At 62.4% G+C, this 132,608-nt stretch overlaps 12 protein-coding genes across 17 annotated transcripts in view; 9 read left to right on the top strand and 3 right to left on the bottom strand.

Annotated features, from left to right (window-relative positions):
• Positions 1-1,787, top strand: part of LOC129734416 (keratin-associated protein 10-4-like) — a 36,829-nt gene extending 35,042 nt beyond the window's left edge. Inside the window, exon 5 of the mRNA XM_055697799.1 lies at positions 1,771-1,787. Within this exon, the coding sequence (XP_055553774.1) occupies positions 1,771-1,787 (17 nt within the window). The remainder of the gene's footprint in view (positions 1-1,770) is intronic.
• On the top strand, positions 1,739-5,628 carry MSL1 (MSL complex subunit 1). The gene is made up of 7 exons (XM_005439375.4): positions 1,739-1,994; positions 2,362-2,744; positions 3,573-3,637; positions 3,891-3,958; positions 4,206-4,330; positions 4,496-4,568; positions 4,658-5,628. Exons 1-7 carry the CDS (start codon positions 1,792-1,794, stop codon positions 4,746-4,748), a joined length of 1,008 nt encoding a protein of 335 aa, XP_005439432.3. The 5' UTR covers positions 1,739-1,791; the 3' UTR covers positions 4,749-5,628.
• A 689-nt stretch (positions 5,629-6,317) lies between these two features.
• Positions 6,318-19,242, top strand: CASC3 (CASC3 exon junction complex subunit). 4 transcript variants are annotated; one of them, XM_055697748.1, is made up of 14 exons: positions 6,318-6,594; positions 8,196-8,223; positions 8,580-8,617; positions 10,405-10,563; positions 10,651-10,802; positions 11,236-11,412; positions 11,631-12,325; positions 14,100-14,164; positions 14,415-14,529; positions 15,145-15,243; positions 15,987-16,201; positions 17,707-17,829; positions 17,993-18,056; positions 18,780-19,242. In XM_055697748.1, exons 1-13 carry the CDS (start codon positions 6,349-6,351, stop codon positions 18,026-18,028), a joined length of 2,148 nt encoding a protein of 715 aa, XP_055553723.1. In that variant the 5' UTR covers positions 6,318-6,348; the 3' UTR covers positions 18,029-18,056; positions 18,780-19,242. The 4 variants fall into 4 exon arrangements, with proteins under 4 accessions (XP_055553723.1, XP_055553721.1, XP_055553720.1 ...); XM_055697746.1 differs by having other exon boundaries at positions 17,980-18,056; XM_055697745.1 differs by lacking the exon at positions 17,993-18,056.
• A 4,304-nt stretch (positions 19,243-23,546) lies between these two features.
• Positions 23,547-30,981, top strand: RAPGEFL1 (Rap guanine nucleotide exchange factor like 1). Its single transcript, XM_055697776.1, is given in 19 exon segments — positions 23,547-23,848; positions 23,850-24,067; positions 26,228-26,306; positions 26,806-26,956; positions 27,039-27,136; positions 27,350-27,462; positions 27,641-27,808; positions 27,889-27,986; positions 28,086-28,190; positions 28,192-28,209; positions 28,297-28,475; positions 28,551-28,641; positions 28,735-28,785; positions 29,032-29,119; positions 29,212-29,276; positions 29,580-29,618; positions 29,620-29,635; positions 30,580-30,641; positions 30,643-30,981. Coding segments are annotated over 19 exon segments (1,899 nt in total). The 5' UTR covers positions 23,547-23,651; the 3' UTR covers positions 30,706-30,981.
• A 2,051-nt stretch (positions 30,982-33,032) lies between these two features.
• On the top strand, positions 33,033-49,774 carry WIPF2 (WAS/WASL interacting protein family member 2). The gene is given in 10 exon segments (XM_055697765.1): positions 33,033-33,104; positions 33,850-34,005; positions 43,626-43,753; positions 44,204-44,336; positions 44,507-44,626; positions 45,125-45,784; positions 47,168-47,226; positions 47,228-47,378; positions 47,555-47,656; positions 48,594-49,774. Coding segments are annotated over 8 exon segments (1,332 nt in total). The 5' UTR covers positions 33,033-33,104; positions 33,850-34,005; positions 43,626-43,687; the 3' UTR covers positions 48,635-49,774.
• Positions 49,775-51,311: 1,537 nt separating this feature from the next.
• Positions 51,312-55,400, top strand: CDC6 (cell division cycle 6). The gene is given in 12 exon segments (XM_055697839.1): positions 51,312-51,611; positions 51,939-52,148; positions 52,232-52,431; positions 52,631-52,794; positions 52,959-53,065; positions 53,231-53,370; positions 53,452-53,463; positions 53,465-53,553; positions 54,127-54,191; positions 54,346-54,545; positions 54,658-54,798; positions 55,101-55,400. Coding segments are annotated over 12 exon segments (1,617 nt in total). The 5' UTR covers positions 51,312-51,412; the 3' UTR covers positions 55,191-55,400.
• Positions 55,401-60,021: 4,621 nt separating this feature from the next.
• On the top strand, positions 60,022-83,915 carry RARA (retinoic acid receptor alpha). Of its 3 annotated transcripts, none has more exons than XM_055697676.1 (9): positions 60,022-60,166; positions 67,326-67,632; positions 79,606-79,754; positions 79,840-79,981; positions 80,988-81,148; positions 81,234-81,410; positions 81,503-81,707; positions 81,941-82,099; positions 83,168-83,915. In XM_055697676.1, the coding sequence occupies exons 2-9, from the start codon at positions 67,455-67,457 to the stop codon at positions 83,377-83,379; spliced, it is 1,383 nt and encodes a 460-aa protein (XP_055553651.1). In that variant the 5' UTR covers positions 60,022-60,166; positions 67,326-67,454; the 3' UTR covers positions 83,380-83,915. The 3 variants fall into 3 exon arrangements, with proteins under 3 accessions (XP_055553651.1, XP_055553650.1, XP_055553652.1); XM_055697675.1 differs by having other exon boundaries at positions 60,023-60,166; positions 67,323-67,632; XM_055697677.1 differs by lacking the exons at positions 60,022-60,166; positions 67,326-67,632 and adding an exon at positions 73,739-74,047.
• Positions 83,916-84,641: 726 nt separating this feature from the next.
• GJD3 (gap junction protein delta 3) lies at positions 84,642-85,948 on the bottom strand. Its single transcript, XM_055697615.1, has 2 exons — positions 85,869-85,948; positions 84,642-85,546 (listed from the first exon to the last, which is right to left on the bottom strand). Exon 2 carries the CDS (start codon positions 85,537-85,539, stop codon positions 84,811-84,813), a length of 729 nt encoding a protein of 242 aa, XP_055553590.1. The 5' UTR covers positions 85,540-85,546; positions 85,869-85,948; the 3' UTR covers positions 84,642-84,810.
• A 2,242-nt stretch (positions 85,949-88,190) lies between these two features.
• On the bottom strand, positions 88,191-109,161 carry TOP2A (DNA topoisomerase II alpha). The gene is made up of 35 exons (XM_027805667.2): positions 109,016-109,161; positions 108,166-108,312; positions 107,913-108,003; positions 107,365-107,428; positions 106,723-106,868; positions 106,250-106,347; positions 105,723-105,935; positions 105,347-105,520; positions 105,044-105,145; positions 104,402-104,539; positions 104,092-104,230; positions 103,653-103,810; positions 103,367-103,492; positions 102,782-102,892; positions 102,583-102,688; positions 101,848-101,957; positions 100,996-101,088; positions 100,411-100,525; positions 99,979-100,100; positions 99,258-99,406; positions 98,315-98,546; positions 98,049-98,183; positions 97,730-97,930; positions 96,965-97,160; positions 95,563-95,654; positions 94,836-94,988; positions 94,654-94,737; positions 93,819-94,016; positions 92,762-92,870; positions 92,326-92,469; positions 91,742-91,889; positions 91,521-91,582; positions 91,091-91,231; positions 89,882-90,108; positions 88,191-89,592 (listed from the first exon to the last, which is right to left on the bottom strand). The coding sequence occupies exons 1-35, from the start codon at positions 109,046-109,048 to the stop codon at positions 89,449-89,451; spliced, it is 4,701 nt and encodes a 1,566-aa protein (XP_027661468.2). The 5' UTR covers positions 109,049-109,161; the 3' UTR covers positions 88,191-89,448.
• A 970-nt stretch (positions 109,162-110,131) lies between these two features.
• Positions 110,132-117,173, bottom strand: LOC129734415 (collagen alpha-1(XVIII) chain-like). The gene is made up of 20 exons (XM_055697798.1): positions 116,952-117,173; positions 116,576-116,718; positions 116,087-116,216; positions 114,722-115,008; positions 114,377-114,496; positions 114,245-114,298; positions 114,025-114,051; positions 113,564-113,665; positions 113,272-113,316; positions 113,016-113,096; positions 112,868-112,909; positions 112,732-112,759; positions 112,452-112,501; positions 112,224-112,358; positions 111,997-112,059; positions 111,811-111,879; positions 111,552-111,620; positions 111,166-111,360; positions 110,820-110,932; positions 110,132-110,629 (listed from the first exon to the last, which is right to left on the bottom strand). The coding sequence occupies exons 1-20, from the start codon at positions 117,127-117,129 to the stop codon at positions 110,419-110,421; spliced, it is 2,142 nt and encodes a 713-aa protein (XP_055553773.1). The 5' UTR covers positions 117,130-117,173; the 3' UTR covers positions 110,132-110,418.
• A 2,984-nt stretch (positions 117,174-120,157) lies between these two features.
• On the top strand, positions 120,158-130,132 carry IGFBP4 (insulin like growth factor binding protein 4). Its single transcript, XM_055697673.1, has 4 exons — positions 120,158-120,726; positions 126,778-126,932; positions 127,080-127,214; positions 127,525-130,132. Exons 1-4 carry the CDS (start codon positions 120,348-120,350, stop codon positions 127,651-127,653), a joined length of 798 nt encoding a protein of 265 aa, XP_055553648.1. The 5' UTR covers positions 120,158-120,347; the 3' UTR covers positions 127,654-130,132.
• LOC129734396 (uncharacterized) lies at positions 120,741-126,771 on the top strand. The gene has a single exon (XM_055697672.1). The coding sequence runs from the start codon at positions 123,281-123,283 to the stop codon at positions 124,208-124,210; it is 930 nt and encodes a 309-aa protein (XP_055553647.1). The 5' UTR covers positions 120,741-123,280; the 3' UTR covers positions 124,211-126,771.
• Positions 130,133-132,608: the final 2,476 nt, after the last annotated feature.

The raw sequence follows: 132,608 nt of genomic DNA, 5'->3' as shown, positions 1-132,608 counted from the left end.
ACGGGTGCCCTGTTTGCATTGCCCTATGGATGCTGTGCATTGCCCCCCCACGGGTGCCCTGTTTGCATTGCCCTATGGGTGCTGTGCATTGCCCCCCCACGGGTGCCCTGTTTGCATTGCCCTATGGATGCTGTGCATTGCCCCCCCACGGGTGCCCTGTTTGCATTGCCCTATGGATGCTGTGCATTGTCCCCCCCCGGGTGCCCTGTTTGCATTGCCCTATGGATGCTGTGCATTGCCCCCCCACGGGTGCCCTGTTTGCATTGCCCTATGGGTGCTGTGCATTGCCCCCCCCCGGGTGCCCTGTTTGCATTGCCCTATGGATGCTGTGCATTGCCCCCCCACGGGTGCCCTGTTTGCATTGCCCTATGGATGCTGTGCATTGCCCCCCCACGGGTGCCCTGTTTGCATTGCCCTATGGGTGCTGTGCATTGCCCCCCCACGGGTGCCCTGTTTGCATTGCCCTATGGGTGCTGTGCATTGTCCCCCCCCGGGTGCCCTGCCTGCATTGTCCCCCCCCGGGTGCCCTGCCTGCGTTGCCCCATGGATGCCGTGCATTGCCCCCCGGGTGCCCTGCCTGCGTTGCCCCCCCTGGGTGCCCTGCCTGCGTTGCCCCATGGATGCCGTGCATTGCCCCCCGGGTGCCCTGCCTGCATCGCCCCATGCCCGTGCCCGCATCACCCGCCTGCCAGGCCATGCCGCGGGTGCCGCATGCCGCAGGAGCGCGGCGCTCAGCCCCGCTGCAGCGGTGGCAGCTGCGGTGGCCCTGGTTGTGGAGGGAAGTGCCACCCCACGTGGTGCAGCGGCCGGGGGCTGCGCAGCGATGCCGCGTCCTCGCCGCATGTGCCGGCTGCTCCAACATGGAGGAAGTGCCGTGGCGAGGTCGCCATGGGGCTTCACTGCGGTTCGTCCCCCCGCGGGGGTGATGGCAGACCCCCGGGGCACTGGGTGGGCAGGGAGGGAGAGCGGGGGCTGCTCTCAGCTCCTCTTCCCCAGGCTGGGTCCCCACTGCAGCCACATCCTGGGGGGTGCTGGGACACCACCACCACCACCCCCCGGCTGTGCTTTGCTGACCAGACCCCTCTAAATGGCCACAGCTCCTGACTGGCGGGGATGGGCGAGGGTCGGGGCCAGGTGGCCGAGGGCTGGTGTCACCAAGGGGGGTGCTTGCCCTCTAATGAAGCCCACAGCTAAGTACAAACTGCCCTCTCCTCCTGGGGCCAGTGGTGCTGCCTGGGCACTCGGGGTGGGGGGATGCAGCGGAGGTTGCAACCCCCCCAGATATGTGGGGTTTGCTGTGGCCTTTGTGCCATGGGGACAGGCAGTGCCAGAGCACCAGTGGCCGTTTTGTGCCATTTGGTCACTCTAGGTGCTGCCTGCCGGCGTCACTGTTAAACTGCCCAGGGATGCCATGCCCACAGCACCCAGCACTGGTGGTGCTCTGGGGGGGGCAGGCATCAGCCATGGCGTTCCCGGTGTGCCGGCTGAGCCTGGGTGGGGGGTGGCTCGGTCACTGTTTAGGGGCTCCTCACGACCGTGCTCGGAACGCTTTGCCACGGCAGGGCACCGCGGTGGGGTGGCACCGGTCCGCCAAGTCCCCTCCACCTGTACTGGAGTGTTTGCACGAGTGGGCACTGGCTGAAGCGTGGGTGCTGCTCCGGGGTGTTCCTCTGCCACTGACGGGACCTGCGGGCAGGGCGATGTGCCGGGGGGAGCTGGGGTGCCCGTGGGGTGCGTGCCCGTGGGGTGAGCCCTCGCCCTGCCTTGCAGCTTCTGGCCCGGATTGAGCGCATGGAAAGGCGAGTGCAGCTGGTGAAGAAGGACAGCGAGCGGGAGAAGCACCGCATCTTCCAGGGCTTTGAGGTGGACGAGAAGCCGGAGGTGGAGGTGTGCGAGAAGCTGCCGCTGGAGTGTCCCCAGGACCTGCTGGAGCCCCCCCCGACCCTGCAGCCCAAGCACTTCCCCTATGGCAGGAATGGGAAGGGGCACAAAAGGTAGAGGGTGCTGGGGGGTGCGTGGGTCCTGGGGGAGGGTCTTTCCCCTCCATTCATGGGGCTGGTGCTACCTCGAGGTGCCAGCTCAGCTCAGTGACCCTCGAGCTGCTCAGAGGGGCTGCCCAGCACTGGCAGCACATCCCATCCATCAGCGGCTGGGGGGAACCTTGGGAAACCCTGGGGGGGGTGGGTGTCCCCAGAAAGCTGGGGAAGCCCCTTTTGCCTCTGCAGAGCTGCCTCCAGCCGGCCTGGTGCAGCAGCCCTGGTTTGGGGGTGCTGGCAGCCCCCCCCCCCCCCCCCCCCCCCCAGCAACCCTGATGTGGGGCGAGGATGCGCGTGCCTGGCTCAGCTCCTCTTCCTCCCGCAGGAAGCCCACGTTTGGGAGCACGGAGAGGAAGACGCCTGTTAAAAAACTGGTGTCCGAGTTCTCGAAAGTGAAGAGTAAAACTCTAAAGCACTCCCCGGGGAAGGAGGAATCGGGCGGCTCCTTGTCCGAAACTGTTTGTAAACGAGAACTGCGGAGCCAAGAGACTCCGGAAAAACCCAGGTCGCTCCTGGAGACCCCGCTCCGAGCCTCGGCACCGCCAAAGGGCCCCGGTGCCCACCCCAAGGAGAAGAGCTTCAGCAGTGAGGCAGACGACCTGCCCTATCTCTCAACCACGGAAATGTACTTGTGCCGCTGGCACCAGCCGCCCCCGTCACCGCTGCCGTTGCGGGAGCCTTCTCCAAAGAAGGAGGAGACTGTGGCAAGTAAGCAATGGAGAGCCCGCCGTGGCACCGGCGGCACCGTGCCAGGTGTTGGGGCAGAGCCGGTGGCCGGAGAGGGGCTCGCCTGCCTCGGGGCGGCCGGGGAACGGGGCTCAGCACCCGCGACCTGACGCTGGCAAAGGGCAGAGTCCCAGTGGCGGTGGGAGAGGTGCAGCTGGTGGTGCCGCGCTGCCGGGTCCCTGCCGCGGCGATGGGTAGCGGCTCTGGTACCAGCGATGGGCTCTTCCAAACCGCGTCTCCAGCTCATCCCGCTGCAGCGTGTGCCAGGCTGCCGGAGCTGGGGGCAGCACGCTGCTCCGCTTTAGCCACCGGGTTTGCCGAGCAGCCTGCGTGCCCGTTTGAGCGAGGGGTGAAGCAACGTCCTGTTGGCAGTTGAGAAACGTGGTGGTGGCTTGTGCCAGCGCGGCACACACGGCTGCCCCCAAATCCAGCACCTGTCCTGCCGGCTGCTCCTTCCCGGCTGGTCTTCTGTGGCGTGGTGAGCACCGGTGATGGGGAGCGCTGGGCTGTGCCGGTTGCTGATGCCGGTGGAGGCTGTGCTGGATGGCCGAGCGCTCCGGCACAGGGGAGCTTGGAGCGGCTCAGGTTGGGTGTGCACGCTTGGCTGGGGAGATGGCGACGAGCTCTGCCCCCCCCGGGCCCCCCGGCAGCTCCCACCACCCTCAGCCAGCGGCATCGCCTCAGCCAGGCTCAGGATGGGGAGTTGGGGGGGCTGAGCCGTGCTCTCTGGCGGGGGGCCGGGCTGGCAAGGGACAGTGGGGCCGTGGTGGTCCCAGTGTGGGGCTAACAGCCTGGCCTCTCACCCCGCAGTTCCGTCTTGGAGGGACCATGTCGTGGAGCCCCTGAGAGACCCCAACCCCTCGGACCTTCTGGAGGTATGTACGCCGCCGCGGTGGTGGCAGAGCTGGCGGTGCCGCAGACACCTTCCAGGCTGTTCCAGCACTCCGGCAGAGCAGCTTGTGGCGTTGGCTGTGGGGCAGGCGGCATCTCATCCCCTCATCCGGCATCACCAGCGCGGCAAAGCCCAGCTGCAGCCGGAGGGCTGGGGTGGGGGTGCAGGAGCAGCACCCCCTGTGCCGTGGGGGTTGTGCCGGGGCTGGATGTGTTCATCCCTGTCTGTCGTTGCAGAACCTGGATGATAGCGTCTTTTCCAAACGGCACGCCAAGCTGGAGCTGGATGAGAAACGAAGGAAAAGGTGGGAGCAAAGAGGGCGACAGGGGGTGTCCTGGCTGGGTGGGCGATGGGCACCTGCTCCTGCTGGGAAGGGCCCCCAGGTGTCACCCAGAGCTGGGGGATGGGACTGGGGTGTGGCTGGGGTGGGCACCAGCAACGCTGCCGGAGGAGGGATGCTCTCATGGCGCAGCCAGCACGGTGGCACCGGCACAGCTCCTGGGGGGGGTCCAGTGCTGCCCGCTTGCTACCCGCGGCATCACCTTCTCCAGGTGGGACATCCAGCGGATCAGGGAACAGAGAATTCTCCAGCGGCTGCAGCTCCGAATGTACAAAAGGAAAGGGATTCAGGAGTCGGAGCCTGAAGTTACCTCATTTTTCCCTGAGCCAGATGACGGTGAGCATCTTCGGTGCCGGGGAGCAGGCAGGGGTGCAGGTGCGGGCAGAGGCATGGGCAGGGGTGCAGGCAGGGTCAGGGGCGTGGGCACGGGGTAGGGGTAGGGGCAGGGGTGCAGGCAGGGGCGCTGCCTGCACTGGGTGTAACGCTCTGGTCTCTCCGCAGTGGAAAGCTTGCTCATCACCCCCTACCTGCCTGTCGTCGCCTTTGGCCGGCCCTTACCAAAACTGACCCCACAGTGAGTACCGGCGGCACCGGAGGGGATGGGACAGGGTGGGCTTCACCGGCGCATTGCGGGAAGGGCGCTGACCCCGGCTGTGCCCGCAGGAACTTCGAGCTGCCCTGGCTGGACGAGCGCAGCCGGTGCCGCCTGGAGATGCAGAAGAAGCAGACGCCGCACCGGACCTGCCGGAAGTAGCAGAGCCACCGGGAGCTCAGTCCCGCCACCGGGAGCTCAGTCCCGTCACCGGGAGCTCCGTCCGTCACCGGGCCGTGCCGCCGGCTGCTCCTGCCTTCTGAGCGGGGGGCTTCGCCCCTCCAGCACCCCCGTTTTGTTCTTTTGGATTCTTACAAACGTGCCCCGGACTTGTGCCCCCCTCACCGCGCCACCAGCCGTACCCTCACCGGCACTGCTCACCTACTGGTTGAGGCTGCCGCGGTCCTGGGGGGCAGCGGGCAGACCCCAGACCCATCCTCACTGCGCCACTGCTCTGGACGCTGCCCCTGCCGCCCCCCCCAGCCATGGTTGTGGACATTGGGGCTGGGGGCACCCGATCCTGGTGGGGGGGTGGGGGGGCTGTATCCTGCCGGGGCTCCACCGCCGCTGCTGTTACTTGTTAGTTGGGGAAAGGGGGGAGCAGCAGCTGGTGGTGGGGGGTGGGGGGCGGCGGTGGCGTGGGGAGGGTCCTCATCGGGTGGGTTTTTCCCCCCTTCCTGAACAGCTGTGAGGGGAGGGGGGGAAGTTTAAATTTTTTTTTTTTTTTTTTTTTTTTGGTGAAATAGAAATCCTATACGCACAATTTGGGTTTTTAAATTTTTTTTTATATATATATATATATAATTTAATTGTTTTGAGGTTGCCGAGCGGTGCTGTAAGGAGGGGGGGGTTGCTGGTGGGGCCGGGGGGGGGGCTGTGGCTGCTCGGTGCGGTGGTCCTGGTCCCAGGCCCCCAGTCACGACCCTCGCTGCCAGGGCCCCCACGGTGCCAGGTAGGTGGGGAGGGGGCTCTGGGGGGGTAGGGGGGTCCCGTGTGCCCCCCGCTCCCCTTCAGCAGAGATTAAACAGGAAAGCTGCCAGCACAGCCGCTGCTTCCATTTTTAATTTTATTTTCGCCGTCCCTGCGCAGGGCCTGTACTCCCCCTGCCCCCCATGCCCACCCCCTCATTTTATCTACACACACACACACACACACACACACACACACCCGGCATCCTGGCCGTGTTCTGGCCCTGAGGTTAATGAACGGAAGGAAACTTTTTTGGTGGTTTTTTTTTGTTTTGTTTTTTTTTTAAAGGAAATCTTGTTTTTAAAAAATACGAAAAATAAAGTTATAAACATGTTAGCGGCGGGGGGGGGTGTGTGTCACGTGTGGGCACACCCATGCTGGCTTTTTTTTTTCCCTCTCTTCCCCCCCCTTTTCCCTCCTCCCCTTTCCCTCGTCCCCTTTTTTTCCCTTCCCCCCCCCTTTTTCCCTCTCTATCCCTTCCCCCTTCTTTTCCCCCCCTTCTTCCCCCCTCCCCCCCCCCTTTTTTCCCTGCGTGTTGGTATCTCCCTTCCCCTCCCGCGCGCTCATGACGCCATTTCCGCCGCCGTGACGCCACCCGGGCTGTGACGTCGTCAGCGCCGCGCCCGGCGCGCGCCTGCCCCCTGCCGGGGGGGAACGAAACCGCGGGGGGAGGGGGGGGGAGGAGGAGTGTGTCGCTGCCGCAAGGGCTGCCGGGACGGTGGCGGTGCCCGCCGGGAGCCGTAGTCCGTCCCGTGGTGCCCCGCGCCGCCGCCCGCCCCTGCGGCTGCCCAAGATGGCGGACCGGCGGCGGCAGCGCGCCTCGCAGGACAGCGAGGACGACTCGGACTCGGCCGCCTCCGACAGCGCCGACTCGGCCGCCAGCGCCGCCCGCTCCCGCTCGGGCTCCGGCTCGGGCTCGCCCCGGCCGCCGCACCGCCCGCCGCGGGGAGCCGCCGGGGCCCTCAGCGCGGGGCCGCGGGGCCGCGGGGCCGAGAGCGCGGCCGGCGGGGCCGCCAAGAGCGCGCCCGAGTCCGAGTGTGTGAGTGTGGCCGGGGGGGGCCGGGGGGGCGCTGGGGTGCCGAGGGGCCCGCAGCCGGGGCGGTACCGGCACGGGGGGAGCACTGGGGTGCCGGGGGGAGCCTCGGCCGGGGCGGTGGGGTGGCACCGGCACCCGGGGCGGCACTGAGGTGCTGGGGGGGCCTCAGCCGGGAAGGTACCGACACCCGGGGGGGCACTGGGGTGCCGGGGGCCCGCAGCCGGGGTAGCACCGGCACTCGGGCCGGGGGAGCGCCGAGGTACCGTGGGGTCCTCAGCTGGGGCGGTACCGGTACAAGAGGGAGCACTGGGATGCTCGGGGGGCGCCTCAGCCGGGGCGGTGGGGTGACTCCGGCACCCGGGGCGGCACTGGGGTGCCGGGGGGGGCCTCAGCCGGAGCGGCACTGGCACTCGGGGGGCTGGGGTACCGTGGGGCCCTCAGCCAGGGTGGTACTGGCACCCAGGGGGGCACTGGGGTGCGGGGGGGGGGCTCACCCGGGACAGTACCAGCACCCAGGAGGACACTCGGGTGCCCTTAGCCGGGGTGATGGAGTGACCCGGGCACCCTTGGTGCCGAGGGGGCACTGGGGTGCAGGGGGAGCTGAGTGGGCAGCGGGCTGGGGGCAGCACGCTGGGACCACCCTGTGTTTGGGGGAGCAGGGCTGGGCCCCCCGGCTCCCCAGCACCGGGTAGGGGCCTCCCCTGGCCCCCCTGTGCCCCGGGGGTTGTTCCCCACAGCAGGGGCCAGGCGGGTGGGTTTGCTGCCCCATCCCGCCTCTGCCGCTCGCTATCATCTCTGACCAGCTGCCTTGTATGCCAGGGCATTAGAAACCTTTGACGGGGAGCTGGTGGTGCTGCTGTCTCCCACCCCCGCAGGGTAACTGCTCTCCTCCCGCACTTTGCAGCTGGGTGCGATTTTCCTCTGTCACACATTTATAGTGCCAGTTATTTCAAGTTCCTCCTGAATCGCAGCGTATTTCTGCTTGGTTGTTTTGGCGTTTGGGCTTATCTCGTTAACGCGTTGGCTGGTTTTGGTTTTGATCTGAGGTTGTTTTTCCTGGACAGTACGATCAGTCTGTTCTTTTGCTAGAAACTTTTCCTGATATGAGCTGTTCTGCTTCATCCAGCATCTTCCCTGGGGCACAAGGTTTCGTTTCTGTTGCCGGAGTCTCTAGCAGATGCCTGCCTGAGCTCGGTCCTGCTTGGCATCTGTTCGTTATTCCTGGGCTCCTGCTTTAAGTAATCCTCTTGTCCTTTCCCCAGTTAGCTGTCTGGCCCTCCCTTATCGAGGGAGAGGAGCCTGGCTTCTCTGGTGATGTTGCTCTTTTCCCGCTGAAGACCCCAACAGTTAACGCAGTTTGGGCTTTTCCTTCTCGAGCTGTGTTCCCCCAGCGCAGCTTGCTCTGGAAGGATCTTAGATAAAGGTACTGGGAGCCCTGATTTTGTTGCTTCTTTCATGGTCACTGAAGTTGAACTTCCAAGGGCAGACAGGATAGGGCTGGGGCCAAACCTTGTTGTAATTGTGTCTGGGATCGTAGGATGCTGTGGACACCTGGCTGCTGACCTTCCCTCTGCTAACGCGCCTTTCTCCCCCTCTCTCCCCAGGAAAGCGAGGATGGCATCGAAGGAGATGGTGAGTACTGACTCCCTGGCATTGCAGGCACTGCTGGCATGCAAAATGTAAAAACCGAACCGATGCCTTTTCCCATAGTTCCGTGGTTCTTGTCATCCCAAATATTAACTTGTAATAGTAGGCAGATGCGGGGTGCAGGGACAGCGCACCCCAAGATCGCCCTTGCTTCCTCCTGTGTGAGCTGGTGGTGGGTGGTGTTCATCAGCGACACTTTGGCACTGGCCTCTGACTTCCCCTCGGAGGGGCTCTTTGCTGTGCCTGCGCCAGCTGTCGCCCGCAGCAGGGCCTGTTATGCTCGGGGGGAAGCTGTGTTTCTCCTTCTGCCCTGACACCAAACTCCTTTTTCTCCCCTGCAGCTGTACTGTCCGATTACGAAAGCGCAGAGGACTCGGAGGTAAGAGGAGTCTCTGTCCTGGTGTTTAAAGTGTTCTGCCGAGCGACTGCATCTCGCATAATTTTAGCACAAAACCCAGTTTGTGTCCTTCGTTCTCTTACGCTGACCCTGCTGGCAGCCATCGCCTTTGTCTCAAGATACCAGCTTGTGTGCTCCGTGCCAGCCGCGCAGAAACTCGGAGCAAGCCGTGCTGCAGTGTAGTCATCGCCGCTGCGGAGGGAAACGGTCTCCCCCAGTCTGAGCCCCTCACCAGGCGATTTTCTGGCATTCAGTCCACGGTGCTGGGCCCAGCCCTGGGGAGAAGCCGCGTGTGCTGCTGGGGGGTGGACGTAGGGCCAGTATATGTGTGGGAGTGGGAATCAGACATTGGATACTGGGAGCAGGGTTTGCCCTGGTCTGGAAGGGTGTGGAAGGAAGTGTAGGGTGCTTGTTGTGTTTTGATTCGTTGAAATTAAAAAATGAACTGCTGGGTTGAAGGTATCCCAGGCAGCACCCCTGCCTTCTGCATACAGCTGCTGGAGGGGTAACGCGCCCCGTGAGTGCTGGCAACTCTGTGCTGCGTGTGTGCTGAGGAAATCCCACCTTGCATGTACCGAGACCCCCTGCCTGTGCATGGGAGGCAGCCTGGGCAGCAGCCTGTGGCTGTAGGTTTCCCTGGATTTTTGGTTCAGAACTGTAAATTCAACATTTCCAGGCAGTTTAGAAAAGTTCTGGTTGGTAATGATTACAGTGAAGGTTTTCTGGTGAAAACCCTTCTCTTGAGGTGTTTGTTCTGGGGATGTTGAGTGGGGCAGCAGTTAGAGAAAACGCAAAACAACCAAGCAGCTGAAATCAAAGCTCATAAGGGCTGTTAGTTTGTGGATTAATCTCTGCCATTAGTGAGGAAGGAGCGTGGCAGGCTGTAGAGGCAGCACATGCAGGGTAAGGGCAGCTCTTCACACCTAAAAACCTGCGCGGAGGCTGCCCGGTGTTTCCACACACGGAGAAGCAGAGCAGCGCTGGTGCACGCTGGGCTGTTGGAGCAGCGAGGGTATTGCATCACTGACATGCCAAGATGACTCTGTTCCTGTGCCTAAAAATAATGCCACGTCTGGGTTTCCCCAACGTAAACAAAAGGAGCAGTTGATGTGCAAATACACTGTGTTGAAAGAGAAAAATAGAGCAGTCTTTTTGTTAATCACACAGAGCTATTTTTAGTGTCAGTTCCAGCCTAAGCAATGCTTGCAGGCTCCTGGAGGGTGAAACGAGGTCACGCTCCTGTGAGCAGAGTGCTCCGAGTGAGTCAGCTGAGTAACTCCAGGGAATTTGGAAACACGGCGCTGGCTGGATCCAGGCTCTCAGCGTGGGAAGGAAGGGACGCACACTCTGAGGGCCCTTGTTCGCTGGTCTCCCCAGCTCGCGCGAGCCCTTTGCTTTCAGGGCGGTGAGAGGTTCTGGCTTTGTGGGGGAGCTGGTCCCAGCTCTGTTCTGGAAAGCCTGACTGTTGGATCTGATGGAGTCGGAGGGGAGAGGTGTTGGGTTTAGTCTTTGTTTTTTCCGTAGAAATACAGGGGTAGGAAGGACCTTGAGAGCTAATTCTCTGCTTTGAAAGAGTCAGGTCTTCAACAACTGGAAAAGGGACTGGAACAGTCGGACTCGATGATCTTAAAGATCTTCTGCAACCTAAACAATAATTCGGTGGTTCTATGATTCTAGGGATCTAACTCCAGGTCGGGGGAGTTGTGTGGGGAAACTCCTGGGGGACCTGTTGCTAAAGGTTCATGTTTGAGTAACCGGGGCTCTTTCAGGCAGAGGAAGAGGATTACAGTGAGGAAGAAAGTGCCAAAGTGGAACTGAAGCAGGATAGTAATGATTCTTGTGAGTCAGCAGCAAAAGCGGAGAAAGGGGATGACAAACCTGACTCCAAAGGTGCTGTAACTGGTGAGAGGCAAAGTGGGGACGGGCAGGTAGGTGTTAAACATGCGTTCTCTGGGCCGTGGGGGGCTTCTGGCAGAGAGACTGCTGCAGTGGTAAGAGCTGTCTGGTTTTGACAGGAGAGCACCGAACCTGTGGAGAATAAAGTTGGAAAAAAAGTTCCCAAGCATCTGGATGACGATGAGGATCGGAAGAACCCGGCTTACATCCCCCGCAAAGGGCTCTTCTTTGAGCATGACCTCCGAGGGCAGACGCAGGAGGAGGAGGTCAGGTATGTGAGCATCCCCCACGTGCCTGCCTCTTTCTGGGTGGGTGAGGCCAGTTCCCAGGCCAGTGTTTGGCAGCGCTGCTCCTTGCTTGGGTTGTGAAGCGCTGGCAAGGTCTGTGCTTTGGTTGCCTGCTTGCAATGTCCTGCCAGGACATTTTAGCTCTTTGTTTGGAAGGGAGAGGCTGAGGGTGGTGCAAGAAAATCCACAAGGAAAGCTTCTTGCCAGTGAGTGGTGACCCTTCATGCTGCTTTTCAGAAATAGCAGTGGGTAGGCCAGCAGCTGCTGGGCAGGAGGAGTGGGAGGAAGAAGAAACACTGTCTCTTGTGCACACCCAGCCCTAGAAATGCTCAGGCTCTGTGTGTGGGACTGGTTGATGCTGCCGCGTCTCCTTGGCTTTCCAACAACTTTTTGATCTTCCCTGTGTAACTGTTCCAGGCCGAAGGGTCGTCAGCGGAAGCTGTGGAAGGACGAGGGTCGTTGGGAGCACGACAAATTCCGGGAGGATGAGCAGGCTCCCAAGACCAGGCAGGAGCTGATCGCGCTTTATGGCTACGACATCAGGTCAGCTCACAACCCCGATGACATCAAGCCCAGGAGGATGCGCAAACCAAGGTGAGCAGCAAAGTCAGACTAGAGCCTGGCTTGTCCCAGCGGGAGACGGGTCTGAAGCCCCAGCGAGGGAAAGCCTCTTGTTGTTGGCTTTGGCTCTGGGGTGGGACCCTGGTCCTGGGTTTTCTAGACGCTACGTCCCAGAGAGGGCTTCCCTCGCACAGCGGTAGCTCTCACCCAGGGATTTCTTTCCGGTCATCGGTACTGTTTTTCTCCCTCAGGTTTGGGAGTTCTCCTCAACGAGACCCAAACTGGTCCAACGAGAGGCCAAATAAGCCCCCAAGGCACCAAGGTGCAGACAGCACTTCAGCTCCCCCACGAACCTTCACAAACAGGAGCTCTGCAGGTACGGGGAGGATGCCCCCACCTAGGAACTACCCACGAATGGGGGGCTACAAAGAGACCCGTCCAAGCTACCGAGCTTCGGAAGCAAGCGTACAGCATCTGTCTCGAAACGGCGAACAAGCCAAACAGGAGAGCAACTATCGAGCGAAGCGTGCAGAGCAAACCCCACCGAGAGACAAGTCACCCGAGGTGGAAGCAGCTCATGTCCACAGCAGCCCTGTGAAGGAGGAGGTCGCTTTGGAAAACCAAGCCACGGCTGCTGATGCTGCACAGCCACCACCAGACAGACCAATTGAAAAGAAGTCTTATTCCCGGGCAAGAAGGACCAGAATCAAAGCTGGGGATGCAGGGAAGCTGGCAGATGAAGTTCCTGCTTCGGAAGGGCTGACTCCTGTGCCTCCAAAACCCGTGCAAGCCGAGACGTCCCCCCCACCAGCAAAGAGCAGTAACTGGGAGTCGCCAGTAGAATCCAGCTTGGATGGACTGGAGCAAGAGATGACCCAAATGAATCTCACTGAGCAGAACTGGACTCCGGGGCAGTCTCAGTTCCTGCAGCCCCGGGAGCTGAGGGGTAAGTAGGTGCAGCCTGTTGGTTTTCCACTGCAGCCCCAGCCAAATGCGGTTTGTGTGGTCGCTCAGAGCTGAATCGGCTCTGCCTTAGTCCAGACTCAGGGTGGATAACGTGATGGCGATGCACGCTGCTGAGAAAGTGCGGTGGAGATAGTGAGAGGGGACAAAACGGAAAAGGAAAAAAAGAGGAAATTAAGCATTCTGGTATAGGCTGATGGAATTAGGGCTGGGGAGGACATGAGTAGATCCTTTCCCTCTTCCTGCCCTGTTTTGTGTTGAGATCGGGGAAGCTTCAGTGAAGCTGAAGGCTTGTGCATGGGACAGGCAACAGGGACTTTGTCCAGTGTGAATCATGGTGAGACTGGCTGCTGCAGCAGGAGCCAGAGTTCGGGAGATAAGGAGCGTTGTGCTCATCTGGCAGGTAAGGGTCGTGAGCAGTCGGGCTCCTGTAACATCCTGCTAGGAGCAGGAAGGAACATTCCTCTTGTTTATCAGCTTATTCCATAGCACTGAGACTTGGTTGCCGTTAGCTGAGGCCTGAGTGGGACTGGCAAATTCATTTTTACCTGGTGGGAGGAAGCTGCTCAGTTTGCCGCAGCAGGCAGGCTGGCTGAGGGCGGCATGTGTGGCAGAGTTACCCCCGTGCGAGCTCGGGACTGAATTCTAGTTGAGCATCCATGCGAGAGGTCGTTCAGGTATAATTATCTCTTTGCAGAATTAAGAGCCTTTTCTGGGGGAGCGTTAAGAGTTCATCCCGAGGGAAATAAAACTGGAGCAAGGAGAAGAAAGCAACTCGCTGCTTTCATAAGCATCTCTTGAGGTTTAGGTCGTGAAACCACAAGTCATCTTGTACTGATGTGACTGGTAAAATCTTTGTGCAAAGAGGCCCTTGGTCTTGACTGCGGATGCAAGTAGACAGGCTTTAAACATCCCAGTAGACTTGAGAGTTCAAAAGTGCTGTGATTTGCAGCTGAGATTATGTACTTTTTTTTTTTTTTTTAATCCTACAAAATACAGCATCCTAACAAATTTACCGTGAGACAGCTCTAGACTGCAGGTAGGAGAGCACTTTCCGTCTGTAAGCAGGGTGCGTTACTTTACTGTCCCCTTGTTTCTTCCTAGCAGAGAAGGCAGGAGTTAATTTTGGGAAACATTTGGGTAGGTGAGCCAGCCATTGGGTCATTCTGTATGTCTGTGTCTATATGTGCAATATCATTGATCCGTGGGCACTTTCAGCATTTGTTTTGTCCCCTCCTGCTTCCCTGGAAGCGGCTGTGATGAGTTTGGCACTGTGGTTTTAAATATGCGCCGTAACTTTGCTGTTCAAGTTAAAAGGAGCCTGTGATAAAAGTGGTTACGCCCTGGAGAGGGTTTAAACTGCAGCTCACCCAGTCCCACGTGGATCCTTGTTTCTACTCTGAAGAAATCCTTGTGCCAGCGGGAAGAGAGCTTAGATCAGAACTTGGATTTCCAGCTGAAAATTTTATTTTTTTATTTATTATTTTTTTCCCAGCAAGATTTAAAAGGTGTTGAGCAGTGTGGATGATTGCACGGTGACACCACAGCTTCTAATTTGCACTGAAAGATTTAAAATTGTAACCCAAGAGATAAAGTTAGGTTTCTTGTCATGAAAGCAAGAGCTGTGCCTTTTGTAGTACAATAACGTCCCCGGGCTGCCAGCGCTCGTAGGGCCAGCGACAGGCGCCTCGGCGGGTGAGGTGGCCCTTTACTGGGAGCAAATGCAAACCATAATAACCAGTTTGTTTCTTCCTCAGGTATTCCTAACCATATGCACGTTGGAACTGGGCCACCGCCTCAGTTTAACAGGATGGAGGAAATGGTAAAGCATGTTGCGCGGTGTGTGACTCTTGCTTTTAGAAGCGCGGAAGCCCGGCGTTTATTTGTTTCTGGCTTGTAGTAATTAGAGGCTGCCTGTGACACCTCAGCCTTTCCCTTTTGTTGGGTGTTTGTCGTTTTTGCTGCGTGACCCAGATAGAGGTTTGCAGGGGCTGGTGGGGCCGTGGGTTCGTGCTCCCTCAAGCTCCTGCCCCACACACTGACCCTGGCTGATGCCTTTGGACTCTTTTCAGGCGGTGCAGGGGGGGCGCGTGAAACGCTACTCATCGCAGCGGCAGAGACCGCCAGTGCCGGAGCCTGCCCCCCCCATGCACATCAGCATCATGGAAGGGCACTACTATGACCCACGTGAGTGTTTCCCTCTTGCTCCTGAGGCTCCGTGTGTGCTCAGACCTGAGCAGCTGCAGCAGGAATCTCCCTGCTCCTGTTAGGGTCGGGAAGGTCGGGGGCTTTGTTTTCCCTTCCCTTTGTAAATAACGTTGCTGCCTCATCTCGTACGGTAGCGGAAAGGCTGCTCTGAGCCTCCCTGGTTGGTGTTTAAACCCACAGAAATATAATCGGTGTTACCACCTCCCCTCCCTGTGCCAGGGCTCTCTAGGACACTGCTTTTCTTCAGGAAAGCTGGGATTTAAAATTAACTTGGAAATCAGAGCAATGTCTTTGACAATAGAGACCGGGGAGAATTACAGAACAGGGCTGAGGATGGAGTAGGAATTTACTCCAGCATTTAAAGTGTTGGAGAAGAAATTCCCCCAGTTATTCTCCTGTTTTGTAAAGGGAGTAGGAGGCTTTTTCTGTTGGGAGCATGCAGCATCTGCGAGCCTGGTAGACTGCGTGTGCCGATGGGAATGTCGCTTGCAGCACTGCGTTCAAGTCTTGTCGCTGGCTGGGGTGTGCGTGTGACTTGCTGCAGTAGAATCAAATTCGGTGGAGCTTTTCCTTACCAACTGTTGTGTGTTGCAGTGCAATTCCAGGGACCAATCTACACCCACAGTGAGAACCCAGCCCCGCTGCCGCCCCAAGGGATGATCGTACAGCCAGAAATGCACCTCCCTCATCCAGGTGAGGAACTGGCTCCCCAGCAGGGCACGGGGCAGCTGGTACCGATGTTATGGTTGTGCCTGGGGTAGGGGGAGGCTTGGTCTGTGCTGAGGAGTGGGTAACGCTGGTTTCACGCAGCCTCTCTCGCTGGGGGAATCCATTTTCCCTGTTTCTACAACATGGAAGAGACCTGCTTCCCTTGTGCAGTGGGGTTGAATCAATATAAATGTTAAGGAAAGAAAAATAGGCGTTTCTGGCTCTCGCAGCTGGTGCAGGACTGAGGTGAGCCGAATGTTTGGGCAGCCCCTGGCTGGCTGCCTGCAGGTCCTGCGCAGATCCTCCTGGCTGAGCCTCTTCCCCTTCGGTGGGGCCCTTTGCTCTGCCCGCCGTTGTGCCAGGCTGGTTCTTCAGTCCCTGCTGCTTGTAGTTCAGAAGAAGAAAGCAGAAACAAGAGCTGTTGAATTGGCATGTTCCCTATCTTGACCACAAGAACTGTTTCCTGGAGCGGGGGTGCCGACCCGGGGCTGTGTCTGGTTCCAGTGAGCTGGAACCCTGGTGCTGGGGAGCGAGCCGTGCTCCGCTCCGCTGAGAAGCGTTTCCCTTTTTTCCTCCCCAGCCCAGGAGCTGAGGTCTCATGGCTGCAGGAAAAGCCTTTGAACAAAGGGCTTCTCCTTCCCTCTGCAGCGGGGAAGGTGCAGCATGTCACATTCAGCCTTTTTTCTTTTTTTTTTTTTTTTTTTTTTTTTTTTTCTGTCACTTCCCAGGTTTACATCCCCACCAGACGCCAGCCCCCATGGCAAACCCTGGGCTGTACCCTCCGCCAGTCTCCATGCCCCCGGGCCAGCCCCCGCCGCAGCAGCTGCTTGCACCAACTTACTTCTCCCCTCCTGGAGTCATGAATTTTGGGAATCCTGGCTACCCCTACCCCCCAGGAGCACTGCCCCCTCCGCCCCCTCCTCATCTCTATTCCAACACGCAGGTAAGCCAGCTGCGCTGTGCCTCTCCTTCCTGAGCGGGAGCCATCAAGAGCAGATGGGATCCTGTGGAGTGTGGGGATATTCTCAGAGGCTTCCTGGGAGAGGATGTGGAGCAGCTGGGCTGCTCCGTGGTGGGAGGTTGTTTACTGTCATCCCTATCTCTGCTTGGAGCGGGGAACTGGAAAGGACTGCTCCTGTGGCTGCTGTGCAGCTACCCCGAATTTAGGGTCTAAATACCTGGGTGGGCGGATCTCAGAATCGAGGTGTTGCCCTACAGAGCAGGGAAGTGGCCCACCGGGAGCCTGTCAACAGTTGCATCCCCTCCGGGTCCATGCTAAGCCAAGGACACCTTGAAAATTGTTTTGGAAGCCCTTTTTGTTAGGGAGGGAGGCTGGAAACTGGCTGGTGCTGTTCTTTGGCACCAGCCAAAGGGACCAGCGTGGGGCTGGCTTTTCCTGCTCGACGTCCGTGTCCGCAGCGAGGAGGCAGATCTCCGTGGGCAGCGTGATGACGAGTCCGCCCAGGGCTGCCGTGCCAGCAGCACACGGCTGACACGCAGTGGCAAGCCCGCGAGATGCATCTCCCCGAGCCCTACAACCTCTCTGACCTTCCCTGCTGCCCTGGGCTGATCCCAGCTGCATTGGCAGGGATTCAAGCCCGCTTTGGGGGCAGGTCCCCAACCCCCGGGCAGCTGGAGGGGATCTGGGTGTGAAGGGGAGCTGTTACCTGCCTCGTTGGCACGGAAGAACGGTCGCTGCTGCTGTTGCAAAGCGCAGACGTTATCTAGCAGTTGGGAAACTCCACGGGGTGAAGGAAACCCATCTGCCACAGACGTCGGTCCGGCACGGCTGCGGGTTGCTGCAGCCTGAACCTGCCCACCCTGCCGAGAGCAGGGGCGCCCTGGTAAGGGGCAGGGGTAGGCGAGGGTCCTTGGGGAGCTGTAAGTGCTGCTGTGGGTTGGAAAGGACCTTAAAGACCACCCAGTTCCACCCCCCTGCCATGGGCAGGGACACCTTCCACTCACCCGGGTTGCTCCAAGCCCTGTCCAACCTGGCCTTGAACACTGCCAGGGATGGGGCACCCACAGCTTCTCTGGGCAGCCTGTTCCAATGCCTCACCACCCTCATAGATAAGGATTTCTTCCTAATATTGCATCTGAATCTCCTCTCTTTCAGTTTAAAGCCTTTCCCCCTTGTCCTATCGCTACAGACCCTGGTAAAAATTCTGTCCCCATCTTTCTCATAAGCATCTTTTTGAGTATTTGAGTATTCTCCAGTTAAGAGAATAGAGGTCTCCCTGGAGTCTTCTCCTCTCCAGGCTGAGAAACCTCAACTCTCTCAGCCTGTCCTCACAGGAGAGGTGCTCCAGCCCTTGGAGCATCTTCATGGCCTCCCCTGGACTGGTTCTGTGGTCCGTGTCCCTTTTATGCTGGGGGCTCCAGAGCCCCCGACACAGCCAGCCCCCTGCAGCGCAGAGCACTGACCCTTCTGCTCTCTGGGGAATGCAGGCCCAGTCCCAGGTGTACGGAGGGGTCACGTACTACAACACTGTCCAGCAGCAAGTGCAGCCCAAGCCTTCGCCACCTCGAAGGACATCCCAGCCTGTGACTATCAAGCCACCACCTCCTGAGGTACCGTCCCCCTCGGCCTGAGTCTGTGCGTGCGTGATGCTGTGCTACTGGCGTGTGCGTGATGCTGCAGTCTCCCTCTCCCATCCCAAAAATACAATGTTCCAAGGAAATCTTAAACTGTCTTAATCTTTGACATGTCCCAAACCTCAGCTTCTCGTTACAGGTGGTAAGCAGGGTTCCAGTTAATTTGAGTTTCTAAATGCTTTAAAACTAAACCCACGTAAAAAGTAAGTCTAAAGTTGACTCTTGCTTTTTAAATTCTTATTATTTGCTCAGGGTAGAAAACGGAACACTTTAGAGAGAGAAAGATCGAGTCCTAAGCTAGGAGGCGGTGACTTCTCTGGAAGAATAGATGTCGAGACCTTAGTAGATAATTCAGGCAGCAGACTTCAAGGCTTTCCAGAGATGAGAGCCGTTTTTTCTGCGCTGGGAACGGTTTCCTCACTCCAGTGCTGTGAGCTGTGCGTGTGTGTGCGCGCGCCAGAGTGCCACGTGTGTGTTTGGTTTCCTTTTCAATGCTTTGCTTAGCATGTGGGAGCTGAGCGAGCCTGAATCCCAGCAAGCCCAGACCCGGGCAGGCATGTACCGGTTGTTTCCCGTACGCAGGGAAGGCGGCGTGCGGCACGGTGGAGGGCTGGGAAGCGTGCAGCGTTTGTAAATTCACTGCGAGATTGTCTGTTCGAGGTGCCCTTTGAAAGGCCTCGCGATGGGAAAATGTTTCACCAGGAGGAGGGCTTGGCTGAAGGGAGCTGGTTGTGCCTAGAGTGGGCACAACTGGGAGGAAGCTGGAGGCGGGGGCGGGGGGTGGTTGTATTTTGGCACCCAGGTAGGATGTTTTGGCATCGGAGGATGTTTGCTCGCAGGACCCTGGTGATGGTGCTGCAGCCCCCGTGCTGGTGTTTGTGGTGGGGCAGCCTAACCCCCTGCTTCTCTTCCCTCTTCCCCACCAGGACAGCAAAGGTGAAAAATCAAAGGAGAGGAGCAACACGTAGGGATGCGGCTGTGGGAAATCCCAGCGCCAGACTCGGCACCTCGGCGAGGAGGAAGCTCCTTCTCGGGAAAGGCTCCTTCCCTGTGTGTAGGTGAGGCAGCGGGATGAAATCAGCTGCACCAGCTTGTGCTCAGGGCCAGGCACCTTCCTTCCCTTTCTGGTTTTACCGGTGCCCTCCCGAAAAATCATCTCGCTGCTGCTGATCTGCCCTCCTTCCCTCTCCCTCACTGGGGCACAGAGTTCACCGAAGAATCAACCCTCAGCATCGGTCCTTGGCCGCAAGTCCTCGCGACTTCTTTTACTAAACGTCTGCCCTTTTCCCTCTCTAGGATGTTAAACTCAACTGGCTTGATTGTGTTCTCTGTTTTTATTTAAGAAATGAACCAGCCCCTTCAGTAAAGCTGATTTGTTTCTTTTGGGTATTTTGAATTTGTTTGTCTGGGCTAACTGGAACGTAACATCCCCTGCCCCCTGTGGAGACAGCTGATAAGTTAATTCTTCCTTTCCATTTTTTTTTTAAATTAGCAAGTTTATTTCTGCTGTTGTTTAAGGATAGGAAGGGCAGCTGAGCGATAGGAGCCTGTCAGGAAAGCGCTGCCTGCACGGGCACCACTTGATTTAGATGCTCCTCCCGTTTCTTTTTCCCAACAAGCCCTGTTGGTACCTTGTGTCGTTGGCTGTCTCTGTCCATGTGTGTGCAAGCTCCCAACCCGCATCAGACGGGAATCCAGGTGCACGAGCACGGGGCAGCCCCCTCACCGCTGCCACAAGCACACCGTGCCGAGCAGGGGGAGATTTCCACCGGCCTCCCGTGCCTCAGCCAAATCAGCGCCGGCGAGGGAGGTTTATGGGCATCCAGGCACCTCGGCACTGCCAGAACAGCCCTGCCAGCAGTCAAACCAGCTAGACAGGGCAAGCAGAGGAGTGATTTGCTCCTAGCACTTGGGTGTTGCTGCTGTGGAAGTGGAAGGGGGGTGTCGTAACCCGCCCCGACGCATCCAGCCTGGGCTCCCATCCCCAGGAGGAAGCACCTCAGCCCTGCGCCTGCCGCCACAGAAACCGGCGTTCCTCGCTGGGGACCTCGTGGTCGTGTTTCCCCCGTTAGGATTCGCAGGTTGATCTGCCAGGGTGCCCGGCACCGCAGCGCCGCGTGTGCCAAGCCGAGCCCGGCTGGCTCGCCTGTGCCGCAGCGCTGCGCCGCCTCTGCAGCACGCATCCTGCTGGCAGAGCCGCTCCGGCTCCCAGTCACGCTTGGGCTTGGCCGTGTCCTCGCAGCCGTTTGCAAATTGCATTAGGAAACTTGGCAAGGCAGGCTGCCGATCCTGCCGCGCGCCCCGAGCACGTGCTGGGGCGGCGTGGGGAAGTGCCAGCTGCTGGCGCGGGTCGCTCGGCGAGAGGGGGAACGTCACCGTGGCCTCTGAGTCCCCATCTGCGGCGAGGGAGGGGTGCCCGGCAGCCCACCTGCCCGCTCGAGCTCTCCTGCATGCCCACCTCTCCAGCAGCAACACCTCCTGTGTCATTCGTAACTCGATGATCTTTTGTACCTAATTTCAGGCGTCGAAGCGACGCTTTCAAAGTAGAAATCCCGTATGTTTTCGCTGTAACCCATCTCTCTGCCTTAAGGCTGAAATGTACCGTCAGCGTATCGGTCGCGTGACTGAAGTCCTGGACCTTACAACACTGTGATGATGCGTTTTTGGTTTTGTTGCTTTGGATTCCTGTCCTGTAGGAGTGCACGTTTGTAACCAGCGTTGTATCGGCACGCGGATGAGAATACCTTTTAGAAAGCAGCCCCTGCTCTTGTGTCTCTTTCCTCGGACCGAGACCCCCAGGGCCGGCGTTCCCTTCCACCGCGCCACCGGAAAGCTCGGCCGTGTGCCAGGAGCTGCTTTTTTCCCTTTTCCAGGAGCTCCTGGTGGGACTGGAAATGTGGCTCCTTTGTGGCCGGCGCCAGCCGCCCCCGCGCCGACATCCCTGGGGAGCAGCCACTGCGTGTCCCTGAGCCCGGCTGGGCCGTGGCAGCGGGGCTGGGCGCAGAAGCGAGCCCCCTCCTCTCCCCCCAGCCTCCTCGCTGGCTCGTGGGGAAAGGAACAACTGGTGTGTAGGTGGTGCGGGAGCTGCCGCCTGCGCCGCTTCTGTGCCGCCTGCTCCCTCTGGCCCGCAGCCCGGCTTCCCACGGCACATGGCAGCGGGGGGGGGGGGGTGGCAGGTACCCCAAGTCCTGCACCCTCCCAGTGCACCCTGATGGCAGGGGGTGGCGGCGGAGCGGGGCTGGGGGGAGATGCCGAGGGGGAAGGATGCAGGCAGGGCCTGCCAGCACCGCGCTGGAGGGTGGCTTGGGAGGGTGGGGGGCCTCAACTTGCCCCCCTTCGCATCGTCCCCCAGCCCCTTCATTCCCTGCACTCGCTGCCCTCGCTGCCAGCAGTAGGGTGGGGGTCCCAGAGCCCACCTGGCAGCAGAGGCTATTGACCTCCTGCCCACGCTGCCGTGCTGCCCCTTCCCTCCCCAGCAGCCCTGCCTCAGTTTCCCTCCCTGGCAGAGGGTTCAGGGCTGAGCCTGGGCCAGGGGCCAGCTCGGACCATCGCAGGTCTTCTCTTCGAGGGGCTCCCCCCTAAGGGCCGAGTCCCCCTCTCCCAGCGCCGCAGCTGGGAAGTGGGTTAAGGCGCTGGCTCGGGGAGGGATTTTTCCCTCCGTGTTCGTTTTTCCCTCCTACACAAGGTCTGTTTTGAGCAGAGCCTGGAGGCTTCGCACCCCCTGCTCGCTTAGCGGGGCGGGGGAACGCAGCGCGGCTGCAAATGGAGGCGCAGGCTTTGGGAGGGAAGCGACCGCTCCAGATCCCAGCTCGTTAGGAGAAATAACAGCAAATTAATTAAGCTAATAGCTTGCTCTGCGCCAGCAGTGCCCCCATCCATGCTGAGCTGGGGGAGAGGAGCCAGGCTGAGCCGATGGGCCTGGATCTGGGGTGCGTTTCCCAGGGGCGAGCGGTGCCCTTGGCACGGTGCTGCAGGTCCCTCCCGCCTGCCTGGCCCCGCTGCCACCGGCGGGTGCAGCCTCTGTGCCTCAGTTTCCCCTTCTGCCTCCTCCAGCCTCCGCTGTCAGGAGAAGCCCCTCTCCGTGCGGCTGCAGCCTGGCCAGGGCACCGCTGGCACCAGGGGCTGGGCACCCTCGTCCGGCCACCCCAGGCGGAGGGGACACCGGAGGGGACAGCGGAGCTTGGCTGGGTGGGATTGTTTTGGGGTCTCAGGTGGGGTGTGTGGGCGTCTGGGCTCTGGGGCCCGGTGGGACGGGTGGAATTGCCGTGGGGCAGAGGAGGACCGTGCCGTGCCATGCCGTGCCATCCCACCGGGCCCGTGCAGCTGGGGGTGGGGACATGGGGACACGTTTTGCTGTTTTCCCGCGGCTGCATGGATGGAGTTGCCAAGCAACTGCCGGTGGAGGCGAAGTGGGAACAAAGCGGGAGCTGCCGGGACCCCCCATCCCCCCCCAACCCCCCCCCCGGGGCCGCAGGGTCCCGCCATGTCCCCCTGCCCATTGCCACCGTCCCACCCCGGAGCTATCGCAGGGTTGGGGGTTTGCAAGGGATGAACCCAGGAGCTGGTGACTGGGGGGGGACACACGCTGGGTTTGTCCCCCCATTGCTGTCACCGCCATTGCCCTGCCCAGAGGGACGCAGCCCCGGCGCCTCCCCAGCCGCTCGCGGTGGGGCCGGGGGCAGCGGGGCCGGGGCAGGGTGGGTGCTCAGCACCCAGGGGGCAGGGGGCACGGTGGCTCTGCCCCGAGCAGGCGCCACGTCCCACCCTGCCCTGCCCTGGCACCTGCCCCGGCTTGCCAGCCCGGCAGGGCCTGTTCCCAGCCTGGCAGGCGGCTGGGGGGGGGGGGGGGGGGGGGGGGGCAGGCAGCTGCCCTGCCCTGCCCAGCCCTGCCCGGGGGGGCCGTGCCAGGGTGGGGGGTCCTGCGCCCACCCCCAGCCCTTTCCCACGCTGCGAAGGGCTGGTCTAGGGGTGCTGGCGGTGGGTCACCCCATGCCTGGGAATGTGCCCCCTGCGGAGGGGACACTGGGGAGGGACACTGGGGGGGTGGGGGATGGTCCCGTGTGCCCCAGGGCAGTGGGCTGGCACGGGGGGCCGCGTGGGTGTGCTGGGGGGTGTGACGCGGGTGTGAGCGCGTGTGGGGGGGACACACCGTCCCTCGGTCGAGGTGGGTGATGGTGCCAGTGGGGGGGGGGGCTGGGGGGCTGTGCTCCCCCCGCCCGGCTGTACGGCGGGGGACAGGGGGGGCTGCGCCGGTGTCCCCGGTGTGCCGATGCTGGGGGGGGGGGGCGGGGGTGTCACAGGGGTGTGAGCACGCGGCGGGGGTGACACTGCCCCTCGGTCGAGGCGGGTGATGGTGCCGATGGTGTGATGGGGGCGGGGGGGGGACTGCGCCGGTGTCCCCGGTGCGCTGGTGCTGCGGGAGGGGCTGCGGGGGTGCGCGACGCATCACCTGCGCGGTGCTGCGGGGGGCACACACGCCGCCCCCGCCGTGCCCCGGTGCGGTGCCGCCCGCTGCCCGCGCACTCCCGGGCCGGTCCCGGTGCCCGTCCCGGTGCGGCCGCGGGGGCGGGGGCGGGCAGGTGCCGGCGGCGGGGCCGGGGGGCGGGGCGGGGCGGCGGGGCCGGGGGCGGCGGCTCGGCGGGCCGCGGCGGGGCGCAGCGCGCAGCAGGCGCGGGGCGGGCGGGGAGCGGCGCCGGGGCCCGAGCCCGAGCGGAGCCGAGCGGAGCCGCCCCGCCGCCGCCGCCGCCGCCCATGGCCCCCTGAGCCGCCGCCGCCGCCGCCGCCGCGCCCGGGCGGCCATGAAGCCGCTGGAGAAGTTGCTGAAGAAGCCGGGCTCGCACCTGCCCGCCCGCCCCGCCGCCGCCCCGGGAGCGGCGCAGGGCTCGGCACCGGCGGCGCGGCGGCAGAGCCTGTCGCGCCCGGCCGCCTCCCCCGAGGAACCGGCGGGGCCGGCGGGGCCGCTGCCGGGGGGCGAGGGCCGCTGGCTGGAGCTGCGGCCCGCCCGACGCGCCGCTCCGCTCCCCGGAGGACCCGTCCCCGGCTGGTGACCGCGACCGGGACCGGGAGCCGCCGAGTCCCGAAGCGCCGCCCGCCGCCCGCTGCTGCTGCGGCTGCGGCTGCGGCCCCGCCGCGCCCGCGCCCCCCGAGCGGCTCCTGGCCGCGCTGCTGGAGCGGCTGCCGGCGGGCGGCGCGCACGGCCGCGGCTGCGGAGCAGGTACCGCGGCTCGGGGGCTGCGGGACCCACGGGGGGGCTGCGGGTCCCGGCGGGAGGAGGGCTGCGGGGGTGCCCGGGGGACGGGGGGGGGGCGATGCGGCAGCGGGTGGCGCTGGAGGCGGGGGGCCGGGGGTGCGGGGGGGCGCCCGCCGGGCCGGTGCTGCCGGGATGCGGTGATGGATGCGGGTGGGCGATGCTGGGTGCGCGGGGAGGGGGGCGGCACCGCGTGGGGCGCAGGTGGGTGGCAAGGGCAGGCGGGGGGTCCCACCGGGCCAGGGCAGCCGTGGCAGCCGGGTGGGCAGGGGGCCCACGGGGCAGCGCTGTCCGGCCCGACGCTGCGGTGAGGGGCACGGCGGGGCACCGAGATCGGTGGCGGCACCAGGCCCGGCGGAGGCCGAGGTTGGCCGGGCACCGGCTGCTACCGCGCCGCACCGAGCCCTTGGCCTCCCGCTTGATTAATTTTTAAACATCTTCCCGCTGCTAAAATTAGCCCCACCGGAGCCGCAGCATGGCGGGGGGGGGTGTCAGGTGGATGCCCCATCCCTCCGGCACAGGCTGCCCGGTGCCCCGGTGCCATCCCACCGCGGCTCCCCGTGCCAGGTTCTGGGGTGGTTTGTGGTGTGCGGAGCTGGGGGGGTGCAGGCGGGCTGGGGGTGCTCCTCAGGGTGGGGGACCCCTGCTCCGGCCGACCCCCCTGGGCTGCGGGGGCGCAGGGCTGGGGGGCAGCGGGGAGCCCCAGCCCCACGTTCCCGGTAGGGCGCACCCACCGACACGAGGGAGCCCTTCGGGTAGGAGCGAGATGGGACTGGCAGCGCCGGGCCCTGCCTGCACCGACACGCTGCCAGGCCCGGCCCTGCGGTGCCCAGGCTGGCGGGGAGCGGGGGGGACAGGAGCCGGTGGGGGGGGGTACGGAGGGGTCCCACCAGCCCCGCTGTCCCGCTGCGGGAAAGCCATCCCTGCCGCTCTGGGGGTGGGGTGGGTGCTGCAGTGGGGTGGGGAAACTGAGGCAGGACTGGAGGGGGCTGCTGTCTGCAGGGCTGAGGGGGGGGAGGGGTGTCCGACCCCTGGCCCCCAGGCAGAGCTGGGTACATGTGCCCCCCAACTGCGGGTGTCCCTGCGTGCCCCGAGGCAGGTGCAGGGTGCTGGATGTGGGGTGCTGGATGTGGGGCACTGGCCCAGCAGCGCTGGGGGGGGGGGGGGGCTGAGGGGTCCCGTCCGTTGCCCCAGACAGCGTGTCCTGCTTTCAGCAGCACCTTGTCCCCGGCGGGCGCTGTGCCCCGGCGCGGTGGTGCCAGGGGAGCCCCAGCCCCCCCTTGGCACAGATCCACGGCCGGGTTAATGGGCCAGAGCCTGGGGGGCAGCTATGGGGGGGATGCTTTGCACGGCCCCCTCCTGCGGGGACAGGTCATTGAGCCTCGGAAGGGCCCCTGGGGGGGGCACTGGGGTCTTGTCATCCCATCCCTGGGGCACCCATCCAGTTGGGGACCTGCTCAGGGTCGAGGGTTGTTCATGCCGGGCGAGGGAGCGGTGCCTCGTCCAAAGGTTGTGCGGCTGGGTGCTGGTGGCGGCTGGGTGCTGGTGGCGGCTGGGTGCTGGTGCTGACTGGCACACCGGGCCATGCCGTGCCAAAACACCCTCCCCAGGGGCTGGTGCTGCCTGTGCTGACCCAGAGAGCCCGGCAGCGGGTACCGGCTGCCCCGGGGCTGACACCAGCACCAGCACGGTGCACCCTGAGCGCCCAAATATTTGCTGCAGGCACCTGACCTTGCTGCCTGCCTCAGTTTCCCCATTGCCCTGAGCTGTGTCCCAGTTTGCCCATGGCCAGGCTCTCGCTGGGGCCGTTTGGGCGTGCTGCGGCATCGCGGCTCAGGTCCTGCCCTGCCGGTGCCTCTGCCCCACACCACACTCGTGCCAGGACCTGGCTGCCCCACGGGGCTGGGAGTGGGGCCATGAGTCAATGCCAGGCACCGGGGGGGAGGGGGGGGGGGGGGGGGGCTTGGCGTGGGGTTCAGCATCTCCCAGTGTTGCCCTGGGAATTAGCATCGCTCCCCTTGGCCGCCCGTTCTGCAGGGCATGGGGTCTCTGCGGGGGTGGCGGTGGGGGGCTGTGTGGGGCAGGGTGCCCACACCTGCCCCCCCCCCACTCCCCCATCTCCCCCAGAGTCGCTGCTGGATGACATCGTGCTCACACACTCCCTTTTCCTGCCCACCGAGCGCTTCCTGCAGCAGCTGCACCAGCAATATCCTTGGGGGGCACTGGGGAGGGGGTGCAGGGGGGCATTGGGGTGCCACTGAGGGGGGTGTGAGGGTGCAATGAGGAGGGGTCCGAGGTTGGGCATGCGGAGGGCACGGGGGTGCAGTGAGAGTGGGCACAAGGGTGCTGTGAAGGGGGCAGGTGGGTGCAATGGGGAGGGGGTCCAAGATTGGGCACGGGGAGGGCATGAGGGTGGTACAAGGGGGAGCTTGAGGGTGCAGCCAGGAGGGCATCAGGGTGGGCATGAGGGTGGCACAAGGGTGGGCGTGGGGAGGGCAGGAGGGTGCCATGGGGGGTGCACACGGGAGCAGCAAGGAGGGAATTGGGGTGCCATGGGGGTGGGCATATAGGTTCGGGTGCGAGGTGGGCAGCGGGGTGCCACCAGGGTGGGCACGAAGAGCCTCACAAGGGGTGCCCAGGGTGCGGTGGGTGCTGGCGGGTGGCCGGGGTCCCTCCTTGCCGTGGTGCCTCCTTGACGGTGCCACCTTCATGCTGGCGGCGGGCAGCCCCCTGCCACGCTGGGAGGAGGGGGCTGGGCTGCGGCGCAAGCGGGCAGTGCTGGCCGTGCTGCTGCATTTCCTCGAGACCTACAAGGGGCTGCTGCAGGAGGAGGAGAGCGCCGGGAAGGTGATCAAGGTGGGTGTCCCCACTCCATGACACCCCCACCCCCACCCCGGACCCCTGCAGCCCCCTGTCCTGAGCCCCTCTCGCCCCCCAGGAGCTCTACCTGCTCATCATGAAGGACACGTCCCTCTACCAGGACCTGGAGGATGAGATCCTCAAGCTGCACCAGCTCGTGGAGACCGTGGAGCTCAAGTGAGCAGGGGGTCCTGGGGGGCCAGGGGGTCCCTGTGGCTCAGGGGGTCCCCCGGGGAGGGACAACGAGCTGTGGCCCAGGAGTTGGGGGGTCATTAGCTCATTAGCAGCCCTTAGGTAATGAGCAAGGACCTGGGCAGAGGCTGTGGCAGAGCACGCTGGCAGGGCTAGCCATGCCGGGGCCACTGCCTGACCCCCGCTGCTGTGCCGCAGGGTGGCCGACGAGACACCCCCGCCCAACAAGCAGGTGAAGCCGCTGTTCAGGCATTTTCGCCGCATCGACTCGTGCCTGCAGACACGGGTGGCTTTCCGGGGCTCCGACGAGAGTGAGTGACCGTGGCCGGGTGCCGGGATGGGTGGCTGGGTGCCGGGGTCCCTTCCCTGGCCCACTGGCGGCTGCAAGAGACCGTGCCTCAGTTTCCCCACTCGGGGCTCTGGAGGACACCGGGGAGGTGCAGGGGGTCCAGCATGGCCCTGACGCTCCCCCCCAAACCTTCTCCCCAGTTTTCTGCCGCGTGTACATGCCCGACCACTCGTACGTCACCATCCGCAGCCGCCTCTCGGCCTCGGTGCAGGACATCCTGGCCTCTGTCACCGAGAAGCTGCAGTACTCGGAGGAACAGAGTGCCCGCGAGGACGCCCTCATCCTCGTCACCATGGCCTCATCCGGAGGTGCCCGGGGGGCCGGCGGCGTTGCGGGCAGGGGTGGGGGTCTGGCTGGTGCTGAGCCCCTGCCCGCGCTCCGCCTGCAGAGAAAGCGGTGCTGCAGCCCAGCGAGGAGTGCGTCTTCACCACCCTGGGCATCAACAGCCACCTCTTCGCCTGCACCAGGGACACCTTCGACTCCCTGGTCAGCACCGTGCCGGGGGACCCCCTGGGCCTGGGGGGACCCTCCTGCAGCCCCCCGTGTCCTCCAGCACCCTCTGAGCATCCCCGCCTCCTCTCACAGGTGCCGCTGCCTGAGGAGATCCAGGTGGTCCCCGGGGACACGGAGATCCACCGCGCGGAGCCGGAGGAGATCGCCAACCACCTCACCGCCTTCCACTGGGAGCTTCTTCCGCTGCATCCACGAGGTGGGCTGGGGGCTGGGGGGCTGGCGGCGGGGGGCTGCCCACTGGCAGGGGGATCCTGATGGCATCTGCATCCCCGCATCCCGGCAGCTGGAGTTCGTGGATTACGTGTTCCACGGGGAGCGGGGCCGGCGGGAGACGGCCAACCTGGAGCTGCTGCTGCAGCGGTGCAGCGAGGTGCAGCACTGGGTGGGCACCGAGCTGCTGCTCTGCGAGGCGCTGGGCAAGCGCGCCCACCTCCTCAAAAAGCTCATCAAGATCGCGGCCATGTGAGTGCGGGGGCCGGGGTTGGGGGGTGTGGGGGGGGTCCCCTGCCCGCTCCTCACCCTCTCTCCCCCCCCTAGATGCAAGCAGAACCAGGACATGCTCTCCTTCTACGCCATTGTCATCGGGCTCAACAACGCTGCCATCAGCCGCCTGCGCCTCACCTGGGAGGTAAAGGGCTGGGGGGTGCCCTGGACCCCCCCTCTGGGTGCTCCCGGGCCCCTCCTGGGTGCTCATGGCTGCCCCCGGGACTTGTTTTTGCAGAAGCTCCCGGGGAAATTCAAGAACCTGTTTCGGAAGTTCGAGAACCTGACGGTGAGACCGTGGGTCTTGGGGACCCCCCAGCACCCTGGGGGGGAACTGGGGAGCTGGTGGGTTGGGGGATGTTCTCATACTCTCCCGGGGGTGTCCTTGCCCCCCCCCAGGCCCCCAGCAATGGCCACAGTGCTGTGCCCATGGAAGCTGGTGTTGTGGGGGGCGGGGGTCCAGGGTGGGCTGGGTGCTGGCACCCATAAAGAGCCCCCCTCCCCCAACCCTGAACCCCCGTGTTCCCCCTCCCAGGACCCCTGCAGGAACCACAAGACCTACCGGGAGGTGCTGGCCAAGATGAAACCCCCCCTCATCCCCTTTGTGCCGCTTATCCTCAAAGGTGAGGGGGGCACAGGGGCTCCCGCGCCCCATGGGGGGCCAGGGTCCCACTGCTGCCCCATGGGGTCCCCCTCACCCCCTGCTCGCCCCCAGATCTGACCTTCCTGCATGAAGGCAGCAAGACCCTCCTGGACGGGCTGGTCAACGTGGAGAAACTGGTGGGTGCCCTTTGCTGGGGGGACATGGCCGAGGGATCCCTGGGGTGCAGCCAGGGAAGGGGGGACTGGGGGGGCTGGAGCCCTCCTGCCTGGTTGGGGTGGGGGGTGCTGGGGGATGTGGGGTCCCTAAGGTGCAGAATAGGATCCCCAAGGTGGAGACCCTGGTGATGGGGATGCCCCAGGGTGTGCAGCAGGATCCCAGAGGGGGTACGGTCCCCAGGCTCCTGGGGGGCAGGTGGTCCCTGGGGGGCCAGGCAGGGTCCTGGGGGGCTGGTGCCGATGGGGGGGTGCTCTCTGTTCCAGCACTGCATCGCCGAGAAAGTGAGGACCATCCGCAAGTACCAGGAGCCGCCCGCTCTGTGAGTACGGTGGGGGGGCCGGGACCCCCCGCAGCCCCGGCTGGGCAGGAGTGGGGGGCCGGTGCTGTGGGAGGGGGGCTGACCCTGTAGGGTGGGGGGACGTGCATGGCCCTGCACCTCTGGTGCTGGAGCCACATCCCCGTTCCTGCATCCCCATTCCTGCATTGCCGTCCCCGCGTCCCTCGTCCCCGCGTCCCTCCGTCCCTGCGTCCCTTCAGTCCCCACATCCCCACATCCCCATTGCTGTTGCCCTTCATCCCTGCATCCCCATCCCTCCATCCCTGTCCCCCCTGCATCCCCATCCCCCCATCCCCACGGCACCATCCCTGTCCATCCCTGCATCTGCATCCCCATCCCTCCACCCCTGCATCCCTGTCCCTGTATCCCTGTCCCTCCATCCCTTCATCCCCACATCGTCATCGCCGTCCCCCTTCATCCCTGTCCCTCCATCCCTGTCCATCCCTGCATCCCACATCCTTCCATCCCCCACCCCACTGTTGCCGTCTCCCTCCATCCCCGTCCATCCATCCCCGTCCATCCATCCCCGTCCATCCATCCCCGTCCATCCATCCCCGTCCATCCATCCCCCTCCATCCATCCCCCTCCATCCATCCCCCTCCATCCATCCCCCTCCATCCATCCCCCTCCATCCATCCCCCTCCATCCATCCCCCTCCATCCATCCCCCTCCATCCATCCCCCTCCATCCATCCCCCTCCATCCATCCCCCTCCATCCATGCCCCTCCATCCATCCCCCTCCATCCATCCCCCTCCATCCATGCCCCTCCATCCATGCCCCTCCATCCATGCCCCTCCATCCATGCCCCTCCATCCATCCCCCTCCATCCATGCCCATCCATCCCCCCTCCATCCCTCCATCCCACCCCGGTCCCGGGTGGGCGGGGGGCTGCCCGGCGCTGCCCCTGGCACTGACCCCCCCCCAGGCCTGGAGCTGGAGGCCTCCCCCGGGCAGCTGCAGACCAAGGCCTACGTGCGGCAGCTGCGGCGTCATCGACAACCAGAACCTGCTCTTCGAGCTCTCCTACAAGCTGGAGCCCGGCAGCCAGTGAGGGCCGGGGGGCCCCCGCCTGGGGACCCCCACCCGCCGGGGGGCCCGGCCCCCCCAGCACTGACGCACTTTGGCCAGGGGACCCCGGCCTGGGCAGGGCGGGAGGTGCAGCGGGGTGCTGCCCCCCACCCTTGGCACGGGGTGGGGTGGGGGGTTGGGGACCCCGGGTGCATCCCCCCCCCTCCTCCATGTCCCCCATGTCCCCCTGGCTCCCCACTGTCCCGCCCCCCCCCCCCCCCCCCCGCCGCCTTGGCTGGGGTGCAGGGACGCCCTGGGGTGCACCCCCCCCTCCCCTGGCTGGGGGGCAGAGACCCCCCGGGGTATCGTGTATCCCCCCCTGGCCGGGGTGCAGGGACCCCCTGGGGTGTCCCCCCACCCCCAGCCGGGGTGCAGAGACCCCCTGAGGTGTGTGTGTCCCCCCTCTATTTTTGTACATGTCCTCCCCGCTCGCCTGCCCCCCCCCCCCCCCAGACGTGTATATTTTGTACCGAGCTGCCATCAGGAATTGTACATTTATTTTTTAAGAAAAAAGGAGGAAAAAAAGGGGAAAAAAAAAAAAAGAAAGAAAGCTGGTAGGGGGGCGCGGAGCCCCAATAAAAGGCTGTCCCAGCGCTCGTCTCCTGATGTCATGCCGGGGAGCGACGCCAGCGCCGTGCTGCCGGGGTGAGGTCATGCCCGGAGCAGCGGGGGGCGCGGGCATCGCCCCCCCGCCCGCCTCTCGGCACCGAGCGCGGCCCCTGACCTTCTCAAGATGGCGCAGCGTGGGCCACCACGGTGACCTTCCCAAGATGGGCGACGACCAGGGGCCTGCCGGCCCTTCCCAACATGGCGGCGACCGGTGTCCGCTCGCCCTTCCCAACATGGCGGGCGGAGCTGCTGGCGGTAGCCGGGCCACCTCGGGGCTGGAGCGGCGGCTGGGCTGGCAGCGGGGAGTCGCTCCCCTGCGGCGCCCCGCTCCTCAGGCCGCCCGCGGAGCTCGGCAGTCCCGCCGCGGCGGGTGACCTTCCCAAGGTGGCGGCCCGCCGCGCCCTTCCCACCATGGCCGCCCGACCTCTCCAAGATGGCGCCGCGGCCGTGCCGCCCCGCCGGGCCCCGCCCACATCCGGTCCGTGCGGCGCAGGGCGCAGGAGGGGCGGCGGCCGCCATTTTGTTTGGCCGCGGCTGGAGGCCGGACGGCGCCGCGGGGCCGCGTTTTCCGGGTGCGGCGGGAGGAGGCCGCGGGCGGCGGGTGAGCGCGGGGGCACCGGGGCGGGCACGGCGGGGCCTGTGCGGGCCGGGGCCGCGGCCCTCCGTGGGCTCCGGCGCCTCGGGGTGGGCGTGCGGGGGGCCGTGCGGCTTGGCGGGGCGAGGGGGCCGGGGCTGCGCTGGGGTCTGTGCGGGGCCTGCTCGGGGCAGGGGGACGCGTCGGGGGCTGTTGGGGGGGGCGCAGGAGGGCTGGGGTGGCCGTGGGTCCGCAGGGGCGGTGGCAGCGGGGGGCGGGGAGGCCGTGGGGCAGTGCCCAGGGGGGGGCACCGGCGCTGCTGGCCGTTGTCTGTGCTGGAGGGGGTGTTGGCAGCGGGCCCCGGTGGCGGCGGGGGGTGCTCTGCTGGGGTCCCGGGGAGAGCTGCTCCCCACTCCGCTTCTCCCCGCGTCACGGGAAGGTGGCCGCACGTTCGTCCCTTTGCCCCCCGTCCAGCGACGCTGACAGGGGGAGCTCCGGGCCTGCGTGTGGGCAGCACCCGTGGGTGCCCTCGTTTGTGTCCTTCGGGGGGGGGGGGGGGACACACGGGGGACAGCGCTCCCAGGCACCGCCCAGGCCCAGGGTCCCCAAGCAGCGTTGCGGTCTGGTTGCTCCTCCGGGCCCGGTGCCGGCAAACCGCGGGCCTGAGCAGCCTCTGCCTGCGAAGACCCGAGCGCGGGGCACATCTGGCTGGGCAGCGAAGTGCTGCGAGCGCCACGGTGGAGGCCGAGCTCTCCCTTCGGCTCTGGGTAAACACGGCTCCGCTGCGTGTTCCCCTTCCCACCCACGGAGCCTGTACGGCAGCGCCTGCCCCTGCCAGACACTGCCCAGGCAGCGTCCCAGCCTTGAGGACTGAATTCCTGCTGTGGGTTTTACCCTCTTGGACCCCTCCAGAGCCCTGGTTGGAAGCACACAAATAAGGAGCTGATTGTTTTCTGCGTGTCCTTTGGGACAGAGGGAGCGCAGCAGCGCTGTGGCACGAGCAGCCGCAGCCTTCCCCCCCCCCCCCCCCCCCCCGAAGACTCAGCAGAATTGATGTGGCTCACGCCTGTCCTTGAGTGCACAGCTGGCTCCGGCGAGCAGCTCTCGCCCACCCTGGCTCTCTGTTTGCAGGGTTCCCCGTGTGCCTCGATGTCCTCAGCCGCGACGTGGGAGGGATGCGGCTGGGTTCAGGCTGCGGGGTACGTGTGCTGCATGGTGACGAGCCCCGTGAGCGGGCTGCATCCATGAGCCGGTGTGCCTGGACACCAAGCTGTGCCTCCTTGGGGCTCTGCTCTTGTTGAGGTGTCGCTTGTTTTAGCGTTTGTCCTGTCACGGAGAAGCTGCGCTGAGCCCAGACCTGGGGGAGGCAGTGGCCAGGGTGGGGTTTGGGGCAGTGCAGGCCGAAGCCCCAGCAAGCCCAGCGCTGTGTCCTCTGAACCCATTTATTCTCCAAGCACTGCTCAGAGACTTTTAAGGGGTTTACCTCGAGTCCCTGTTGCTGTTAGCCAGGGCTCCGCTGCAGGTACCCCCCCTGCGGTGAGTGGGACGGGAGCCCAGGCTGTGCCCACCCCCCTCATCTGCTTGGACTTGGGCAGCGTTTCTGGGGGGCCCGTAGGGTGGGATGCAGAGGGAGGAGATGCCGGCTGCCTCCTGACCCTCAGCTGACGGTGGATGTTGGGTGCTGAGCGCCTCGTGACTGCCTTGCTCCGGTTTTTTGCCCCACCTCAGCATCCAGGCAAGACGTCGGCTGGGAGCCACTTCCCCCACCCCCGCTGGCCGGTGGGAAGGTGGCAAGGAGCCAGTGCAGCAGCGTCCTCGGGCCAGGTGGAGGCAGAGGTTTTGCATGAAAGTCATTTCAATGAAGCACAGCCTGCACGCTGGGCTGAGCAGGAGCCCTTGGAGAGGTGCCGTGATCCCAAACCGGCCTTGTTTTACCTTTGGCAGACTTGGCCGCGGATGGGTGTCCGCCTGGGTTGCTCTAGCCTGGCCTGATCTCTGGTGTGGAGTGTCGCTGCCCCCGCTGACGGCTGCCAGAGAGGATCTAATCTGACCTGACTCCTGCCTCCGCTGCCGAAGGAGGCGGCTCGGTTTGCAGATGAGGTGTGAATCCGCCTGGCCCTGGCTTGGACGTGCTCTCTGGGGCAAAGCTACCTGGCGAGTGCATCCTCCGCTCTTCGTGGCTTGGCTGCCTGTCTTCATTCCTGCCTGTCTCAGCTTATTGAGTGTGTTGTGTCCCCAAGGTGTTTCGGCACTGCTGCTTCAGCTGAGCCTCCCCCCCCGTGCTGGGAGACATCCCCTCTTTGCACCTTGCGCGACGGCGGCCGTGCTCCCCGCCGGTGCGGGCTGCCAGGCAGCACGGTGGCTCTCCCGCTCGCAGGCCCTCCCGCTCGCAGCCATGCGTTGTTGCTGGAATGCAGAGGCAGAGCCTGTTTTCCCATGGCCGCTCCGGGGCCGGGAGCACAGACCCCTCTTTGTGCCGTGGAGGGCGAGGGAGAGCTTGGCTTCATCCCGCCGTGAACAAATGGGAACTGTCGGCCGTGGCTTGCCAAGCCGGTGCCATCCAGAGTGTGTGTCGTGCCCGGCGCCGAGTCGTGAGTGTGGCACGGAGGGGAGCGCGGCTGGCCGCTCCCACCTTTACCACCACTGCCTGCCCCTCCACCTCCCTTCCCCGTGGATCGGGTCTGTTTGGGTTAGTTTCTGCCGTGAAAAGTAGGTCTGTGGTTACGCGCTGTGGCAGATCGGCCGGTGCCCGCCGACACGCGAGGCTGCAAAGCTTTCGGCTCCTGCAGCTGCAGGATATGAGACCCTGACACACAAGCCGCTGCGCAGAGTGCCCGCTCTGCTGCTGTTAGATTTTCTGCTCTTGCTGAACGCATTATCTCTGAGGTGAGGTGTGCCGGTTTCCCCCCCTACCTCCACCAGCACCAAGGTGACGGGGCATGTTCCAGGTCAGGGCTCGCTTCCCGCTTTGCTTTGCTTTAAAGTGCTGTTGTCGAGGCGCTCTGGTCCTTGTCTGACCTACTTCCTTACATCTGGCTGCTTGGAAGGCAGGCAGATTTGCTCTGCCAAAGAAGTAGCTTTCTGTTGGGAAGCAAAGGTGGGAGGAGGGAACGGGGAAAGTGCCCTCCTGATGAAGGGCTGAGCATCTTGGGTTTCTCCTGCTCGTTTTCCCAGGGCAGCTCTGGCATGAGCGCAGCTCCCAGGGCTTGCTCCTCACTCTGATGTTACGAGGTTGGTTCAAAAATTAAATGGTCTTTTTCCCAAGCTGAGCCGGCTTTTTTGTCACTGGCCTCGGGGGGGGCTGCAGTACTGGGGGCTGAAACCTGCTGGGGGGATCTCCTGCAGGCTGTGGAGCTCTATGCCCCGGCATGGTGCTGGGGCTCGGGTGCCTTTCTGCTTCCTTGGGTCCATCCCCACTCCTGCATGGAGTCTCCCACATGCAGTATCAAACCCGTAGAGATTCCTGCTGCTCGGCAGGACCAGCTGCACCAGCCGGAGCCGCGGCAGCCCCGTGCCCTGGGCGCAGACTCTCCCTCCGGCAGCCCTGGGGCGGAGGCAGCTCGGGAGGGATGCTCGCGGGGAAGGGGGAGAAGCTGCCGGGCAGGTGCGGAGGGTGGCAGGGAGCTCTGCTTTCCCCTTACCAGTGGGAGCAGGTGAGGGAAGTTGCAAATGCTGCTTGGCAGAGCTCGCTCGCAGCATGGCCCCCGGGCAGTCTGGGCCGTGGGGAGACGTGGGCATCATGCCGGGCCCTGCGCCCCAGGACGCTGCTTGCTGGGGTTTGGTGCTGCTGCGCTCGAGTGTCCTTGTCGGGTCTGACCCGCTGCCGTGGCGCTCCTGCAGCGATGCACGCTGTGCTTGCTTGCGCCCAGGGCCTGTCTCTGCTTTGGCCAAAGCAGCCGGGCACCTTCCCTGCAGGGCCGGTGGTGGTTCCTCTGGAGGTGTGGGGGCTTAAAGCTTCCCTGGCCTGGGCTGGGCTCGGGGTCGACAGCTGGGGTGTGCTCGCGGCTTCGCCTGGGAGCGAGGGGCTTGCATCTGCAAGGACCATCCGACCCCATTGCCGAGTCTCTCTGTCACACTCTTTTACTAGATCACGTCTCAAAGCAAGCCCTCCTCTCCCTCTGCGCCGGCTGTAAATTTGCAGCGTGTTCTTGGCACCTACCGACCTGAAAAGCAGCCGAGTGTAGATCCGACTGTGCGGAGAACTCGCTCTGACGGGGCTTGGCTCGCTTTCCCCTTGGCATTGACACAGGCACTTCCTTCGTGCTCTTACACCTCCTGCAGCTGCGGCTGTCACAGCGAAGGCTGGTGGGGCTGGGCCCTCGCCGCCTTCGGCCTCGTGCCCCAGCCAGGCCTCCGCTTGCCTTAAGCCATCCTGTCGATCCTACGGTGTGGATCGGCCCCGTTGGTAAGGTTTCTGTAGCTTTAGGGTCTTGCACAAGCCTCAAGTGTATACCTGTGTCCCGAGATAACACTTAAGTGTTGGGCGTTCTATGGTAGCTCGTCAGTTTTCTCCTAATGACTCGGGGTGCAAACTTGGTTGCAGGAAGGATGCGTTTCTTTAGCCAATTTGATTTTTTAGAAGCAGTCAGCAGTGGTTTTCCTAGTGGCTGCTTCCTCTCTGCGAGGTCGCTGTGGCTTTGGGGTGGTTCGGGGTGACTTTATTCCGCGGCGGGGACTGCACCCTTCCAGCAGGCACCTCCCGACAGCACCCAGTGACTTGCACTCTGCCTCGGTTACTTGTCCTGTGTATTCTGGATTGTGAGTCGGCGCATCTCTGCTTGGCCTTTGCCTAGGAAAACCCTGAGAATACTTGGCTGAGTTTTGTGGAACAGCAGGAGACCTCGCGCTCCAGCCCGGCTCCGCTTGTCTCCTTCGGGGCTGCTTCCCGCAGCCGGGCTCGGAGCAGCGCTTGCAAAAGAGTCGGCGCGGGAGGTGGGCGAGCAGGCAGAGCCCCAGCACCTCTGGCCTGCAGGAGGAGGGTGGCAAAAGGGACCAAAGGTGGAGGTCTCTGCCCTCAGCCTCCCCGCAGTCCTCGTCGGCAGATGACGAGGGTGGGAGCCTCAGGGATGCCTGGCCGGAGGTGGGAGAGACCCCAGCAGGGGACAAGGGCCGGAGGGCTAGCTGCCAAGGAGGCTCCTGGCCAGGGCAGGGCAACCAACCCAGCCCTGGGTGCTGCCTTGCTGAGCGAAGGGGCCGAAGGGCCACAGGCAGAGCAGGAGGGCGGCCGCTGCGGGCTACGGCGGGGTCTCAGCCTTAAGCCGCGTGTTTAAACACAGGCGGAGGCTGGTACGGGGGTTTAAGTTGGAGCCAGCCCTGCGGTACTTTAAAGGCATGGTTATTCTCCATCCAGGCTCTTGAGCAGAGCCGACCTCCAGGCAGCGTGTGTGTGAGTGTAGCTCATGGGTTTTCCACGGATATTTTTTTTTTTTTCTTTACGGTTATAACCAAACTCTCTGGATGGGGGCCGGGGGACTGAGCAGAGGCTTTTTTCCTAAGATAGCCGCGCAGCCCGTTCGGTCTCGGGGCGCAGTGAACCTCTTGCAGAGGGGCTGTCTGCTGGGCCCGTGTGCCTGGGCAGGGCCACCGCTCCCGAGGGACAGAGGAGGAGGATGAGGATGCAGAAATGTCAGCCCTTCAGCGCTGGCCTGGCGTTGCGTCGGCTGAGAGGGCGGGTTGGTTTGGTGCCAGCCGCTCGGATGTCGGGGTGAGCCTGGCAGAAGAGCTTGGCTCAGGGTTTTGGTTTGAAAGCGTGGCCTTCAGCGGGGTCCCGTCCAATTAATGTGCTTTTTTTGGCAGAAGGTTTCACCTGGACCATTTTGCTGTCCCTACCTCGTGACTCAGACCAGCATCAGTAGACGGCTGCGGCAGCTGACGGCGTCAACTCAGGGTGGCAGGCTGGAGCTGGAGACTGGGTGCCTGCTCCCGTGTAAGGCTCGCTGGTGCTGTAAGCTCTGCCCCGTGGAGCGCCTGGTGCTGTTTTACAGATAACTTTGCGTGCTCTTGGTTTGGACTGACGGTTGGGGGGGTGGGCCTGGCTCTGCACTGGTACCGCGGGCAGCCTCAGCCTGGTGGAGACCAAAGACTTGACGCTGCGTCGGGTTTGCTGTGCGGGGAGCCTTAGATGCAGCTGCCTCTGAACCAGCCTGGTGTGAGCGAGCCCCGGCACTGCTGGGGGGCTTTAAAAAGCTCTTGGAGGTGGCTGGAGCTCTTCTCTGCTCCTCGTCCTGCTCGGAGCAGCCTGAGGCCACCGGTATTTTCCTTGCTGCCTTGCACCTCGATTAGCTCCCAGCTCTGTCAGCTCCAACGTGCAGGCTTCATTTGCTCTAAACGTGCAGACGGTGTTTGGAGCCGACGGTGAAGGGGACGGTGCATTGTTGGCAGTCGATAAAAAGGCATTTTAATCTGACCTCTAGACTAACACCACCAGGCTCAGGAGCCGCTTTCCATTCAGCGGCGTATTGTTCTCTGCGAGGCGTGGGCTGTGCAGCACGTTATTCCCAGCCGTGGGTCACCGTCAAAGCAGCCGGGAAGTCCCTGCGTCTCCCGCTGCTTCCTCCCGCTGAAACAATCGGAGATGTCCGTCGGAGAGCGGTGGTTCAGAGCGGTTCCTGCCCAGTCCCCTCGTGTGCCACCTCTCCCTCCCCGGCTTCCTTTCCCTTCTCGCCTGGCACATGGGACAAGGAGAGGCAGGGAAGTCTGTGGGCCCTCCTGGGACAGGCTCTTCCTGCTCTTCCCTTGGCTGCAGCCTAATGTCGGGACACGATTCCTTGCTCCTGATTAAAGGTTTCCTCTGCCAAGTGCACCGAGCTGAGCTGGGTGGAAAGCTGCTAAAGGACAGCCCGACTCCGGGGTCCGATGGTCGGGGCTGGGGAAGCACCAAGGGCTGTGGAATTCGGCCCTGAGGCATTAGAAACTGTTGTGTTCGGGGTTTTGTTAAAAATGCATTGTCAGTGACCGTGGGTTGTTAATAATTCACAGTGAATGTCTGAGTCCCGCGGGGCTGGAGTGTGTCTGTCTGTCTGCACGCAGCGATGCACCAGCTCTTTGAGACGCTCCAAATCGAGATGGCAGCTCACTCTCTTAAAGCATGCTGATACGATTTTAAAAGCCTGAATGACCTTAAATCCTGTGATGGCTGTCTTTCAGGATAAATTATTTATGTCGCATCTTCAGTGCTGCCGAAGCCCTCGCTCCTCAGGAACGGGCAGAAATGTCAGGCTTTGGAGGACAGGCTCTGAATTTGGAAGGGCTGCACTCAGGGTAATGAGGAACTGAGGGTTTGGATGGGAAGAGGTGGAAGATAAAGGCGCCCTGCGAGGCGGGGTGGGAGGGAGGGTGTTTAAGAGGTCCAGCCTTGGAAGTCGTCCCCAAACCGGTGCAGCCACATTCTGCAGCCGACATCAGAGGGCTGGAAATTCCTCTTGATCTGCAGTTCAAAGCCGCTGCCTCCCTGAGGATGAAGCGCTTCATCTCGGGTTTGCAAATGCGGCCTCGCCGCAGCAGCGAGTGTAGCTGTGAAATACAAATCCGCCCCAGCGCCCAAATCCCCCTGAAAAGCGAGGAAACGCGCTTACTGCGTCTGAAGGTCACTGCTGCCTGTCCTGCTAAAAAAGCAACCCCCCCACCCCGAGGGATGAGCAGAATCCAGGGCTGCTTGCTGGAAAAGGCATTTCATTTCCCTTCACGGCAAATGGGGACTTGAAAAACACCTAAAAAATCCAACCAACCGAACTCCTGAAAACCGTGGTGTGTAGTCCAGGCCAGATGTGGCTAATTCAGCTGTTTTACAGGAGAGAGGGGCTGCTGAATGGCACATCCTGGGCTTTTAACAGTGTTTTGAACCCAGGGTTGGCAGGGGAGTGCCAACTCAAAACGCTCCAGGATCTTCCACCGTGGTCAGTGCCACCATGGGGCGAGGGGTCTGCGGTGCCGGTGACACCCGGCGTGGCTGCTGGGAGCAGCTTTCTGCAGGGTCACCTCGATTTTAGTGAGCCCGCTCTCCTCCAAAGTGATAGCTTTTCACACGTCGCCTTCCTCCTGGTTTTCTCACAGCTTTCTTGCGTTTTGTTTTTTTCATTTTAAAAGGAAAGCTAACGTGCAAACCTGCCCCTCCCGGCTTAACCGAAGACAAGCTCTCCTCTGCGCTTTGATCTAGCTGTGTCTCTCTCGCCACCCCGATTCAGGTCTTTCAAACCACTTTCCCTGCAAGTGCAGGGAGCTGCCGTGGCGGCATATGGAGCTCTCAAAGGCTCAGATCTGGCTTGGTGAAAGGATCCCTGGTAACGAAGAACAAAGGAGAAGAAATGCAGAGAAGTCGGCTGTCGGAGCAGCATTGTTTTAAAGGGCATGGTTTCCGTAAGGCATACGCCAGACATTAAGGGGTGGTAAGCAGAGCTGGGAGAACCCCCTCCTTTTTTTTTTTTCCTGGAGGATTTAGCTTGTGTCTCCCTAATCTTTATCAGCTGTGTCTGTCTTCATGAACATTAAAGATCTAGGCTTTATTTTAAAGACAGACACAAATCACTCCAGCGTTCCCACCCAGAGGTCTCGGCTTTTCTCATGGTATGAAATAAGCAGCAGCCTCCATGTGCTGAGTTCGGTGCCTCTTGATTTTGGTTTTTCAATGTGACCTTTGCTGTTAATCCACAACCTGAATGGGGCCGTGTGCTGAAACGAAATGACCTGTTTCTCGGGAATTCAGCTCCAGTTTATCCTCAAGCTGCTTTAGCTTAAACTCTTCTCTCCCCTCCTCTCGCTCTTCTAGGTCAGAGCCTTTATCTGAATGCGGGTTTCGGTGCAGCACTAGTTTTAAGGGCATGTTAGATACGGGGAGGTAATGACTCATGGTTTTCTTTGTAGAAATACCCCTCTCCTCCCCTGTGTTTACAGGAGGTAACGTCGCTGTGGGATTGTCCCTAGTCGCTCTGCCTGATGTGGGGCTTACGTGGGGAGCAGCAGGGCAAAGAGGGGGACCTGAGCAGCGTGCTCCCCTTGCAGATGTGGCACTGCCTTGTTTTCTGACAGCCAACAAACCCCTGTCCGCCCGTCTGTGTACAGCGAGGCGGTGTGTCCCTGTCGCAGAAGTATCTGAAGGGGCTCCTGTGACCCCCACGTGCTGTCGAGGTGCAGAGCTGGGTGGGGAGTGTCACCCCGTGAGTAACCAGCTGGAGCAGGAGCGTAACGGGCAGACGATGTGTGGGTGTTTTCTGTTCCCATGGATCAGGAGCAGAGGTGACGGCCCGCAGCGCTGGCACCGCTCCGGTGCTGGCTCAGGCCTGTGACACATGAGACCGAGTCAGGAGTCTCATTACCTGACACGTTTCTCAGCTGTATCTCTGCTAATCACCTCCAGCTGCTGGTGTTCAAACAAGGCCGGGGCCCTCCTGCCTGTCATGCCACGACGCCATCACGCCGTCCCCCGACGTCACGCTCTGCCCTGGCAGCAGCTCGCGCCGTCCTGGCCCTGTGGTCCCGCTGCAGGGTGGGCAGGAGCACAGGGGAAAAGCGCTCCTGTTGCAACATGTCCTGGCAGCGCCGGCGGGTCCCAGACGAGCACATTATGAGCCGTCTCTGATCTTGCTTTGGTGGGAAAGGTACAGGCCAAATGGGTTTGCTGGGCTTTGTTCCAGTCTGCAGAGCAGCCTGGCTTGGTGGGGCTGCAGAAATCCGGGGATTTGGGCTTTTTTGTGTGAGGCCTCGAGGTTGGTCTGGCGCAAAGTGGCACTTGGAGGTGTCAGGGGAGGGTTTTCCGGGAGGCAGGAGTGAGCTGGCGTCCCTGGCCTCCCCAGTGGGGTGGGCAAGGACCTGCTGAGTCCCGGTGGGTTCGAGTTCCTGCAGCTCCCGGCTCCGCAGAGGTGTGGCTGGTGCCACCGGAGAACTTGCCATCTCGAGTGACTTTAAAAAGGCCAGAAGATAGAGGGAGGGATGTCTTCCCAGAGAGAGGGTGTCTGTAGTTGAGGAGTTTCTCACTCAGTAGAGGAGCTGTTTTTAATTAAAAGGCAGTTTACTTATTTCTTTTCCTGAACCGCAGAGAGCTGGTGGTTCGCTTGAGGGCAGGGGAGCCGCTGGCATCGCAGAGATGCTGCTGGTCCATTTCTCCTGTTCTCACACCTCTGCCGTGATGGGGAGTGGGAACGTCACATGTGAGGATGGGCCAGGTCTTCTTCTGGCTTCCACGTACTGTAGCATCAGTAAATTGTGTTTTTTCTAGTAGAAGGCGAGTCTTAGAAGGGATCTGGATTTTAATATCTGATACAAACCATTTCAAAGGCCGTGGGCACCTGGGTTTCAGTGCCTGGGTCGTCAAGAAACTTTCACTGTCGTGGTGGATGTGTCTGTGACCTCTCTGGTCACCTGCCCTGGAGGTCAGGGATCACAAGTCGGAAGCTGCAGGTGTGAAACTGTCCTGTTCTTACCTCGGGTTGGTATTGTGGTCCCCTTTAATGGTTAGGGAACAGGTTTTCCTGGGGGAAAGACATCTGCGGTTCAGAAAGGGGCATTTATCCCCTGCCTTTTGGTCTGCCCTGGGCACCCGAAACTCCCGGGGTGGCGAGTGAGGCCTCCAGTCATCACATTCCTATTCCCTGAGCCGGTGCTGCCGGGACAGCCCTACCTGCCTGCTGCTGTCAGAAGCACGAGCTTGCCAGGGGCCCATCCTGTGATCTCCCGGTGATTCAGGTGCCTTTTCCTGTCCCTGCTTCCTCTGTGCTCCGTCTCCGCTGCCAACCGGAGCTGCCGGGCTCTGGGGACCCCGACCTGTGCAGGCTGGGAGCCGTTCTGGGTAAGCCGTGGTGCGGGACAGGCTCCTTTTGCGCTTGTGATGCGGTGAGTTGAAATCTAATCAGGCCGATGTTGGTAACGTTCGTTTTGCTGCTGCTTGGACAGCTTCGAGGGGGGCTTTGGGGCTGTGGGGCTGTGGGAATGGCTGTTCTGGGTAAGCCGTGGTGCGGGACAGGTTCGTTTGGGGCTTGTGATGCGGTGGGTTGAAATCTAGTCAGGCCGATGTTGGTAAAGCTCGTTTTGCTGCTACTTGGACAGCTTCAAGGGGCGCTTTGGAGCTGTGGGGATGGAGCGGGGCGCAGCCAGCCTTCGGGTGTTGGGATGTTGGAGGATCGGAGGGGTTGGGAAAACCTGCCTTATCTGTCAGGGCTGTTTGGGGGCAGGAGTGATTCTCCTTGTGCCACAGGACAGCACCGTGCCGCTTCGTCTGCCTTCTGCTTGGTGATCCGTCTGGCAGATTGAACGGCGTTCGTGGCCGGAGGGACCTGCTGGGGACGCGTGCCAGGGCTGGCCGTGGTGCCTGCTGACGGGCTGTAGGCTTTGGGCTCCTGTCGCGCTTCCACGTGAGCAGCCTCCGGCTGCAGATAAAGGAGCTGGATTGATGGAGCAGGATTAGCTTGGCTGGGTTTTCTCTACTGAGCGAGGCGGTCGTGCGAAAAGTGTCCTGGGTTTCAGCAGCAGGCTCTGTGCTGGGGTGGGGGCCCTGGAAATTTGGGGTGGGGGATCCTGCTGGCTCCCACCTCTGGGACCTGCTGCTCTGGAGTCTTGGGAGAATCTGGAGACCCTGTTGAGCCAGCTGGGAGAGAACAGCCCCAGCCCCTCTCTGCTCCGTGTGAGCTCCAGGCCCAGGGCACTAGCACGCTAGCCTGGGGCCATGTTTCTTGGTGGCCAGTTTGCCAGCTTTCCCTTCCAGTCCCTGACCGCTTCCTCCCTTCCCGCAGGCATGAGTGACCAGGCTAGCCCCCAGCACTGAGCCGCCGGAGCTGCTGGGAGCTGGGCCAGGATGCCGATCCCTCCTCCCCCACCGCCGCCGCCGCCTGGCCCCCCGCCGCCTCCTACCTTCAGTCAGGTAGGGTTGTAGGGTGGGCAGGTGGCCCGTCTCCGCATGGTGCCGCTTGCCAGGGGCTCCTCTATTGTCTCTGGACCTCCTCAAGTCCAACCTACGAGAGCGTCAGGTGGGCTGTGGGCTGCGCCTCAGTTTCCCTTGCGGCAGAGGAAGGGCCTGCGCTGTGCGTTAGGACCTTCTGCTCCACGATGGCCTGGAGTGGAGAGCGGGGGGTCTCGCACGTGGTTGTAACTGAGCTGAGCCTTGGCTCTAGGTAGGACGGGGTCTCAGCCTCACTCTGTAGAAGAACAGCGTGACCTCCTGGGGCAGCCCCCTCTCTCCATCGGGAAAAGAGCCCCCGGAGAAGGCTGTTTGCCAGCAGGGGGTGGGAGTGCTTCTGGGCTCAGCGGAGTGGGAAGGTGGATCAGGATGTCTGTGCACAGGCGAGCTGCTGAGCTGCTTCTTAATCTCCAGGCAAACACAGAGCTGCCGAAACTGAGCCGAGAGGAGCAGCGAGGCCGTGGGGCCCTCCTGCAGGACATCTGTAAAGGGACCAAGCTAAGGAAAGTGACACAAATCAACGACCGGAGCGCACCAATCCTAGAGAGTGAGTACCCACCTGGCCTGCACCCGGGAGGCCCTCAGCCCCACGCCGGGTGTTGCCGTGCCCTTCAGGATGGTTTCTGGGCTGTCGCCCATCTGGTTTCCAGCAGCTCCTCGTTGGAGGAGCTGATAATACCGGGCTTAACCTCCCTGTCCCTGTCCCTCTCCTTTCAGAGCCCAAGGGCAGTGGTGGCGGCAGCTACAGCTCTAGCTCAGCTGCAATCCAGGCGAAGGGCGGCCTCTTCCAAGGCGGTGTGCCCAAGCTCAGACCCGTGGGAGCGAAGGACAGCTCAGGTAATGGCCCCTGTCTGTGGTTTGCACGGAGGTTCCCTGGGAAGGCTCCCGAGCAGGAGGGGGTTGAGGATCTTGCCGTGTTTGCTTGGGAATTTCAGCTGGGTAGAGGCAGGGACCCCCACATCAACACGCCACGTGTGGCCGCAGGCAAGCTGCGCTCTCTGCACACCGCAGCGTCCCATGACACAAACCTCCTTGGAGGGCCCGGGAGTCGTGTGTGTTGCTGAACGTTTCTTTCTGCTATTTTCTGTGGCAACCTGCCTTCCAGCAAGCCAGAGAGCGAATAGCAGTGGTGAGAGAGGAGCTGTGTGTGGCTGAGCGCGGTGCCAGCTCCCTGCCTGTGCCAGACAGCGTTCCGCACGGTCTGGCCCTCCTCGGCCGAGCGGGCAGGCTGCCCCGCGCTCTGCGCAGGCTCGGGAACGAGCGCCACACGTCGCTCTCGCCGTCTTCCCGGCCCGTGCCGTGCCTGGCCAGTCACTCTGCTTTCCTTCACCGCAGACAGCTCCAGTAAGCAAACCCTGCAAGTCCCCGGCTCCAGAGCAGCCGCCCCCAGGCCCCCGGTGCCGGCCAGCAACAGCCGACCTCAAGATGATGCTGACAACAGCCGGGGCTCTCCGCCGGAGCTGCCGCGCACGCAGAGGCCCTCCCTGCCGGATCTCTCCCGGCCCAACACCACCAGCAGCACCGGCATGAAGCACAGCTCCTCCGCCCCGCCGCCTCCCCCGCCGGGACGCCGTGCTGCCGCCCCTCCGGCCCCCCCGCCGGCGCACAGCGCCAAGGCCTCTTCCTACAACCGAGAGAAGCCCCTGCCGCCCACCCCGGGACAGCGACTGCCCGTGAGCAGGGACGGACCCCCTGCTCCACCACCCATCAAGCCCCCTCCCTCCCCAGTCAGTATCCGAACGGGGTCGGGGGCTCAGAGCCAGTCTCTCGCCCCCCCGCCGCCCCCTTATCGGCAACCCCCCAGTGTCCCCAACGGCCCTTCCAGCCCCATCAACGAATCCGCCCCAGAGCTGCCGCAGAGACACAACTCCTTGCACAGGAAGACGCCGGGCGCTTTGCGGGGTCTGGCACCACCGCCACCTGCTTCAGCCTCCCCGTCTCTCCAGAGCAGTCGCCCCCCTCCGCCGGCCAGAGACCCCCCCAGCCGGGGAGCAGGTAAAAACCGTTCGCTCTGCTGAGCCTGGCTCCGTTGCACCCAGGAGCGGCCGTGGTGGGTCAGACTGCGGCCACCTGCCCGTGGGGTCTTTGGTATCTGGAAGCAGATGCTGGGGGAAGAGTCAGCGCTGGGGCGCAGTGACGCTTCTGCACGTGGCAGCCAGCGTAGGGGTTGAGCCAGGGGCAGTAGCTGGACTGTCATGTTTAATACGTGTCCTTGGTCCTGTCCTTTGTTTGTTTGGCTCCTTTCAGGCCTGATGTTGGCAGGGGGTTGCGGCTGGGCAGCTCCTGCCCGTGAGGTTGCTGTGTCCTCCCGGGGTGGGAGGTCAGAACGTGGTGGAGCCAGAGCTGTGCACGCTGTGGTTGCTCCCCGTGAGCTTCCTAAATGTCACTGGGGTAGCGACAAAAAGCTGTGGCAGAGAAGGAAGAAGCCTTTCCCTTGGTGGTGCAGCCAGACACCCTCGCTCAGCCCTGGGGAACAATCCTGCTCCTCTCCGGGCTGCTTTTGGCACTGCGTCATTTGGAGCGCAGTTGGCAGTGAAGGCTCTGTCACCTCTGGTGCAGGCATTTTGGTGGCAGGCACCACGAAGAGGGGTGACTTCGTGAGAACCACTAGCTGTTGCCCCCCTGCACATGGAGCTGGGTGTGAGCATGTCCCTGCTGCCAGGAGCGGTGACAGCTTTGCCCCGGTGCCCCCCCCCTGCGCTCCTGGGCTCCGCGTCCAGACCGCAGCTCCCGCCTGGTCCCCTGCCAAGCCGCTCTGTCCTTCCGGCCCTGCCAGAATCTCTCCTTTGAGTTACAGCTGGGGATCTGCTCTGTTAGTCTGTGTGTAATTAGCTTAATGAAGAGCATGAACTGCCACTGTGCGTCTGTGGGAGGCTGGGCAGGAGCGAGAGGTGGGTTGGAGGGGCCCTGGGTCCTGTCGCTGCCTTGGCGGCCGTGTGGACGCAGCTTCCCAGCCGGGCCAGGCTGCATCTTGGCTCCATGTGGAGCCGCTGCCCTCAAACCCTGGTGTGTGCAGGCTCGGAGCTGGTCCTTGGACCCCTTCTCATGCTGAAGGTGACCTGGGTCGTGCTGGGGCTGGAGCAGCCCCCCTGGGGGTGGGCGGGGAGCCAGCGGGGAGCAGGCTGGCCAGTCCCCTCCGCTGCAGCTGACGGGAGGAATGCAGATGTCAGGAGCGAGCAGGAAATCTCTGGGCGCGCGTAGGAGCATCCCTGGGCGGCCACTTTGGCCGCTGGAGCGACCTGGCTCAGCAGCTGGCCTGGAAAGCTACCTCGGAGGATGTCCTTGGCCCCGCTGCCGGAGGGAGGGTTTGCCCTGGGGATGCCGTGCCTTGGCAGGCTGCGGTGGGCCGTGCCGGTGCTGACCCAGCTCTCCTTGCAGCTCCGCCACCCCCTCCGCCGATGCTGCGAAATGGGGGGCGTGACGCCCCCCCACCCCCGCCCCCCCTACAGATTGCATGGTTCCGCCGAGCCCCCGAGCCGAGGGAAGCCGCCACCACCGCCCACAAGGACCCCGGCCGGGCCACCACCACCGCCTCCACCGGTGCGGAACGGGCACCGGGACTCCATCTCCACCGTCAGAGCGTTCCTGGGTGAGTGGGACCCCGGGTGGGACCCCGGGCACGGATCTGTGCTCACTGTAGCCGCTGCTGTCCTGGGGGGCTGGAGCTGGGGGGAGCCCCCAACGTGGAGCCAAGCCCTTCAGCTTTCGCTGTGCTTGTCGGAGCCCCCCTCGCTGACCTGCCCATTTCTCCCCCCTCCTCCGCAGATGACTTCGAATCCAAATACTCCTTTCACCCTGTCGAAGACTTCCCAGCCCCAGAAGAATATAAATACTTCCAGAGAATCTACCCCAGCAAAACAAACAGAGGTAAGGGAGGAGGAGGGGTCCTCGTGGCTGGTGCTCGAGGGTGGCAGGAGGTGACAGCAGTGACAGCTGCTGCCTTGTTTGCTCAGGCTGGATCACGTAGGGGCTGGTGTGAGCCGCCCCAGGCTCCTGATCACAGTCCTTCCCCATGCAGCAGCGTTGCCCGGGGGCCTGCACACGCTCCCTGGAGCCCCCAGGGCAGCCTGCTGCGCTTGGGGGGGGGGGGCCCTGAGGATTTGGGCTGTGAGGGGGGGCCCCGAGGGTTTGGGCTGTGCCTGCGTCCCGTCCCACCTGCCCCCTCTTCTGCCTGCTGAGCCTGTGCAGAGAAATGCCGCAGGGCTCGTTCCTGCCTGCGCTCAGCACCTTTGGTGCTGGAGCGGTTACAAAACGACCCCAGCAGCCGCCCCTGTGGCCAAAGCTGGTGTTGGGCAGGGGCTGGGGGGGGTGGGGGGTGAAGAGCCCCCCAGTGCATCCCAGTACAGGCCTGACTGGTGTGGCCCTGAGCAATGGTGCTTGGACCTGGCGCTGGCGGCACAGCGCAAAGTGCCCTTGCTGCACCGCTGCTGCGCGTCAGCCTTGCGGATCCTGGAGGAGACTCCGGGGAGAATGGGATGCTCGTTTATTTTTAGAGCGATGAATGTTTAATGTGGATTTGAAAAGCTCTGAGCTTTCCATGCGTGCTGCAGCGGCTGGTTTTGAGTCGCAAATCCCAGGCTCCAGATCTCTGCAGGGAGTATGCTGGGGTGGGGGTGGGGGGGCTGCTGGCGTGAGGATGTGGAGGAGGGAAGGCAGACGTGTCGGATCCTGCTCTGCGGAGCACCGGGGTGCTGATCCGCTGAGCTGGTGCTGGTGGCTTCCAGCGTGTGCCAGCAGCGCGGGGCACGCCGTGCCCACCATCTCTGTGCAGGTTCTGGTTTCAATGGTCTTTCTTGTCTTTCAGCTACACGTGGGGCCCCCCCCCTGCCCCCCATCCCCAGGTGAAAGCGGGCTGCACAGGCGGATTGTTCCTGAGCAGAGAGACGAACCTCCTCCCCCTTCCTCAGGCGGACCCTCCCCACCTCCCTGCCCCCCAGGATCCTGCATGAGAAACTTCCAGCGTCTTTGGTTTTCCCAGCTGCACCAGGACGAGCAGATACCTCCAGCCCAGCTCTCTCCGCCAGCCCACCCTCATCTATGCATCTCCCCCGGGACTCGGGGACCTTGCTGGCAAACCCGCCTGGGTCCTTTCCTCCTCGTTCGTCGCAGATCCCGGTTCGGGCCAGGATCCCACGTCCAGCCGCAGCCTGGGAGCCAGGCGCGAGGACTTGGGGCAGTTGGGACCGGAGGTGGCTCAGTGCCCGATCCCTCGGGGCTGGGGCAGAGCGAGGGCTCGGAGAGGAGCTGGGGTAGGGCAGGGGGTGGATGCGCTGCGTGATCACCGGCTGCGCCGGCGGTGGAGCGAGCGGGAGCTGGGGTGCACCGGCAGAGCCTCGTTACTCCGGCGCAGCCGATTGCTTTTTTGCACAGGAGCCAGTGGAGGAGCAGGGGGGTGACAGGGACCATCCAGGGAGACCCCCACAGCCCTGGGCAGGGGCTGGGGGCCACGAGGTGGCTTGAAGCTGGGGGGGGGGACACCCCCCTTTCTCTGCTCCCACCCCCCACACCCCTCCGGCAGCATCACCCCCCAAACCCACCGCAGCCTTTTCACACCACGGGGTTTTGATGGGGCGAGGAGGTGCCCGGCGGCGGCACCCCGGCTTTTAACGCTAAATCACCAAACTTTGAGCATTTTAACGGGAAGACACTAATTATCCGTGGAGGAAACCGGGGGTGGGGTGGTGGTTTGTTCTTTTTCTTCTGTGGCAGGGGGGGAATGTGGGGAGGGAGCTGGGGCCACAGCCCCCGCGCTGGGGGGGCTCCGCTGACGTTTTGCCTTACACACTCCCCTGTCCGACTGTTGGTACCAGGCTGGATTCTCTGTATTTACTTGCAGTACCGGGGTGGGCTGGACATTAACCGTAGTTACTGATCTATTTTGTACGTTGTAAAAAGCTTGTACTATAGGAGGAAGGTGGGCTCGCTGCGGGGGTACTAAACCCTCCCCTCTAACTGTTTTGGGGGATTTTTTTTTTTTTTTTTTTTTTTTTTTAAAAGAAGATGGAAACTTTCCCTGTTGAGGCTGGAGCCAGGCAGTGCACAGGGCAGGGGTTGCGTGGGTGGGGGGTGGGGGTGTTTCTCTGGAGGATGAGCCCCCCGTCACCCCCCCAGTGCTGCCTTTTTGGTTTAAATAAAGGTAAAACACGGTTCTCCCCGAGCGCCAGCCCCTCCTGGGGCGTGAGGGGCTGTTTTAAGAGGGAACAGAATAAAAACAGAGGAGCTTGAAATTCCATTTAAATAAAAGTAATAAAGATACACGACTCTTCAGGGGCACCGGCTGGAGGAGGGGGGAGGTGCAGGGGAGCTCTGCGCCTCCCTAAGGACCCCCCCCTCCCTTTTTTTTGGGGGGGGGGTGATGGGCCAGGGCGCTCTGCTTGCAGCCAGGCTGGTACTGGGAGGCCTGAGGAAGGTGGGGTGGGAGATGCTGGGGGCACTGGGAGCGCTGGGGAGGCAGGGCTGGGGGTACTGGTGAGGCTGGGCTGATGGCACTGGGAGCGCTGGAGGGGCAGGGTTGGGGGCACTCGTGGCGCTGGGAGGCAGGGCTGGTGGCACTGGGAGCGCTGGAGGGGCAGGGTTGGGGGCACTCGTGGCGCTGGGAGGCAGGGCTGGTGGCACTGGGATGGCAGCGCTGGGAGCAGTGGTGGCACTGGGAGCGCTGGGCTGGGGGTATTGGTGACACGGAGCGCTGGGGAGGTAGGGCGGGGGCACTGGTGGCACTGGGCAGGCGGGGCTGGTGACACTGGGAGCACTGGGGACACCGCGAGATCGCGGCCCCACCCGACTACGCCTCCCGGCGTGCCCCGCGCTCCCTCGCCGATTGGTTGCTGGGCGACGGCCCCTCCTCCGGCCGCGGCGCTCGGCGTAGGGCCTTGCGATTGGTGGCGGCGGCGGGCGGTGCAGCCAATGGGGCGCAGGGGGCGGGCCCGGCTCAGCCTGGTGGCGGGAAATGCAGAGCTAGGACTGAGTTGGCGCGAGAAGGTTGGGGGGGCGGCGGCGGCGCGTGGGGGGCCGGGGGGGGGGGGGGGCGGGGGTCTGGGGGGGCCGGGATTGGGAGGGGGGGCACGGGGGGGGACTGGGGTGAGGGGGGGGTTGGGGGGGACCGAGGCGAAGCGGGGGGCGCGGGAGTTTAGGGGCGTCTGAGGTGAGGGGGGAGCATGTGCCGCCGGGGAGGGGGGCTGTGGTGAGGGGGAGCGCGGGGGTCTTGGGGGATCCGGGCTGGGGGGGGGGGGGCACCGGGGTCTGGGAGTGTCTGCGGTGAGGGGGGAGCACTGGCGGCCGAGGAGGGTTTAGGGTGAGGGGCGGCACGGGGGTCTGGGGGGATCCGGGCTGGAGGGGGGCACGGGAGCTGGGAGCCGGGGTACGGAGGGGGCTGAGGGGGGAGGGGCAGGGAGGAGGAAGGGAGCACGGGAGGCTGGGACACGGGTGGGCGAGTGGGGGGCCGAGGGCTGGGGGTTGCAGCCTGAGCGGGGGCAGGGGTTATCAGGAACAGAGATGTGGGGCAGAGCAGGCCCATGGGGGGGTGGGGGATGCAGGAGAGGGTTGAGTGGGTGCAGATGGAGATGTGGGGCTGGGACCCTTGCCCCGCCTGACCGGTGTCCCTGCTCCACCCGCAGCCCCCCCACCATGGCCAGCAGCAGCCCCCAGTGCCAGCCCACCATCAGCTTCCCCCGCAGGCGCAGCGCCCGCTGCCTCGCCAAGAGCACCGAGCCCACCGCCCTGCGGCTCTCCCCCTACCCCAGGGCCACGGACCCCGGCCGGGCGGCGCTGGCCACATGCTCACCCTGGACCAAAACGCCGCCCCTGAGCCCCTGCAAGCGCCTGGGTGAGCCCTGCCCCCCCCCCCCGCCCCCTCCCCTGGGACCCCCCGGGATGGTGTGGGGGGCACCCCTTCCCCAAGAGCTGCTGTGGGGCTGGGGCAGGCAGCGTATCGAGCTCCGTCCCATCCCTCGCACGGCTGCATTTGGGGCTTTGCCTGGTTGCAAGACGAAAATCTGCTGGTGGGGTGGGTGACACCATGTGACAAGTGGCATCTTGCCAGCATCGGGCCCTTGGGGGCGGGGGGGGGGGGAGTGGCACCATGTGACATCTGGCATCTTGCCAGGATCAGGCCCACCAGCTCGGCCACCCCGCTGATCCGTCTCTTCCGCAGGTGACGACAACCTCTGCAATGTCCCCCACGCGCTGCCCTGCTCCCCGGCCAAGCGCAGTAAGGAGAACCAGGGGCGCCGCTTGCTCTTCAAGACCCCCCCAGCCTCCCCCCAGAAGCCCAGCAGCCCAGGGGCATCCCCGCAGAAGGGGGGGCAGGAGACCCCCCAGAGGTGCCGGCAGCCTGCCCGCACCCGGCTCTTCAGGCAGGGAGGTGAGTGTGGTCAGGGGGGCACCAGGGGGGTCCTGGCAGCACCATGAGCCCCCCGTGACCCCCCCCCCCTCTCCCCGGCGCAGGCACCTGCTACCTGCAGGCGAAGCGGGTGCTGCACACAGCCATGCCCGACCGCCTCCATGCCAGGGAGAGGGAGATGGGCATCATCCGGCAATTCCTGCGGGATCACGTCCGTGGGTGCCAGCCCGGCAGCCTCTACATCTCTGGAGCCCCTGGGACAGGGAAAACAGCCTGTCTGAACCGCGTCCTGCTCGACTGCAAGGTGCGCCACGCCGGGGGTCCCGGCAACCTCTCAGGAGTGGGGCAGACCCCCGTGGGGGGGTGGGGGCAGAGGTGCCTGTTTTGGGGGTGCTGGCACAGCAAGCCAGTAGGGAAATGGGGCAGGGGGGCAGCACTGCTGCGGTGCCAGCTCAGGGGAGGGGGCAGCAGTGTGGCCGGTGTGACGCTCCTGTCGCTGGCAGGATGAGCTCGCCAGGAGCAAAACCGTCGTCCTGAACTGCATGTCGCTGAGCAGCCCGCAGGCCGTCTTCCCCGCCGTGGCGCAGCAGCTGGGCCTGCCCGTGGCCACCGGCCGCGAGGGCGTGCGGAGGCTGGAGAAGCAGCTGACGGCCGCGGGGCCCATGGTGTGAGTTCCTACCTGGGGCTGGGGGGGCCCCCGCTCGATGCCCCCAGCGTGGCCAGCTGGGAGAGGTGGCCCCAGCAGCGGCTTTCCCTGCTCGGGGGGGCTGTGAAGGGGCTGCGGGGGTGTGGGCAGAGCCGGGGCTGATCCGGGCTCCCTGTTCCCTGCAGCCTGCTGGTGCTGGACGAGCTGGACCAGCTGGAGAACAGGGGGCAGGATGTGCTCTACACCCTCTTCGAATGGCCCCAGCTGCCCGGCTCCCGGCTTGTCCTCATGGGTGAGTGCGCGGCAGCGTGGCACTGCCCACCCCGGCGACCCTCCCTATTTAGGGGGCTGATGGGAGGGGGGAGGGGAATTGTCATTGCAACCCCCCCTCGCCCACCCTCTCCCTCCTCGGGGCACAGCCCTCCTCCCTCCCCTCCTCACCCCGCTGTGCCCACAGGGCTGGCCAACGCTCTGGACCTGACGGACCGCAGCCTGGCGCGGCTGGGGGCCTGGGTGGCTGGTGGCCCCCGGCTGCTGCACTTCCCGCCCTACACCCGGGAGCAGCTCGTCGTCATCTTGCAGGAGCGGCTGGGGCAGGTGGAGACGTGGGGGGACACACAGGGTGGGTGACAACGTGGGGTGGCTCGGCAGTGCTGATGGTGTGCGGTGCCTCGGCAGGTGGCTGGTGACCCCCGTCCTGGATGCCGCCGCCATCCAGTTCTGCGCCCGCAAGGTCTCTGCAGTCACTGGGGACGCTCGCAAGGCCCTGGATATTTGCAGGTCAGTGACGGTGCTGCGGCTGGTGGCCCTTGCGAGCTCTGTGCCGTGGTGCCACGGCCGGTGGCCCCTGCAGGCTCTGTGCCAGCGGTGCCTGTGCCGGTGGTGCCACGGCCGGTGGCCCCTGCAGGCTCTGTGCCAGCGGTGCCTGTGCCTGTGGTGCTGCAGCCGGTGGCCCCTGCAGGCTCTGTGCCAGCGGTGCCTGTGCCGTGGTGCCACGGCCGGTGGCCCCTGCAGGCTCTGTGCCAGCGGTGCCTGTGCCTGTGGTGCTGCAGCCGGTGGCCCCTGCAGGCTCTGTGCCAGCAGTGCCTGTGCCGGTGGTGCCGCAGCCGGTGGCCCCTGCAGGCTCTGTGCCAGCGGTGCCTGTGCCGGTGGTGCCACGGCCGGTGGCCCCTGCAGGCTCTGTGCCAGCGGTGCCCATGGCAGTGGTGCTGTGGCCGGTGGCCCGTGTGAGCTCTGTGCCGGCGGTGCCTGTGCCCGTGGTGCCACGGCCGGTGGCCCCCGTGAGCCCCGTGCCGGCGGTGCCCGTGCCAGGGCGGGCCGCTCTGCCCGACGCTCAGGGCTGTCTCTCCCCAGGCGCGCCGTGGAGGTGGTGGAGCTGGAGGTGCAGAGCCAGACCCTGCTCAAGCCGCTGCCCGGCAGTGAGTAGCTGCTGCCGGCTGCCGCGCCGGCACCAAAACCCTGTGTGTGGCACCTCCGGGCTGGGGTCCCTTTCTGGGGCACCTGCTCTGCGCTGCCACCCACTCCTATTCCTCGTCACCCCCGTATCTCCTGCAGCCCTATCTGTCCCCACAGGTGACTCCCCGGTGTCCCCTGTCCCCAAGCGCGTGGGGCTCCCGCACATCTCCCGTGTCATCTCGGAGGTGTTTGAGGATCGGCTGGTGGCGGGCGGCCGTGGGGCCCGGGATGCCTTCCCGCTGCAGCAGAAGGTGCTGCTCTGCTCCCTGCTGCTGCTCACCCGGCGCCTGCGTGCCCAGGAGGTGACACTGGGGAAGGTGAGTGGCAGTGGGACCCTCTCAGGGCTGGATTTGGGGATCTGGGGGGTGTCCCTGGGGTCTTCCCTTTGGATGCCACGCCATGGCGTAATGCCCGCCCTGCCTTCCCCAGCTCCACGATGCCTACAGCAAGGTCTGCCAGCAGCAGCAGCTCCCTGCTGTCGACCAGGCTGAGTGTCTGTCCCTTGTCACCCTCCTGGAGTCACGCGGTGTCCTTGAGCTGAAGAGGGCCAAGGAGGCCCGGCTGGCCAAGGTACCCTGGGGGGCAGTGGGGCAGGGGTCTGGGAGTGGGGCAGGGGTCTGTCAGGTGTCTGGGAGTGGGGCAGGGGTCTGTCAGGGCTCTGGGAGCAGAGGGGGGTCCAGCAGGGGTCCGGGAGTGGGGCAGGGGTCTGGGAAGGGGGGCAGGGGTCCGGCGGGGATCCAAGAGCGGGGCAGGGATCCAAGAGTGGGGCAGGGGTCCGGCAGGGAGCCGGGAGCGGGGCAGGGGTCCGGCGGGGATCCAAGAGCGGGGCAGGGGTCCGGCAGCACCATGCTGAGCCGCTCTCTCTCCCCCAGGTCTCCCTGAAGATGGAGGCGGCGGCGGTGGAGCACGTGCTGCAGGACGCGGTGCTGGTGGGCAGCATCATGGCCCAGGGGCTGCGCTAGCCCCCGGCAGCCCCCTCCCCACGGCCCCTCGGGGCGGGCTGGGCGGGCGCTGCCCTGGGTGGGATTTTGGCGTGTGCGTGGTTGGGCTGGGCTGTGCCGGGAGCAGGAAAATGGCTCCAAGAGGCCTCGGCCCTTGTTTGTTGACTCCTGCCCTGGGGCTCTCAGTCTGGGGCAGTTTTATTATTATTATTATTATTTTATCATTATTATGATTATTCTTTCTGCGCAGCTGGAGGTGAGGCGGGAGGCTGGCACCCACCCCAGCCCCTCCGCAGCAGTGGCCGTGGCCTTGGGGGAGCTCCTGGCCCCACTCCCACCCTGGCACGCGTGATCCCGGGATCCTGTGTTGATCCCGGGACCCAGCGTTGCTCCCTGGAGCCATGGCCGCGTTTGCCCCCGGCTCGTTCAGAGCCCTGGGACCCCCCCAGGCCCCTGGGTGCAGCAGGGAGGGTCCCAGTGTCCCCGTGCGCTCGGTCCAGGCTGTGCCCAGCCGCAGGGTGGGGTGACAGCAGGGTCCCCCCCATCTCCTGGTGTTAGTAAAGTTGTTCTGGATCAGCGCTGGCTCCTGTGTCTGCCCCCTCCCCCCTCCTTGTTCCTTTCCTGCCCCGGGGCTGGGGGCGCACAGCCCTGGTCCCCCTCTCCAGCCCCTCTGGCCTCCCGGGCTGCAGCCCCCCGGCTCTCCCCCCAGCTCCTGGCCCCAGCTCCTCCGCTCGTAATTAATAGATGCTTTGACCTAATTTTGCAGCTTGCCTGGCTGGGGGGGCCCAGGCACGCGGGGGAGCGGGGAGGGGCTGGGGCTCCAGCAGTGCCCCACAGCCCACCATCGCCCCCCACCCTGGCCATCGCCCCCCACCGTGTCACCCAGGCCCCCCGGCTGGGGCTGGGGCGCCGGGTGTAGGGGCAGGGTGGGGTGCCTGGGTCCCCTCTGTGCCTCAGTTTCCCCATCGTGGCTTCGGTATGTGCCAGCCCCATCGTGGCTCTGGCCCTGTGGCTTGTGGGGTGCCCCCAGTGTGGGGACATCGGCCGTGTCCTTCCCCTCGGCACCCAGTGCCAAAGCAGAGCCCGGCGAGGGGGCTGGATACCACCGCCCGACTGGGCGTCCTGGTGCAGCCTCCGGTTCCCACCCTGTGGTTTGGCACGCCGGGGCACTGGCTGGCCCTGCCGGGCCGGGGACACCGTGGGGTCGGGGCAGCAGCCGCCAGCTCCTTCCCCGGCTGCCGTTTGCCCTGGGGAGCAGTGGGGAAACTGAGGCAGGGGCGGCGCGGCAGGGCCGGGGGCAGCTGGCAGCCCCAGCCAGGCCCCGAGCGCGGCTCAGCCATCGCTGCCGCGGGGCTATTTATAGCCAGAGCTGCCATGTGTCGGACGTGTGCGGCGGCACGGAGGGGGCAGCGGGTTCAGGCCAGGCTGCGCCCGCTGTTCTGTGTCCCTGTCCCCTCACTGTGCCATGGGGCTGAGCGGGGACCGTGGTGCTGCCACCCCTCACCGGGCCGTGGGGCTGAGCCAGTACCGGCATCCCCACACCTGCGGGCAGTGCTGGGCCGGGCACGGGGTGCCAGCCCCCCCCCCCCGCGCTCCCCCCCCCCCCCCAGGCCATGGCGGCTGCATCCTGCCCTGTGCCAGCCCTGTGGCTGTGACGCAGCCCCACGGCACGAAGCCACGGCACATGGTGACGGTGGCCGGAAGGAAGCGGCTGGCAGCGTGTGTGACCGCAGTGACGTGGCGGTGACGCAGGTGGGCACCGTGGTGCCCCTGCTCCCCACATTGCCCCCCCCCCAACCACTCCATCCCCAGCCCTCCCTGAGCCCACCGTGATGCTGGGCAAGGTGGCAGCTGTGCCAGTAGGGCAAGGGGGGCCTGTGCCAGACTGGCCAGACTGGGCGTCCCACTGGAGGGTCCCCAGTTGTGGCGCTGTCCCCAGGGTGGTGAGTGGGGAGGGGGCCAGCAGGGTGGCGCGGGGACACGGGCGTGCGGCTCCCGTCACCGTGTCAGCCCGCCGGGGCACCCACGGCCACACCGGCCCCGACTCCGCTCTCTGCCGCAGTGGATGAAAAATCGATGGCGCAGATGGATTCAGCCGCGTGGGTGCCGGAGCTCCCGCCGGAGCCGTTCATCACCGCCCGGTGAGGGGCCGGCAGCGCCTCAGCGGGAGCCCCACGGCTCGAGGACATCACCGCTGTCCCCAGGACACCATGGCGGCCTCGTGCCGAAGGCGGGGGGACCAAGGGGCTGGCAGGGCCCGCTCCGGCCCGTGTGCCCTCACTCCCGCACACGCGTGCCGTGCCGTGCCTGGCTGTGCCGTGGGCAGCCCTTGGTGCGCGTGTCCGGCTGCGCAGCTGCCTGCGTGTGCGCGGTGGGGGCCCAGTGTCCCCTCGGCGGTGTCCCCCGCTGCCCCGGCCTCCCTGTCCTCCCCTGCACTCTCCTTACATAAGCGGCCACGTGGCGGGCACGGCCGCCTCCCGCCGCGCCGTCACCGCCAGCACCCAGATTCCATCTGACAGCCCCTTTCTGCTCCGCTGCGCTCGCACCGGGCACCGGGGCCAGGGGTGCGGGGCAGGACCCCACACGACCCCACCATGCCAGCACCAGGCTCCATGCTGGCTGGGGGCTGTGGGGCCTCGAGCGGATGGGGACATCGGGGACACTGGGGATGCAGCCCTGCCCCGTGGCATCTCCTGCCCACGCCCTGGCACCCCGCTGCCCTACCGGACCTCAGCACCCCGACACCCTACTGGACCTCGGCACCCCGACGCCACCGGCCGGGCTGGACCCCATGGCCGGGCAGGATCCGGCCCCACGGGCAGCCCTGTGGCGGGGTGGTGTGGGGTCCCCGGTGCCCGGCGGCTGTGCCGGTGGGCCACGGAGGGGGCGGCGGGCTGGCCGCCACGCACATCTGGGAGTGATTTGGCACATTCCTCTGGGCTGAGCACATGCCGGCAGCTGGGCTTCGCTGCGGCCGGCAGCCCCGGCGTGCTGGGGAGGGGGCTGGTGGCCACACCAGGCTCTGGGTGCCCAGGCCTCGCTGCCTGCGGCATCCTGCCTCGCTCTGCTGAGCACCACGGGGAAACTGAGGCACGGTAGCTGCCCAGTGGGCACCCAGCCCTGCCGGTGGGCACCAAGCCCTCCTGGTGGGGGTGCCGCAGAGCCTGACAGGTGCGAGGGTCCCCCAGGACCCCCCTGGGGTGGGTGTCCTCAGCACCCAGACTCCTCGCACGTGTGGCACCTCCCCACCCCCCTGCCCCCCCCCAGCCCTCACGCCATGGGGCAGGGCTGTGCCATGGGTTAGGGGCCCCTGGGTGCCGCTGCTGGCCTCACCCCGGCCGGGGGTGGCAGGGCCTGGGTCACCTCCTGCCTCAGTTTCCCCTGGCAGCAGGCGAGGACCGGTGGAGCCGGAGATCTGCTCAGCCCTGTCCTCGCCCTGGCTCTGGGTGGTCCAGGAGCTTTGGGGGGGGGTGGCCCCAGGGGCTTTGTGGGGGGGTGGGCCCCCTCCTCTGCCCCATGGGACCCAGCCCTGGGGCATGGGGCTGTGCCAGGGTTGTCCCCAGCACCCCAGTTCTCCTTTTTCTTCCTTTTTTTCAGAGTGAAGTTGCTTTTACCCCTCCTGTGCCCTCGGTGGGCTGCGGGTGGGTGGCCTGGGGGGTGGGGGACCCGGGGGGGGGCTGGTGCTGTCACTGTGGTGGGGGTAGCTGGCAGGGGCTGGGGTGTCAGGGATGCGGACCCGTGTCCCCATCCCTGTGGGCAGTGGCTCTGCTGAGGGCAGGCAGCCAGGGACACCCCCCACCACCACCACCCTGGGTACAGGCACATGGGTGACCCCCAGCCCTGCCCCTGGGTACAGCACACCCCCCACCCCTGCCCCCCCCCGGGGCAGCGCAGGGAACCCTCAACCTGCCCCACACCCCATCCTGCTTAAGCCCCCCAGTCCTCCCCAGCTCTGCCCCCCACCCCAGGTGAGCAACCCCACCTCACCTGGGTGCCCTCTGTTCTCCCCCCACCCTTAACAACTAACCGCCCCCCCCGGGCTGCCCCCCATCTTCCCCAGTCTCCCCCTCCCTCACATGGGTGCCCTTTGTCTTCCCTCCACGGTAGACATACCCCCCCCCCCCCCCAACCTAGGTGCTCCTAGTCCTCCCCCCAGGGTTAGACACCCCCCCTACACCCCCCCCCCACCCCAACAACCACCCCCCTCCACTGCCCCCATCCTTCCCCCAGGGTAGATCCCACCACCTGGGTACCCCTTGTCCTCCCCACCAAGGGTAGATCCTCCCTCCTTCACATGGGTGCCCCTTGTCCTGCCCCCCTACAACCCCCTCCCACCTGGGTGCCTCCATTCCCCCCCCCCGCCGCTGCCCTTTGTTCTCCCCCAGGATATCCCCCCCCCCCCCCTCTTTCCGCTTGGGCCACCCCTGCGTGACCCACAGAGCAAGAACGCGGTGGGCACATCGGAGAGGGGCAACTAAGCTACGTTGGTGCGGCCCCTTTAAGAGATGCCCCCCCCCCCCCCGCGGCGGGTCCTCTCTGCGCGGCGCGCGCCACCCACTTTCTCCCCTTCCGCCTTCTGGAGACTTCAAAGAGTTACAATGTAGCTCTGGCCACGCCCACGCCCACGCCCCTCCAGCCAATGGGGCACCGCCCCGGCGGCGCCCCATTGGCTGGAGGGGCGTGGCGTGGGCGTGGCCGGCGGAAAGGGGCGTGACCTCCTCCCTCGCTCCCCCCCCCCCGCCCTCCGCCACCGCCGCCGCCGCCGCCCCGCCCGGCCCAGCCCCGGGTAAAGTTTCCCCGCGAGCACATGACTCGCAATGGCCGCGGCCGCCGCTCGTTAAGCGCCCCCCCCCCCCCCTTCTCCCCGTTACCCCCCTCCCCACCTCCTTCTCCAACCATCCCCTCAGGCCGGGCTATACCGGCACCTCCGCCGCCATGCAGCCACCACCGGGAGCTTCCCGGTTGTAAGGATCCCGGTGGGAAGTCTCCGTGAGCAGGTAACGAGTGCGCCCCCCCCCCCCCCTCCCCCGGATCCATCCGTGGATCCCTGCTGGGAAAAGGCGGGGGGGGGAGGGATCCGTTGCGGTGGGACACAGCGCGTCGTGCCGGTGTTTGGGGGGGGGGTTCGCCGCGTTCGGGGGGGGTGGGTGCTGTCCCGCCGTGCAGCCGGGATTCCCCTCACCGCCCCCCCGGTGGGTGCGGAGTGCTGGGGTGTCCCCGCCCCGGGTGGGGCTGCTGGGGGGTCCCAGGGCTGTGGGTGCCCCCCCCCCCCCGCGACGTCCGGGAGGCAGCGCTGGGGATCCCCCGTCGGTAAAGCGGGGGGATCCTGGGGATCCCCCTCGCTGGGACTCGGCGGGGGGGGGGGGACGCCGCCTGGCTGGGGCTACCGGTAGCCCCGAGGGGCAGCGTTGCCCCCCCGCCGCGGCTCCGGAGCGTGCCTTTACCCCCGCCCTTCCCCGGGCTTGGCGGTGCGGGGGGCCCCCCATTACCGGTGCTGGACACCCCCCCCATTACCGGTGCTGGGTCCCCCCTCCCGGAGCCGGCTTGCTGGGTGCTCCCGCCGCACCCCCCCCCCCCTCCGCCCCGGGGGGCACCGCCGCCGCGGGGGCTGCAGTCCCACCCGCGGGGGGGCCCGAGCCACCGCCGCGGAGCCGGTTGCTGGTTGCGGGGAGCCCCCCCGGATCGCCCCCCCCATCCCCATGGGCCGCCGGTGCGCGCAGCCACGGCCCCCCCCTGCGGCGGGGGCGGGGGGGGGGACGGACCGGAGCCGCTTCCCCTTTTGGGGTGCGGGGGGGACCGGGCCTGGCGGCGGGGCCCGGCGGGTGAGCGGGGCCGGGGGGCGACGGGGCCGGGGCCGGGGGGCGGGAGCGGCGTCTGCGCCGTTTCCTGGCCGGCGGGCGGAGGAAGCCATCGCTCTCCGCGGCTGACAGGGCGCTGGCGGGGCGGGGGGGGGGCCGCCCCGGGGGGCGCCGACCACCGCCTCCCCCTCCACAGCAGACCCCCGGGGTTACTGGGACCCCTGCGGGCTGGGTTGGGGGCTGCCCCACCGGTGCTTCCCGCGGGGGGGGGGCGGGGGCAGCCCCCAGGCACGGCGGCTGAGGCAGGGAGGGGGGGGAGCCGCGGCAGAGCCCCCTGCCCGCTGTGGTGGTGGTGTCCCCAAAGCAGTGCCGCTGACCTTTGACCTCGTTGGGTGGCAGGGGCCATGCGTCGGCCCGGCGAGGGGACACAGGGGGGTCCCCTCGCCGCCGGGGTGGCCGTCCTGCTTGGGGGTGCCGGGCAGGCTTCGGCCGGGGGCCCTGGGCCCAGCACCCGGAGCGCCGGCCTCTGTGCCGGGATTAGCGGGTGCTGGCGCAGGGGCTTAGCGGCCCAACGGCCACTGCTCCCGGGCCATATGTCACCTGTGGGCCTCGCACCCTGCCCTTGGGGGTGACCTTGCTGCGGCGCGGGGACATGCGTGGCCCAGCGGGTGCTGGCACCGGGGATGCCGGTGGGTGCCCGGTCCCTTCATCTGCTCCCCCCGCGGGTGACGCGGCTGCCACCAGCCAGGACAGCAGGGAGCAGGGCAGTGCCCCGTGCCGCGTCCCCCACTGCCGGTGGGTGCCCTGGCATGCCCGCCGTGTCCCCGGTGCTCGGTCCCGGTGAGCCCGGGGAGGGCCCGTGCTGCCGCCTGCCCTGCGGCGCTGGGATTCACCAGCTCCGCGGCTCCGGCTCTATTTATAACCAGGAGGCTCTGGCATGTCAACGTGCCGCGCTCGGCTGTGCCGGCGGCGGGCAGAGGGTGTCCTGGGCCACCCGCGCCGATGACAGCGCTGTCACCGAAAGAGCAACTGGGCTCTGGTGTCCCCCAGCCCTTGGTGGGGTGCTACCGCAGCACTTCGGGGTGCCCCACACTGGTGGAGCTGTGGGGTGCTCACAGCGCATCCCTGGAGCCCCCCGACACCCTGGGCACCCCTGTGCTGCAGCGTGTCCCCCCCCTCCGTGGCAGTGCCAGCCCTGGGGCTCGGGGGGAAGGGCTGCGGTGCCAGCAGGCGCGGGGGGGGGGGGGGGCTGCGATCATATCTGCGGTGACACATGTGCTGATTACGGAAAATGGGTTAATCTCCCTGCGGCTGGAGGCGGCTTAGCAGGGGGGTGGCTCGTGGCAGGGCCCGGCGAGGGGCCTCGTGCGCCTGCCCTGGCCTCTGCCATCCCTGGCTGAGCCGCCACTGCCAGGCTGTGACCAGGGCCATGGCAGTGCCACACGGCCGCGTGCCGTGCCACGGGCCTGCTCACAGTGCGGTGGGTCACGGCGCCTGTGGCATGCTGTGGTTTGCCCCCCCCCCCCGCCCCCAGGTACGCCAGGTCGCAGTGCTGCCCAGCTTGCTCCCAGCTCCCCAGAGCTGGCCCAAGCCGGGGGCACGGTGCCACCAAATCCCGGTGTCCGGGGGTGCTCTGCGACTGCCTGCCCGCTGCGGCCACCCATGCCAGCCCCGGCCGCCGTGTCCCGAGCAGCCCCGTGCTGCGGGCCGGCGGCGCAGCCAGCTGCACTTGTCTGCCGGCTGTCGCCGAGCCAGAAAGGGCTGTCTGGGGCCTCGCTGTTCCCGGCACGCCATTCCCAGGGCGCCGGCTGTGCGCGCTGCATCCAGAGCTAAAAACAACCGGGGCCGCCGTGAGCCGCGCCACCATCCTGCAGCTTCCCGGGAGCCCGCAAGGAACCGGGATGGGGCACCCCGGGAGTGGGAGTGGGACTGTCCCGGCAGGGCTGCGGGACCTGCGGTTCCCTAGGCTTGTCCTGAGGGTCAAGGCTGCACCGTGTGGGGGGGGAGCCCGGCTGGGACGTGGGTTTGCCCCCCTGCAGCACCAGGGTGGGGGGTCCCCAGGGTGCTGCGGTGTGAGGGGCTGGGGGGCCGACTGGGCCTTTGGGGCTGAGCTGGGCTGGCTCGCTCCTTCCAGGATCCGGCAGGCCGGCACCCATGGCATCACTGGTGGCGGCAGCGGCGTGGCAGGGTCCTGGGGGCCGTGGCAGGGGCCGTGGCACCTGTTCCCACAGAAGAATGGCGTGTCTGGCGACGGGTGCAGGAGATGTAACCGGAGTGGCGCGTTCCCGGCGTAACCGGAGCTGGTCCGGCCTCGACAGGTGGAATTTCAGTTTGTGGCGCCCAGCCGGCAGCGGGATGTGGGGGTGCCGGGGTGAGGACCCACGCCACGGGGCTGGCGGCCGCTCCCTGGGGTGCCTCTGTGCCCCCACAGAGTGGAAAGGCCAGCATGGGCACCATCCCTGCCGGCAAGGGCACCGTCCGCCCCGGCCAGCGTGGTGTCCCCGGCCCTGCGTCTGCGCTGGGGGAAGCAGTGTTGGCCAGGCCAGGCGTGGGTTGGTGCTGGGACGTGGTGGCACCGGTGCTGCGCAGGGACCTGGGTGTGCTGCTGGCCCCCGACAGCAGCGTGCAGGTCCTGGGGGCCACGCTAGCCCTGGCACCCCCGGATCCCCTTGAAGAGGGGCTGCGGGCAGCTCTGGCCCCGGTGCGTGGCGGCTGTGCCGAGCGTGTGCCGCTGGCTGCGGCCCTGCCGCCGCGCTGGGGCATGATTCACGCCTGCCCGGGGACGTGAGAAACGTGACGGTGACTCACGGCCCAGATGCTGTGGGGATATGGGGAGGGGGTCTCACCCGGCGGCCCTGCCAGGGGGGCACCTCACAGCCCCTGCACGGTGCTGGTGGGGCAGGGGGGGCAGTGGTGGTGGGGGGCAGCCAGTCTCTCGGCCTCGCGTGTGAGGCCACCCCAGGTCGGGCGCTGACAGCAGCGAGGAAACCGCAGGCAGCGACCGCACAGCGGCTCCGGGCGCTTCCTGCCATGCCCGAGAGGCTGCCAGCCCGGGGGGGCCACCCTGCTCTCCCTGCACCGGGGGGCACGGCACCCCCTGCCTGCTTCTGCCCGGGGCGGCTGGCCACCCGGGTGTCCCCGGGACCTGTCCCGGTGAGGATGGGGGATGTGGGCAGCAGCCCCCTGACAGATCTGGGTGTCAGAGTGGGCTGGCAGGGGGCTGGGATGGGAGGGCTCCAGGGTGGCAGGGGAGCAGGTGACGGGCTCTGGGGTGGTGGCAGAGCAGGGGCGCGGGGTGGCAGGGAAGCAGGGTGACGGGGCTTCAGGGTGGCAGAGCTCTGGGGTGGCAGGGAAGCCAGGGTGGCAGGGACTCCATGGTGGCAGGAGAATGGGGTGATGGGCTCCGGGGTGGCAGGGGAGCAGGGGGACAGGTTCTGGGGTGGCAGGGGAGCAGGGTGACCAGCTCCAGGGTGCTGGGGGCTCTGGGGTGGCAGGAGAATGGGATGACGGGCTCTGGGGTGGCAGGGGAGCAGGGTGATGGGCTCCAGGGTGTTTGGGGCTCTGGGGTGGTAGGGTTCCAGGGTGACAGGCTCTGGGGTGGCAGGGGGCCATGGCAGCCGGGCTGGGGCTGAACTGAAACCTGGCCGCCTGGGAATCGAGAGTGGCGAGGGGAAGCTGCGGGCAGGCGCGCGGTGCCCACAGGCATGACAGGAAGGGCTTGGTCGCTGCCCGCTGCCCTGCCAGGCACCCCAGAGCAACCCCGGCCCCGTTTGCCCCCGCAGTGCCAGGGGGGGCCAGGGCGGTGCCCCCGTGCACCGGCGTGTCACATCCGGGTGCTGGCACTGCCATCACCCTGTGCCCTGGCAGGAAGCACGGCTGGCTTTGGTGGCACTGGGGCTGGGGGTGCTGCCTGCACCGGGGGCTTTCGGGGAGCTGGTGGGGTGGGATGGGGGGATGCTGCCTGGCCCCCTTGGCAGGCAGGGCTGGGGGTGGGGTGGGTGTCATGGTGCCGCCGTTGCGGTGCTGCCGTCTTGGTGCCACCATCCCCGCTGCTCTGCCGTTAGCGTTGGCCATGCCAGGCGCAGGGGAGCAGAATGCAGCCCTGCCCCGGTGTGGGCAGCGAATCCAGCCGGGGGCTGCGTTTTGGGAAGGAATCCCTTTGGGGGGTGTGGGGTGGGCTTGGTGCCGCGTGTGGGGTCAAGGTCAGAAGGCAGCTTGGGCAGCAGTGGTCCCCCATGGCCATGCCGCTGCTGGCGCTGGGAATGGCTCCGGTCTGTGCATCCGTGCGTCCATCGGCTCCCGGGGGCCACCCCGGCCCGGGTGGGAGGTTCCTCGTGGCTGGATTTGGCCCGAGCCCCGTGGCAGTGTTTTCCGCGGGGCTGGAACAAGGCGCTGGATTCCAGGAAGCTCCAGGCCTCGTCCAGCTCCTGCCGGGGACTGGAGGAAAAGGCGCCGGGGAGGGTGAGCGTGGGCCCCCGCCAAGGGGCTGCATGGCCCCTGGCCCCACGCTGCTGCCCAGGAGTGGGACCCCCATTTGGGACCCCTGGGATAGCCAGACCCCCCCCCCGGTCAGGGGGAAGCCATGTGCCAGCATCTGTGCCAGCGCCGGGGCCCGTGGGGGCTTCTCTGGGCTGCAGCTCTTCCTGCCCACGGAGACCCACGGGAGTGGGGCTGGCAGTGCCCCCTGGACCCTCCTGGCTGCTGCTGGTCCTGTGGGACGTTGCGGGGGAGGGTCCAGCAGCCGCCAGCCGGGTTTGGGGTGCTCGGTGGCCAGGCCGGCGGTGCTGGCCTCGCTCGGTCCCAGGCCGGTGGCGTGCAGGGGGGGGGTGCGGGAGCGGGTTGAGTAATTGGGCCCCGGCGTGGCTGGCGCGGTGCCCGGCGAGCGCTTGGCACCGGCAAACATAAACAGTTCTTCCCGCGCCTCCCTCCCCCCGGCTCCCCCCGGCCAGCGCGGCTTGGGGGCCACGGCCCGGCTGGGGGGCCACGGGCAGCCCCTGTGCCGTGGGGCTGGGGTCCCTGCAGTGCCATGTGGGGACCCTGCTCGAGGTCTGTCCCCTCCCTGGTGCTGAGCCGTGGGTGCTGGGCTCGGGTGGATGCTGACCCGGTGTCCGGCACTGTGCCCATGGGAATCTTGCGCAAGCTGCAGCGCCCAGCGGGGCACCCTGTGCCAGGGGGGGGACACACAGATGTGACACCCACCCCAGCTACTGCTGGGTCCCCAGCCCGGGCCAGCCAGACTGTGGGTCTCCCCATAGGTCCTCCAGTGGGTCCCCATCATGGGGGGCAGCGGTGGGGCTGTGGGTGCGAGGGTGAGGTTGGGGGTCCTGCTGCCAGTGGGTGCACCCAAGTGGGTGCTGGGGGGGCGGGCAGGGCCATGCCCATCCCGGCCCCTCCCCAGCGCCTCGCCGGGCGGCCCAGCCTTGTTCCTCTGGATCCTTTTCCGCCTCCGCGAGGCCGGGAGCCAGCACTCTCGGCAAATAAACAGCCCCCGCCGGGCCCTGCGCCAGCGCTTAAATAAACAGCCAGCCCGGGATTGTGAAAGCCCCGTGCCCCCCTTCCCACCGCTGCCCCCCAGCCTGGCCTGGGCCCTGGGGTCCCTGCCCCGCTGGGCTGCTGTGGGAGCTGCCGCCACCGCCCAGCACACGGCACAGCCTGGCACATGGCACGACGGGCAGAGCCCAGCCCTGTGGCGCTTGGCCAGGCTGAGCCCCCCAGGTGCCGGTCCCGGTGGGGTTGAGCCCCCTCCCACCCTGCAGCCGGGTGGCTGAGCCCCGTGGCGCTCGGTGCGGGCATGGGGGGAGCGGAGCCCGAGTGGGCGCGTGGCCGTGACAGCAGAGCCGGGCTGGAGCAGAGCCGCTGTCCTCAGGGGACCCTGGTGTGCCTGTGCCCCCCCCCCCAACCTCCCCTGGCTGCCTCATAGCCCCCTGTGCTGGGCCAAGGGGTGCTGCCCCCCTGGCACCCCCCATGCACCCCTGAACCCAGGCCGGACCTGGGGGAGGGGGGCAGGTTTGCGGCCGTCGCGTGGCCCCTGGCCTTGAGGGGGTGCCCTGGGGGGCCACAATGTCCCCATGCCGTCCCCCTGTGCCCTCGCCCGCTAAGCTGGGATTAGTGACCTGGGCCTGCCAGGCCCCGCCGGTCCCGGTGTCGTTAATCTGGGGGATTGTCGTTAATCTCGCGGGGAGCGCCGGGCCCGGCCGGCTGCGCCCTCCTGGGGCCGGGAGGGGATGTGACCCTTGGGGTGGGGGGTCTGGGGAAACTGAGGCACAGCTGGTGGGTGCCACCTCGGGGTTGGGGCCCTGGGTTTCCCAACCCCTCTGCTAACCCCCCCCTCTTTGCTCTCCCCCCCTACCCCCAGCAGCATCGCAGGAGCCAGCGCCACCAGCAAGGACAGCCGCCGGGCATTGGGGTGCCCACGGGCCCCATGCTCTGCTCGGGCCCTGCGCCCCGCGCCTGAGAGCTCCCCCCCGCCACGCCGGAGACCCCCACCATGGCCAGCAACAGCAGCTCCTGCCCCACGCCTGGAGGGGGGCACCTCAATGGCTACCCTGTGCCCCCTTATGCCTTCTTCTTCCCCCACATGCTGGGGGGGCTGTCGCCGCCCAGCACACTGGCTGGCATCCAGCACCAGCTGCCCGTCAGCGGATACAGCACCCCCTCACCTGCCAGTGAGTACCGCGGCCTCGTGGGGGGGTGGGGTGGGACCCCCAGTGAGTGGGACCCCCAGTGATGGGGGGGGGTGTGTGGACCCCTCTGTGCCGGGGTTGTGGAACGTGGGTACAGACCCCAGGCTGCTGTTCTGGCGCCGCTCTGTAACCTGCCCAGGGTGGTGGCACGGGTGAAGGCAGCTGGGGGGTCTCCCTGCTGTCGGCCACCGCATCGCCCACCCATGAGGAGCTGTGTTTGGGGGGCACTGGCACGTTGGTGGGAGGGAGGCGAGCGCCGGGTGCTTCTCACTGTGTGTCCCCATTAGTGCTGCCGCTGGGGAAACTGAGGCAGGGAGCGGGCAGTGGCACCTGGCGGGGTGTGTGTGTCAGTTAATTGCTGCTGTGTGGCCGCCTTCGTTAATGGCCGTGTTTATACCCCGGCTGTTAACGGCCCAGCTGGCCCTGGTTAGGGGCCGTTGGCTGTCCCCGTCCCCGGCACCCACCGCGGTCAGGCTGGCGGACGGGGGGCTCCGTGGTGATGGGCGGCTCGGTGGTGGCGGGGGGCCCGGTGTGGCGCTGCGTCCCCACGGCGGCTCTTTGTTCGCCGGCGGCGCGGGGGCCGCCCGTGGGGGAGGCGATGAAGGCAATCATCGCGTCTGCTCCTGATTCAATTTCCCCCTGACAGGGTCGTCCATCACGGCCCCGGTAATCACCGCCCCGCCGCGCCGGCAGCTGGGAGCCATGGGCGGTGGGCTCCGGGCCGGGGTCCTCCCTGCGCCGTCACCCCCCAGCCCTCAGCGTGCCTCAGTTTCCCCGAACCCCCGCTGGGTGCCACGGGGCAGCTGCTGGATCCTGCCACCCCTGCGGATGGGTGCCATCGCCGTGCCACCATGGGTGCCCCGCGGCGCCCGCCGTCGGGGAGGTCCCCGTGGGTCGGGGTGTGGCAGGGCCCCTCCGGCACAGCCCTGGCCCCGGGGGACGGTGCAGGCCCGGGCAGGGCCGGCCCCGGGTGCTGTCCCCCGCCGGAGCCGCCCCGGCGGCGGTGGGACCCAGTGGGACCAGTTCAGCGACTGGGTGTCGGCGGGTGGGGCCCCTCCTCCGCGCTGGCTCTGGGGCCATTCCCGCTGCGCAGTGTTGTGGGAACGGGTCGGGGGGGGCCACCTGTCCTGTCCCCCCCCCGTCCCCCCCCCATCTCTACACTGGGGCTGGGGTCCATGGGCAGGGCTGGGGGTTGCCCTGGGGCTGATGGCAACCGGGTGAACCGTGCCTCAGTTTCCCCTTGGCCTTCCCTGCTGGGGTGCCCGGGGGTCCCGGGGGACACAGGGAGTGGGGGCACCGTGTTTGCACCCCCCCGTAGCACCCGTACAGCCGGGTGGGTGTCCTGTGTGTAGGTCCTGCAGTATTTGGGGTGTGCCCACACGAGGTGCCCCCGCTCTGGCTCCTGGTGGTGGGGCCAGCAAGGAGGTGCTGGGGTCTGTGTCCCAGCTGGGAGGGGGCCTGGGGGGCTGCGGAGGGGCTCAGTGCGGGCCCCCCCCCCCCCCCCGCCCCGTGTCCAGCCCACCACCGGCCCGCCCTCGCCAGATGTGTTGCAGCTGTACGGCCCCGGGGCTGATCCGGCTGGGACCTCCTGGGGGTGCAGATGCCCCCCCGGGGTTCAGATAGGCACCCTGCTGGGTCTGTGGGTGTCGGGATGGGGAGCCGGGGGGGGCAGTGGGGCTGCAGGGGTGCTGCCGGGGCCGGATCGGGCCCCTGCGGTGCTGTGTGCTTTGCCCTTGGCATAGATTGGCCATATCCTGTTTGTGGTGCTGGGGGCTGCCCTGCCCGCTGGGGGTGCGGGGGGGCCTCCTGCACCCCCCTGGCCTGAGGAGGGTGTCCCTTAGTGCCGGTGTCAGAGCGCCTGGCAAAGGGGAAGTGAGTGGAGGTCCCTGGGGATCCCTGGCATTGCTCCCCCCACCCCCTCCCCCCGGCCCCCGATGTGGGGCACCCCAGGGTGGGTGGGGGGCACCGGGGGACACCCAGGGTGGCTGTGGGGCCTCTCTGCGTTCACAGTTGCGTGTGGGCATAAGTGAGCTCACATGGTGAGTGTGCACACTTGGGGGGGGGGGGGGGGGGGGGGCTGTGTGTGCATGCCTGCCTCGTGCAACTGCGTGTGCATGGAGCTGCATGTCCACGGTGCTGTGCGCGTGCGCTGTCGGCTGTGCATGCCCGTGTGCGCACGCCTGTGTGTGCACACCCACGTGTGCACGCTGGGCTGGGCGCGCGCGTAGCCAGCGTACACAGGGCTGAGCGGCCGTGCGGGGGGGTGAGCGCGCGTGCACGCAGTGCCAGCCCCCCCCCCCGTGTGTGTGTCTGTGCCCGCAGTGCACGTCGCGGGGCCGCCGGTGTGCCCGTGCCGCGTGTGTGCATGTGTGGCGGTGCCAGCGCCGTGCCTGTGCCCTCATCCCTGTCCCAGGGGCTCTGCGGTGGCCTCTTGCCGTGGGGTCTGGTTGGCCCTGGGGGTCCCCTCCCCGCTGCTGGCCCAGGCGGGGGTCTCGGGGGGCTACGGCAGATTTCTGCCCACTGCCCCACAAGGGGCTCCCTGGGCTGCCACCCCCAGCCCACCCTCCCTCTGCCCTGGTTCCCAGGCCTGGCTGCGGGAATCGGGACCCCGGTGCGGCCCCCTCCCCTGCAGCCGGGCCCCCCCGACCCCGCTCTGGGCTGCCGGGACGGGGGGCCCCGCGGCCGGGCCCGGCGTGTCACCCTACCCGCTGGCTCCGATTTCCTCAGCGCTGCAGCCGCTCCCCCGCAGCGCCCCGTAATTAATTAATTTTTAAAAATTAATGAGCAAAACGTGCTCCCTGCAGGCCGGGGGCCGTGGGCAGGGGGTGGTGGGGCTGGGGGGCCCCTCTCGGGGCCGAGGCCGGGGAGTCCCTGTGGGGTGCGGTGCTGGGGACCCCCTGGCCCCCCCATCGCCGCCCTGGGAAGATTGATGATGCTGAGCTGGGCGCTGGGCCCCCGCGCCTGGGAAAGCCCATTACGGCGGAGGTTTTCTATCACTGTCACGGGGGCCGGGGGGAGCCGCCTGCGCCGGCCGGGAATTTGCCGCGCTCAAAAGCCACTGAAGGGGATAAATGGGGTCTTTTGAAGTGGGTGGAGGGGAGGGGGGCTGCAGGGCCCCGAGGTGCTGGCGTGATGCTGGGGGGAAGGGGCCGGGGCCAAGCACCCCGTAACCCAGGCTGGGGGGGGGGGTTTTGCGTGGGGGTCCCCAGCATCCCTGCCCACGTCCCGTTGTCCGCTAGGGCTGTGACCCCGCAGTCCCCGAGCTGCCCGCTCCAGGTACAGCGGTGTCCCCCATGGTGTCCCCATGGGGTTTGTGGCTGGGTCTCCATCATGCTCGTGGGGGCATCTTGTGTTCCTCGGAGCATCAGTGACCCCCCCACCAGTGTGGCCAGCAGGAAGCGGGGCTGGGGGGTGCTCTTGATTGGGGGCCCCATTCTAGTGTCGCCCCATTCTAGTGTCACCCCATTCCAGTGTCACCAGGCACAGAAGTGTCCCCTGGCGTGTCCCCATGGGGTTTGTGGCTGGGTCTCCATCATGCTTGTGAGGGCATCTTGTGTTCCTCGGAGCATCGGTGACCCTCATGAGTGTGGCCAGCAGGAAGCAGGGCTTTGGGGTGCTGCTGAGGGGCCCCATTCCAGTGTCACCCCATTCCAGTGTCACCAGGCTGCTGGTGGGGCAGTGGGACAAGGTGCTGGGACAGATGGGGCGTCCCCATCCCCCTCGTGCCGTGGGACTGCGTGCAGAGCGCTCCCCTCGCCCAGTTCCTCTTGGCTTCTGCATTAAGGCTTTGGTTTTTTTTTGGTTTTGGGGTTTTGGTTTTTGTTTTTTTTTTTGTAATCTCTGTTTCTTCCTGTAGCCACCGGCGCGGGAGGGGAAGCGCTGCCCGGTGGGATGGCCACCGGCCTGCGTGCCATGGCCAGCCGTGCCACAGCCCAGCCGTGCGGTGCCATCGGCCTGCGTCCCCTCCGTCCCCTCCGTCCCCTCCGTCGCAGCCACATTCTTTCCAGCGCTGGTAAATGAGTCAAAGCAGACATTTGTCATGTTCGCTGCAGGAAGTTGGAGGAGCGCTGGGCTTTTGTTCAGAAACCTGCTGGCTAAGCAAAGCCTTTGACTTTCTATTATTATTTAAACAGGCGCTGCTGATCCGCAGCGCAGGCACACACGCACACACATGCACACACATACACATACATACACACGCACACGCCTCCCGGCCTTTTTTCTTATTCTGGTTGGTTTTGTTTTTGGGGTTTTTTTGTTTTGTTTTCCTCCCCTTTCCTCCCCTCTCTTTGGGGGGGCAGGTTGGGAATGGAAGTGGGGCGGCCCTGGCTGCTCACTTTGGGGCCGGGGCTGGGGGTGCTGCTGGTGTGTGCAGGGCTGTGGCGTGTGGGTGTGCAGAGTGTGCCCGTGCTGGCGAGAGCGTGCCCTCGGTGTCGGGGTGTGTGTGCACGCACAGTTCTGTGTGTGTGTATTGCCCTGCATCCTGCATACTGCTCTGTGTGCACACACGCACATGCACACACGCTTGCACACGTACATCTGCTCGTGCACGCTCCCTGCTTGCTTCATGTGGCTGTGCAGGGCTGGCGTGTGTGGTAGTGCCCACATCTGCCCAGCTGTGCACATGCATGTGCTTCTCCTGTCCCTGGGCCCTGCAGCACCCTGGGCACAACTGTGGTGGGCAGTGCCAGGCTGGGGCACCACAAACCCTTGTGGGGTCCAGAGGCTCCGTGCCCGCTGTGGAGTGGCCGTGCTGGTGCTGCTGCGGTGTTGGAAGCAAGGGTAGTGGGTGAGACGAGACGGTGAGACGGTGCAGTGGGGAGGTGGCACTGCCAGTGCCTGTCCTACCAGCCCGGCTGGTGGCCACTGTCCTTGGTGCGGGTCCATCCTTGGTGTGGGTCAGTCCCTGTCTGGGTGCAGGCAGCGGTGCTGAGCCAGCTGTGCTGCGTGGGGTGACACTGGTCTGTGCTGCCACTGCTTGGTGGCCCCAGGAGGGGCCCTGGCTTTGGGGCGTCAACTCCAGTGGGGGCATGTACATGGGCAGCGTGGTGGGGAGGGCTAGTGTGTTGTTCTCTGCCCTCATGGGCCACATGCAAGCACATGCGTGTGCAGTGGGGCTGTGCACATGTGCAGATCCAGCAGGGATGTGCTCAGCTGTTGTATGTGACACCATGTCCCCACCAAGCACAGCATGTATGTAAGTGTGCAGAAGGAATGCACATGTGTATGTGCACACAGGACAGCCTGTGTGCACATATGTGCACACGCATACACGCATGCACACGCACACACCCCCACCACCATGCAGGGGTGTAGTGGGACCACACACAGGCCCTCTGCCGCAGGGATGCCAACAAGCACATACCCTATCATGCAGCAGGAACATGTGTGCACACGCAAGCACACATGTGTGTAGTGGGGGTGTGCATATGCACACACACAGATCCAGTGGGGCATGCTTGGCTGCTCCTTGTGCTTGGTGGGGACATGGTGCCACACACATGTACGTGTGTGCAGAAGGAATGTGCACGTGTGTGCGCACACAGGCTGTCCCACGTGCACCCACGCGCAGCCCCCACACGCAAGGATGCAGTGGGGGCACACGGGCCCTTCTGCAGCGGCGATGCAGACAGGCACGTACCCCATCGCGCAGCGGGGACACGCATGCACATGCATGCACACCCACGCGCACACGCCTGTGCGCCCCCCGGGCCCCCCAGTGCGGTGGCACCCGCACCCCGGGGGGCGGCCGGGGGTCAGGGCGAGGTGAGCCCTTCCCCGCCGGGTTCACCCGCAGTTCACCCGCATCCCATTAGGCAAATGAGCCGCGGCCGCCGGGCAGCCCCCGGGCCCGGGCAGCCCCCGGCCCGCTCCCGCCTGGCGCTGGCCGAGCGGAGCGGAGCGGGGCGGGGGGGCGGCCCCGCGGCGCGCAGCGGGTTAAGGCTGTGGGGAGGCGGCGGGTGTCGGGAGGGACCGGGGCTGCCGGAGCCGCAGAGCCGGCGGGGCTGCGCCTTCCTCCCCTCCCCCTCCTCCTCCTCCTCCCCCTCCCCCTCCCGCCGCCGCCTGCCCGGGCGCGGAGCGGAGCGGCGGGGCCCCGCTCCCCGGCTGAGCGGCGGCGGGGCCATGGCAGCGCGGCGCGGGGCGCCCCGGGGGCCCGGCCGCCGGGGGGGGGGAGGCCGCTGAGCGCCCGGGGCCGCCCCCACCGCCGGAGCGGGGGAGCCGCCCCCGCGGCCCCGGGCCATGTACGAGGGTGCGGCGGTGGCGGGGCTGCCCCCCGGCCCCTTCCTCCGGATGGATTTCTACGGGCCGGGCCGGGGCTGCCTGCTGCCCGAGCGCGGCCCCCCCGCGCCCCGCGGCGCCCCCCGCCGCCCCCCGCCCTGGAGCAGCTCCGGCCGCTGTAGGTACCTGCGCCCCGGGGGCGGCCGGGCCCCTCACTGCGGCCTCGGGTGCCGGCCGATCGGGGGCGGGGGGGGGCGGGCGGCGGGGATGGGAGCTGGGGGCTGGGGGGGGATGGGTGCTTGGCGCGGCGGGAGGGGCTGAGCAGGGTGCTGGGTGCTGGGCCGGGGGGTGCTGGGCTCAGCCCCCGTCCCTCCCCGCCCGCCCCATCGCGGGCCGAGCTGTGCGCAGATGCCGCCGGCTCGGCCATAAACAACCCGCGTCCCATTTCGGGGGGAGCCGCGCCGGGGCTCCCCTCGCACCCCCTTCCCGCGGGGGGGGGGGGGGGGGGGGGCCGCGGCAGCGCCAGCTCCACCGGGAATTTCATTCCCTCCTGATAAGGGCTCCGACAAAATCCAATTAACTACAGAGCCGCTGCGCCTGCTGCTGCTGCTGCTGCTGCTGCACGGGTGGAGGGGGGGCGGTAGCGTGGGGCCCCCCCCCCGGCCACGACCCTGCCAGGGATCGGGGTGCCCCCCTGGGCTGGGGTGTCCTGGGTGCTGGTGTGGGGCTCGGCCAGTCCCGCTCCCACTGGTGGGATCCTGCCCTCTGTCCCTGGGGGGGTCACAGCACAGTGTCCCCCGGGGGTCCCCCACTGTCCTTGGGGACGGGCATCCCCCGGTGCTGTGGGGCGTGGAGGGCGCGCGGGCGTGGGGTGGGCGGTGGGTGCCCGCAGGGGTACAGGCATCGCACCCCCAGCTGCTGGCTGGCCCGGGGGCTGTCACCCCACGGGGGGCACAGGGCCCTGCTGAGCTTTGTGCCCACTGCGCAGGGGGGCTCTGGAGGGGGTCCCGTGCCCCCCCCCCCCCAGCGGGCGGCCACCCAGCCTGGCCTGGCTCCCAGGGGCCACCAACGCCATAACGGCCTGGGGAAAGTCCTGCCGGGCTCTGCTGGACTTTCACCCCTTCCACAGGGTGGTGGTGGGGTTGCCTCGCTCCTTGGGGGGGCAGCGAGCCCCTCTCCCCGTTGCTGGTTCCCCCTTCCCGCGGCGGTGGCTGGTGCGGTGCCTTGTGGCTGGTGCTGGGGGGTAGGGGGGGGGCTGCAGCCATGGCCCCCGCCGTCTCGCTCCCCCCATTGTCTCAGGGCCGCTCGACCTTTCCGCTGGCATCAGGCATGAGCATGGCGTGAGGGGCCTTTGTCTGCAGCTGGGGACGGTGGGGGGCTGCTGCGGGGGCTGCTGCTGCCTCTGCAGGGGGGGCTTGACTTTGGAGCCCCCCAGGGCCAGCAGGGTGCAGGCAGGGCCTGGCGGGGGCTGCGTGGCCCAGGCTCCAGTACCATGCCCTTAGCGCAGCAGGACACCCACCCCCCCCCGACCCCACTGGGGCGGTGCTGTCCTCAGTGGGGCAACTGGAGGCCACCCCCCCGCCCCCCCCCCCATGCCCCCAGTCCTGCGGGCGAGGGGCTGCCTGGCCTGAGCCCCTTCCCTGTGGGCTGCAGCTCTGCGTGGACACGCAGCTGCGGTGCTGTGCAGGGCCCCTGGCCCGGCCAGGACACCTCTGGGCTCTGGTCACGGTGACCATGACCTGGCGGGCGCGTGGGTGACGGGTGCTGGCGGGACTCCCTGGCAGGGTGCCCCGTTCCCTACGTCACGTCGAGGTGCCGTGTCTCCCCAGCCCGGAGATGCCAGCCTGCGGCATGCCTTAGCGGTGTCGGGGGCGGCCGTGCCGTGCCTCAGTTTCCCCAGAGACAGCTGTGGCTGTGGCTGGGCTCTGCCCAGCGGGGCTGGCCCTGAGGTGCTGGCTGCTGGCCCGGCGCCGGTGCTGCCCTGCCCGGCGGGACGCCGTCTCGCTGGCGCAGGGGGAAGAGCTGCTCCTTGGGGCGTGGGGGGGTGTGGGGGGGTGTGGGGAGCCCTCCTGACTCTGCAGCGGGGCCTGGGGACACCCCCACACCACAGCTGGGGAAACTGAGGCACGAGGCGGTTCCCAGGGGGTAGTGGAGGGGCTCGCAGGAACCCACCCAGTCAAGCGGGCATCCCGTGCCACTGTGGGTGGTGCCTGGGGGGGGGGGGTCTCGTGGGGGGGGGGGGGGGGGCGGTGTGCGTATGTGGGGTTGGGTTGTGCGTGGGCACCACCCCACTGGGCACAGGGTGCCCTCGTGTGAGCCGCGCTCCGTCACCCCGGGCTGGCCGGTGGCACGCAGCCAGCGCAGCGCTGTGGCGCGGGGGGGGTGGGGTGGCGGCGCAGCGGATGGGGGGGAGAGTTGGGGTGGCAAGGACCCCAGTGCTGGTGGTGGGCAGGACCCCTGGGTCTGCTGGGCAGGGTGCCCCATGGGGACCTGGCAGGGTGGCAGCGCCCGGCGGGCTGAGCACCGTGCCCAGGGGCAGGACTGGGCACCCCCCAGCAGGGCACCCCGGCTGCTGGGACCCTCCTTTCCCCCCTCCCGTGCTCCCAGAGAGGTGCAGGAATTCAGGGCATGTGGGATCCTCGTCCCTGGGTGGGCGCCCACTGTCCCGCCTGGCACAGCACCCCTCGGGGTGGGCTTTCCTCTGCACCCCCCGACTCCAGAGCCCTGCGCCCCATCCCGGCTCTGGCCTGGGAGCGATGGCCGGTTGTTGGGGGGGGTGGCAGCAGCCCAGTCTGCTGTGCCCCCCCCGGGCCCTGGCAGGCGGCGTGGCCCCGCGGGCGCTTTCCCACGCCAGGGCGGGGGTGCCGGGTGTCGGGGTGCCCCGGGGTCCCTCGGTGCGGGCAGGAAGCGGCCGGCGGGGCGGCTGGCGGGGGCGGCGCGTTCGCCCGGGGATGCTGGCGGAGCTGCAGCATCTGGTCTGCAGCTGGGCTCTGCTTCCTCCGGGCGGGGGGGCGGGGGGGCCGCCTGCATCCCTCCTGTTCCAGGAGATGGGGCTGGGGGAGGGGAGGGAGCCGGGACAAACGGGGTCCCTGGGGTCCCCAGCCAGACCTTCCTGCACCCAGCCCTGCAGGAGCAAGGGTGGTTTGCACCCATCCTGCCCGCTCAGCACCTTTGGGTGCTGCTCTGTGTCCACCTCCTGCCCCGCAGGGGTGCGAGGGGCGCCCAGGCCTGATGCCAGGGTGAGGGGCTGGCTGCGGTGCCTGTGGCCCCGTCCCCACCCTGGTGGCACGGCGGTCCCTTCGATGGTGGCAGCGGTGGCGGGGGATTCCCGTGGCGCTGGCACAGCCGTGCCTGCCTGGGGACGCCAGCGTGCGCCGGCGCGTGGGGGGGGGGGGAAGCGGGGTCCCCTCCCCCCCTCCGCACCCAGCACATCAAAATCTTGTCAAATCTGCATTTTGTGAGTGCAGCTCTTCACGAGGAAGTTCTTAAATTATATAAAAGAGGCGATAAATTATAGACGACGTTCGCTCAGTCACTTTAATGGCTCCGCTCCCTCGAGTGGCAGCGGTGATTTATTCAGTGCCGCCCGGGAAGCTCTGCCCGGCTTGCTCGCCTCCGCACCCCGCTCGCTCCTACTGCACCCCGAGCGCTCACCTCCGCACCCCACATGCTCGCATCCCACCCCGCACGCTCATGTCCCACCCTGCGCACTCGCCTCCGCACCCTGCACACTCCTGTCCCACCCTGCACGCTTGTATCCCACCCTGCACACTCCTGTCCCACCCTGCACACTCACCTTCACACCCTGCATGCTCGCCTCCCTGCTGGCTGCACACTCGTATCCCACCCTCACGCCTCCACACCAGCACACCCGTATCCCACCCGCACGCTCATCTCTGTGCCCTGCACGCTCGTATCCCACCCCCACACTTGTATCCCACCCCACAATCACCTCCGTGCTGGCACACTCGTGTCCCACTCTGCACACTTGTATCCCACCCTGCACGCTCACCTCCGTGCTGGCACGCTCGTATCCCACCCTGCACACTCATATCCCACCCTGCACGCTCGTATCCCACCCTGCACGCTCGTATCCCACCCTGCACACCCGTATCCCACCCTGCACACTCATATCCCACCCTGCACACTCGTATCCCACCCTGCACGCTCGTATCCCACCCTGCACACCCGTATCCCACCCTGCACACTCATATCCCACCCTGCACACCCGTATCCCACCCTGCACACCCGTATCCCACCCTGCACACTCGTATCCCACCCTGCACACCCGTATCCCACCCTGCACACCCGTATCCCACCCTGCACACTCATATCCCACCCTGCACACCCGTATCCCACCCGCACACTCACCTCCGCACCAGCATGCTCACCCGTCGCCGTTGTGCGGGGCAGGGGGACGAGCACAATGGGGTGGGTGGCTTTGTCCCCACTGTCCCCCTCCCTGGCCCCGTCTGCACCCAGGACCACTGCACGGTGGTGGCACAGCCAGGCTGGGGACCCCCACCCATCATCCGTCACCCTCCCGAACCCCAGCACCCCGCAAGGACCCCCCCTTGGCTCAGCTCGGGGTGGGTGTGGGGTGGGTGCCCCTGGCCTGTCCCCGCAGCACCCTGAGTGTGGCGGGGCCCTTTTTGGGGTGCAGGGGCTGGGGGGGCGGGGGGGGGCCGGGACTCCCCCGGCGGGCCAGGCCTTTAATATCCTGTTTGACTGGTTCGCTTGGCTCCGCTGCAGAAAAACATTCGCAAACATCCCGGAGCAGCCGGGGAGCGCTTAACCCCTGCCTGGCTGCACCCCGCACCGGGGACTGCACCCCGCCTGCACCCCACCCCCCCATGGCTGGGGCTGTGCTGGGGTGGGCGACGGGGCTCATCCCGGGGGGCTCGGGCATCTTCCGGGTGGTCCTGGGGGGCAGGAGCGAGCTGGCATGTCCCATGAGGTGCTGGGGTGAGACACATCCCGTGGGATGTTGGGGTGCAGGAGGGAGCTGGCACACCCCATGGGATGTTGGGGTGCAGGGGGGGGCAGACGTGTCCCAGGAGATGTTGGGGTGCAGGGGGCACGGGCTGCACCCTGCGGGCTGGCGGGGCCGTTGCAGCACGTGGTGGCTGGGGCTGCCTGCTGCAGGGATGGGGCCAGCGCTGCCCTCGGGGCTGTCCCCCATGGGGGGGCCATGGGGTGCCAGCGGGGTGCTGCCGTGCCCGTCCCCTCTGGGGGGGCCCTGCCACCGGCTGGGGGGCAGCGGGCAGGCCCGGGCTGTGCACACATGTGTGCCCACACGTGCAAGCGTGTGGCACTGCCCCCCACCCCCCTGTCCCCCGCCCCCTGCCCTGGCCCTGCACCATGCTGGCCCCACGGATGCCATCAGTGCCGCCCACACGGGGGGCTCCTGGGATCCCAGCTTCTTTCTTTTTTTTTTTTTCTCTTTTTTTTTTTTTTTAAATTTTTTTTTTTTTGTCTGCCTGAATTCCACATCGTCTCTGTGGCCTGGAAATGTCAACTTGCATCTTCCCAGCTCACGTCCTCTCCCCGCTGGCCCCGTGTGACCTGGCCCCGTGGTCGGGCAGGGCTGGGGTGGGCAGCGCACGGGGGCTGCCGGGACCCCTGGCCCCAGGGGTCAGCCCTGGCGCTGTCAGGGGGTGCAGGACGTGGGGGTCCCCACAGGGCCAGCCCTGCCTGGGGGTCTCGGTGCCCTGAGTGCCATCCTCTTCCCTGCAGCGGTCGAGACGCAGAGCACCAGCTCAGAGGAGATCGTGCCCAGCCCCCCCTCGCCCCCACCCCTGCCCCGCATCTACAAGCCCTGCTTCGTCTGCCAGGACAAGTCCTCGGGGTACCACTACGGGGTGAGCGCCTGCGAGGGCTGCAAGGTGAGAGCTGCCAGCACCCCATGGCGGGGTCACCGTCCCCTCGGGTCCCCAGTTGGGCACTGACTGGGGTCTGTGGGGTCCCCAGGGCTTCTTCCGCCGCAGCATCCAGAAGAACATGGTGTACACGTGCCACCGGGACAAGAACTGCATCATCAACAAGGTGACGCGCAACCGGTGCCAGTACTGCCGCCTCCAGAAGTGCTTTGAAGTCGGCATGTCCAAGGAGTGTGAGTGTGATTGGGGACGCGAATGGGGACAGGGATGGGGACAGGGACCGGAATGGCATGGGGATGGAGACGGTGATGGGATGGGGACAAGGATGTGGTTGGGGACAGGGCAGTGATGGGGACACCCTGCCTGTGTGCAGCCGGGGGGGGGTCTGGCCACAGTTGGCCATCCCGGCAGCCCCAACCATGTGCCCAGCAAGGCCCTGGGGGGGGATGGGGGGGCCCCCCTAGGTTTGTGTCGCAGCCTGGCTGTTGCCTGGGCAACGCATGATTGATGATGTCAGAGATAAATGATGCTGACGAGGCCTCCCGGTGCCTGCGTGCCAGTTGTCATGGTGCCCGGCTGTACCCCCTGTGCGACGCGGCATCACCGGGGGTGGGTGACCGGGGGTGATGGCTGCTGGGGCGCAGCTGCACACCCCCCCCCCCGCAAGCCCTGCCCCATCTGCCTGCCCCTGTGGGGCATGTGACCCCCTGGGAGGGGGCTGCCAGCTGCCGGGGGGGGCCAGGCACAGCCGGGGGTGGGTTCAGCATCCCAGGGACTGCATCTCACCCTGCACTGAAGGGGGCTCCTGGCCCCCCCAGCCCACAGAGGCTGATCCCTGCTCCCCCCCCCCCCCATCTCAGGCGTCCTCTGCACACCCCCGTGACGAGCGCGGTGCCTCAGCTGCCATTTTCTCTCTGTGGTGTTTTTCGCCGCTGTATCGGCACTGCAGAGCCGAGCTGAGCACTGTCCCCAGGGCAGGGGGTGCGGTGTTTCCCCCCTCCCACGGGTGCTCTGTCACCCCTAATTGCCTCCTAATGACCTGAGGGCTTATTTAAAGGAGAGCTGCGAGGGGCTGGTGGCTCCGCTGGCCGTTTGTCACCGCGGCTGATCCCGTTGCTGGTGGCAGGGTCCTCATCCTGCCCTGGGCAGGGGAGGGGAGCGCGGTGGAGCTGACCCCCACCCCGGGCAGGGGCTGGGTGGCAACGGGGCTGGGTGACGCCGACCCTGCTGTCCCCGCAGCCGTCCGCAATGACCGGAACAAGAAGAAGAAGGACGTGCCCAAGCCGGAGTGCTCAGAGAGCTACATCATCACCCCCGAGGTGGAGGAGCTCATCGAGAAGGTGCGCAAAGCCCACCAGGAGACCTTCCCTGCCCTCTGCCAGCTTGGCAAATACACTACGGTGAGTGTCGGCGGGGGTCTGGGGGGTCCTGGGGAGCATGGCAGCCCCCCCCGGCGGGCCCTCACCCCTCTGCCTCCTGCCGCAGAACAACAGCTCGGAGCAGCGGGTCTCCCTGGACATTGACCTGTGGGACAAGTTCAGCGAATTGTCCACCAAGTGCATCATCAAGACGGTGGAGTTCGCCAAGCAGCTCCCCGGCTTCACCACGCTCACCATCGCCGACCAGATCACCCTCCTCAAAGCCGCCTGCCTCGACATCCTGGTGAGGGCAGGGGCTGGGCTGGGGACAGGGCTGGGGAGGGGACACCAGGCTGAGCGCCCCCCGTGCTGTGCTCACCCCCACCCCACCCCCAGATCCTGCGGATCTGCACGCGCTACACGCCGGAGCAGGACACCATGACCTTCTCGGACGGGCTGACGCTGAACCGCACGCAGATGCACAACGCCGGCTTCGGGCCCCTCACCGACCTGGTCTTCGCCTTCGCCAACCAGCTGCTGCCGCTGGAGATGGACGACGCCGAGACGGGGCTGCTCAGCGCCATCTGCCTCATCTGCGGAGGTGGGTGCTGCGGGGGGTTACAGGGACAGGCACCCACCCGGCGCCCTGGCAGACCCCCGGCACCTCCTCCCCAAATGGCTGGATCAAGCAGCCCCCCAAGTGATGCTCTTTGCCACGACACAGCCCACCCCGGTGACCCCCCCACCGGGAGCTGGGCTGTATCCGTACCCACGGGGGAACGACAGGATGCGTGCTGCCCCCCCGTAACTACTGTTGTCCTCCCCCCTCCTCAGACCGCCAGGACCTGGAGCAGCCCGACAAAGTGGACAAGCTGCAGGAGCCGCTGCTGGAGGCGCTGAAGATCTACGTGAGGAAGAGGAGGCCCAACAAGCCCCACATGTTTCCCAAGATGCTCATGAAGATCACAGATCTCCGCAGCATCAGCGCCAAGGGTGAGGGTTTTGGGGTGGGGGGGTGCCCTCCTGCAGCTCCGTGTTCTGGGGCTCAGCACCACTGTGGGGGGGGGTCCAGGTTGCTCATCCCCAGGGCACAGCATCCTCCAGAGGGGATGAGGGAGGGGGCACCCACAGCACCGTGTCCTCCAGGGACACTGGGGACGTGGCCACGTCCCTCGTCCTCAGCACCTGGTGGGGGGAGCAGAGCCGGGGGAGCTGGTTTGGGGGTGTGGAGTTGGGGGTACTGGGTTTGAGGGTGCTGGGTTGGGAACACCCGTTTGGGGGTGCCAGTTTGAGAGTGCCAGTTTGGGGGTGCCAGTTTGAGGGTCCTGGTTTGGGGGTCTGGGTTTGGGGGTGTGGATTTGGGGGTGCTGGTTTGGGGGTGCCGGTTCGAGGGTGCCAGTTTGGGCATGCCAATTTGGGATGCAGGTTTGGGGGGGGCTAGTTTGCAGGTGTGGATTTGGGGGGGCTGGTTTGAGGGTCTCAGTTTGGGGGTACCAATTTGAGAGTGCCAGTTTGGGCATGTGGATTTGGGGGTGCCAGCTTGAGGGTGCTGGTTTGGTGGTGCCGGTTTGAGAGTGCCGGTTTGGGGGTGCCGGTTTAAGGGTGCTGGTTTGGGCACGCCAGTTTGGGGGTGTGGATATGGGGGTGCCAGTTTCGGGGTGCCGGTTTGAGGGTGTGGATTTGGGGGCGCCGGTTTGGGGGTGCGAATTTGGGGGTGCTGGTTTGGGCACACCAATTTGGGATGCTGATTTGGGGGCGCCGGTTTGGGATGCTGGTTTGAGGGTGCCGGTTTGGGATGCTGGTTTGGGGGTGCCGGTTTGGGATGCTGGTTTGAGGGTGCCAGTTTGGGATGCTGGTTTGGGGGTGCTGGTTTGGGATGCTGGTTTGGGGGGTGCCGGTTTGGGGGTGCCAGTTTGGGATGCTGGTTTAGGGGTGCTGGTTTGGGATGCTGGTTTAGGGGTGCTGGTTTGGGATGCTGGTTTGGGGGTGCCAGTTTGGGGATGCTGGTTTGGGGGTGCCGGTTTGGAGGGTACCAGCTGCTGACCCCAACGCTTCCCCCAGGTGCCGAGCGGGTGATCACGCTGAAGATGGAGATCCCGGGATCGATGCCGCCCCTCATCCAGGAGATGCTGGAGAACTCGGAGGGCATGGACACGCTGGGGGGGCAGCCGGGTGGCCCCCGTGGGAGCAGTCTGGGACCCCCCCCGGGCAGCTGCAGCCCCAGCCTCTCGCCCAGCTCCAACCGCAGCAGCCCGGCCACGCATTCGCCGTGACCCGCGCCCGGCGCGCACCAGGACAGAGCCCGGCACGTGGCAGGGGGGGGCACCCCGTGCCTCGACCCTGGCTGCAGCCCCCACTGGGGCGGACTCCTCGGCAGCCCCCCCGCCGGCGCAGCCCCGGGACACCCCCCGCCGGAGCAGACCCCGCGGGGAGCCCTGCAGCCCCCGGCCCCCCTCCCGGCCCGGGCGAAGCACGTTGGTTGAGTCACATTTCAGGGGCGTGGGGGCCCTTGGCCGTGTCCCCGGGGGGGGACAGCCCGGCCCCACCAGCACCAGCACACACGGGAGCGCGACCACCAAGCCACCCCCCCAGTCCCGGCTGTCCGGCGGGGGGGGGGGGGGGGGAAGCCAGCCAGACCCCGCACGCCGAGGAAGCAGAGTCATTTAAAAGAGAAAAGAAAGCAAAGTATATATATATATAAATATCTATAAATATCTATAAATACGTTTTAAAACCTTTGTAAAAGTTTGGAGGGGTTTTTAGGCCTGTGCAGGTGATGGGGGCACGGTGGGTGCTGCCGGGGGTGGGGGGGTGGGGGGGTTGGGGGGTGGGGGCACACGGTTTATTATTATTAAATATTTTTTTTTGTTGTTGTTGAGATTTTAGTGGTTTTAGAGTCGGGGGGTGCTGGGCGGGCCCTGCCCTGGCCCCCCAGGTGGGGTGGGGGCTGTGGGGGTGTGCGGCGGTGCCAGCCCTGGCCTTGTGGGGAGCGGGGTCCGGCCCTGCCAGCACGGGGAGGATGGGGGGGGGGCGGGGGGGGGGGGGGGCTGGCTCCAGAATAAAGTTTATTTATTCTAGTGCCTGGCTCGTTCTTGCTGCAGGGGCAGTGGAGGAGGGGGGGGAAACACGGGGGGGGGGGGGGGGAACCAGGGGTGGGGGGGGGGCATGGTTGGGGCTGGGGCACCCCAAGTCCTTGGGGATTCTTTGCTGCAGGGGGGCACCCCAGGATCCCTCCATCTGCCCTGCCTGACTGGCCATCCCCAAAGGCTGGGTTGGGGCAGAAGCCTTTGGGGTCCCCCCCAGCACCCCCAAAGCTCCCAGCCCTGCTGCTGCTGTTGCTCCCCGCCCCCCCCCCTCCCCCCCTCCCCCCTCCCCCCTCCCCCCCCCCCCCCAGGAGCCGGCCCTGGCTCGCAGAGCCCCGATGCATTCATGACATCCTCAGTGCAGCGTGAGGGCAGCCCTGGCCGCTCCCCGGGGGGGGCTGGGGGTGTGTGGGGGGGTCAGGGCTGTCCCTGCTGCTGCACAGGGATGGGACCTGTTTGTTTTCCTTTTGTCCGTATTTTTTTTTCCCAGCAGCTGCCGGGTGAGGCCCATCCGCCGCCCACGACAGGAACCGGGGGCAGCGGGGCATGGCACAGCCGTGCACCCCTGGCACGGGCTGAGAACGGCCACAACTCGTGCCGGCGATGGCAGCCAGAGGCCGGCTACACCGTCAGGTCCCCACGCAGCGGGGGGCCGGGGGGGCAGCTGGGCTCCTGTAGGACCCCCGCCGGCTGCCCGGGGGCCGGTGCCCGCTCCTGGGGCCGGTGGCAGCACCCAGCCCGGGGCGGGGGGCCCTTGCGTAGGAGGTGGGCGAGCTCGGCCAGGCTGAGCAGCGCCGAGACCAGCCCCACCACGAAGTAGAAGTGGATGAAGACGGTTTTCTCGGTGGGGCGAGAGACGAAGCAGTCGACGCGGTGCGGGCAGGGCCGCCGGCGGCAGACGAAGAGCGGCTGCACCCTGAAGCCGTAGAGCAGCGCCTGCCCCAGCAAGAAGCCCAGCTCGGCAGCGATGCGAGCCACCACGCTGCCCACGTAGAAGGGCTGGAGGCGCCGGGCACGCTGACCGGGGGCCCCCCCGCGCCCCGGCTTGGCTGCCTGGTGCACGGCGAAGATGACGAAGAGGGCGGCGGGGGCTGAGAGCACGACAACGTGGAAGACGAGGAAGCGGTAGTGGGAAATGGGGAACGCGGCGTCGTAGCAAACGGGTTTGCAGCCCGGCTGCTGCGTGTTGCAGACGAATTCTTCCTGCTCGTCCTCAAAGACATCGCTGCCCACGGTGGCCAGGACCAGGATGCGGAAGAGGAGCATCACCACCAGCCAGAACCGCCCCACCATGGGCGAGTGCTCCTGCACCGCGTCCAGCAGCGAGCTGAGGAAGCCCCACTCGCCCATGGCCGCGCTGCGGGAGCGGGGTCAGCGCTGGGGGATGCTGTTCCCACCAGGATGGACCCCAGCGGGCAGCACGGCCCCCTCCAGCTCACCATCCTCCATGCCCCCATCAAACGCATTGCACTGTCCCCACTCCCAGGAGGGTGCCCAGGCAGTGCCAACCCAGCTCATCCCTGTCACGAGCGTCCCCAGGCCTCTGCTGTGCCCCAGGACTCGCTCCCCCCCCTGAGATGGGGCCAAGGACACCAGCTGGGGCAGGACCAGCAGCTTCCTCATCCCTTGGACCCCCCGGATCCCCTGAGCCCCCCAGCCTGGTGGGGTCACCCTGGTACCTGCGGAGGCTGCGGTCCAGGCGCGGCTGGCGCCAGCTGTCCAGGACTGTTCAGGACTGTCCGGTCCCTTGTCCGGCGGGGCTGGGATGACGGTCCCACAGCCACGCCTGGAGGCCTTTTAAAGAGACAGAGCAGCCGCAGGGGCACCCGGAGGGGAGGGAAGGGCTCGGCTCTGCCGGGGGGGGGGCCTCAAGGACAAACCCTGCCCCTGCCCCGGGGCCAGCAGCTTCCCAGGGGCACAGGTTGGTGCAGGGGGCAGCGGCCCCCCCCATGCAGAAATTCCCCCATTCCTTGGCCTACCCAACGCCCCAGGGCCTCAGGGTCCCAAGCCGCAGCACTCGGCCCCCAGAAGGCCCCCCCGGTGCTGGCATCGCCTCCCTGGCCCCGGCACAGCCCATTGCACCGGCTGCATTTGGCCCTGCGGCCTTGCCTGGGGCACCGTGCCCGGGGGATGCTCCTGGCTGGCACCGTCCCCGCTCTGGGACGCTGTGCCCAGGCTGTCGGGGCCACCGGGGGTCCCATGGACCGTCCTGGGCTGCCCCCGGCTCCGGCATGTGCTGGCAGGCAGAGCCACGCTGGCCGTGCTGCCCGGCAGCTGCGTGTCGGGGCTCTCATCGCCCCTGCCTGGCATGGGGGGGCCTTTGCCTGCGCCTCACTTTCCCTTTCTGCTAACTGGAGCAGAGCCCTGGCCAACACGGGTCACCCTTGGGCCCTCCTCACCCCTCGGGGACCGTGCGATGCCCACAGTGGTGCCCACTGCCCCACAGCTCAGCACCCCCTCCAGCAGCGCTCAGCATCCCCAGCGCCCCCAGTCAGGGAGATTTTGATGGAGGGAGGGAGGGACGCTGCGGTGCTGCCTCTGTGTGCTCATGCTCACACCGCTGGCTCTATACATACATTTGGGGTGACGCCGGGGTTACGGGGGCAGCTCCGCGGCCGGCGCGGTGTGGCCATGGCTTTGCCCTTTGCTGGGTGAGTTGTGACAAGGGATTCTCTGGCGCGCTTGTAGCAAGGGGAGCCGTAAATAGCACGGCCCCTCGGCAGGGACGCGCCAGAGATGCTCTCCAGAGCCCGGCAGTGGAAAATCTGACAGCGCTTTCCACACTTGACTGGGTTCCAGCAAAGCACCTCGGTGGCACCGATAGTGCCCGCGCCCGAGTGCCGCACCACAGCCGGAGGGGGCCGAGGGGGCCCGGGGGTTTGCCCGTTGCTCCTGCAGCCCTCAGCTCCTGTGTGCGGTGACCCACCAGCCTGGGACGGGGCCGGAGGTGGGTGTCACAGCTGGGTCCTTCGTCCCCCAGTGCCAGCCCAGCGGCCACCACCGGCTCCTGGTGCCTGCCAGCACGACGGCAGCCCCACGCCAGCCCTGTGCCGTGCGTTTTGGCGGTGTCCATGCCGCTCTGGAGGCCCCGGCGTGCTGCGCACCCACATGTGGGGGACACAGGACATGCCACCTGTCCCCCAGGGCTTCATTGGTGACCCAGATCCCTCCCACCGCGGGGATCCCGTGCACTGACCCCAGATTTCTGCAGGAGCCGAGCCCGATGCCAGCCCCCTGGCAAGCAGCAGCCCCCCGGGGCACAACTCCAGCCCAGAGCACAAACCCTTTGCTGGCGAGTGAAACCCCCCGGCCCGGGAGCGTGGGGCAGCAGCAACTTCAGCCACTGTTCACCCGCGGCCGGCGCAGCAGCGGAACATGGGGCAGGTGCCAGGTACCACAGGGGTCTTGGCACGAATTTGGGAACCTCAGCAGCGGCGTAGGGCAGCGGGTCCATCCAGCCGGTGGTTTTGCAGAGCCACAGCCTCGCAGCGAGGGACCGGCAGGGAAACAGAGCGGGCAGCACCCGAGCTGTCCCAGCGGGCAGGTGGGACACCAGTAGGACCAGCCGATGGCACCGGGTTCCCCTGGCCGAGTGCCCAAGCGGCAGCTCCCAGCCACAGGTGCCCAAGGGGGAAGTAGCAGAGATGCGGCTCCTGCAGCTCTTCCCCAGCACCTTCCTTAGGTGGCTGCAGGCCACGGGGAGCGTCTGGGCCAGCCCTGCACGGAGCAGAGCTTGTGCCAAGCCCTCAGCACCCAGCGGCCCAACGCAAGCTCTGCTGTGATCATTCTGGTAATGCCAAAATTGGCTAAATCGGCAGCACTGGAAACCACCTCAGAAATACCAGGTGTGGTTGGACGGTGGGGATGACCCACTTGGACCGGTCTTGGCAGCAGAGCAGCCAATGGCCTTTTGCTCCGGAGAACAGCGCTTCAAGTACTCCCCGCAGACACTCCAGGGCTCTGGGGAGCCGGCGCAAGGAAAAATAGAGAGAACAGGCTGCTGAAGGCAACTCCTTTTTATTGAAGAAAGCTTGTGTAAAACTACTTTTTATCACATAAGACTTACAAGCACAGAAACTCAGGACAGCAAGAAAAGCACAGAAAATATTTACATAATGAAGAAATGGTGCTACAGAAACAGCTGCACGAAAAAGCAAAACACAACTAGATAAACACTCCGGTGAAGTACCACAAAGGGAAGGGGAAGGTGACACTTCCCTGCTTCTGCTGAGGAACCTGAGCAGTGGAAGGTCTGAGCACCCAGTGCCACCACCGAGGTGACAAACAGGCCTCCCCTTGCAGGGGACAGTGCATGCCGTGCCAGCGGTCACACAGACACCGAGGGAAATTCTTGGTCCCAAAGAACAGCCGGGCAGGAGGAGGTTTGCGCTGCACGAGTCTCTTCCAGTGCCAAGGATGGCAGGGGAGAAGCTCACTATAGGGGGAACCTGCTGCTTCCCAGCCGGCTCTCCTGCAGGATCCCATGGATCAAGTGAAAACCCTTGGGTGGTGTCTGTCCTGCCCGTCTGTCCAAGAGCCCGTCTCACTCCGCTGGCACGGCCGAGACGCCCGTTCAGCTCTGTAGCAGCACAAGGCACCGGCAGTCCCAAGCATCTTACCTGAGGATGACCCCTGGGCTGAACACGCGGTTTCTTGGCAGCACGACAGAAGATAAAACTGCCAACACCGAGTGCAGAGCGGAGACAAGTCCGCGCAAACCTCCATTACCAAAGCTGAATTTAAAACCCCAAAGCTAAAACAACATGGCAGAGGCTGAGCCACAGGGGCTTACACAGACATAAAGGGCTGCCAAAAAGAAAAACACGAGCATGGAGTTCTAAATGCTTGCGCCTCACGTGGGCACGGCCCTCTGGTTGGGGAGTTAAAACCAGTTTTGTTACATATTTTAAAGGATTTCATATGTTTTAAAGTCTGCTTTAACATTAAAATGACCACCAAGTGTTAAGAGATTCCAGCTACCTAAAGGGTAAAAGGGAGGTGGCACCAGCTGGGCACACGGCGCCAGTGCTCACAAGAAGCTGGGGGTATTCCTGTTGAAGGAAATTAACTTATTTATAAACCCAAGAAAAACAGAGCGCTATTCACTTCTAACATTTTGGACTGGCTTCAGTTCAGTGAAAAGATTTCGTAGTCTGAGGTGTTGTGTTTTGGTGATGAGCTTGTCAAGGGTTCTCCTCAAGGCTAGTTTGCAGATCAGTTTGGATCAGCAGTTTAAAATCTTCATTTAAAAAAAAAATATCAAAAGCTATCATCCTCATCAGAGTCTTCTGTGTACTGGATGGGCTTTTTGAGACGTCCAGGCCTGGTACGGGGCACGGCGACGGGGCTGTTCGCACCAGCAGCTGAATCAGTAAAGTCGTCGTCATCATCCAGCTTGGATTTCTGGAGGGAAAGCATCACGAAGCAGCGAATCAGGGAACACTCAGTCAGCCCAAAGCGTGCCACTGTGTCAGGGCCAGGTGGCGGTTCGGGCTGGTGAGACCAAGCCAACACCCTGGGGCAGCGTAGGTGTGCCCAGCCCCCCTCCTCACCCACCTTCCCCACCCCTGGCAATAAAGACAGGGGGGCAACACACTGGAGGTTCTACCTCCGCCACGCTGCTTCTGCCAGAATAACTGGCACCAGGCTCCGCAGCATCCCCTTGGCTCAAGCAGGGTGGCAGGGTACAAACCTTTGCTGCAACCGATTTGGAAATCTTCAAGCCAAAATCTGAATCTGAATCTGAATCTAAGAGGTTTGGCTGCCTTTTGATAACTTTCTGCCCCTTGGTCTGGCCAGGCTTCTTATCGCTCACTCCTTTGGCCTTGGAGCCCTGGGATCCCTCCTTCGCCGCCGCCTTGCTGGATTTGGGTGCAGCCTTTTTCTTGCCCAGAACATCCATGATGGACGGCTGGTTATCTGAAACAGAACTCAGCGTTTAAACCCTCGTTTTGCTGCCTCTCCCCTCTTCTCGCTTGCAGGTTGTCTCGTTTTGAAGCACGGTTTTCTAGAAAGATTACTCTTTACCGAAATTATGAGTTAGGAGGTTGTTTATCTGCTTAGTTCCACCATGTTTAGAGGATCAAATTAAAATGTAGCCAAAGCAATTTACAGCCTATTTCAGATGGAAAAAGTCCTGAACTCTGAAGGCTGTTAACCAATCTTACACCTTCAAAACTTTTGCACAGGAAAGGAATGAATTTGCCATCTATACTAAGCACTTCCTTGTGGAGCTCTTTCTTACCTGTATTTTGATATTTTTTTAACAGCATCTTGAAAGCATGCCTCCCAAGTTCAGCTGAAACGAGCAGGCCATTTCTGAATGATAATAGGCGCTCTCAATTTAGAAGTGGAAGAAACAGCTATTTTGCTGTGAAGTAACATGCTATTTTCCTGCTGGGATCAAAACCAGCTAGTGATGGAATATGCAAAACAGCTTTCAAAGTTCGACAAAGAGTCTGGGCAGTTACATTCAAAAAAAACCTGAGTCAAATGCTGTAGATTTATGAGGTTGAGCTAGCACTAAATAGATCAAGCTACCCCAAAGCAGCTTGCTTTTTTTTTTTTTTTCTCCAAAAAGACACGAAGTAGAACATTGACTGCAAGACACAAATTCCACTTGGATTGTTTCTGCCAAGTATTACACAGCACTGTAGGAAGCATTCACTTTTCCTGTTCCCAAACTAAAATTCACTCCCTTCAAGCATGTCTGAGATGAACTAGAACATGATATGTTTGGAAACAGACTTCTTTAAAAATGACAACTAGAAAACCTTTGCCACAAACCTCAGATCTTTTCTGAAGTGAAAACTCCAAGTTATTCAGGCCTCTGAATACCGAGTAAAATCCCTCAATTTGTTTCCCACAGGAATAATAACCGTTTATCTAAAAATGATCGTACCCAGCTTCGCTTTACTTTTAGGGGCACTGGCCTTCTTTGCTGCCGCAGATTTTTCAGCTACAGCCTTACTGTGAGGAACAGAGACAGAAGGAGCTGCGGGAGCTTGACTCACATCTTCGTTAGCAACATCTTGGACTTGAACTGAGTAAAGAAAGCAGAGAAGAGTCAAATCATCTACTCTGGCCATAAATATTAGAACAGAAGAAAATGATTTTGATCCACTTCTTATAAAGAACTATTACATCTGGATTAATCCAAATTTAAGTCAGAAGTCTGGGGCACTGAAACCAGCTTGTACGCCAACACTGAATTTTTTGGTAAGATCTTGTGACTAATGTCTGCCTTTGACCAGCGCTGAACGCTGACAGAACGCCCCGTGCACTCTCCTGGGGTTTTAGGAAAATCAGCGAGGTTTAGGTCCTGTACTCACCAGGGATAGCACTTTGCACTGCCTTTTGCTTGGGAGCTTTAGCTGCTTTTTCAGTGGTTTCCCTAGAACACAAAACCCCAAGTATTCTTTTAACCTACGATACAATATAAGGCGCATACAAAAGAGATAGATGCACTGAAGAAAAAGAACTATTAATTTCTATATAGCATTAACACCAGAAGTACAGCTAACTTCTAGTGACTACGTGAAGAAATACTCACTTTGGAGCAGCTCTGGGCTTGGGAGGTTTTTCTTTTGAGTTTGTGTCAGATTCAGTGTTGCTTTCACTGTTCCCCTGAAATTCAGGCTCCTCATCTGAGCTGGAGAGATTTGAATCTGAGCTCGAACTGATCTCGATCTTGACTTTGGCTGGTGAAATGACACAGATGTATTATTTTACACATTTGGCAACATGCATCTCAGTTTATTTTTCAATATTTTAGCTGCAATTATTAAAAAATAAAGATCTGAATAAAAACAAGCAGATACTGAGACTGCCAGCAAGACGACTCCAAATCACAAGTGTACTCCGTGCACGCTTACCAACAACGCATTTGGTATGTCAAAACAGTTGTGCAATTACAACCAATAACCTTATTTCTCTAGTTGCCCCTTTTCTGCTTTTCCTTGAAAAGCATGGTGAAAATCTGCTCAAATGGTAGAAATATTTAGTTATGTACAGTAAAATAAATAAGCCTCTTAATTATTTCTGGCTGGGATCTCAGACTCTGGGAGCTCTCTAAATAGTCTGTTCAATTTTGTCCTCCACCAACTGCCCCTCTTCTGCGTTTGTGTCGCCACTCACCTGCTGCTTGGCGAACCACTCTCTCTCTTGGAGGAGGCAGCACCTCAAAGTCAGACCCTGAATCAGACCCTGAGTCAGACCAAGGGTTTCGTTTCTTCATTTTCTTTAATGGCTTAAATGGTAGAGTGGCCTGTCTCTTAGCACCTGAAAAATATTGGGAGGTAGGATGAACCTGTGAACTGCCACACATGCTCCAGGCTGAGCAGTTAAAGCTCAGCTTAGAAATATATCACTAAATTCAGAGAATTCTGGCTTAAACATCACAGGGAAATAGTCATCTATCCTGCTTGACTGTTATCCAGGATCACATTCACCTATTTTTTCCAAAAATACTGATCCTAGATGTTACTCATCACATTCAGGAAGAGGTCAGATAACCAAATTGACAACCCTTCCCTCACTTTCCATTGATGGAATAACACGGAAAAGCATTTACCTCGCTCAGCGTTAAGAAGCTTGTGCTGTAACTTCTGCTTAAGGGCTGAAGGCTCTTTGTCTCCCGATGTGTTTTCTTCTTGATTCTCATCACATTCAGCTTTTTCACTCTGAAGACACAAGCAGATAGCAAACAGATAGCAAGTCAGCTCAGACAATTAGAAGGGGCACACAGGGTAACGGAGAAAGGAGCTGCTTGTTTTAGGTGTATGAAAGTGATACAAGAAATCTGAGTTTGTGAAACAAACAGCATGTAAAATTGATTACAGCCAAGTAAATCAGACATGCTCTGTCCCCAGATCAGGTGACTTAAAATGCAAAATCCAACATTAACAAAAACAGGAACTCTGTCCCTGCTCCTGAGAGCGCTTTGGTACCGCCTTTGTGTGCTGACGGTGTGGCTCTAGGGTGTGTTGAGGATGCAGAATTGGACAGGGTGGGTTAAAAACAACAGTGCAAATTATTTGGAAAAACTTTTAGATTGAACCATCTGTAGGAAAGGAGCAGTGTGTCTGGCTTACAGGTCAAAACGGGTGAGGGGACAGTTTTAGTTTTCTATGTTGCAAATGGCTGAATGGCATGATTTCAACTAGCACTATAAAAAGAGTTACATCTTCTTTATGTCTTTGATGTAGAGAACAATAATGGCATTAAGTGGCTGAAGTGCTACTGGAAATGCAAAAGCTGTTCTAGAGAAACAAATTTACTAGCTGCATTTCCTGCCTGCTAGAGGATTCATAAAACCCCCAAGACACCTAGAACAATCTTACTTGCATGTGCCTTTTCATTTCTAAGTTATCAGCCCATCTCTGACAGTGTGATATATGCTCTTGCCAAAAGGTTTCCCTCTAAGCCATCTTCTGGTACACTAGTGAACCCATTCTCCTTCAGACTGAGAAACGCCCATTTCTGGGGTTTCCCACATCCTAAGATCCTGTCCCTCTCCCTGAACAGCTGCTTCATCAGGACAAGTTCAGCTAACAAGAACTAGCATCTCTTTAGGACTGTAGTGAAAAGGATGTAAAGAAAGATTAAGCATACAGAATGTTCCTTTTTACCTTTATTTTCTTTTTAGTTTTCTTCTCTGCTTCTGCCTTCATCTCTGCAGTTATCTGAGGAACAACCCTTATGCCACAAGATGATGGCATTACTGTTGACAGCTGTGCCGCCTTCACCTTCGTTTTCCCTCCTTTCACCTTTAAAGATTTACCAGCAAGCACTGCCGTCTCATCCTCGGCTTGCTTAGCTTCCACTGCCTGCAGCGGTGAGCATAAAAAAATACAGCCATGAGAAAACAGAAGAAACAATGTACTACTGAAAAACCCACCATCGCAGCCCTTGCAGTAAAGCACTCTGTACTTGCCGATAGATTTCCTGATTTTACTTGCTGATAGTTTAAATGCAGCTGCCCATACCACTACAGATTTGCACACTTCCAAGCAACGATCTAAGCCAGAGCTACAGTTCAGTTATTTGGGGAGTACAAAGAGACACAGGCAGTGACCAGGTGTGACTGTGCACAGACGTTCACCCACAATTTGGGCTCTGTTCAGTAAAGCCCAGCTCCTCCCTCACCTTTTCAGTGTCCAAAAAGCCCTTTGATCTGCATCTCTTCAGACTACATCCTAGTACTAGTTTTCTCTCTCAAGCCCTCCTAAAGCTCCTCTTCACTACTCAGACTGGTAACTGACCACCTTGGTGTTTAGACTCCCTGGCAAAAGCAGTGCTACTCCTATCCGAGTTAGGAAGGCGATGAAAGCTTTCATTTTCCTCAATGAGTGCAAGACATAGGAGTTATTTTTAGGTTCCTTATTATGAAAAAAAAAAAGTCAATAAAGAGCTGGTGAATAAGACCACGAGAAAGTTGGTCATCTGCACTGAACACTGACATACATCAAGTTTTTCAACAAAGGCAGCAAGGTCTTCCTTCCACAGATCAGAGGGATTCTTGCTCTTCAAGTTTCCCAGCTCCTGTTCCTAAAGGGAATCATAGTTTATAATTGTTAGTCACATATTTGAATTCACCATCAAAAAACCCAACAACAATGCTTTTACAAGAAAAAGGAGGAACATACTTTGTTATCTCTCTGCTTACAGAGCTCATCTTTCTTCTCCTTAGTCAGATACCAAAGGGGCATGTTCAGCAGATAGTTGAAGTCTGGTCCAGTAGCCGCAGATGACTCTTTGTCACTCTCCCCCTCCTCCTCCTTCTCCTCCTCCTCTTCCTCCTGAATGTGGATTTAAACCGAACATTGTCAACAAGTATATCGACATACAAGAGTAGGGCAATCTATCCAGTTTGGGCTGCACCACAGGTACTCTGTGTGCTTACAGTGTCCCAGACTCTTCGAGAAAAATTCAGAAATGGATCAAGTTCTTACAGCCTCAGCTGCTATCACACAGAGGAATCCATCTGCAAAAACAATTCTCCAGATCTCTCTTGCTCTTCTCTATTTGGCCTCTCTGTCTTGATAGTCTATACTCTCTCCTCAGGCTAAAAACTGTCATCTTCCTCACAGCCCTTCCCCAACAGGCAGAAGGAAACCCTTAAAGGGCAGCAGAAATTGCTGTGGCAAGAGGATTTGACCTGACAAACTCAAACCCAAACGACTAGGTCTCAGTGCCTTCTGAACAAGAGGCTGGATTTTTGCTTGCCTTATGTTTCCTGTCACAGACATACCAGACACATAAGCTCTTGGACCCTACAAACAGAAAAGTAACTTGGGTTTCTTCGTACAGCTATGGACCTTCAGAGACAGGGGTCAGTTTGGATCAGTTTAGAGAGGATAACTGAAGCGCTACCTTGTTTTGCGATTCCTTCCAAGCCTTCACTGGATCCGATTCATACCCTCTCTGGATAAGGACTTTAATCAACTCTTTCTTGGGTTTGTTTTCTGTAAAGAGACATTTCAGGATGTTCAGTGGCCACTACCCATCAGTGTTAGGAAAGACAGGAGCTTAAAATTTTGGATCTCAGGGTTCTAACAGCTCAGCATCCTGCTGGGCTCTAAAATACCATTTCCTCATCAGAGGTGGGACATGTGGAAGAGCCTGAAATAACACCTAAAAAGTTCCTAATAGCAAATGACTTGTCAGGTCAGAATTGCTCCTATACCTGTCAGGAACACCTGGCAAAGCACTATAAATATTTTTCTTTTTCATTTCCATACCTGCATTTCCCTTGCCCTAAGTATTTTTTGAACTTGAAAAAAACCAGGTGTGATGGTATCAAAAAGGTTTCACAATAGGCAGGCAGGTGGAAGCAAAATAACCCTGATAGCACTCAAAGGCTTTGGTATAGCTTTCACCTCATTAGACATCACCTGGGAAATTTATGCTATAAGGGCCCCAACCAATGGAAACGCTTCAGCTGGAATTTGTTCCTTTTTAAGCTATCAGAAGCAATCAACCATGAGACACAAATACAAATGAAACCAGTTCTGTCAGCCTTGGAACTACTTAGAACAAAATCCCAAGAAAATGCATTTCAAGGGAATTATTCTTTCTCTTCCCGAGTCAAGTCAGACAAACAGGGGCTGTTGGGATTATCGGGCTGCTTTCAGACGCAAACCACAAAGCATCTTATGACACTTTGTCTAGCTACATCCTCCATGAATGCAAGTGAAATACAGACTGCCTTTTAGACTGAGGTGGAAAAGTTGATTGGAAAATTTGAATGCTGGGAACAAAGATCTGTTTCTTTTTCTAGCTCATGATTCTCAGATGCTGTTAACTTGAGTGTCTGTCTTTGAACCTCCAATCCACTGAGAACGTGATTTGGAATATTTTTGTGGAGGTTCACAAAGATAAAACACAGAGATACGGGTTCTTAAGATGTATGCATTTGAACAGAAAACACTGCCCCTTTTTAACCCCACCAGTATTTAACTCTTATTCCTACTGAGTCAGAAATAGATAGGAATTACTGCTAAATTATTAAAAAAATTACTCTCATAATTGCATCAAATACACAGTAGGAAAGCTGTATGAGTACCCCATTTTAATTAATATGTACATAATGCTCTACAGACTGAAGATACCTGGGAAGCATTTTCCTCTTGTATGTTACTGGAACAGAAAGATAAGCCCTGGTGTGGTTTGTTAAGAGCCAGTCCGGGGCTGAGGGGGTGCTGACAGAACTCAAGAGAGCACCTATAGCTCTTCTCCCAGTTTCACAAACCGAGTAACCAAGAACAATGCATACCGATCACAATTTTGCCATCTATTTTCTCCAGGATGAAACGAGCCTGGTTGCTCAGTTTCGCAGCCTCCGCACCTAGCATTCCCATAAGCCATTCTTTTCTCAAACTGTAATATCGGAGCCTGAGTTCAAAGAACTCTTTAAGAATATCCTGGGGAGAGTCATACTTCTTGAGAAAGCCAACATGGTCAAAAAGAACCTAGATGAAAGAACACAGGTGTTACGATGATAAAACGGATTTCCAAAACCACTAAAAATTACCTGTAACACAGGTGTGAGAGTACAATTGAATTATTAGCCAACAAATTATAAAACCTTGGTGGTGTTTTGGGAATTACTTCAGTTTGCAAACACAACAGCAGAGACAATTTTAGAGTTTCAAAGTTCTTGAAAACACATAGTGGGGTTAGGGTTACTTGAATCTTAAAGCTCTCTGTCAGATAAACATCTTGCTATCAAGCTTCACACATTGTCAGAATCCAGACATTCAGTGGCAGTGCTGTTGTCACAACAAAGGTCTCTAAACCATGCGATTTCAGCTCACTTGGACTCCTTCAGGCAAAACCCTATCACTCTGGGCCCATTCCCAAGCCAATCTTTTGACCTTTTGAAGGTATATTTAGAAAGCTGATTTAAAACCAGTAACAGCACAAAAATCAAAGTGAACAGGTTACTGCAAAAGAGTATTTTTGTTACGTGCAGCAACGGCAGCTGTCCACACAGGCTTTGAGTTACACCAAGGACTCTCTTCAGCAGAATGTTACATACCATGGAGTTGCATGTTAAACTTGTTTGGAGTTTGAAGACCTTATGCAGCCCCGCTGCTTTAGCTTCCGCTAGTTTTTCTTCAGTCATCTTCACTACAAACTTCACTGTCGTGTCTGTGTGATATTCTTTATAGTCTGTGATTAGTGAGGGGGTCTTCTCAGTCCCATTTAACATAGGCTCCAGAACTTGCTCTTTGTAAGTCTGAGGAAAGAATCAATCAGACCCATGTTTTCCATGAAGATGAAAAGCTCCAAACCCCACCAATCACTTTTTGCTTTACAGGGCAAACTATACATTTCTAGGGCAAATTCCCTATTACCTGTGTCCATGTTCTGACAGGCAACTCAGTGATCTCAATGGTTGTAGAATCCAGGATAGACACTTCACCACTTATCACATACTGATTAGGTCCCAGCTCATCTATTGTGCCTTTGAAATTCCTGTAACTAGGAAGCTAAGCAGAAAAGAACACTGGATTCAGCTTTGTGTTGATGCTTCTGTTTTTAAGCATTTGCATGAAATGCTCCAAAACACACTGAATAAACTAACAAGTGAGACATTGTTTAATTTAAATATATTATTTACCATTGGCAATGGCTCTTCTCCATCCATCAGACGACGGATATTATTCACAACTTCCCTGATATCAAAGTTGGGGATCTTGCAGGACCAGCCAGTACCAATCCCCTCTGCTCCATTTATCAGCACCATGGGAATGATGGGCATATACCATTCTGGCTCCACACGTTGATTGTCATCATACAAGAACCTCAGGATATTGTCATCCACTGGTGGGAACAGCAACCGTGCCAGCGGACTAGGATGGAAAAGAGAATTTAAGCCCCAATTCTCCTTACAGAACAGTGACCACCATTCCAAAAGAACCCTCCAGAAAACAAACAAAAAAACACCTAAATTGGGTTTATTCCTATCAGCCAACCACAGCCATACAGCCTGGGGCTCTGTGTGAGGAAACCAGGCTTCTAGAGTAACACTCAAAACAGATGCATCTTCAGCAATTCCACCCATCTCTACAGGTTCCACTGGCTATATGGGGCCCTTAATTTAAATACTTCGGGTATGAGTTTAAAGTTTAATGTCCAGAAAGGCTCCAATTCTCTGTACCTTGCTTTAGTACAACCATACATGTGCTCAAGTAACAGATTTGACCAAGTTCAACCTAAGTGACCATTGGGTCAGAAACTAAAGCACTGCACTTTCAGCTATTAGAACTTTGCTTTCCCAGCTCAGGTTCGCTTTTTATTATCCTACTCAAATTTCTCCCTTTGTTTTTGCTGCCATTTCCATATTCTCCACTGTGCCTTTCTGTTCTCTGGAATGATAACCAAAGTTTATATACCTGAACCTAGTGTCCAAACCTCACTTCAATTGTTGCTACTCAGAGTGAGCAAGTAGTCCAAATTTTTAAAGGGAAGAAGCACATTCATTTTTCATCCTAATTGCTGTCAAATTGAGTCTTGTAATATGCTAAGAATATTTAAGACTGTAAGAAATCATTAATGCTGACCTGAGCAGCGTAAAGATGTATCGAGGACTGGCAGAGTCTTTCCCACCATGCAGCCTTGTGCCAAACTGACCAATAGGCTGTAGCAAGTTGAGGTTGTTGCTGCCCACAAAGTTCTGAGCTAAGTTAATGATGGTCATCATCAGCGATGCCTGCAATAAAGGAAGGTTCAAAGCTAAATATGCAGAATTCTTCACTCAACGGACAAAGTTAAAGCCAAAATTCACACCAGGAACAGAACTGATATAGAGGATAAACTCAAAATACTGGAGGAAACTCGCGGAAAGTACATCCCAAGACTGTCTAGCCTGGGTGACTAGATATATTCCAGTGACCCACAGATATACTGCTGTCTACCTGTTCTTGAAACCTCCAGTGAAAGATCCTGTCAGTCTCCAAAAGGAAGCTTGTTTTAGTGCTTAACTTGTCCTTACCAAGGTAGAAAGGCTATTAACATCTGCCTAAATCTATCATAAATAAAGGGTTTTTTTTTCTTGTTCTACTTTTTGAATAAAATACATTCCCATAAAGTCTAGGCAGGAAAGGCAGACCAACCAATCTCAGATTAAATTCTTGTTGAAGAATAGGAGATATACAGTCACTTTGTTTTGGTATTTATACTCAAATATCTAGTTCTGCTTTAGAGGCATCTTAACTGTTAAGTCAACAGAAAGGCTTGCCTTTCATTTAAAAAGCATTTTGCACAACAAGGCCAGGTTCTTACTTCACCATGATGGTATGAGGACATCTCAGCTACAGAACCAGCCAGCTGAGCAACTTTCACCTCTCGCTTATCATTTCGTTTGAAACAAGTGAACAGAACTTTTCTTTGACCTGGCTTCAAACCTGTATAAAAAAAAGACAAGACCTTGTGATTAGAACATACGATGTGTTTCACTTCTGCTCTCTAGAGACTATGACATGCTTCTACACCTAAAAATTCTGCCCCAGAGAGTAAGGTACTTGCAATAATATACTACAAAATGGACAAAACATTTAATCCAAAGATTAAAAAACCTGGACAGCAGAAAATGAACTTCAGAACACTGACCCTGAAAACTCAGCAGGTTTCCCAATTCTGATATGACATACAAGCACCCATTTATTAAGAGCTGGGGCACGCACTATGTGGAATCACGATCTTGAAATAACTTACCATCAACCAGTGACGGGATTGATCTTTCATTATCCGAGTTTGAGAACAGCACTAACTCCTTGTTTATGAAGTCGTTGTATGTCAGGAAATTAGTATTTTTCCCATACAGGTATTCCTAGGAAAAACAGGTGCAAGACTGCCTTAATTTTAATGAGGTCTAATCTGTTTCTTAGCACATCCTTGGCTAGTTTCACTAAAATGGAAGCTCCTTGTCAGAATAGCTAAACACAGCTCCAGTGCTGACAGTCTTAGCATGGTGAAGCGAAACATTTCCTGTGATGCAGGCCCATTTTTTGATAAATAAAATCTTCATGCAGCCCTGCTCAAGGTATCATTTCCCTATTGATAAAGTAATTTGAGTGATAAGTGTTAAATGTGAAATTCACGGATGCACAATTGATAATGTGGCTACACTGGTGAGAGAAGGAGCTGCTCTGCAAAATCCTGAAATGTTTTAACTGTCCCATAATCAGGTGACTGACTCCCTGACTGAGCTCTGTGCAGCTCTAGCATGCCAGAATGACACTGAGAAGAGCCCCAGGGAGAGACAGGAAACCAGTTTCCTTATCTATGTAAACCTTTTACCTCTGGCAGACCATGCAGCTTCCGTTGTCTTCTATCCTGCATGAAATTAGTCAGCCACTCCTTTCGCTCTTCTATCTTCTTCTTGCTAAAGGCCTGTGTATTACAAAATGAAAAGTAACTCAATTCCAGGACATTCTGTGGTGTGCCTTATTGGCTCACTTGGAAAAAGAAAGCATACAGGAAGAGTTTACCCAGGAGAATAACATGCTAAATGTGCTGACCTAATAGCCCAAGAAATGCAATAAAAGTTTCTTGTAGCTAAATATATTAGGAGCATAATTTCCACCAGTCTTTAGGAAACATGGTAGTTAGATTTAAATGTATGGATTTTTAACATAATAATGGAAAACGACAGGAGATTTTGGAGGAAATTTATATTTTGGGGAAAAACTTGGTTTTTTGGCATTGCCGAATAGCTCAGAATACTTAGGAGTCAATGGCTACTGAAGGTGAAGAAGTTCACAGAAGCAAGGACTGTTTTAATCCACTGGTGAACCATTTTGCAAGAAAATCTGAGGGAGAAAAGGGAGGTCTGACTTGGAGAAAACTGCAGTAGAACATGCAGAAAAATGTTAAAGGAATATTTACTGTTGTGTCTGAAAATGTCAATTGGTTTGTAGTGATTAGTTTGTTCTGAGCTATATTTAAAAGCCATCATTAAAAGGCTACTCTTGGCCTGAGGTCTGTGGACAGATTTGCTTCTACTGGTTAGACTAAAGCCGTAGCCTTGGTAACAAAGAGATTGTCTCAAGCCCAAAGGCCTTTAAGAGCATATTAAGAGAAAATACACAGCACTCTAAGCAGTAGAATACCAAAGGTAGTAAGTCAGCAATTAAATCAAGTGTTAGTTACCAGGGTGATCGCAGCATCATCTGCAGGCCCAGAATATTTGAAGCCAATTCGATGTTTAGCCATATCTGCAAAGTATTCTTTAGCCTCCTTTGATGTGCTGGTACCCAAACCTGCAGAGACAGTACTAGTTAATCCTAATAACTTCTTGCTTAAATTAAGTTGCAGTTCAAAGAAATATTTTACCATGCCCAGTTTCTGTGATGCATCATACAAATGTATAGCATGAAGATGACTTACTGAAAACACACGACTTTAAAATGAGATGTAAGGTATCTGTAATTCTTGTGCTTTTAGTGATAAGTGAGCAGTTGCATGTTGTACTTTCGGGTTTTGTCTGTAACTCCTGTAGATATCCAAAATGATTAACAGCTACTGTTCTGCAGTTGGCAACTTTCTTATTGGTACTAGGCGATTCGGAAGTACTTAGCTTACAGTGCTAACACTACACAAGGACCATTCTATGGAAAATACCACATAAAATTGAGCATAATTGCCTAAGAGGGCTGAAAGAATGGTTATCCACAATATTCTAGTTCCATTTTGAGAGATTTTACTGAGATTTTTATCCAGTTAGATGTTATTGTTTCCTTACTTTTGTATTTTATGTGGCATGTATTTGTAGTCAGAGTATCTTAGGAGGGAAGATCCTTTCTGCAAAAGCAGGGCTAACTGAATTTAATCATGAATGCTTTTACTTGGGTCATTTAATTTCAACATATTACATTTTCTACAAACCTTTATAGTACTTGATTTTCCATGAATTGTAGTTCTGTGTACTGTTTTTCCATTCTTCAAATTCAGGAATGCTGTAGAATGCAATTTCTTCTTTGTTTTTAGAGACCTACAATCAACAAATATTTTAACCGTGAAATGAGAGGCAGATTTAGACCAATGGATCTTTACTCATTTACCTTATCATCTACCCAACCCTTACCTTTATGATGGGAGTAATAAATTCCTCCAAAAAGTTGTGTTTTAGAAGAGATGGCCAGTTGTGATGGATGAAGTTTATCAGCAAACCTTTGATATGTGATCCATCTTGATCCTGATTAAAAAAAAAAAAGACACCACAAACCCCAACACATTATATCAGGGACATGATGGAATTAACAATTGTTACCTTAACAGCAAATGATTCTATAATTCCAGCTAACTGACCCTTTTAACTTTCACTTCTAAAAAAGTGACCACGTGTTGTGTAACCTAAGAAAACCAAGAGAAACAGAAAAGGCACATTCTTGGTGAAAGAAGGTATCAAGGACTGGTCAAGGGCCTTGAATCAGCAGACTGGAAAGACAGTATTTAGCTATCTGGCGATGCTGCTCTCCCCGTCTATTTTATCTGTTTTGTGGCTGAAAAGACATTATGACCCACTAAAATACAGCATGATAAAAAGAAACAAATTCAGAGGATTAGGTACAACAGTGGCAGTAGGAGAAAGGTAGCACTTTTTTCTTCTTTCCTCTGTATTCAAGTGGTGTTTTTTTCTGTCCCAATTTTCAATTTTAGTGAACCTAACCTGATCTGTCATAATCATAATCTTTCCATAGCGAAGAGTCTTTAAAGATTCTTGATCTTCATAGTTCTTTTTATATTGTAAACCCACAATCTTGATGATGTTGTTGATTTCAGCATTTTCCATAATCTGGAAAAGATCACACAAAATAAAAACCTTGTTTTTCACACTTAAAATGTAGCTGAAAATCTAAAGCTATTCATAAGTATACTGTTGACTGAGCTTTGTTGCATTATGCAAAGCATAATGCGCCTTTTAACAGGTAGATTATAACTATTTTCCAACTAACCTGCTTATGAGAAGCTTCTCTGACGTTGAGTATTTTCCCACGCAGGGGAAATACTCCATATTTGTCTCTACCAACCACTCCTAGACCAGAGACAGCCAGTGTTTTGGCTGAGTCTCCCTCTGTCAGGATAAGCGTGCAATCTAAAGAATTCTTGCTGCCTAAAAAATAAAAGAAACATCAAGTCAATTTTCCAATTACGAAGTGAAATCAAAGCCTGGATACTCACAAACTGAATGAGAACAAATACCTTCTAACACATACAAGTTTTGTTGCACTGCACATAGTAAATGGGAATAAACATAGTAAATGGGACTGTAATATGGGGATAAACTATAATTACAGGTTTTTGCATTTTTCCTTATGAGACAATTCTTTTGTCTAATGAAGAAGTTTTAACTGTTTTTGAATGAATTGGTTACAAAGGACGTAAACCACTTACCAGCATCATTGGCATCATCCAGCTTAGGAACACCCTTAATCTTGGTGTGTTTCACAGCTGAACATTTCTTATTCAGCTCGTTCTGAGCTTTAAATTTTACCCAGTTTAGGACACTTTCAACAATGCCACAGGCCACTGCCTGCAATACAAAAAATAACCGCAAACAACTGTGGGAAAAGCCTTAACAACGACAGAATATTAAGTTACATTTTCTTTAATTCATGACATTGCTTCAAAAGTAGATATTAGCCACATTAAGCATAAGATGTAGTTTTACAGACATTGTGATTATCTGTGTATCAGTACTTACCCCCTTAATAAATTTTTCACTCAATTTACACGTTGAACCAAAGTTCTTTGCCTGCAGAGTCATGTTCTCTTTAGTCTGAGAGTCAAAGGTTGGGTTTTCAATTAAGGCATTCACAAAAATCCACATATGGTTCTTCACCTAGAATTAAATACAAGCAGTAATCACACATTATGCAAGCCCACCTTGGTAACAGCAGTGCATTCTGATACTTGCTGGTCAGAATGACACAGGAAGGAAAAACTCATTTATCACTATGCATGGTTTTGAATTTTTCTAGATATCTTCAAAGAATTTAGGGCAGCTAATGAACATTCACGAGCAATGTTTACTGATTTGAGACGTCAAGGAATTAGCAGCTCTCAGCCCAAATAGGTTATTGTCTAGCAGATACCAAGTTTTAGTCCATCTACACTGACTTACAGTGTTCTGATTACAAAATACATTGGCCAAACAAAGAGAAGACCGTTAGTTGGCTTGAACTGGGCAATATGAGGCTTCTATAATTAGCAATTTCTTATCTATATATGGTCTGTAGAATAGAAATATGTATTATTAATTAAAGTAGTAATGCACTAAGCTGTAGTTACAATTTGCATTAATGCCAGAGTTGTGTTTTCCACTGGGGAAATTCCGACACTGTACCTGAAAAGGCTTCACTCCAGCTCCATTTTTGTTCTTCTTTTTCACAACGTCAATGAGCTTAGTCACAAGCTGGTCAGTGACATAATCAATGTGCCTGCCACCCTAAGGGAACAGGGGACCAAAGACATGGTGGGGGTGCCATTAAAACAAAGCATGCATATCTGTTTAAAACTTTTAGCATAGTCTTTGCAACATTAAGCAACTAAGCATTTTCACTAACAGACACACATTTGAAAATAGCTAAGAATATTGATGATGAAGAATATGGCATTAGCTTGACTAAGTAAGCTAAGGAAGAGTTACCTTTGTAGTGGCAATGCTGTTGACAAAGCTAACTTGCTGGAAGCCTCTTTCACTTAAAGTCAAACACACTTCCCACCGAGAATTTACTTCCTCGTGGATAACCTTAAGCGCATTACCAGTTTCATCTACTCTGTCCTTCAGATAGAGGTCCACATAACTGCGGAATCCTTTCACCTGCATACAGACGAAAGCAGACAATTAATTTATAACAGCTCCTATAAATACTTAATTCATATCTTCCTGGGAAGTGGGTAGCAAAATCACTCATGCAAATTTTCCCTTTAATACGTGTAATGACATAAATTTCTTCAACAAAAATCTGTTTAAATGACATGAGAAATACAGATATTACAGTTTCTTCTAAATGTTCACTCACAGGCAGCCTCTGTCCATTTAGGAAAACTTTGACATCCTTTGTGGATCCAGCAATATCATATGCTCTTCGAGACATTAGTGCTACAATGTCTTTATCAAGCGTTGTCATTTTGAATTTTGACAGATCAGGTTGGAAAGTGATACACGTGTAATCTTCTCCATCAAAATATTTCAGCTTCATTTCACCAGCCTTTCCCATGTTGTCTGTCCAGGTCTGAGAAAAGGAGGTTTTGTGAGTTGCAAGTCTAACACACCTGAACAACTAGCTTAGTTTTTAAAAGCAGTAAGCTGATTTACGAGTTTTAAATACTTTCAAATTAAAAAGAACTCACTGGTTAAAAACTAGATTCTGATTATGTCTGCTCGTTATTTATCTGAATTCTATTTTGTGGCACAGTAACTGTGGGCCAAATTTATTCTAATCGAGGTGTACTGAATGCAACTTGCACCTAGAGTTTTGAAACAAAAACTTAGGGTCTTGTTTGAAAATCTCCAGTGTAACCTTACTGAAATGAGAAGTGTTCATACCTGTCTGAATAACTTTTTGTACTCACGACATGCAGTTTCCACAGTAAATTTTGTGCTAAATATGTTGCACAGTTTGGCTCCATAACCATTTCGCCCACCTGGAATTAGAAGGAAAACAGACTTGTGTTACTGCTTTTGTTCAAAGCCATCTAAAACAATTCCAGACAAACAAGACTTCAGCCACTTCAGCACAATCCAAGTACAACTGTCAATAAGCAACAATATCCTACAAACTCAGTATGTGACTATAAATCCACACTTAATTGGGATGAGCATTCAAAGAGAATTTTTCCTGTTCTCCCTGTTTGTACCATTACTATAAAATAGAGTGGGAAGACCTCTGTCTGACGGATTCAGAATGCTGTTTTCATGTTCCATCAAGGACCCCCTTCCCCCCCTTTTAGTTCTGTTCGCACATTAAAACTGAACAGGCTGCTCAGAAATATTAGTGACTATTTGAGAGTCATCCCTACCTGTGACTTTCTTTTCATTGTCATCATAGTTGCTGGATGTTAGTAGCTGTCCAAAGATAAGAGCAGGCACATAGACCTTCTCCACTTTGTGTTCAACAACTGGAATACCTTTGCCGTTGTTCCATACACTGATTGTGTTATTCTCTCTAGGGGGGGAAAAAAAAAGGTGTTTTTAAGGCTGCAAATGATTGAGCTATGAAACAAATGTTCTACAAAAGCTCTGGGGAAAGGCCACCATTTCATAAGAGCAAATCTCCATCCAGCAGCTGCAGAAACAGCCGGCAGAGGGAGAGCAAGTCAACAACAAAATTCTCAGATCTGTGGATACCATCTGTGAAATGGACTGCCACATGTAAAAACCCTCTATCTATGCTCAACGACAGGATAAAACAGTTGAGAGGGAGAAGAGAGGAAAACAGCCACAACAGAAAACAACAAAAAGGCAGTCATTTCACAACTCAGCACCCTGTAAGAGACTGTGGGGCTAAGCAAGGAAAAGGCTTTCACAACTGGTGAATTACATTTGGTCTAACTTGGACCGGCCCCATAGCAGAGCCCTCCAATACCACACCAGCTTAGCAGAACAGCAAATTAACGCACATGCATTGGGAAGGCAACGAACAAAAATGAAATCAAACTTACACATCAATTGTAACCTTAATGCATGACATGTTTTTATCCCTCTGCTTGTTGTCTGCAGCATTGACTAGAACAGAAAGATTATTGTTTATATTACATTCTGAGTCAAGACAAAACTATTAACTCTAAAGTGTCTTCAGCAGAATGAGCGCAAAAATTCAATGCAATGTTACTAATAATCATAATCTCAGGATGCAAATATTTGGCAAGTTATAAAGATGAGTACTGCAAGTTAACATAAAAGGGAGAATTTTGGGCTGAATGAAATTGGTTTTGTAATGGAGTGCACCATCATTCCACGCATGGCTCACTATTTAGCAGCATTAATGGAAGGACATTGGGCATTAGTATCCAATATTTCCAAGCACAATCAGCAAACCATGTACTCTGTGAGCACCATCCACCAAATTAAGCAATAAGTATTACTCGGTCAACAGCACAACCAGATAAAAGTACACTTGATAAGCTCTTACATTTATTTCCAGTTTCTTAGACATTCAGCACCCATTAATGACTTGTCAATCATTGACCCAACAAATAGGTCACCTTACCTAGAATCTCATCGAAGATTTTGTATAAGCCAGGCACAAAGGTCACATCTCTGCAGTTGAGGCCCACATCCTCATCAAAAACCCACATTTGCTGAAAAGGAGGTAAGAAATAACACATCAGTCCCCAGATACACCTCCGTTTCTGCGCCATCAGTCTGTAAAGCAGATGTTTTGTGCTTTATGAACAGATATTAATGACTTCTCGCCCGCACCAAGGAGTTCAAGTGCCTTAGCCCCGTGGCCCTTCTCGTACCTGGGTGACCAGTTCCACAGAGCCGATGTAGGTGTCGGGCCGGAGCAGGATGTGCTCCAGCTGTGTCTTCTTCTGGTAGATGTGTTCCACCGAGAGCTGCTTCTTGGTGCCATCTCCCTTGGGCACCTGGGAGTTCTCATCCGCAGGCTGCTCGGGGGAGAAACGGAGGCAGTGAGGGGCAGTGGGCTCCTGAAGGTGACCGGGGGAGGGGTCGAAGGGGATCAAGGCGGGGGGGCGTGTGATGGAGCGGGCCCGGGCGGCTGGGAGCCCCTGCACCGTACCAAGGGAGAGAATGGATCTCGGGGCCGGGGGAGAGGGTGAGGAGAACGTGGATGTGGGAAAGCTCAGAGGAACGGAGGGAGAGACTACGAGAGGGGCCCGGGGGGAGACCCTGAAGGAGCAGGGGGGACCCGAGGAGAGATCCTGAGGCGGGGGGGTGGGAGACACCCTGAGGGGGGAGGGGGGGGGCGCGGCGACGGGGACCCGGGGAGAGACTCTGAGGTGGGGGGGGAAGACGACGGGGACCCGGGGAGAGACCCTGAGGCGGGGGGGGAAGACGACGGGGACCCGGGGAGAGACCCTGAGGCGGGGGGGGAAGACGACGGGGACCCGGGGAGAGACCCTGAGGCGGGGGGGGAAGACGACGGGGACCCGGGGAGAGACCCTGAGGCGGGGGGGGAAGACGACGGGGACCCGGGGAGAGACCCTGAGGCGGGGGGGAGGAGGGCGGGGAGAGGAACCCGAGGAGAGACCCTGAGGCGGGGGGGGATGGGGACCCGGGGGGAGACCCTGAGGGGACAAGGAGCGGAGGTGCGTGGGGCGGGGAAGGGTGGCGGGGCGCCGCACGTACTCGGAGTGGTGACACGAACTCCTGGAGCTTCATGGCGGCGACCGGCACTGCTGAGGAGACACAAAGACAGCCCCAAACGCGCCTTTCAAACCTCCGCGCGGCCCGCCAAAATCCTCAGCCAATCCCCGCCCACGGGCCCCCAGCGCGCCGCCAATCGCAGCGGGAAGGCGGGGACACGTGTCGCGCTTCTCCCTACCTCTCGCTAGTCAGAGGGCGCTCTGCGAATTCAAATCAGCCACTCAGAAGGGACAGTTGCGGGACGGGCAGTGATATTGGCCAATAGAAGAGCGAAGGGGAGGAGTGTGCTGGGCGGCGGGGCCTTAGCGCCTGTCCGCTTGCCTTTGGTGTTATGACGTACCGGGGGTCGCTGGGGGGGGCCCGGGGATATGCTGGAACCCACTGGGTAGGCTTTGGGGGGACACTGGGACCCACTGGTCAGGCCCTGGGGACACTGGCCAGGCCTGGGGATCCACTGGGACCACTGGGTAGGCCCAGAGGGGACATTGGGATCCCCTAGACAGGCCTTGGGACCTACTGGGCAGGCCTTGAGGGGACACAGGGCAGGCCTTGGGGCCTACTCCCTGAGGGGACACTGGGCAGGCCTTGAGGGGACACAGGGCAGGCCTTGGGGCCTACTCCCTGAGGGGACACTGGGCAGGCCCTGAGGGGACACAGGGCAGGCCCTGAGGGGACACTAGGGCACAGTAACGCCGCCTCAACAGGCACCAGGCCCTGGAGCGTGCCCCTGTGTGCATATGCCAGAGCCACCAGTCGGGGGCTGCTGCTGGGGGCTGCTGCCCACGCTCCAGGAGAGGCAAAGGTTGCTGCCTGCACTCGGGAGAAGCTGTTCTGCTGATGCAGCACCCAGCAATGTTGACATCACTGGAGATGGATTACAGTGACTTTATGGTCCTTGCGGTTGTGTCACCTCCTCCCCCTGCACTCCCATTTGTGCTGATCCAATGGGGCTGAAGCCCACTCATGGTTCCAGACCCTCTCCTCATTCCCTGGGCTGGCTGTGGTGTGCCCTTCCACAACCCTTGCTGGGGCGATGTCCTGGGTAGGACCACCCCTGTAACAGATCACTGTCATCCAAAACACCAACAATTATTTCGTCTTTATTTCTGTGACAGCATCTGCTTCACTGGAGGTGCAGGGAAGCAGCTGGGCATGGCCTGGCATCACCCGGTGGGATCTGTGTGGATGGCACAGCCTGGGGCGAGCATGGCACAGCCTGGCCACAGGGTTGGCACCCTCTCGGTGCTCTCCCACAGCCCTGACGCTGCAGCTCACCCCCCAGTGCTGCCCACAGAGCTCCCAGAGCTGTTTCCCCAGCCCCACAGGATACAGGGGGGCTGCATGGGGCATGTGGCTGGTGGGTCACCAGTGCCACAGTGCTGGGGTCACCACATGTGCCGGTAGGGAAAGGCCACCTCCACGCAGAGCACCACCAGCTCCTCGGAACAGTTGTGCCGCTGCCCGGCCAGCAGCCTGCCCTCGCCCAAGGGGGTGGCCAGGCCCTCCCCAGGGCCAGAGCTGCGCCAGCCCTGGCAATCCCGCCTGCGGGCTTGGCCACCACGTGGCGTGGATCCGTGCCAGGCCAGCTGTTGAGGCCTGTGGGTGGGGATGGGGGTGAGAGGGGCTGGGGGACACCCTCTGGAGCATGTCCAGCTCTGGTGATCCTGCATCTATGCAAGCAGCAGGGGCAGGGGGGGAACCTGCTGCAGACCCCCACCCTGGCTCCTGGCATGGGTGCACTTGTTTGGGGGCACCCTGCCAGCATCCGCCCCATGGCTGGACTTACCAGAGGGGATCTATTAGGACATTGTGCCCACTGAAGGAGTAGACGGGGCCCCGCAGGGCGGCACCAGTCTGGCCCTCGAAGAGGGAGCTCCAGGATTTGGCCAGCAGCTGGCCCTGCAGGCACAAGCAGCGGTGCTGAGCCAGGGGCTGGGGCGGTGCCCTCGTCCCAACCACATGTGGGTGATAACTTGCTCTTGGTTCCTCCCAGCGCCCCAAAACACACGTGGTGACACAACTGGGGTGCAGCAGCCCCAGTGCAGGACTGGGCAAGGATTCCCCCACTGAGGCTCACTGGGGGCCACAGGGCTTTGCCACTGGCAGCCCCCACAGGGGACGGGGGTACCTGCCTTCAGGTTGACGATGGGGAGGGTCCTGTCCGTCCTTTTGACGATGGAGATCAGGTCCTGGGTGGGGGCCGACAGGAATGCCCGGAAAGTGCCATAAAGCTGAGCCTCCTGGGACTGCCGGTAGCACTGCAGGTCGGCACCCCGGATCCCACTCATGTCGCCAGTGAGGGGCACGTTCAGGGCGGCCAGGCGGAGCTGAGGAAGGGAGGCAGGGTGGCAGGGAGCTTCAGGCATGGCCAGGCGTTGAGGTCTCTGCTCCCTCCTTCCCGGGAGGGTGCAAGCTTCCAGCAGTGCTGGCCAGGCACAGCGGGGTCCCCTGGGCACTTCTTCCCCCTCTCCCATGGCTGGGCCACTTGTCTCCCACCCTGGGGCCGGGCATTGCTTACTGATGGAATCCGTGGGGCAACGGTGGTTGGCAGGATCTGGGACAGCCCTTGTGCCTCCTCCTTCTGAACCTGGAATAGCACAGCTCAGGCCAGCCCGAGGACACCCGTCCCTGTGCTGCCATGAGTGCCTTGGGTGCAGCACCCTCCCCAGACCAACACAACCCCAAGCTCTACGTGTGCTGGGCTGGCACTGCCCTGCTGACAGCCCATCACCACGGCATGTCCCTCCCGGCGTGGCCGGACCGGCTGCAGGGCTCACCAGCGAGTCGGTTGGGGCCAGCGCGGGTGGCCCTGTGTCAGGACCTCTTGTCTGTACCTGCTTCACCTCCTGGATGGAAAGGAGAAGACAGTCCATGGGGGCCTGCCCCCCCCCCCAGCAGGCAAAGGAGGGCTCAGCCCCCTTGCTGGGACCTGAGCAGACCCAGGGGCTGCCTGCACCCCTCACCTGGTACTGTGGGGTGGATGCGGAGGGGTCGTCACTGGCAAAGAGCGACTGCGAATCTTCCAGCTGCTCAATGCAATGCGCAGAAGGGGATGGGTTAGGGGGCAACGGGCTCCTTCCCGGGGGTCTGCTGCCCAAGCACCAAATCCAGCCCAGCGCTAGCTGCGGGGCTGGAGCCTGCCCCCCCCCACCCGTGAGGGACCCCGAGGGGCATCCTCAGTGCACGGTACCAGGAGGCGGCTCCAGCCAGTGGGGGTCCGGAGGAAGGCACTGCTCCCTTCCCGCACGTAGACCAGGCTCCCCTCGGGCACGCTGCTGCCCGACTTCAGCATCAGCTCCTTGGACTTGAAGACCCACGTCTGGCGCTGGGGGGCATGGAGAGGCTCACGGTCCAGCTGTGGCACAGAGGGCAGCTGGACAGCCTGGGGGGCTTGCCTGTGGCCGCAGCCAGGACGCACCCGGAGATCAGCACGGGAGTCCAGTCGCTCCGTCTGGGGGATGTCAGCATCTGGAGAGCCCGGAGAGGGTGGGGGGTCACAAGGTGCCCCAGCGCAGGGGCTGGGTGCTCCCGCAAGGAGCTGGCCCCGCAGGGATGCGGTGGCCATGGGAGATGGGTGGGAGAGCCAGCTGCGGTGCTGGGGACCCATGCAGGGTAGCACGGCCCTGGCACCCGGGAAGTTCACAAAAGGTGTTTCCAAGGAGGCTGGAGGCTCCAAAACACCTGAGAAATGCCCTTACCTGCTGCCCAGTCTGCGTCGGTGGCTGCCTGCGAAGGCAAGTGGGGCCCATTACTGGTGCTGGGCACAGGGACACCCGTCCCGGTGCATGGGGAGGGGACAGGGTCTCTCTCAGGGACAGCAGAGCTGCAGCTTACCGGCTGCTTGCAGGGTGGCTGGGCACGGACCGGGTAAACCCTCTGGAAGCAAAGACAGGCGGGTTTGTGGGGAGCCCCTCGTGCTGTGCACACTCACACGTGTGCATGCTCTGGCACAGGCATGTGCACAGCCCCTGTTGCGCCTTACGTTGAGGTAGAGGAGACCTGGTGCTCCGGGGGGGCCAGGGGGCCCGGGGGGGCCGGGTGGCCCAGGTGGCCCTCGAAGACCCTACAGTGGAGCAGTGTGGAGGTTGGACTGGGCTATTTTTAGTGCTGCCTTTTGAGAAGGCAGCTCTAAGACACCCCATTGCTGTCCCTTATCCTTCCCGCTCTGTTCCCCTCCCAGAGCTGAAGCCCCCCAGGCTGGGGCAGCTCACAGCTGCGAGCCAGGCAGGGTCTCTCACATGGGGGATGATCGCTCCGTAAATCTCCGGCTCCTCTTTGCTGCCCTGCAGAGAAAGAGAGAGAAGATTGAGACTGTTCTTCATCCTTCATCCCTCCAGCCCTCCACCCCTCCATCCCTCCATCCCTTCAGTCCCAGTGGGGGCTGTGAGACCTGGGGGGCTGCCGATGGGGTGAGCCATAGCGTGGGGCACACAGAGCCACCTGGGCTCTGACAGCAGGGTCCCTGAGGCCAGGCTGGGGTCCCCAGGCACCCCTTGCCATGATGGGGCCCCACGAGCCCTGAGGACTCACCGTTTGGTACCCGCTGATGGGCACCCAGGAGCCGGACCGGCTGTCGGTGCTGGGGAAGTGGGGGTGGCCTGGTTTGCACCCATGTTCCCCGTAGCAGCACCCCTGGGTGAGCGGCAGAGAGAGGCAGGATTAGAGCCTGTGCTGGGATGGGTGCGTGTGCTGTGTGCGTGTGTGGGTGCACTGCGTGCTCGCATGGGTGTGCACACGTGTGTGCGCTCCCTGCATGCATGGGTGTGTGTGCATGTGCGTTTGCATGTGCTGCAGGCGATGGTGTGACTCCTTACGCTCCATGCCCCAGCACATTTGGGGTGCTGGCAGTGCCACCGGCACAAGGTGAAGGCTGGCGTTACCCTGCCAGGGAGAGGGCAGAGGGGGAGCAGGGGCAGCACACGGGGCTCAGGGGTTCGCACTGGGGACCCCCCCAGCCAGCTCCCCCTGTGCCAGCGCTTGCAGCTACAAACCCGCTCTCCAGGGTCCCCCTTTTCTCCCTGGAAGGAAAGCAGAGAGGTCCTGTCAGCACCCCGGCTCCCGGGGTCCCCAGGCCCCCCCGCACAGCGCTGTGCCTCGCTCCATGGGTAGCGCCCGCCATGGAGCTGTTTGGTCCCCGCACTGCGGCTGACGCTGTCCCCGTGCCCTTGCTGCCAGCACCTGCTGCCCGCGGTGCCCACTCCCCCAGCTCACCTTGGGGCCCGGCAGCCCGGTCGGTCCGCGGTGCCCAGTGTGGCGTGAGTCGCACTGGAAGGAGAGGCCGTGCCAGGGTGGTGCGAGGGCTGCCCCCCCCAAGCACCCGCAGCCCCAGGACCCCCTACTCACCCTGTAGTCCCCTGGTGGCCCCGGCGGCCCCATGGGACCAGGCATGCCAGGGGAGCCCGTCTCTCCAGTCCGGCCAGGGCTCCCCGGCATGCCCGGCAGCCCACGCTCACCCTTCTCACCCTGCCAGCACACAGTGTGTGGGGTGGTGGGCATGGGGGCTTCGCACCCCAGGCCCCCCCAGGCCCCGCAGCAGCAGGGCTGGGGCAGCCCCGGAGCCCTCCACTGGGCTCAGTGCTGGGGGCTGCTCCCTGCTGGGGCAGGGCGAGGGGCCGGTGCTCCATCCCCCCCGCGCTGGCTCTGCTCTGGCCCCAGGGCCATGGACGGGCTGGGCTGGGAGCCCCTTACCTTTAGTCCGGGGAATCCTGGCTCCCCTCGGAGCCCTGGTTTGCCAGGGAGCGATGCAGGTCCTGTGGGACCGGGGGGTCCTTCGTGCCCAGGCACCCCGGGGGCACCTTGAGGGCCTGGGAGCCCTGGTGCCCCTGGGGGTCCATCTGGCCCAGCCAAGCCTGGAGACCCTGGAGGTCCTTCAGCCCCGGGGAAACCGGGTGGTCCCACAGCCCCCGGTGGGCCGGGGGGTCCCGGCTGCCCTTCCCGCCCAGGGGCCCCTGGGGGGCCTTCATGGCCCGGGTAGCCTGGGGGTCCGGGCAGCCCAGGCAGCCCAGGGGGTCCTGGGGGTCCTGGGTTTCCCGCAGGGCTGGATGCTCCCAGCTGCTTGTCAGGTTGGAGGGAGAGAGGAAGGAGGGAGCAGAGTTGGTGAATGGTGGCATCCCACCCTCCGGTCCCCCTTCCCTGGGCTGCCCACTCCCACGGCCACACGCCCCAGCCCTCCCCAGCCCTGCCATCCAGCTGGGGACAGACACCACAGCCAGCGCCAGCATCGCCTACCCTCCCTATATCACCTGCCTGTGCCCCCCACCCCGGCGCTCACCTCATTATTCTCCGATCCCTCGGGGAGAGCAGCAGGCGCAGGTGGGCTCCTGGCTTTCCAGGTGCCTGGTGGTCCTGGGGGCCCCGGTGGTCCTGGAGGACCCGGGGGGCCCCGGGGACCCTGGTGACCTGGCTGTCCTGGGCTGCCGGACTTCCCTCTCTCCCCGGAGAATCCGGGCTGGCCTCTCTCTCCTGGGGACCCTCGGTCTCCTTTCCCTCCCTGTTGGGGAAAGACAGAGCCTGGCTCCCAGCTCCTGGCACTTTCCTCTGCCAGTGCCCACTGTGGGGACCACCTGCCCCCCTGCCAGGGGACACCAGAGCCCCCCCCCAACCCAGACCCCAAAGCCAGAGACCAAATCCTGTGCAGAAAAGGTTTTGCACGGCCAAAAGAGCAGTGGGATTTCTCCCAGCAGGTCCTTGTGGGTCCCCGTGCCTCTCCTGGGGGAGGACCACCACACCTTCGGGCCAGGAGGGCCAGGAGGGCCGGGGCGCACGGGGCAGACGCAGCCGGAGCCGGAGCCATTGTGCATCTGGGGAGGGAGAGAGTGGTGAGGGGTGGGATGGGAACCCCGGCCGCAGGGTGCGTCACGGGTGCCCTGTGCCCACGTCTCACCTGGAGGGCAAGGTCCGTCTCTGGGGCTGGGGGCACCTGCCGGGGCAGCCCCTTTGCTGTGGTCTGGAGGAGTGGAGGGGCTGAGTGTGAGACCCCCGAGCACCGCCCTGATGTCCCACAGCACCATCCCCATCCCACCCTGCCAGCTGACGTCTCCCAGAGCCCCTCACCCAGGTGCCCACCACGGGCTGCCCCTCGCAGCCGCCCTGGGGACCAGGACCCCTCCACCACCTTGATCTGCAGGAACTCCTCTTCCTCCGCGCTCCCCTCGAAGATCTCCGGGGTGACTGTTGGTCGGTGCTGCAAGGACAGACGGGGAGTGCTCGGAGCGGGGCTCGGGGGGATCCCAGGGGGCACGTGGGACCCTCCGGCAGTTGTGGCTGCTTGCAGCCCGGGATGGGGGCTGAGCCCCAGCGCTGCCGTGGTGCTGTGCCATGCCGGGGGGATGCCAGAAGCTGCCACAGCTCCTTTCCGAGGGGGTAGATGTGGCTGAGCCGCGGCTCAGGGCCGAAGCAGGGCATGCTGCCCTCCTGGGCTGGCACTGTGCAGGCAGGGCACAGATAAGGGGAAGGACATGGCATGGAGCCCAGTAGTGGCTGGGGAGGTTCGGGGGGGCTGGAGCAGCAGGGCTGGGGGGGATGCTGTCTGGGAAAAGGCACCTGGCCTCGCCTGCGTGCTGGGGCATGGCCCGGACCCTTCGCTACCCCCTTGGTGAGGGGCTCCCGGCGTCTGGGGGCCGTCGCCAGTGGGGGTTTGCTCAGCAGCATCTTCTGCGTGGCCTCCATGCCACCAGCATCTCCATCTGCAGGAGCAAAGGGATGATGGAGCGGGAGGTGGCAGGGCTGGAGAGGGACTGGGGTGACACAGTACTCCCAGTTCCCAGCACTTGCTGTGGCCACTGTGGTGCCGCCAACAGCCCTGGATGCCAGCATGGCACACCTCACCTTCCAGCCTTACGCTGGAGGTGTCCCTCCTTGCTGTGGCGCAGGAGCTGGGGGTGCCGGGGAAGCCGTGCCCCAATCCCACCATGCCTACCTTCCTCCCCACCCAGGGTGGGGGCCGTGGGGGCCGTGGGGCTGGTGTCCGGATCCGGGCTGCTGTTCTCCGAGCCCAGGGGGTAAAACCACTGGGCTGTGGCAGGGGCCAGGTGCCCGGCCAGCACGGAGAGGATGCAGAGCGTGCGGAGGAGGTGCTGGGGGCTACCGGACCCCATGCCGCTGCCTCGGGGCCAGGCTGCCCGGGATGCAGATGCTTGGCTCACCCTGCTCGTCCACCACATCTACTCCCACGGCCCCAGCACAGCTCCTGCTGTTATCACTGCGGTCTCCGCACCGCCTGACACGCCCCTTGCCCGCCCCAGCACCCGCGCCCCATGGGCCACATCCAGCGGGGGCTGAGCACCATGTGGCCAGGTCACTGTCTGCCCTGCCAGTCAGGGGCAAAGAGGGCAGCTGGGAACCGTGGGGAAGGGAGCCAGGGCCTGGAGGAGATGCTGAAACAGGCGAGGGAGGGCTGGGGAGGAGATGCTGCCTGGAAACGGGGGAAAAACCAGTGGGGAGGGGAATGGAGGAAGGAGCTGGATGAGAGCAGGGGGCATCGGCTGTGGTGAGAGCGGCCGGGTGCTCCATGGGCTCTGCTTGGCCACTGGTGCCCAGTGCCAGGAGGGGACGGAGACCGGCTCATAGGTCAGCCGGGCTGAGCCCTGGGGACAGGGCTGTGACAGTCCAGAGGCATCAGCGCCCTGCAGCGTGTGCAGTACCTGTGCCTTGCAGTGTGTGCAGTCACCATGTCCCACAGTGGGTGCAAAGGGCCCCACATCTCACAGGGTCCCTCAGGGCCACCCTGGGGGGTCTCCAGCCCTCTAAACACCAGCCCCACTTCTGCCCCTGCCTTGAGCCAACCTGCAGCCTCCCCCCGGGCCTGGGGTGGCTCCAGACCATGCTGGGGTGAGTGGCAGGGAAGCAGCACCCAGCCTGGCCCCCCCAGTATTGGGGACCCCAAAGACCCACCGATGTTGGGAAAGCTGCACTGGGAGCCCACGGAGCCCTGGGGCCAGGGGCACGGGACTGCCCCGAGCACCGTGCACTGAGCTCTGTGCACCGAGCACTGAACACCAGGCACTGAGCACCCTCCTTGGCTGCAGGGCTGTGATCGGGGGGGCAGGAGGCACCAGCCCAGCCCCTCTCCATCTCGCAGGATGGTCCTGGAATGGAGTCCTGGAGGCGCTGTGCCTGGCCAGAGGGGGGGACAGCCCCCAGGGCTGTGCAGTGAGAGCATCCCAGTGCCCTGTGCGCCTCGCTGGCTGCTGGCACTGCCCGCAGACACAACAGTCCCTGCAGCAGGCGCTCAGCGCTGCCAAGGCCTGATAAGGTGCCGCAGGCTGAGCGGGGCTGGGCACCTGTTTGGGTTTGGTCCCCGCTTGGACACTGTGTCAAGGCTGGTGCCTCTGCCCCGAGTCACGGCCACTGCAGCAGCGCCAGGCAGGGCAGAGGCTCTGGAGCAGCGCTGGAGATGCCTTGCAGGGCCCCTGCACCAGCTGGGAGGGGAGAAGGGGGGCTCGGGAGCGTGGGGGACATGGATCCTGCCTGCTCATCTCTAAGTCCCACCTGCCCATCTCCTGCCTGCACACTTGGTGCTGCCTGGCTCAGGAGAGAGATGGTCCTGGGAGCCTGCATGGCCAGTGCCACCAGTGCTGGCACTCAGGCCTCAGAATGCCAGTTTGAGCATCACCCATGGGATGAATTCCAAGTTCTCAGCCCGAGCCCTGCCTTACAGGCTGATTCTGCTCCTCTCATCCCCCCCACCACACTGAGCCCCACACCAGTGAATCCCAGTGTCTGGGGATTTAATGACTGTTAATTACCACGTACGTGGTGCAGAGCGCAGTCCCAAACCCCAGCAGCACCCGCTGCTCAGCCAGGTCCCTGGTGGGGCCGGCGCAGCCCCGGTGGGATGTGGTGGTTCCCTGCATGCTGTGCTCGCTCTGCAGTGCTGCACAGGGCTGGGCTGGCTCCCCATGTCCCACAGGGTGAAGGTCACCATCCTGACAGTCTGCCCCGTGTCCCCAGTGGTGCCGGTGGTGGGGATGGTTGCAGTCATCTCATCAATCTTTGTGCAGCACAGGGAGGTGGTTTTGCCAGCGTTGACCAGGGTGCATGGTGACATGGCCAGCGCCCAGGTGTGCTGTGCCGGTGCATCCCTGGGTGTGCAGGACAAAGCCTGGGAACAACTGGGATGATGTGCCTGTCCCATGGCACGAGTTCAGCAGGTCTCATCCTGTCCCCGGGGCAGGGAGAGGGGGTCTCTGTGTCCTTGCAGTGTGCTGGGTGGGAGCTGGGGGAACAGCCAGTGCAAGGCCTGGCCGGGTGCTGCAGCATCTCACACAGGGCAGGGTCAGCGAGGCTGCGCTTGTGCCAGAGCTCACCCCACCCTGGCTGCACCCAAGATCCCCCGTCACCCCACCCTCGCTGCACCCAAGACCACCCTGTCACGCCAGTCAGGCTGCACCCAAGACCCCCCTGTCACCCCCCCCCGGCTGCACCCAAGCCCTTCCCACCGCCCCCATGCGCCCCCCGACCCGGGCTGGCGGAGCCCAGCACTGGCCGCGAAGCCCCTGGCCGCAGCTCACGGGTCACCAGCCCCCCGGGTGACCGGTCCCCCCCCGGGCACAGGGGCCGGTCCCCGCCATCTCCGGGGCCTTCCCCGCCGCGGTGTGGCTCGGGGGCTGCGTGGACCGGCGGCGGGGGCGGGGCGGGGGGTGATGCTGGGGTCCCCACCCGCCTCCCGACTTTCCCAAGTAGCCGCTAGGTGCCGGCAGCTTTCAACTTATCCCGGGCCGGTGCGGGGCTGGGGGGCGCGGGGAGCCGGCGGGCCCCCCCCGACAGGCGGGGCCCGAGCTGCCCGTGATGCTGAGCTGCCGGCAGCTCTTTGGCTCCCACCGGGGCAGCCCCCCGCGCCCGGGGCCCGGCGCCCACCCCGAGCGGGGGATCTTGGCCACAGCCCCCCCCCCCCCCCCCCCCCCGCTGCAGCGCCGTCCGGTGTGTGTGTATGTCCCAGTTCATCCCAGTTGCTCCCAGGACCGCGCAGGCGGTGGCGGACAGGGTGCCTGGGCGGTTTGCCAGGGGGCGACGGGTGGTCCTGATGCCGGGGGCGGGGGGGGATGGGGGTTGGCTGTCCGCGCTGCCCGGTGCCGGCGCTGCCCCGCCGGTGCTGAAACCCTCCCCGGTGCTGAAACGGGCGGGCGGCGGCGGGGAGCGACTCTCCCCGGTGCCTCTCCCGGTGGCGGCGGGGGCGGCCCCGCCGGTGGCCCCGGTGGCGGCGGCGGGAGGTGTGGCCAGGGGCCGCATAAAGCCTCCGCCGCCCGGCGCCGCCGCCAGCCCAGCGCCGCCAGCCGCGGGCCGGAGCGCGGGCGCGGAGCGGTGCGGAGCCGCCATGCGCGCTCTGCCCGCGCTGCCTCCGCTGCCCGCGCTGCTCCCGCTGCTCCCACTGCTGCTGCTGGTGCTGGCGGCGGCGCCGGGCGGCGGCGAGGAGGCGATCCAGTGCCCGCCGTGCTCGGAGGAGCGGCTGGCGCGCTGCAAGGCACCGCAGGGCTGCGCGGAGCTGGTGCGGGAGCCGGGTTGCGGCTGCTGCGCAACTTGCGCCCTCGGCCGCGGTACCGCCTGCGGCGTCTACACCGCCCGCTGCGGCGCCGGGCTGCGGTGCTACCCCCCCCGCGGCGTGCCCCGGCCCCTGCACACCCTCATGCACGGCCAGGGTGTCTGCACCGACCTGGCCGACGTCGAGGCCATCCAGGAGAGCCTCCACCCCCCAGGTAAGGCCGGCAGGGGGGCCGGGGGGGGCGCCTGGGGGGCCTCGCACCTCGACAGGTCGGTGCCGCAGCCCCTCCGTTTGCACCGAGCTGCCCCTCCGCCCGCTTGGCGGGAGTTGGGGCCACAGGGCTGGGAGCAGGGGGCTCGGCTGGGACCCTGCGGTGGGATGGGGTGGCCCGGGGATGCGCGTGTCCCAGGGAGGGAGCAGCGCTGAGCTGTGGGCTCGCACAGCCGGGTACCAGTGGGTCACATTTGTGCCACCCTTACCTGCCATGGGCACAGCCGTGCCACGGCCAGCGGCACTGCACGTGCTGGAGCAGGGCGCTTCGCCGGGACTGAGCACCTGCCGTGCCCTGGCCGCAGAGTGCCCCTGGCCAGCAGGGCAGCCCGGGGACCCGCAGGCACCCGCAGCCCTTGGGGACACATCCCAGCTGGTGGCGAAGTTCCCGTTGCATGGTGACCCCTGTGCTGCCCCTTCCCTGGGATGCTGCTGGCGGCTCTGCCGGGAGGAAACAGGAAAGAGGCCTTGGGGCACCTGCATCCCTCGCAGGCAGGTCAGGATGGGCTCCGTGCTGGGGTTCTGCCAGGAGCTGTGGCCTTCCCATGGCCGGGCAGGGCAGTGGGGTGCAGGCAGCAGACAGGGCCAGGCTGGAGAAGCCTGCTGCCTGTGTGTGTCTGCCCCAGGACCCTCTCGCAGGTGCTGATCGTGGCCGCCTGCCACCTCCCTGGTGCTCGGGCAGGGGCTGGGGGCTGGGAGCTGGTGGTGGGTGCCCAGCCCAAGCTGCGCAGGGTGCACCGTGGCTTTGACAGTGGGAATAGAGCTGCCGCCGGGGGATGAGCATGGGGACCTGACCCGTGGTGCTGGCGCATCAGTGGGTCTGGATGCCATGCTCTCCTTTCCCTGTCCTGCGGGCTGTGATCAGGACCATGTCCCACAGAGCTGGGGAGCAGCATCCCGCCATGGGATGGTCCATGAGCTGGCCTGGCCCTGTGTCCCTGTGCGGGGTCACCTGGAGCTCCCCAAGGAGCAGAAGGGGCTGGAGCAGTGTCCATCCCTGTCCGTCCTGCGGGCTGGATCCCAGCTCCATTCCCTCCTCACATGGCTGATCCATGGCAGATCTGCCAGTGTCCCCACTGTGAGGAGTGCCCTCGGCGGATGGGCTCCTCCAGCTGCCCCTCTCCAGGCACTGGAGTTTGCCGTGAGGGCTCAGTATGGGGTCTGCTGCGGAGACCCCCTGCTCGGCCTGTCTGTCCTCATCCCACATCCTGCAGGAGCTGTCTGGGCTCCCTGGCCCGGGGCTGTGTCGGGCTGCCAAGGCCTGTTGGTTTTGGCCATGCCCTGTGTAACGCAGCATTTTTTCCCAGAGCCTTTAGGAAACAGACTTGCAGTTTTTTCCTTTCCTTCCCACGCTGTTTTGGCCTTGCTGGGGGACGGGTGGGTGGCCGTGGGAGCTGGGCTCACCGATCTGGCACCGTGTCTGCCTTGCAGCATCACAGGTGGCAAGGTGGGGGTGAGGGCACCAGCGAGCCCCTTCACCCGGGACAGCACGTCAGGACACGGGCAGGACACCCTGCAACACATTGCTTGGTGCAGTTCTGGCAGGAAGGTCCTGGTGGGATGTCTGAGCCACGGGTCCCTGTCCCACTCTGGCAGCCTGGAGCCAGTGGGAGCGTGGGGCTGGGGGCTGCAGGCTTCATTGCTCCCGCTGCAGCCCTGCCTGGCACAGTGAGGGCACCCTGGCATGGCTGGTGCATCCAACAGGTCCCCTCCGGGTAAGCAGAAGGGAATTAAATGCCTCTTTAGGGGCAGGGGCGTATGGAACAGGTGGCCCCCGGCTGCGCCCGTGTCCTCCCGGGGCTGAGCGGGTCCGGCAGTGGAGGCTGCAGTGGGCGGGCGGCTGGGAAGCAGCTTGTACAGTAAACACTTTGTCTGGGGGCTCAGCCCGGGGGGCTCCGCATTCCAGGGAAGAGGCTGGGATTGTGTGTGGGGGGGCTGGGCTGAGGCTGAGCTTTCCGAGGCAATGGGCGATGGCTCCCTTCTCCATCGAGGAAAGAGCCTCTCTGCTCACCCGGGACCTGTGGCACCCACGGGACGGGACTTTCAAGGAAGCCAGGGAACGGGTGGCCGCTCTCCTGACCCAAGACCCTCTCCCATGGCTGTGGGTCTGGGCACCTTGTGCAGGACCCTGGTCCCTGCCTCCTGCTCCCAGCGCTCCCAGCGCTCCCAGCGCTCCCAGCGCTCCCAGCTCTGGCCTGGCTCCTGGAGCATCTGCCTGCTCGGCTAGAGCCCTGCAACGGAGCCCTGGGAGGTGCCAGCTGTGGCTTTTCAGCACAGCCTGCGGGTGCCTGGGGGACGTGATGGCTGAACCCACGTGTGGTAGCCGGGAGGAGGTGAGGATGTTTTCCCCGGCACGCAGGATGAGTGATTTAATGCTGGGTAAATAATTACGTCTGGGAAAAACTGACCCCATGGGAACTGCGTTCATCCCACGTGGTTGCTGTAAGCAATGGCTGGGCCAGGTCCCGTTCCCTTCCCACGTGCAGTGACCGGGAGGGATGGAGGTGGCTGAGCCCTGGCTGGCTGGTGCACGGGCAGTGGGGACAGGCTGGGTTCAGCCCCTGGCACTGTCTACCCTGCCTGTCTCCATCGCTGTCCCTGTCTGCTCGGTCAGGGGGCCGGGCGAGGCTGATGCCCCATCCCGTATGTCCCCCGGGGTGGGGTCTGGGCTTTGCCTGTGCTTGGGTTCCTCCGGGCTGGGCGCTGCTCCTGGCGAGGCTCTGGTCCCTACAGAGAATCATCTGCATCCTTCACTCTGTCTCCTGCATCCCCACCTCCTCTCCATCGGCTCACATTGGGTGCCGAGCTGGGAGGCACTGGGGTGCTTGGTCGTGTTTGAGCACTGCAGGGCTCGGCAGCATGTCCCTGCAGGATGGGGACGGGCCAGGCTTCCCAGCCAGCGTCCCTGGCCAAGGGGCAGTGGGTGCCTGCGCCCCAGCCGCCCTTGTACCCCGGCTCCATGCGCTCTGCCAGGGCCAGGGCTTGGCAGGATGATCAGAGACTTCCCTGTGCCAGCGCCTGCCAAGTTGAGAGCCCTGGCAGCCAAGAGAGCTGGCGCTGTGCCACAGCCCTGCCAGGACCACCCGCAGGTGACACCAGGGGTGCCGGATGGGGAGGCAGAGGGTGCTGGGACTCGCTGCGGCTCATGCCATGTCTGCCATGGACACGTGGATGTGTCCCCTCTGGCCCATGGGGCATGTGGGGTCTTTTGCACCGGGGCTGGTGGGGTGTGGGGGAGTGGGGCTGGAGCTGTGGGGGTCCCTGACACTCGTCCCTCTCCCATGGACACACACGCGGTCCCGGTCACTGCCCTGGGCTCTCCTGCGGGAGCCGCGCGGTGGAGCCGGAGCCCTTCCCTGCTCCCTTGGGCTCCGCACCGTGAATCACAAGTTCAGCACGTGACCAACCTCATTTGCAGCTCCTGCTAATTGAAGGCGATGCTGAATGACTCGTTTGTGTCTCCTGGCTGCGGGCTGGGCAGAAGGCTGGGCAGAAACCCTCCTCCTGCTGGGATGGCCGGCGAGGGCAGCACCCGTTCCCATCCCCTTGGCACCCGCTTCCATCCAAAACCGAGCCGAGGGGCTTCCCCCAGCCCTCAGCCAAGCAGGAGCCCCCCACCCCACTCTGCCTGCCCTCCCCCTGCCACTCGGACAGGCTGGCACAGCCCCAACGCAACCGGCAGCACTGTGTGTGTGTGTGTGTGTGTGCCTGCTGCATGGGGCTGCGCTGCGTGGCCAAGGCTGCCAGGTGGAGCAGGACCAGGGGCGGAGGTGTGGGGAGCCTTGGGGGCACCCCACAGGCACCGGGGCTGCCGGCCTGGCATCCAGGTGATGCTTCTCAAGGGGCTGGAGCAGACCAGGCGGCACTGGGAGTTGGTGGGGGGGCTGGTGGGGGGACCTTCAGGCTCCACAGAGTTGCTTTTTCCGCATCTTTGTGCGCGAGTGCGAGGAGGTTCCTCATCCAGCTGGTGCAGGGGGGTTGCGAAGGGAGACGAGAGGCTCCTTGAGCTGCTGCGTGTCACTTCGCGGGTGGGAAAATCACCCCAAGGACTGCAGCGATCCCCATTGTGGGGAGGGGTCCTGGCCTGGACCCTGTGAGTCAGGGGACCGCGGGTCCCAGAGCTCTGTCCCCAGAGCCGAGCGTCGGCAAGAGTCGCCTCACTGCCCAGAGGCACCGATGTTTCATGTGGCCTTACGAAAACGTTATTGGCATCTGGTTTTATTTAAGCTGAGAGATTCGATGCTCTGAGGGTGGCTGGCGGTGGGGAGGAGAGGTGTTTGTGCCAGGGGTGGGTGAGGGCTTCCCCCAGGCAGAGCGGGCAGTGCCCACTGCCTCCTGGTCCTGCCTTTCCAGGGCACCGGAGCAGCGCATGGAGGTGCTGGGACTTTGGCGTGGTGGTCCCCACCGGTGCCAAATCTCCTGCCTGGCTCTTCCCTGTGTGTTTCCCTGAGGAGGTGCAGGGGAAGGAAGGAGCATCCCTGCCCGAGCCCCCCCAAGCCCCCAGCTGGGCTCTGCCACCAGTGCCCGTGTTGTGCCACGGCCCCGTGGTTGGTGCCGCCGGGGCTGGCATCGCTCTGCGCGGGGTCCTGGAGACTTTGGGTCTGTGTTTCAAATTTCAAGGGCATGAGCCATTTCCTGGAAAAAAACTGACAGATTAAACAAAAAGCAAATAACACGAATGAAGGAGAAGGCTTCGATCGGGGCTTTGCTGTGAACTTTAACCGGGCTGCTGGGAGCTGGTCCAGGAGCCCTTTGCTGCAGGGGAGCTGCCGCGTGCGGTGCCGATGGGAGACCGGGATGCCACGGGGATGCAGCGGGCAGGCGGCTGCGGCTCTGACCCCGCTGCGAAGGGCCGGTGCTGGGCATCACCGCAGCAGCCTCCATCCCTGGTGCTGTCAGTCTCCGGCGTGTTTCCACCCGTGCTGCACCGTGACTGCCCCCCACCCGCTTTGGGAAGGTTTTTCCCGTTGCCAACTGCAATATTGATTAGTACAAGCCCAAACGCGGGATAAACTCCAGCAGGGAGCCCTGGCCGCTTTCCTCTTACAGCCCAGGCAGGCTGGGAGTCAGAGCTCTGCTGGGACCGTGCCTGACAGGGCTCTGAGCGCAGGCAGGACCCTGCCTTCCCAGGGCACCCCCCTCTGCAGAGGGTTAACGGGCCCCAAACCAGAGGGACCAGCAGCTTTTTAAAAAATAAAGTCGCGCTGAGAGCTCGGGTCTCATGATGCTCCGTCCAGCTGCCAACATCTGGGATTGCAGTTTGGCTGCGCTCCTGGCGCAGGCGAGGATGCCAAGCGCCGCCTTTTGGGATTGGACCCATGGGAGATTAACTTTCTTATTCCAGGAATTTCTTCTTTCATGTCTTCGCGGGGGCTGTGCCCTGCAGCAGAGCACGGCTCTGCTCCTGGCTGTGGTGCCCGCTGCCGCCCCGGACTTGGCGGGTGCTCAGCACCGCCCCGGTGCAGCCCCAGTGCCCCTCTTCCTGCTGCAGCTCTTCAGAGGCAGCTTTTGGGGGGCACCGGGGGTCTGCCTGGGGCTCCCTGGCTGTGTATCCTGGGGTCATCTGCCAGCCCTGTGGGCCCGGTGCCGTGGGTGAGCAACCCGGTGCCTGGTGGCATGTGGCTGGCTGGGGCACAGCCAGAGCCTCGTGCCACGCAGCACACAGGAGCGACTGCCCGACGCTCTCGCAGCATGCGTCTGCAACCCTACAATAACAGACACATGGCAACAAGCCCGTGAATTGTGGCGAATGGGTTGTAAAAACTCCTAGGAGCCTTTCCCAGTGCTGCAGGGAGAGCTCAGCCCAGCGCGGTGGCAGGAGGGGACCCCGGGGCTGGTGGTGACACCTGTGGGAACCAGGGAGGGTGGTGTGGGGTCTGGTGGCACCGTCTACACGTTGTGCCTGGGGGTGCAAGTTGCTCCGCAGGGGCTGGGGCATCACCATCACCGGGGCTGCCCCGTGGCGCTGAGCCCCCTCTGGTCGGTGTCTTTGCAGAGAAGGAGGAGATCGACCACCCCAACAACAGCTTCAGCCCCTGCAGCATCCATGACCGCAAGTGCTTGCAGAAGCAGCAGGCGAAGCGGGTCAACAACGGCAACAAGATGCGCAACAGCGGCAGCCCGTACCACCGTGAGGAGACGCGGCCCATAGTGAGCACCGTGTGGCACCGTGGCGGGCAGCTGGGCTGGGGAGGGCAGGATGGGTGCTGAGCACCCCTGGGCCATGCTCCAGGGCTGGGGTGCTGGGGGAGGGGCACGCAGCAGCCCTGCTGCTGGCTCAGGCCCTGCTTCCCGCAGGCACAGGGCTCGTGCCAGAGCGAGCTGCACCGGGCGCTGGAGCGGCTGGCGGCCTCGCAGACCCGCACGCACGAGGACCTGTACGTCATCCCCATCCCCAACTGCGACCGCAACGGCAACTTCCACCCCAAGCAGGTAGGGTGGGCTCTCGCCCATCGCGGGGGGGGCCCGGGGGGCCATTCACATGGGGGCATTTTGCAGAGCCAGGCTGAGGCTGGAGGGGGGTGGGGTGGGTGGATGGGCCGGTGGTGTCAGCGCACGGTAGAGCCCACCCGTGGCTCCTGCTTCGCTGCGAATCACCCTTTGGGTGTTGGAGGGTCCCCTGCAAAAGCCCCAGGGTGGGATGGGGGTGGCAAAGCCCCCTGGTTTGCCCCAGCCAGGCAGCCCATGGGAATGGGATCGTGGGGGCCAGGCTGGGCACCCCTCACCGCACCTGTCCCCTCAGTGTCACCCGGCGCTGGATGGGCAGCGGGGCAAGTGCTGGTGCGTGGACCGCAAGACGGGTGTGAAGCTGCCGGGCTTCCTGGAGCTGAAGGGGGACTTGGACTGTCACCAGCTGGCAGACAGCATGTGAGCACGACCGCGGCGGCCCTGTGCCATGCTGCGGCCGGGACACCTGCCAGGGCTGTGGAGGAGAGGAGGAGAGGGGACGTGACTGCCCAGCAGCTCCCTGGTGCTTGGGCACCCAGCGTGCGCCCCGGATTGCCGCAGTGCTCTGCACCGCAGGCTGCCCAGGGCACGGGGCACCGCGACCTGTGCTGTGACCACTAGCTGCCACCTCGGAGGGGTCCCCGGCACGCGCTAGCAGCACCTCCATCCCGCACAGACACTTGCTTGGACAGATGCTGCCCTGGGGATGGTGCTGGGCTGCCTGGGTGGAGCGAGCAGAGCACCCACGATGCTGCTGCCCCTGGGTGCTGCTCCCGCTGCTGCCCACCCACCCCGTGGTGCCCCCCTGGCTTTTGCCCTGGTCCCTCCGCGCTGCAGCAGGGCCAGGGGACACGGAACCCGGTGGTTGCGGCCGAGGCTTCATCTGCTGCCCCGGACCAGCCTGGCCCCACAGGCAGCCGTGGCCATGCCAGTGCCTCGTGGGGTGCCGCAGCAGCCCCCCTGCCCGCAGCGTGTTGCCGTCCACACCAGAGCTCTGCATGTGGCAGCAGAAGTGCCTCATCCTGCCCTCCCCGGCATCGGGAGGCTGCCCAGGCGAGGACTGGGGGGGCCCAGGAGCCCACCATCTGCCTGGGACCCTGCCTGCCTCCCCCTCCCCCAAAGGTGTGCATGCAATGGGCATCGCAGCCGCACAGAGCAATACGAGACCCCCCCTCACTGCTGCAGCCCTCAGCCCCCCGGCCTGGGAACCGCCTGCCCCACAGTCCAGCCCCATCCCGCTCTCCCTGCCTGGGGACAAAGTTGGCTCCATCTCCCCCTGCCCCATCCCCAGCCACCGGCCCCGGGCGAGGGGATCGGGCACCCCCATGTGTGCAGGGCTGTGTCCTCCCAGGCGCTGGCGATGAGGGGTGGGGGATGAGGGATGCCCAGGAGACGCCTCCCAGCAGGGTGGGCTTCGTTTGTTCGTTTGCTTGTTGTGGTTTTTTCTTCCCCAAAGATTTTTAATATTTAAAAAATGGTGGTGGTGGTATCTTAAAACTGACCATGTGGCCCCTGAGGCTGAAATCCTCCATCTTCGTGGGACGGGGCACCGCCGGCAATGGGTTTTGTCTTCTCTTCTTCCAACTTGGCCAATGTGACAAAACCGGGATGAATTTCTGGAACATCTCAGCAACAGGATCTGCAGATTTCGCCAGCACAAAGTTTGCAGCTGAGAAATTGTCACTATTTTTGTAGCTATTTTTTTTCTTTTTTTTTTTTTTTTTTTCAAAGTAGGCTGGAAATTTTTCACCTAAATGTCTTTTAGGTGAGAAATAGCCATGCTGGCTGCCATGGCAAGTGTGCCAAAGACAGAGGGGATTTTGCTGATCCCCACCCCCTGACCCACCCCCTGGCTCCATGGCCTCAGTGGGAAGTTTTGGTTTTCCGTGTGGATTCGCCCTGGCCATGCCAAGGCCCCTGGTGTGAACGAAATGTTTCAGTTTTAGTGAAACACCATTGTGTCCCCCTGGTCCCTGGCAGCTTCCCGGCACGGCACGGCATGGCACGGCATGGCATGGCATGTCAGCTCCCCAGCACTCGCAGGGATGTTCTCATCTGTCTCAGTGGGCGTGCGGGTGGGAATGGGGGTGCAAGTGCTGCCCGCCTCGCCTGGCTTCTCATCTGGGTGCCAGTGTCCCCGTGCCACGTCCCCTGTCCCCAGGTGCATGTGTCCTGGCATGGCTCAGCATCTCACCGGGCTGCTGCTGAACCCTCCTGCCTGCCCTGGCCCACTGCTGGAGCGGGTGCCCACCCCGGTGCCCACCTGGCTGGCTGCGCGGTGCCGCACTGGAGGCTGCACACAGCTTCTAACCGGAGTCAATTTGCCAGGATGGTCCTTGGTGGGGCTGGGGGTCTCTGCCCCTGCCAGCCCCCCGGCCCCCCAGTGCCACCCTGCGAAGGGTGGGTTTCCTGGGGCGCAGGGAGGTGCTGCTGGGGAACATGGCTGGTCACAGTGCCGGTGCCACGTGGCTACGCTGGCAGCACCGCGGTGGGGTGCGGGGTCTGGTGGCAGCCTCAGCCTGGTGGTCTCAGCCACCCAGACCCTCCCCACATGTGGCTCGGGCAGCGCTGGCAGATCCAGCAGAGCCTCTCCTGGGTTTGGGGTGACCAGGCAGGGATCAGGGATGCCGGCACCCGCCAGGGCACCTTCTGTGCCCCGCTCTGAGGGCTCCAGCGTTTTGTATCATCTCTCCTGTAGTTTAAGGCTGTATTTACACATGATCATATACCAGCATAAGGCTCCCCAACCCCAGTGGCGTTTTTCCACACTGATGTGATTTCTGTCAGTTCCTCCTGGGCCAAGCCCACCCCTTCGGACTCCCATGTAGCACCGACCCTCTTTTACAGTAAACTTGAACCTTTGTATTGTCAAAAAAAAAAAAAAAGGTAATTACTGTATTTAATTTTCCTTGTTATTTAATGTGTTTCTATCAAGTGTATTTCATCTTTGCATTGTTTTAAAGAAGGGGGGGTGTGCCTGCGGGGGTCCCACCCAGCTGGGCACTGCATTCCCAGTATGTGCTGTATGGAAATGCTCCCCTTCCAAACGGGCCAAATTAAACCAGGGACTGCCCGCGAGCTCAGCACCCTCCTGCTGCTGCCTCAAGCCCTGGCAGAGGATGGAGGAGCAGCACTTGCAGCCCCCCATCCCCAGCAAGGTTCAGCCACTGGACTGCTGCCAGCCCATCCCAGCTCTAGAGCCCCCGCAAACCGCATCCCCATGGACCACTGGTGGGGGGCTCCTCGGCCCTGGGCTGTGCCGGTGCTGGCGGTGGGAGCAGGGCACGACGGAGTTGGCACGAGGGGTTCGAGGTGTGCACCGGCATCCGGCTCCGGCTCATATCCAGCAAAAATATTTGATGGTTTCGTTCTGCGGGATGGGCACTGGGGAGAGCAGCGGGGCTGCGCTGGCTGCCGGCGGGGCAAGTGGGGAGGGGTCTGGGTGGCAGCAGGGAATGTCACCCACGAGCACCCGTGGGTCTCAGCGCCTCTCCCTGAGCTCCCCCGGTGCAGGCTGAGCCCTGGCACCCACCAGGCAGGGAGCCCTTTTGGCCACCTCCAAAGGCACCTGCCTGCCACCGGCCAGGGGCTGCGGGCACGGAGGGCGGGGGGAGCTGGGGAGGGTGGGGGGGGGGTGTTGGGTTGCGGTGGCTTGGAAGTGGAAAAGTGCCTGAGCTGGGAGCAGCTGGTTTGTAGATCCCAGGACCAGGCGGTGGGAGTGGGGCCAGCGCCTGCCTGTGCTCGGCAGCATCCGCAGCCCGTGGAGCACGGGGGCCAGTGCTGGGTGTCCCACGGGGGATGGACAGGCTCAGCCGTGCTGTCCCTGCCCAGGGACCTGGTCCCATCCCCTCCCCCAGCCTGTGGGACACTGTGCTAGGGTTGGGGTTCAGCAGCCCTGAAACCCCAGGCACCCACAAAGCCAAGGAAGAGCTACGCTGAGCAGGGATGGGGTGGGAAGCAAACGCTATCGTGCGTCCTCGTGAGCTCAGCCTCTGCTCGGTGCCAGCGCGGGGGCAGCCAGGATCGTCACCTTCGGTCCCGCACGGTGGCACAGAACAGCAGCAGGGCCTGGAGACCACACCAGGCTGGGACGAGACACTGGATGGGCTTCAAAGTTCAGGAGAGGACAGGGACAGGCACCGGCTTGTGCCAGGGCAACGTGCTCGTGGCCAGGCAGAGCCGCTGGCTCACAGAGCCACAGCCCGCGGCACGAGTGGCAGTGCCGGTGCCAGTAGGTGCTGAGCATCTCCAGCTTTCCTCAGAGCTTTGGGAGGGTGGCAGGGGACACAGCTGGGAGATGCCCAGGCATGGCGCTGCCGGTGGCTGCACGCCGGTGGGCTACCCGGTGCTCCCGGAGCTCGGCTGTCTCCCGAACACGCTGCCAGGGCAGCTGTGACCCGCGGTGTCACGGGGGGTCACGTCGCGGGAGGGTGAGGACGGCTGGGTCTGTGGCATCGTGGCTCCCCAGCTCTGGCGGGGCTGTTTGGGGCTGGCGCCAGCGCGATGCTCCGGTTACTGGAGCTGCGTGGCCGCAGTGCTCGGGGTTGTGCAAACACGGTGGAGGAGCTGGGCCCGAAGGCAGCCAGCGCGGCCAATGTAGACAAGCCCAGTAATTTGCTGGCGCAGCAGATCGGCAGCCGGACCAGGGACGCCGCCAGCTCTCCTGGAGCCCGGCCCAGCGCCCCGGCCCTGTGCTGACGGCTGCCCGGGGCTGGGGCTCCCCCAGCTCTCCTTTGGGGTCCCTTCGGCTGCCCCCAGCCCTGGCAGCTGCGGGGGCACCGGGCTGGGCTTGGGGACCGATTCGGCTGGAGAAACATGCGCGTGTGCATTTGGCAGAGCTGCTGCTGGGCTGCCGGGAGCGTGGGGGCTGGGGCCACAGGGCCTGGGGGGGCGATTCCACCTTCCCGTGACGGCTGCAGGCTGGGGGTACCTGCCTCCCTCCCCCCCCCCAGCTCTTTCATGTCAGCTGAGGGAAGGTTGTGGCCTTTTCCCTCTTCTGGAGGTCACCAGAAAACCAGTGACAGGAGGAAACCGAACCCTCTCATGCCCTCGATGTGCTGGGGGTGCTGGGCAGCAGTGGCAGGACCCCCTTGTGTCAGGATGGGGGAGGCGGGCAGTGATGCTCACCCCCGGCACTGTCCGGTGGCGGCTCTTGAGCTACCCTGCATGGTGTCAGGAGCAAAGTTCCACCTGCAGCAGCCAGCAGCTCTCATCCCACGTGCAGGGTGAGGACATTTCTGTGGGGGAACCCCTGCGGCCACCGCACTGCCACCTGTCCCGGTGTCACCACAGAGCCATGGTGGGGCTTTGTGTGTCACCCACACAAGTGCACGTGTGTCTGTGCACCCACATGTGCGGGGAGGGGGGCACTGGTGTGAT

The sequence above is a fragment of the Falco cherrug genome, chromosome 20 (assembly GCF_023634085.1).
Source record: "Falco cherrug isolate bFalChe1 chromosome 20, bFalChe1.pri, whole genome shotgun sequence".
In the NCBI taxonomy this organism is placed as follows: Eukaryota; Metazoa; Chordata; class Aves; order Falconiformes; family Falconidae; genus Falco; species Falco cherrug.
This window is presented reverse-complemented; position numbering and strand designations above follow the sequence as displayed.

Bases quoted from the DNA above. Each gene is read 5' to 3' on its own strand.
- RARA (XM_055697676.1), top strand. From the start codon at position 67,455: ATGGCCAGCAACAGCAGCTCCTGCCCCACGCCTGGAGGGGGGCACCTC. The intron at 81,708-81,940 runs GTGGGTGCTGCG...CCCCCTCCTCAG, and splicing joins CATCTGCCTCATCTGCGGAG to ACCGCCAGGACCTGGAGCAG. The intron at 82,100-83,167 runs GTGAGGGTTTTG...CGCTTCCCCCAG, and splicing joins CCGCAGCATCAGCGCCAAGG to GTGCCGAGCGGGTGATCACG.
- LOC129734396 (XM_055697672.1), top strand. From the start codon at position 123,281: ATGGAGGTGGCTGAGCCCTGGCTGGCTGGTGCACGGGCAGTGGGGACA.
- LOC129734415 (XM_055697798.1), bottom strand. From the start codon at position 117,129: ATGGGGTCCGGTAGCCCCCAGCACCTCCTCCGCACGCTCTGCATCCTC. The intron at 111,361-111,551 runs GTAAGCAATGCC...TCCCTTCCTCAG, and splicing joins TTGCCCCACGGATTCCATCA to CTCCGCCTGGCCGCCCTGAA. The intron at 110,630-110,819 runs GTAAGTCCAGCC...CCCCACCCACAG, and splicing joins GTCCTAATAGATCCCCTCTG to GCCTCAACAGCTGGCCTGGC.
- TOP2A (XM_027805667.2), bottom strand. From the start codon at position 109,048: ATGAAGCTCCAGGAGTTCGTGTCACCACTCCGA. The intron at 105,521-105,722 runs GTGAGTGAACAT...GTCTGTATGCAG, and splicing joins TAAATGGACAGAGGCTGCCT to GTGAAAGGATTCCGCAGTTA. The intron at 101,089-101,847 runs GTAACTAACACT...TGTAATACACAG, and splicing joins ATGATGCTGCGATCACCCTG to GCCTTTAGCAAGAAGAAGAT.
- MSL1 (XM_005439375.4), top strand. From the start codon at position 1,792: ATGGAAAGGCGAGTGCAGCTGGTGAAGAAGGACAGCGAGCGGGAGAAG. The intron at 2,745-3,572 runs GTAAGCAATGGA...CTCACCCCGCAG, and splicing joins GAAGGAGGAGACTGTGGCAA to TTCCGTCTTGGAGGGACCAT. The intron at 3,959-4,205 runs GTGGGAGCAAAG...CACCTTCTCCAG, and splicing joins GATGAGAAACGAAGGAAAAG to GTGGGACATCCAGCGGATCA.
- IGFBP4 (XM_055697673.1), top strand. From the start codon at position 120,348: ATGCGCGCTCTGCCCGCGCTGCCTCCGCTGCCCGCGCTGCTCCCGCTG. The intron at 120,727-126,777 runs GTAAGGCCGGCA...GTGTCTTTGCAG, and splicing joins GGAGAGCCTCCACCCCCCAG to AGAAGGAGGAGATCGACCAC. The intron at 127,215-127,524 runs GTAGGGTGGGCT...CTGTCCCCTCAG, and splicing joins GCAACTTCCACCCCAAGCAG to TGTCACCCGGCGCTGGATGG.
- CASC3 (XM_055697745.1), top strand. From the start codon at position 6,349: ATGGCGGACCGGCGGCGGCAGCGCGCCTCGCAGGACAGCGAGGACGAC. The intron at 10,803-11,235 runs GTATGTGAGCAT...TAACTGTTCCAG, and splicing joins ACGCAGGAGGAGGAGGTCAG to GCCGAAGGGTCGTCAGCGGA. The intron at 14,530-15,144 runs GTGAGTGTTTCC...TGTGTGTTGCAG, and splicing joins AGGGCACTACTATGACCCAC to TGCAATTCCAGGGACCAATC.
- GJD3 (XM_055697615.1), bottom strand. From the start codon at position 85,539: ATGGGCGAGTGGGGCTTCCTCAGCTCGCTGCTGGACGCGGTGCAGGAG.